This window comes from Peromyscus leucopus, chromosome 1 (assembly GCF_004664715.2).
Source record: "Peromyscus leucopus breed LL Stock chromosome 1, UCI_PerLeu_2.1, whole genome shotgun sequence".
Taxonomy (NCBI): domain Eukaryota; kingdom Metazoa; phylum Chordata; class Mammalia; order Rodentia; family Cricetidae; genus Peromyscus; species Peromyscus leucopus.
Window position 1 is genome coordinate 147,096,127 of NC_051063.1, and position 113,805 is coordinate 147,209,931.

At 45.3% G+C, this 113,805-nt stretch overlaps 2 protein-coding genes across 2 annotated transcripts; both read right to left on the reverse strand.

Annotated features, from left to right (window-relative positions):
- Positions 1–13,331: 13,331 nt before the first annotated feature.
- Positions 13,332–83,450, reverse strand: Chsy1 (chondroitin sulfate synthase 1). Its single transcript, XM_028872814.2, has 3 exons — positions 83,119–83,450; positions 67,393–67,888; positions 13,332–16,340 (listed from the first exon to the last, which is right to left on the reverse strand). Exons 1-3 carry the CDS (start codon positions 83,433–83,435, stop codon positions 14,742–14,744), a joined length of 2,412 nt encoding a protein of 803 aa, XP_028728647.1. The 5' UTR covers positions 83,436–83,450; the 3' UTR covers positions 13,332–14,741.
- An 18,101-nt stretch (positions 83,451–101,551) lies between these two features.
- On the reverse strand, positions 101,552–110,457 carry Selenos (selenoprotein S). Its single transcript, XM_028872815.2, has 6 exons — positions 110,327–110,457; positions 109,641–109,775; positions 108,495–108,601; positions 104,850–104,939; positions 104,616–104,694; positions 101,552–102,197 (listed from the first exon to the last, which is right to left on the reverse strand). The coding sequence occupies exons 1-6, from the start codon at positions 110,400–110,402 to the stop codon at positions 102,118–102,120; spliced, it is 567 nt and encodes a 188-aa protein (XP_028728648.1). The 5' UTR covers positions 110,403–110,457; the 3' UTR covers positions 101,552–102,117.
- Between the last annotated feature and the right edge of the window lie 3,348 nt (positions 110,458–113,805).

Here is a 113,805-nt window from a genome sequence, read left to right on the forward strand (position 1 = left end):
AATCTCAGCTGAACTGTGCTGCTCCAAAGCCTGAAAGCTTAACCAGCCAAATGCTTCTAGTTTCTGGTCTTCATGCCTTATATATCTTTCTGCTTTCTGCCATCACTCCCTGGGATTAAAGGCATGTGTCACCATGCCTGGCTGTTTCCAGTGTGGCCTTGAACTCACAGAGATCCAGAGGGATTTCTGCCTCTGGAATGCTAGGATTAAAGGCGTGTGCTACCACTGCCTGTTCTCTACATTTAATATCGTGGCTTTTCTCTTCTCTGACCCCAGATAAGCTTATTAGCGTGCACAATATTTTGGGAAACACAATACCACCACAATAATTAATTAGTGAGGCTGCAATCACGCTACAACAGGGGTGGGTTTGATTCAATTTGCCAAAATTCCTAATAAGCAAGGGGGGTACGACATGGAAACACACCCAGAGGTGAGATAACATGAAAGACTTGGGAAGACAGACATCTTCAGGCCAGGCAGAGAGGCCTGGAACAGAGCTTTTCCCAGCTCAGAAGGAACTGATTCTCTTGACACCCTCACTTGGACTAGGAGATGAAATTTCTGTTGTTCTGATGTAGGTAGACCTGTAAGCCAAATCAACGGTCTGTCAGGAAGGAAAGTCAGGGCAGGGACCTGGAGGCAGAACCTGAAGCAGAGACCACAGAGGAACACTGCTTACATGGCTTGCTTAGGTTGCCACCCCTACAACCCGGGGCCTGGAGGTGGCACTGACCATGGTAGGCTGGGCCCTCCCTCATCCATCATGAATCAAGAAAATGCCCACAACATGCCTATGGGTAATCTGGTAGAAGCATTTTCCTAGTCAAGGCCCCTCTTCCCAGTTGACGATAGCCTGTGTCAAGTTGACAAACACTAACTTCTGCAGACACACACGTAAGCTAATTTAGTCATCGTTGCTATTGTTTCTTGGTCTTTGGGTTGTTTCCAGAGTTTGGCTGTTAGGAGACTTTGATTTTCTTGCTGAGGATCACACTCAGGCCTTGTGCATGCTGAGTTATGGCCTCAGTCCTATTGGATCTCTCTCATATATGAATCCTAGCACACATGCCAGAATTGCCTTTGGGGCAATGCGGCAGAGCGGGATGCTAGGTCACAGAATTTGTGAGTGTGTTTGTCAATTGACCAGAGAGTGCCAACTGATTTCCAATGCATCCTTACCAACACATGTCCCACTTAGCGGTGGGAATTTCCATTGGCATCCTCTCCCACGACTCTGGGGGTTATCCCACTGTAAATGGGAGCACTACCTGGTGTGTGGTGGTATCTGGTTTTGTGTTTTCCTTTTTTAAAATGTTTAAGATTTATTTTATTTTTATGTGTATCAGTATTTTGCCCACATATAAGTATGTCCACCATGTGCATGCCTGATACCACAGAGACCAGAAGAGGATGTTGGATGCCTTGGAATTAGAGTTACAGATGGTTGTGAGTGTTACACCCTGGTCATGAGCCCCCCAGAGACCACCGGAGTGAGAGTTCATGTATAAACACAAAGAGCCTTTATTGCAAGCTCGAGCTTGGGCTCTCCATTCCTTCCAACACAGCAGTTGGATCAGGGAGAGCCCTGAGCTCTCAGGATTTTTAAAGAGTAAAGGATGGGGGTGTAGGGGAATTCCAGATTCAGATGGGGGTTGAACTCCTGAGTGGGCAGGAATGAGGTAACAGAAGTCTTGTCAAATAGGGATTGGTACTGGAGTTGCTGCAAGGAAATTGGCAACCTATATACAGATTATGTAAGCTATCCTTTATGTTCTAGAGCATCGAGTACTTGCTTGTCTCAATTCTGATTGGTCCCCCACAGGGTACAGTCTGTGGCTTTTCCTAGTTATTATAATGGTGAGGCCTAGTCCCAGTATTGTTAGTCTATAGCCTGTCATGCTGCACTCATGTTAAGTTAGGCCTCTTCAGTAAGCCATTATGTGGGTGCTGGGAGTTGAATCTGGGTCCTCTAGAAGAGCAACAAATGCTCTTAACTGCTGAGCCATCTCTTCAGCCCCTCAGCAAGGTCTTGCATACTCCTGCTTAAGAATAAAAGTGAGGGCCTTTTCATGTGCTTCCTCTGTGGTGGGGTTAGTGCTCAAAACTTACCCGTCTCTAGGGTTAGTATTGTGATTGTTATTGGCATGTAGGAGTCACACACACACACACACACACACACACACTCATACATATATACACATTCTCATACATACACACACATTCTCATACATAAACACAGACACATTCTCACACACACACATGTTCTCACACACAGTTTCTCACACACACTCTCTTTCTCACACACACACACACACACACACACTCACACACACACTCACTCACAGGAGTCCTTTGTTAGTTCAGGTGTTGCAAATATCTTTCTCCTATTATAGCTTGTTTCTTACGTTGCCTTGATGGACTTGCAGGTACAAATCCTTTGGGGAGTTTATTTAATTTTATTTTTTTAAAGAAATCCTTCCTCACCTCAAGCTCTGGAAGATATCTGACTATGTTACTCACGCCTGTCTTCTGCCATTGTTTTGTGGGTGAGAGGGTCAGTTATGTATGGTCACAGTTCCATGTGGATAAGCCTCAGTCCTCTGCCACAGATCTGCATGGCACCTGTCTTATTGTTTACAGTGCTGAGCACTGAACCCAGGGCCTCGCGTATCCTGGGCAAGCCCTCTACCTCTGAGCCCAAACACAGCCTCTACAGGCCACCTCTGCCACATGTGGTATCCGGTTATGCATAGGTCCATTTCCGGGCTCTCTGGGCGGGGCACCCACCATCTTCCTACCCCAGGCTTTAAGCAAGCTGTCCCCACTGCAGGACAGTATGCCAGGACTGTGTTGGGAAGGGAAGTTCCACTCACCCTATTTTTTGTTTACATTTATTCATTTAGTGTATATATGTGTACATGTGTGTGCAAGTGCACAAACCATGGTTCACACCGAGGGGGTCGGAGGACAACTTTTGAGAGTGGGCGCTCTCCTCGTAAGTTCTTGAGCTTTAACTCGAGCTGTCAGGCTTCGTGGCAAGCGCCTCCATACCATCTTACCAGCCCCAGCCTTGCGGCTCCCTCATTCCAGCAGTTGGCCGTGGGGGGCAGCCATTCCCTCCAGGGATGGTTATTACAGGAGAACACAGGTTATAAACACGGAACCAGAGGACACCTGGGAGATAAACATAAATATGGAGGAACAGCGCAGACCGTGGCCCCCGGTTGTACGGGGAGAGATCCACTGAGACTTGTGGCCACCTGAGGATGTGACAGGGTGGACAAGTGGTAGGCACTCAAGTAGGAACTGCACTGGGAATTTAAAAGCATAGCCTTTCCCATCCCACTGAGTGTGAGCCACCCTGTCAGTGCTGGGCTTCATGAGGGAGCCCCAGCCCCAGTCCCCCACAGTTACAAAGGAGAGCTAGGATTCTCACTAGATAGGTGTAGCAAAAGCATGGTGTGTGTGTGTGTGTGTGTGTGTGTGTGTGTGTGTGTGTGTGTGTGTGTGTGTGTGTGTGTGTACATGCACGCATGTGTGCACGTGAACTCTAAGCATCTGGTCCACAGCATCACGCTTTAGACAAGTGCTCTGTCACGGGGTTACACCCCCCAGCTCTAGCGAATGCATGTTTTACTTCGAGTGTTTTCAGTCGGTGGGTGGTTTATGCACACAGAGCTTTACTTTAAGTTGAGGAACAACTTTAGTCAAGTGCTTGACTTTAAACTTAAGAGGCACTGGGGCGCGGGGGGAACCTTGCTCGCACCTCAAACCTTGGGCTCTATCTCCCGCGTCACACACAGTATACAGATAGGTCAGTGTTATTAGCTCGAGCCCATGAGATGAGATGGGGCCTCCCTGGGTGAGGAGAGGTGAGGGGATAGTGCAGAGATGGGCGGTCTCCATCTGGGCCATTTGTCTTGACTCGGGGTTCTGGGAAACCTAGGAACAGCTGGCATCTTAGGACCGCCACCTTGAGGAACGAGCCAGGCGCCACATTTGTCCCTGTGCGGGGTTGTGCTGGGGCAGTGAAGCAGATGAGGTGTAGAAGGTGGCAAGCACTTTCTGAGCAGGACAATGGGCACCCCACAGAGAGAGGCCCTGCAGTGAATAGGGGAGAGCATGACAGGGACCCGTGGGGTCCCTGGCTGAGTCCAGCAGCTGTCTCCCGGCAGTCACTATGCTGTGCTCATCAGGCCTCAGGTCAATGCAGAATAGCGATTGCAAGCCTAGGTGTTTTCATGTCGTGTCCAAGGAGAGACTAAGGCTGTTTACGTGGGTTCTGGAGATCTGAACCCAGCTCACCAGGTGTGCACGGTAAGATTTCACGCCCACTGCGCCATCAGCCCAGCCCTCTAACTTAATGAGATTCCAATTCCAAACTCCTCCCGCAGCAGGAGTTGATAATCTGCTTTGCTTTCCTGGGACCACCAGCTATGACTTCCTCCTGGGTTCCGTGGAGTCTGCCCCATGAAAACAAAGAAGTCAATTGAGGTTTAGAAGGGAGGAAACTGGTAGCCTCGGTTGTTCCACCCTCTGGCCCCACCCACTCCTTCCTGGGACCTCCTCCTCCACTCTCCCGGCAGCTCCAAACTCTTTCCTGTGGGGCCTCAAGCCAAGAACCACGGGACTCAGTGAGTCCTAACCCCCCACGTCTAAGAGCTCTGGTCTGTTTAATATGTACCTCGGTGAAGTTCTCTTCTTCCAGAGTAGGAGGCTCCTATCTGGGCACGATCTCAGAGAGTCGCCAGCACTTTGAGTAGTTGTTCCTTTTTTTTTTTTTTTTCAGTTAATTTTTTCTGTTTATGGATGTTTTGCCTGCATGCATGTCTGTGTACCATGTGCATGTGGTGTCTCCAGAGAACGGAAGATGTCAGATCCCCTGGAACTGGAGTTAGAGATGGTTGTAAGTCACCATGGGGGTGCTGGGAATTGAACCCAGGTCCTCTAGAACAGCAACCAGAGTTCTTAACCACTGAGCCATTTCTTCATTTCCATTGTGGTTTTTGTTGTTGCTTTTTCTATGGTGTACAATTATTGTCTGTGAGGGGATCAGTGTGACACACGATGCTCTATCATTCTGGGAGCTAGAGTCTTCTGAACACTGTGTTTTGAAGGTTTCTTCTCTTTCTTTTTGTAGTGAATAGCACGTTGATGGAATGCTTGTTTTGAATGGGCCCCTCCACCCCAAGATGCCTGTGTTGAACCTAATTCTCAAGTTCATACACCGATGGTTTGTGCAGATGAAGCCTTGAGGTAACTCCAGTTAGATGAGGTCATGAAGGTGGGTTCCCATGATGGCTTGAGCTGATTTCTACGAACGATAAGAGACCCAACCTAGCATGCTTGCCCAGTCTCACCATGAGCTACCCTCCACCATATCAATGACCCTCACCAGAGGCCAGCATGCTCTTCCTGACTTCCCACTCCCCAGCACTGTCAGCCAATAAACTTCTATTTTTTGTAAAGTATTTGGTTACAAGTGTTTTGTTGTGGCAACAGAAAAACAAAAACAAAAACACTAAGACATGGAATCTTTACAAAATACATTTTTTTTTTTTTTTTTTTTTTGGTTTTTCGAGACAGGGTTTCTCTGTGTAGCTTTGCGCCTTTCCTGGATCTCGCTCTGTAGACCAGGCTGGCCTCGAACTCACAAAGATCCGCCTGCCCCTGTCTCCTGAGTGCTGGGATTAAAGGCGTGCGCCACCACCGCCCGGCTCAATTTTTTTTTTTTAAGACAGAATTTTACTATGTAGCCCAGGTTGGCTTAGAACTCACTATGTGGCCTGGTCTGGCCTCAGACTCACAGTTCGCTGGTGTCAGCCTCCCATGTGCTGGGGTTATATGTTTGGACCACCTAGCTCAAAAACTTTAACCTTTTTTAAAGTGCAGGAATTTTGAAAAGATCTCTTATGTGTGAACCTATAGCTCATCAACAGTTCACTGCTTTCAGGGGCCACCATCTCCTGGTAGTAGGTGAGCACTCTAAGCTGAGATCTTACATTCCTGACAACCAGAAAGAACACATTCCCACCCCCACCCCCATCCCTGACACTCACCAGTGACCAGAACAAGGCCAAGGTGCTTGAACAAATCTACGATAAATCAGCTCTGTGACCTTAGGCCTCTTACTCACACTCTCTGGGCTCCAATTCCTCATCTGCAGCTAAGGTCAGAACACTGACCTCACAAGGATGAAGAGAGCCACAAATGAAGTAACATCTCTAGAGTGCGGGGCACTGAGTCACCCGAACCATGAACAGTCACTTCAGCGGGGAGGTGTTCCGTGGCTCTTTCACTGAGAGCTGTTTGGTTGTTTTCTTGGAAAAGCTGGAAGCCACAGCTGTCTTTACAGGGCTATCTCATTTTATTTTCCTTTGACAAACACCCCAGCCAACGCAAAGGGTGACTAACTCGGCTTTGCACAGTGACTTACCAGGTTCCCTCCAGGATGAGTGTGTCCTGGTCCCGCCCCGTCCACGGTGGTAGTGAGGTATCAGGCCGATGGAGATTTGGCATCTGCAGCTAAAACCTAGAACCTGCTGTGACAAACAGGAAGGGACCTTGGTCCGAGGCTGGTCCTGGGCAAGTCTGCAGGTGTACCCAGTGGGGCAGAGGTCACTCCAGATGTCACGTGACTAGAGCTCGGGTTCAGAGAATGATCTCCTGGTTTCCTCTTGGGCACAGAGATGAGGCAGGGGTTTATGTGGACAGGTAAAGTTGGAAAGGCAGTCGAGGTCCACTGGGTAAAGTGCAGGCGGGTCAAATCAGGCAGCCTGAGCTTGAACCACAGCTATGCATTAGGAGGAGTGTTTGGGAAGATTTTTGTTCATTTTTGTTTTTTGTTTTAATTGTTGTTTCTTTAAGGAGGGGGCTGGGATGGAGGAAGGGAGTGAGCAGGGTGCGTTCCACCATGTGTGGTTCTGGAGGCAGTTTCAGCTAACATGAGGGGTGGTGAGGGTAAGAGGCATTATAACTGACATAAAACTACAGGACAGCCAAAGCCAGTCAGCTCCCTTCTCAGTCTGGGCTGTGGTGATATTTTGTCTGTGATCTGACAAATAAAGCTTGCCTGAAGATCGAGGTACGGAGCTAAGCCAGTAGTTAGCCATAGAGGCCAGGCAGTGGTGGCACACACCTTTAATCCCAGCCCTTGGGAGGCAGAGGCAGGCGGATCTCTGTGAGTTCAAGGCCACCCTGGGCTATACGAGATTGATCCAGTCTAAAAGAGAAACACAGAGCCAGGCAGTTGTGACTCACAGCTTTGACCCCAACACTAGGGAGGTTGAGACAGGAAGTGATATGGCTGGGTGGAGAAAGGAATATAAGGCGGGAGCAGACAGGAGACAGTCTCCTCCAGGCTGAGGAGTTGGCGAGGTGAGAGGTGGCGGCTGTGGCTTGCTCCTTTATCTCTCTCTTATCTACCCAGCATTTAATCTGGCTCCGGGTTTTGATTAATAAGACCAATGAGAATGTGTGCAACACTGGGGAGGTGATGAGTAACCACGCCCACCTTATAGAGCAGGAAACCAAACCAAGATCACACAGCTGCAGGTAGGGCCTGGGGTCTACAGAGTGGACTCAAACCAGTGCTGTGTGGACTCAAACCAGTACTGTGTGGCAAACCAACTTGGAGGGGTGGGGAGATCAAAAGCCCGCTTTGAAGCGCTGGCCATTTCCTGAAGTGTAAATACTCCACTTTGGCCCATGTCTGACTCCTGTTGTGATGTCACAGGCAGAGCTGGAACTGAGGCTCCTTCTCCAGGCTGAGCTGCCCCCAGACCACGGCTGACCCAACTCAGTTGTTTGGTTCTGAGCCCGCGACTCCTAAGCAGTGCCAAAGCAAACAGCTCAACAGGCCCTTGTCTTAGCTGACACCCTTCTCTGCACTCTCATGAGTTTTTATAACCACAGGCTACACTGCACTCTGAAATGAGCTACACTGATACCTCTCACAGTAAGAAGACCCGCTCTCCCTTAGCCTGTCTGTCTTGAGCCCTGGGCCCTGGTATTTCAGGACGCACAGCTGAGCCAGGGCCCCATTCTGGAGTTACGGAAAAGCAACATCCTTCACAGACAGAGATGCTGGCTGAGAGGCAGGGAGCATGGAAGCATACTTGCATCTGGTTCTCTGGCTTGCCCAGAAGCCACAGGCTGGCACAGTCCCTAGAGGCGAGGTAACAGATACCTGCTCATTCAGAGCCAAAGCACAGCCATTGCTTGTCCCAAGTAGAGATTGTGTTTCTGATGTCACAGTCTATAAGCGGATTCGGCTTGCACAGCATTCATCATGCAAGTTGGCAACCTCACCTTCTCTCAGATGATTTATTTTAGAACAAACTGTGGCATTTTTATACCAAACCTATGGAACTCTGTGTGACTCTGAATCTTGGGACTCGTGGATATTTTCCTTCTCATTTGAAACTGAGAGGCAGCCAGGAAGGATGCTTGCTAAGGCGTACTCCTACTGGGAAGCAGGGAGCAGGCACTGGAGCAGCTGAGCAATCAGGGAGCAATTGCTTGTGGCTGGAGTGACTTAGACAAGAGCCACATCAGCCAGCCCTCACCTGAGGGGAGGGCAGAGAGATGGTTTGCACATGCCCAGAACCTCTGAACTAACAGAAGGAAAGCAGAAGCCAAGCATTGTCCTTGCTCCAGGGCTGCTGGCCTGGCAGCAGAGAGGAAATTCTGGGTAGGCACAGCCCCTAAGGCTGCCCAGCACTTCTGGCAGACCCACAGGAAACCAGCTGGGGCTGGACAGAGCTTTCCAAGCCCTCCACACTGATGAAATCTACCAGTCACATCCGCCTGAGGATGTGGCCCAGACAGTGACTGCCCCGACAACCCATCTCAGAGAAATGGCTGGCACTCAGTAGCTTGAGGGCACAGCCTCTCAGGGGGAAAGGCCATCTCTGAATCTAATTTTAAAGACTCACAAGTCATGACATAACTCATTTCCCAGGGATGGTAGCCACATCAGACTCTGGCTCTTGGAAAGCCATGAGGGTATGTATATGTGATTATGGTCACTTCCCTGGAGCCCAAGGTCCCCAAAGAAATCCCCAGTGCACTGAGGATGGGTGAGACAAGAAACGCCCTCCATCTTCCTTTTGTGAACCATGTCTTCCTTTCGCCCATTCTTCTGATAAAAACATTCTTTGGTGGAGTCATCACTGGGTCTAATCAATGGGTAAACATTATCTTCCAATTTAGCCATGTAGAGCCTTCCAGTAACACCAAAGCTAACAACAAAATCTGTTATTGTTTGGTTTTAGAGCCAGGGTTTCTCTGTGTAGCCCTGGCTCTCCTAGATTTTACTCTGTAGACCAGGCTGGCCTTGAACTCACAGAGATCCGCCTGCCTCTGCCTCCTGAGTGCTGGGATCAAAGGTGTGTGTCACCACTGCCTAGCAACAATAAAAAAAAAATAATACTAGCTACCACGTATTATGATGTCACTTTATAAAATAGTCTTCAAAACTAGCCTAGAGCACAGGTTAAATAGGTCCATGGTTGTCAATCAAGTTCACTCTCATGTATTTGCAAATAAGTACTTTTCCGCCAGAAAAAACATGCCTGGTTCCCTGAGGGACACCTGGGCTCCTTGACACACTGCCCTGCCTTATCCTGCATCCCTGCTACCTCAAGTCTGGAAAGAGCTGCCCTTATCTTGAACTGACAGCTTCCGTTTCTCAGCCTGCCTGCCTGTCTGTCCCCAGGGCAAGCCTATGAGTGGACCTCATTCCCCAAGAGGCCACGTATCTGGCTGGAGCTTGCCTGACTCACCATTATGCCTGCCTTTTCCTCATTTTGCCATGACTCAAGTTTTGTGGCCATGAGGTTGAGTTTTGGGGCTGCCGTTTTCTCGGGATGGTACCACCAACAATGTACTGGACAGTCTTCCCACAGTAATTCTCAGATGTGATTTTGTTGTTCAAGTTTATATTTGATTTATATATTTTTTTGTGCTTATGTGGCACTGGGGATCCAATCCTGGGTCTTACACATAGTAGGTAAGTGCTCAACCACCGAGCTATATCCCAGTACCTCATTCGGTTTTAATTTGAAAATGTCTTTTAAAAGATTTATTTTTAGATGTGCTGTCTGTGAGGGGGTATGTGCACACAAGACACTGCATTTTCTCCTGGAAAGACTCAAGCACAGGTTGCTGGGGTTCACGCCCCAGGATCCTGACATTCACATCTTCACTGAATTTACAAGCCAGACCCAGCAAACGTGCAGTGGCCATTTCCATGGAGAACAGAAAATGGCTGTTTTTAAGGGCTTGCAAAGAGCCAGGGACCCACCTAGGTGGACGGGAGCCGCCTTGTGCAGCCACCTTGACACCACCTCAGCTGGCTCCTGGTCGTGTGGCACATAAGCTCCTTTGCAACCTAGATTACAGGTCTTTGTACCGGGAGTAAACCAGCCTAATCCGCAGGGCTGGTGCTGTCCAGGGTGGGGAGGGCTGGCCCCTGGGATCCCTCCAGACAAAGGCACTGCAACCCTAGGCACTGGGAACTTGAGTGGCACTCCTTGGCCACTGAGAGTCTCACTTCCGAGTGTCCTTAAAGAAAAGGACACTGGCAACAGGGTGCTATATTCAAGAGGTCCTTTTAATGTAAATATTCCCTTCCCAGATGAGGAGTGTCCTTGGACTCTTGAGCACACTAGGTAATGGATAAAGCTGCCTGCAGAGAACACCAGATCCCTGAGTGGCCCTTCCAGGGACACGAGGCAAAGCCAGACTGTGACAAACAGCAAGCAGAGGGTGTATTAGCAAAGTCCACGAGCCTGCAGCCCGGGGAGAAGAAACCTCATAGCTACCTATTGCTGGGCTGTGCTGAGACCAGGGCTTGGAGGACTTGGTAAACTAGGATGTGGACAAGACCTGGACAGGAAGGAGGTGGAGACAGACTCGCCCGGAGGGCTGGAACTTGATTGGTAGGGTCATGAAGGTTTCTACTTCCCCTTCCTGCTTTCAGACTTAAGTGACAGGTTCTGTCCACTTTCTCCCAGGGTCGGCCTGTGTCTACAAACCAGAGCGGGTACTTGAGGACTAGTAAGTACTATGTGAGCCTCAGCTTCCTTTTGAAACATGAGGATCTCAGGGAGTTATGGCTCAAGGCCCAGCTCCAGCCTCACCCTGGCCCAGACCACCAAATCCAGCAAAATGCTGCTTCCTTATGAGTGACATACCAACATGTGTCACGGCTGTCTGTGACCCCCCTGATCCACCTCTCTCAGGATTCCTCCAGATCCGATCACAGCATTCAAACCTGCCAGCCCTGCCCTCCCAAATGCCCCGATAGCAGAGGGCCACGGAACTCTGCTCTGCCCTCAAGTACCCCAAGGCAATGGATACTCCTGCCAGGGTCTGTGTGTTATACACTATTTTCTCATCATATGCACACATGCACACTTCCTCCACCAGGATACGTACAAACCTGGCAGTCCACTGTTGGAAGAACCTCGGGTTGGATGGCTGGGTGGGGAAGAGAAGCTTCCATCTGCATGCCCTCGTGCGCAATGATCTCTTCCCTGCCCCCTAACCCCACTCACATTCTTGACTTTAAAAATATTGTCAGCGGGGCTTGTCTAGTGTGTTTGAGACATACTAGTTTCTTAATTTAAAAATAAGGCTAGGTTTGATGGCAAATGCCTTTCATCCCAGCACTCGGGAGGCAGAGGCAGGTGATTTCTGAGTTGAGGCCAGCCTGGTCTACAGAGTGAGTTTCATATAGCCAGTCATATAGTGAGACCCTGTCTCAGAATAAAGCAATCCATGAAGAACAAAGTACTGGCAAGTGAGACAGGGAGGCATAAACTGAAAGCCTCCCTGGGGCTGAGGGCAGTATTTCTGGGCCCAGGGTGAGGGTGGCAAGTCTCAGCCCATCCAGTGCCCATTGGCTTGATCTGTTTGGGAGGCATCCAGGCAGTGGGACCGGGTCCTGTGTTCAGTGCATGAGTTGGCTGTTTGAAACCTGGGACTTATGCAGGGACGCTTGGCTCAGCCTGGGAGGAAGGGACTGGATCTGCCTGGACTGAGTCTACCAGGTTGATCTCAGTCCTCGGGGGAGGCTTTGCCCTGGAGGCGGTGGGAATGGGGGGTGGGCTGGGAGGAAGGGGAGGGAGGCAGGAGGGGGGAGAACAAGGGAATCTGTGGTTGATATGTAGAACTAAATTATATTGTAAAATAAAATAAAATTAAATTAAAAAAAAAAAAAGACTCACTCGGTGGGAATTCCATTTCAAAGAGGAGGAGCCACTGGGATCAAAAGGCCCAGGGGCAGCTTCCATGAGGTCTAATGACCACATGAGGGAAGGATTAAGTCCAACTAATCACATCCATACAGGGTGGGGGGTTGGGGGGTCGTCTAAGGTGGCATCAGTGTAGACAACGGAGTGTTTCAGCTGCAGAAGAAAAACACAAAACAGTGTCAGAGCCTACCAGCCCACAATGCTGGGCCAGAGCTGGTGTGGCTATTAAGCGGTGTCCTGATAACGGTCACCAGGCAGTGTCCAGGCTGAGAGCCTGGGACAAGTGAGACTACTGAGAATACCTCTGGAAGGAGGACACTGGAGTCACCAGGGAGCAAAGGGGTGAGAGTAGAGCTTGGGGGCCAGCAGACATCACAGGTATTAACAAGGGCAGTGAACTGGGAAAGGGGCCGACAGTATTCCTGGAGACCACGGTCACCAAGAAGTGTGGTAGATGGTGGAGTGGGGACAGCACAGTAAGGAGCAAGTTTAACCATGTGTCACTGCTTACAGAGCATTCAGTTCTGTATGTTCCTGCCCCAAATCCCTACAGCTTGGTGTAAGAATACAAGTCCACAGACCAGGCATGTCATCAGGCTGGGGATGATGCTCTTCCTCACTGGGAAAGAAGACTGCTCTGGTTTTCTCCATGAGGGTGGGGAGGAAGGCCCAACAACTTGCACAGATTGAGTGACAACTAGGCAGATTACAGCAATTCTGTGAGCACAATGTCATCACACTGCAGATGCCTCTCCCGGGAATAATTCCCATCCCCAGAACCTTGCTAATAGCACCAGAGGCCACTTTTGATCTCTGGATTCTATAGCGACTGTGTGCAATTTTTTCCTCTGGCTAGATTGAACCTAAACCCCAAGAAAGTAGTGCTGATGAGCGTCTATTTGTAGCCAGGAGCCAGACAAGGGCCTGGGCCTAGTCTGAAGTGCTGTTTTTCACGTTGAGTCAGCGAGCTGATGGGGGGAAAAGACAAGTTTCCCCTAAACGCGTCGGCTCTATGGACTCCCCAGCTGCAGTCCAGAAGTGCTGGCTGAAATAAGTGCAAAGGCTGAGTCTGGGTTTCAGTGTTTTACTTTCCAAATGTAATTCTTCAACTAACACAAAAATAATGAGACAAAATGGGTCTGCAAAATACAATAGAAAAATACTGTCCACTGGTTTATTTGTTCAAATGTGCAATAGGCTATTTACAAATAAGCAGATCTCCAACGATGTCTATTAAAAATGGCAAATCTATCAACTGTTTGAAATCTAAATGAAAACAAATTATTAAGGCACATTTGATCTGTGAGTTGGAAACAAACATTCTGGTGTAGTAACAGATTCATTTCACTTTTTTCCCCAAACACATGAGCACCAAAATTATCAAAGAACACTTAATATTTAGTAAGATGGGAATGTAAAAATTAAAGATGAGGAAAAAGTGTTTCGAAAGGAAATCTTTGGAGATCGGTTTACCACAAATAAAACATTCTAACCACACTCATGGTACACATAAATACTAGTAACTGACAAGTACTCAAATGGAAGAGATCTAAACAATGGGTATTAAATAAATTAAAGATGTTTCAGATAAACAAGATAGAACAAAACAGTAATTAAAAAATGAAGTGACCATCCTCACCCACAACACAGGATGAAGAGAACAGAGCCCCAACTTCCCCTCACTTTCATTAGGGGTCTGTCTGTTTAGCTTGTATCCATTATACGACTAACAGCCATTCTTTGTCACCCTAAGTAATACTGTACCCTCTAAAGAGAAGGGGCAGGAACAGAGAAAATGCCAAGTCCTTCTTGGACTTCAGTGCCAGGTCTGTAATTTAGGCCAACGAATTACGGTGGGGTCGCCACAGTCACGCTTCCCTCGGTCCCCTGCTTGTAAAAGGCCACGTGGCCACGGTGGGTGGAGCACAATTTGGGGGAAATAATCAATGTGGAAAGCTGTCCTGGAGATAATGACAATACAGTTATTATCATTTCTCCTTACTTTGTGACTGGAACTAAAGATAGCTTAAAAAAAACTTGTCAAAAAAAAAAAGTGAAAAGGTAGAATTTGTGCAAAGGTAACAGTCACAACAGAACATTTACCAGAGTTACAGTGTTTCTGTCACAATAATACTTCTTAGGAATGTTCACGTTTTTTGCCATAGGACTATACAGAAGGGGTGGGGGTTGTTGGAAAAGAAATGTAAAAAAACAAGAAACAAAAAGTATTATAAAAGTTTTGTTCATCAGGTATGTTTCAAGTCAGGATTAAGCAGGTGCTACATAATGTTCAGCAAGATGTGTTCAAAGGCAAACATTGATCACATTTTTGTTCAAAAAGCTCAATCTTAAAGGAGTCCTGTGTAAGAAAACCACTTGGAAAATATATCCTTGTATGGACTTCAAAAAACGGATCATACAAAAAAGTTTTTGAAAAATAAATTAGGCAATTAAAAAGGTCTTCCAGTGCGGCTGGCATCAGGCCGTCCCAGCAGAGCCGTTACTGCCGCCGCCGCCGCCTTTGCTGTAACTGGGGTCATTTTTCTCTAGCCACATTTCGGCCAACTGCTGTGTGGACCCGTATGTCGATGCTTTCGACCCCAAGCACATTTTATACTGTTTGGGATCCAGGTTGGGGTCACAGAAGACAGGGTGGTGGATGTGGACAACTCCAACCTCCTGGCTCCTGAATGTCTTCAATCCTGCCTGGACAACCTTGTTAAAGAGGTCCACATCCTCTAGTCCCCAGCCTTGGATGGAGATATCAAAGCCACCCACTCTGACAAGATCTCCCTTATAAATACAAGTAATGCCAAACCCATAGTTTCTCCAGAAGCCGGTTTTCTGAGTAAAGGCAAAATGGTTGTCGCTGGGAACCTTCCCACTATAAACAATCTTTGGATCGTACTGGCTAAAGATGATTGGGAAATAGATCTGCTGACCCAGCACTGTGTTGGCTCGACACCGTTGTAGGAATTCCACAGTAAATACCAGGTCGACATCACAGAAGAAGAGCAGAGACTCATTGTTAAACTGGGAAGAGCCTACTTCTAGGGCCAGCGCTCTTGAAAACGCCCCAGACACAGGCAAAACCTGCATATCAGCTTTAGGGTACTTGACTCGGTAATCTCTCATAAGTTCAACCTGTTTGGCCTTGTCGGGGTTGGAGTCAGAATTGAAGAGCAGAACCACCAGCCTGACATTCTGATTTGGAATGAGACACGTCTTCTCAAAGTTTCCCATGAACCTTACGAACATGTCAAAGCGTCCAGACAAAGGGATCAGAATGTTTATCTTCTTTTCTTTGGGCTCTTTGTGCTCAATCTTGGACCCAGGAAGCTGGAAGGGAACAAGCTTCTTCAGGGAATTGGACAGGAACGACAGGGAACCGGAGTCCTGGTTGATTCTGTCGGCCAGCTCCTGCGCATCCAGCTCCTCATGCTCCACAAACTGGATCTTGCTGAACGTCTGCTGCAGGTACGCATGCCTCCTCACAGGGACTGTCATCTTCTTCCCTTTGTGCTTCTTGTACAGGAGCAGCAGGTCCAGGATGTACTCTGCCCCATACATGGGGTTCACACGACGGTAGCCATACTGGATCTCCTTGAAGTCAATGATGCGCCCTCGGGTCTTGGCATTGGCGTTGATCATCTCCATCACCTGCATGACGATGTCATCCAAGGCCTCCCTCTGGGCCGAGTCCATCCCTCTCCGGGGAGGCTGGCCATCAGTGGCTGAATATAAGTATTTCCCAGTCAGAAACTCCCATTCCAGGATCTCCTCTCGCTGGTGGGCTTGAAAGCGCATAAAGGAGGGTGGGATACCCAGCTGGAGGTCTTCCTTCTGGATCTCTGTGCCGCTGTACTTGCTCATCAGGACAATTTCCCGGTGAAGCTGGATGGTGCGGTGGCGCAGCTCGGCAATCTTGCGGCTGAGCATGTAACTGTGCAGCCTGTACTGGTAGGGTGGGTTTTTGTTGGGGTGTAAGGTGATCGCTCGGTGGATTTTACTGCTATGGAGGTCTCTGATGTACCCTTTCTTGTTCTGTTCATAATTCTCGTAAAAAAGCTGCTGCATCTGTTAAGAAAAGAAAAGACTCCTGCTTTAGCATAAGTCAGTGTCATTCCATCCTTACATCTCCTCAACAACTGCTAACTCTAAGGACAAAATCCATAAGTGAGACTATTTTCTGGACAGGCCACAGCACACAGAAGGCCCTAGAGCAACCTCATGAGATGAGAAGTTAATAGATATGAATAGCTTAAAGAAACATTTTAATGAGGTGTTGGGCAATGAGTGGACCCAAGGGCTAAGGACCCTGCCCCAAATTATGAGGGTGCAGCTATGGACCTGCAGAGAAGACCTCTGCAGATGGGGTGTTTTGTTTTTGTTTTGAACAACACTACCAAAACCTTTTTTCAAAAGAAAGGGATGGCTGGGCAGTGGTGGCACACGCCTTTGATCCCAGCACCTAGGAAGCAGGGGCAGATGGCTCTCTTCTGAGTTCAAGGCCAGCCTGGTCTACATAGTGAGTTCTAGGACAGTTAGGAATGTAATACAGACCCTGCCTAAAAAAACAAATAAAAAAAACCCCAAAAGTTAAAAAGTAATTAAGAAAGCATTTTAGAGTCCATCTAAATTCAGAAGGACAAAACCAACTGTGACAGTCATGGATGCTCAGGGGAACCAGTGCACACCATGGGGCCACTGTATGTGATGGGCTTGGCTCACTGCTGCCCAGCAACCCTGGATCACAGCACACAGTGGGCACCTCCTGCGGGGATTCTGCACATCTCTTGGGCTCTCTACTATAAATGATAGCAAGTGTCTGCTCTGAAGACTTCAGGCTTGCCGAGAGAAAGGCAGAGACATCGGACACGGTGCCAGATTGAGCTCCTCCCTGACCCAGAGCTGGACCAGAGGAGTAACTACCCTGCTGCAGTGATGAGATAACCCCCCAAGCTTGGAGCAGCTCCTTCACCATCCACTTTCCAACTGCAGGGCAGCACCATGGCCAGACTCCATGATTCAGAAACTTTCTTTTAGGTGCTAGAACTCTCTAAACATGTTCCATAACCCTAAAGCCCCAAAAGTAACAGCCTCTAAACTTGCTCCCAACTCTAAGATGCCATGGCTCCACTTCATGGGAGCCACTGGACAACATGCTGACTCTACCTGGGGACTCCACGTGAGGAGGAATTCTACCATGGTAAACATCAGTTGCAAAGCTCCAGAACAGGGGATTCACTGTATGCCATGGGTAGAAAGCTGGAGACCATATGCACTTGCTTAAATACATAGGTTATGCCATTTCATCTGCTTATCACTTCTGAACTTGGACAACAAACTGAGGAAATACCAACAATTCTGGAAGATGGTCCTATTCCCAAGAATACAAACATCCAAACCATTGATTTGGCTTTCCAAAATTAGGAAATGTGCAATTAGAGGCATGTGCAATTCCTCTCCCTGCCCAGTAGGCAACTCATGTTGCCAATCACCTGCCAGGAGCTCTCAGCTCCTCTTCCTCTGACTTCAATTGCCAGGTTGAGTGGTAAGCGCCCAACACAGCAGCCAAAGGGCATTCTGAGAATGTGAGGAGGACTCACGGCTGAGAGAGGCATGGCAGAACTCACGTGGTTTCCCCTCCCCTCTTCTCAAATATCTCTATGAGAGAAAACAAAGGGGCATATGTTGCTGGAGGGCTTCTCTCCAGGTTCCCCAAGCCCCGCAGTCCCACAATCCACTTATAAAATAATCACTCAGACGCTTATATCACTTATAAACTGTATGGCCGTGGCAGGCTTCTTGCTAACTGTTCTTTTATCTTAAATTAACCCATTTTTATAAATCTATACCTTGCCACGTGGCTGGTGGCTTACCAGAGTCTTTACATGTTGCTTGCCCTGGCGGTGGCTGCAGTGTCCCCCCTCAGCCTTCCGCTTCCCAGAATTCTCCTCTCTCCTTGTCCCACCTACTTCCTGCCTGGCAACCTACTTCCTGCCTGGTCACTGGCCATCAGTGTTTTATTTATATAGAGCAATATCCACAGCAGGCATAGAAGTAATAAACCACTGACATGAAGAGAATGGGCCCAGAGAAGACCCTGCACTTGTGAGAGATGTCCCTACATCCTGAGGAAATAAGAGACCAAGCGAAGGAGGATGGAAGCCGATAACCCGCTTTGAAGAGCAAGCCAGTCCCCAAGCCAGAGCCCATAATGACATGGCCGTGAGAACATGGCAAAGCTGCTGCTGGGCATGGGGAGAACAGAGGAGATAAGACTTTAGACCAGCAAGACCCCCAACCACCACAGAGGTAAGAAGTGAAAGGGAAGATGGAGACACCAGAATCTTCAGACACATTCCAAGCTGTTCTGTCATCTGCACAGGATGCCGGGGGGAGGGGGGGATGAGGATGGGAGAAGTGGGGTTGTTTGGTGGTGGCAGGTGCACTTTTGTTAAAATGCACCAAGGATTGTCACCAAGAGTTGTAACTTTAATTAGGATTGGCAGGGAGCAGAAAGTAGAGGTTTCAACACCAGTGATGATCATCATCACTTGCAATCATTAGTTCTGAAGATAATTATCTACAGGCTATTTTTCCTCTCCTCTGGAGTCACTTCTAGATTCCACATCAAGCAACTCCAGTTCACTTTCCCTAAAAATTAAACGAGGACTAGAGACTTCAGGCTCAACCATTAAAGGCTAAGTTCATAACCAAAATCGTAAGAAAGGAGGAGTAAGGTATAAGGCCGACAATGGACTGGGACAAGCCTCTGGGCTGCAGCAGGACCCCAGTACTCAACTGTCCCTGCCATCTAGCAGACTCCATTCCTCATCCCTCAAAGAGACCCAGAGGCCTCTGATCAAAGTGTTAAGCAGAACACTGGATCACGACAGAGGGAAGCTCGTGACTCACTCCTAACAGAGCCGCACGAGCCCCACCAGCCGAGGCCCAGCAGTTAGAAAAGGACTGCCCTGGCACAACACAAACAAACCACGCAGCACCTGGAGGACCCACCACAACGACCGAAGCAGGGAAAAAGCCTTGAAATTAAACAAAGCAGAAAAAAGCGGGACAGTGCTCAAGAGAATGAATAATCTCTCAAGGAACCTGGAGAATAAGGCAATAATCACTCTAGAAAGATAACAACATAGAAAATGGATCCAGAATTCAGAATTACAGAACCTTTATGTCTGGTCAAGCCTGAAGAACTTGGCATAATGAATAGAAGTCCAGAATGCCAAGGATAAAACACTTATAAGCATCTAAAGTGGGATCTGGTGAGGTAGTCAGTGGATAAAGAACTTGCCAGGTAAGCCTGATGACCTGTTGATCTCGGGATCCCATGTAAAGGTAGGAAAGGAGAGGAGAACCAATCCCACAGCATTGCCTTCTGACTTCCACAGGAGTATTGTAGCATACTGGCCCATCTCACACACACACACACACACACACACACACACACACACACACACACACACACAGTTTATGACAACTTTTTTTCTTTAATCCAAAGTGGAAAGGTCATGTTCAAATAATCAGAGATCAGAAACTGGAATGATACTGGATGTGGATAGTACTACTAGAACAATGTCTTCAAAAGCAGGGAGAGTAAAAATCCTCCTCAATGTACATTTACCTACCCAGGTAAACTATCCTGCGCAAAGCCTCATCAGCAATGGCTTTAGTTGAGAGGTAGGCAAACATTCCTTCTAGTTCTCAGTGGTGAGAATGAAGAGGGGATATCATGTGTTTTTCAAATTTACAAGGAAAAAACTGTTTAGAGACAAGTTACCTTCAAACTGAACAAGGAGTAGGGAGGGGCTCAGCAGTAAGGTACTTACTCCATAACTACAAAGGCTGAGGTGTGGAGCCCCAGAACCCATGAAAAGCTTAGTGGGTGTGGTGGCACCAGTAGTCAGTGTTCAGGAGGCGGAGCCAGGGATCCCCAGAGCAAGCTGGCTAGCAAGACTAGCCCAGAGAGTGAGCTCCAACTTCAGTGAGACCCTACCTCAAGGCAGAAGATGGAGAGAGAACGAGAAAGACACCCTATGTCTACCTTGGACCTTCACATGTGTACCATTGCACACACTCACACACACACACCGAATATGGGGTTTAAGAGTATTTTATTATCTCACAGTACTTCAATAATTTATAATTTGAAATGTTAAGAGGAAGAGTATAAGGCCAGGGGTGGTGGCACACGCCTTTAGTTCCAGTACTTGGGAGGGAGAGGCAGGAGGATCTCTGTGACTTTAAGGCCAGCCTGGCCTACAGAGTGAGTTCTAGGACAGCCAGGGCTACATACAGAAACTTTGTCTCAAAAAACCAAACCAAAAAAAAAAAAAAAAAAGAGGAATACTATAACACAAAGTTAAAAGGTGCTTAAAGAAAATCTGTTATTTAAAAAATTGCAGAACCTGCCCAAAATGCATACAACATTTAAAACTGATGGTTCCAGTTCCAGTGTTGAAACAGCCCTTATTCTTTCTTCAACAAAGCACCTCTACCATTTTGGCTCCAGCAGAGGCATCTCCTTGCTCTAAGATACCTCAAGATTCTGTGCCACTCTGCTGTAAACCGAAGAGGAGCTAATTCCAAGGTCATGTTATTCCCAGGAACTTCTAGTACAACTGGGCACAGCCATCATCTACCCACATCTAATCTTCCATACAAATGCCTTCTAGAGTTCTCATTAGCAAGTATCATCTGTCCTCTGCCAGAAATGCCAACATACTGGCTGGGCCCTTGTTCTTCCTGTTAATATTTTACATTACTGCCCTCATTAAATACAGTACATCAGTAGGCTATCCCTGCTCCATAATTAGTGTCTGGATTAGTGCTCTATTACCCAAATCTTCTTATCCTTTTGTTCTTAAAAATGGTTTTAAAACAATATTAAGCTATCACAGCTCCTGATAAAATAATTTAAACAGGAGAGATGGCGCAGCAGTTAAGAGCACTGGTTGCTCTTCAGGAGGACCCGGGTTCAAGTCTCAGCACCCACATGGCAGCTCACAACTGTCTGTAACTCCCATTCTAGGGGATCCAACGCCCTCACACAGACAAATGGGTACATAAAATTTAAAGAAAGATTTAAATAGCCAGTCTCACATTTTAAATATTTAAATTAATATTCTTATACAGCCACAGGCATTCCAATTCACACTTCAAAGCAGAACTTTTTAAACTGTATTTATTCTTTGTGTCTTTCACATCATCCCATCTTCTGCCCTTGCAACCCCCAGCCCCTGAGATAAAATAAAATTTAAGAGGAAAAAAGAAAGGAAAAAAGAGGGGAAAAAAGGAAAAATGTTGTCATGGAAGCTGCAGCGTGCCACAGAGAGTTACAGTAACCCCTTTTGTCCATATATTTTTTACCTCCAGGTGTTCACTGCGAAGAGTCATTGGTCTGGTTGGAAGAGTCATTGATCTGGTTCCAGGCCTCTGGTTTCTGCTACACTATCAATGCTAGGTCTTCACTGGGACTCCTGTTGTTGCCACACTGTGTCCTGGAGATCCTGCAGCTTTGGGTCTGCTGGACCAGCCCCTCATGTGTGATCATTGATGGGGTGGATGTTGGGGCGGGCCAACTCATAACCCTGGTTCGGCTTGGGTGATTGCAAGGTTGGTCATCTTTTCAGCTCTCCCCCATCCTCACTACCAGGGTAAGCTCTCCTGCATTGCTGGGCTAATTCACCCCTTGGGGTGGAGTCCTCAGGCTTTCATGCCCTCAGTCAGGGTCGGCTCTCTCACACCTACATCATCAGGGTCAGCTCTACTGTGTTGCCCAAGTGAGGTACAGGGGCCACGCTCCTGAGTGCCAAAGCAGAACTTTTGAAAGCAGGCATCTGCTAATAACTAGGTCAGACCACCAGCACACACGGAACTGCTTCAGGCTCTTGGGACATATGGTTAGCCTACACATTCCTATTAGTTCTCCCTAATTAGTTTTGTGTTGGTGTTGCCAATTTTCGTTCAATTAAGTTCAAGGAGTATGTACTCTGCATTTTAAAGACTTCATTCATAAAACTAAAGTTTTCATGAGAATCAAAGTGGACTGTTAATGGTAAAAATTGAGAAGTAATCACTGGTTAGAGTCCAATTCTGAAGTCTGAATATTAAAGCCTGGGCCATTTCAAAGTCACTGAGAATTGAGCTTGGCAAAGTTAAACAAAAGCAGCTGGTAGAACTTAAGTCCTCTGTGTAATACAGCACACAAACACTGGACCAAAAACAAAGGTTTTTGTGTGAGTGGAGATCTCACAGTATAAGGTTAGGAAAACCCTTATCTCCCATCAGAAAGCTGCACAGAGTCCCCTTCTCTATTCCTTACAAACCCCTGATGTTCAGGAGCCAGTCACCTGAGCATCATTTCGTTCACTGGTTTTACTTTGACTAGTGTAGACAATGTGACCCAGCTGCTGCTTGCATACATGTACACTGTTGTACTTTGTTCATGCCCGGCCTCCAGCACCCCTCTCCCGTCCTCCTCCAGCCGCGCTGGTCCTCTTCCTTTCCCCAGAGTATATTACCCCCTTCTGATTTCACATCATATGGAGGACTTTTTTTTTCCTTTAATTCAGATTCCATGTGAAAGGAAATGTATATTTGTCCTTTTCTCCCCTATCCCATCATTATTTTTAACTAAAGAAGCCGTTATGGCCATGCTATGTGGAATGAATTATATACAGAACTATCTTCTAATGAAAAGTCCTATCAGATATGGCATATTAGTTTTGTGTTGGTGCTGCCAATTTTCATTCAAATAAGTTCAAGGAGTATGTACTCTTGTGGATGGCACTGTGCAGAGGGAGAATCCAAAAGGCCCAGCAAAGGGATAAGGTAAGCCCTGGCTTGCTGAAAAGAGCACCCAGGACAGGCCTTAACAGAACTCACCACAGTGCCAGGATCCAATCCTCACAGCTTCCCCAAGGCACTGTGTTATAATTCTAGTCAATATGGGTCATGTAGCAACACAGCAAACATTTCTGTACGGTCAAATGACTCAAGTTCTAGCACCAGGGGTTGCCAAAACAAAACAAAATACTGGGATAAAGGGGTGGGGAGATATGGGGGGCGGGGGCAGACACATGGACCAGAGAACCAAATATAAAGGAAGGAAGAACTCTAGTTCTTTTGTGGAAAACTATCAAATTAGGAAGTATAGTGGGGAGGGAGGGATGGAAAAGATAAAAAGACAAAGAAAACGTATAGGTCAAATACTATGGCCTACAAGGTCATTTCTCACCGGCATTTTTGTTTTTATTATTCTTATTATAAACTCTCGTTCTACATAAATACTTTGTGCTACTTTAGTTTATAGACTTTATCAAGTAGTAGTATATTTCAATCCTACACAGCACTCGCATCTTAAGACTTACCGAGTTACGGTTGTGAGAGCAAAGTGGAACAGGACACAGCCCAGCCCTATTCCCAGGCCTGGACTCGAGAAGCACAGCGCACACTAGAGCCTATGCAGCCCGCTTTGTTTAGAAACAAGCACTCAGGAGCCGATTGTGTTGAAGCATTCTCTCCAACTGGCCCCAGCAGAGGAACTGAAAGTGTGTTGGGACATCTCTGTCTTGTCTTGTGTCTGTCACTCATCTCTCCAGCTGCCTTGGGTCGCTGCAACAACAGACCCACAGGCAGACTGCACCCCTCAAGCAATCCTTTCTTCCTCTATTAAACCCAGAGAAATATCAATACCCCAAAGATGGACTTGGGATTCCCGAACTCCTTCATCTGTTTCTTTTCACCAGCATGGCCACACCGAGTAAGTCCCTTCTGCCTGTCTCTAGCTGGCATAGTGGAAGGGGCGGCCAGGGCTTGTAGGGGCTGCTCCAGCACAGCTTTTACCTCAAGAACTCCCTTCACAATTTCACATTGAAATCAGAACTGTCAGTACCATTTGATGAGTGCTTCTGCCCTGCACAGGCTCACACGTGCCCAGGCATGTGTGTACAGTGCATGCATAAGTGTGAATTATAATTCTGGATAGATAAGTCTTGAGCATGCCCCACAGGAGATTAATGTTTCTACCTGTCATTACCAATGCACTAGTCTAAAGGGGAAGGGTGATTCCTACTTTATTACAATTCAAAAGCAGAAGTTCCTCTTTTAAGAAAAAAAATATTTTATGCTGTGTGTGCCTGAGTGTATGTGTGTGTAAACATGGGTCTTCTGCAAAAGCAGTTCAGTGTTCTGTCCTGGATTTTATTTTATTATTATCATTTTTTCCCACTTGACACAAGCTAGAGTTATCTGAGAAGATGGAACCTAAATTGATAACTACCCCCACCACATTGGTCTGTGGACAAGGCCTGTGAAGCATTTTTTAAATTAGTGATTGATGCTGGAGGCCCAGCCCATTGGTGATGCCACCGACCAGCCCATGGTCAGGTGATCCTAGAGTATATACGAAAGTACAATGAGCAAGCCACGAGAAGCAAGCCAGTAAGCAGCGCTCCTCCATGGCCTCTGCATCCTCCTCCTCGTTCCTGCCCTGAGTTCCTGATTGACTCTGCTGGGTGATGAACTACAAACCAAGCTAAACTAAACCCTTTGTTCTCCAAGTTACCTCTGGTCATCATGTTTTGTCACAGTGATAGAAACCCTAACTAGGACATGTTCTTAACCTCTATATCATCTCTATACCCCAAAAGTTCTTTGCTTTCACAAAAGATCAAAAGAAAAGGTTTGCAGAAAGAGGGGAATGAGGAAGGGCTAGGGGTGGGTGTCTGGTGAGCGAGAGGAGCAATTAAGAATATGTACTGCATGCTACATGGCTTACAATCTCCTGTAGCTCCAGCTTCAAAAGATCCAATGCCCGCCGGGCGGTGGTGGCGCACGCCTTTAATCCCAGCACTCGGGAGGCAGAGGCAGGCGGATCTCTGTGAGTTCGAGGCCAGCCTGGTCTCCAAAGCGAGTTCCAGGAAAGGCGCAAAGCTACACAGAGAAACCCTGTCTCGAAAAAAAAACCAAAAAAAAAAAAAAAAAAAAAAAAAAAAAAAAAAGATCCAATGCCCTCCTACTGGCCTACCCAGGCACCTGCACTTGTGTGAACACTCATACAAACACACATATATGCATATGATTAAAAAGAAATCTTTAAAAAAAAAAAACAAAAACCTTTCAATCCATGGTGTCAAATTCCCAGAGAAGCTATAAAAATGGCTTTCAAAACACAGGCAACCAAATCAAAACAACTTTGAGATTTTCTCTTACCCCAGCAGAATGGCTACAGTCAGCAAACAACCATCAACAAACGTGGAGGGGGTGTGGGCAAAGGGAATTCGCATTTGCTGTGGGGGGACTGCAAACTGGTTTAGTCACTCTGGAAATAAGTTTGGAAAACCCTCAACAACAATGGTTCTCAACCTATGAGTTGAGACCCCTTTGAAAAAGCTCTATCTTCAAAAATACTCACATTGTGACTCATTAACAGTAGCACAATTAGAGTTATGAAGTAACAACAAAAATAACTTTATGGTTGGGGGTCACCACAACACAAGGAACTGTATCACAGGGTCACAACATCAGGAAGGCCGAGAACCACTGCTCAAAAATCTAAAAATAAATCTACCACATGTCCCAACTAACTGTACCACCGCTTGGCATGTGTCCAAAAGAGTCACATCTTACTCCACAGACACTCACTCAGCCATGTTTCACTGCCACTCTATTCACAATAGCTAGGAAGAGGGGAAAAATAAATGTCCTTCAAAATGTACACATACAAGGAATACAATTCAGCTGTAAAGAAAAACGCAAACATGAACTTTGCAGGTAAATAGACGACACTAGAAAAGGTCATATTGAGTGAGGCGATCTAGACCCAGAAAGGCAAACACTGCGTGTTCTCTCATTTGCCGCTTCTAGATCCAAATCTTCATACATGAGGATGTAACCTGCAGTAGCTACAAAAGCCAGAGAGTAAAAAGGAACCACAGAGTGGGGTGAGAATGGGTAAGGCAACAGTGAGGAGGCTGGCAGGCACACGTGATCTGAAGGGAGCAACAGGGAAAACTGATGGGAAGGGACACTGATACAGAAGGAAGGAGGAGGGCAAGATAATAGTAAGGATGTCTGAAAAAAATCATAAGAAGCCATTATCTACCTAAATTTACATACAATACATGTAAGTCTACACACACACACACACACACACACACACACACACACACACACACACACTACAGACGCACAGAGATACACACACTATAGACACACACAGACACACTGACACATGGGGTGGGAGGACACATGACAGAGAGTTTAAATAAAATGTTTCCATCTGGGCTGACAATGCTCCCCCTAAGAGCCATAGACTATATAACAAAATCCTAACACCTTGCATAAGAACCCCCCATTTCAAGCTCTTGCCCTTGGTTGCCTCCCAAAGGTTGAAGCTAAGTCCATTTTGCTCAAGATACCATGTACTTTGGACACTGGACCTGGAGGAACCAGAAGGCACCATGAGGCACCATGCAAGCTTCCAAGGGAGGGAAGAAACCAATAGCCATACCCAGTTAAGAGCCTACGAATTAAAACAATGAACAGCATGTCTCAACAATAATACTTCATAGTGGTGCACAACCCTTGGTGGTGACCAACAGCTCTCTAATTGGACTTCAGGCCCACTCAACGGGAGGGAAGCCATGCTTGGTACGGAAACCTAGCCAAGTACCTAAGGCTAGTAAAGTCATGGATCTCCTTGGAAGAAACCTATTAACTACGTATTTACTAAATCGGCACAATCCCTAACATCATTCTAAATATTCGTCCTTACACCCACAGATAAGTGTAGCCCTCACTTCTCATCAAGGAAACCTCTCTTTGTCACAGATGGAGACCACCACAAAAAAAAAACAAAACAAAACAAAAAACCAAAAAAACAAAACAAAACAAAAAAAAACATCAAAACACAGAGAACAAGTGACCACGGGATATCCAGCCAACTGATACATCTACAACACAACTCTTGTACCTAAGGCTGTTATAGCAGGAAGTGTGGAAATACTCTAAGAGTCAAAGAAACAGGAAGTTTCTGTGAGATTTCATCTTATAGTAACGTCAGAAGTTACACCCATAAAGTCTCATCAACATGGCTACCTAAGCAAGACCTAAGTAAGAAGAGCACAGGCATGCTGATGTGGAAGGGGGAAATCTCATGAGGCTTCAGCCCTACACAAAGAACTACAAACAATTAAGAATGTGGAGAGTGGGAGAAACAGTCTTCCCTAGAGCAAAGCCTCCAAATTGGTTATCCAATACCAAATGGTCGGCCCTGAAATCACCTAAGTACAAGTAACATTATACAGACTGAGTAAGTTGTATCTATATATTTAAGTATATAAAAGGGAGTGTGTAGGAAGGGTTGGATGGAGGAAAGGGAAGGGAAAAATGACAAAATTATATTTTAACTTCAAATATATACACATGTGTGTGCGCGCACACTAAACAAAAAATGCAAGCAACCAAGAAAGGCACCACACCAGAGAGAAGAGAAAGTCAACAAATGATGCTGGAACTGAACATTCACATGCACAAAACAACAGAAGCTAGCTACTCTTTATAAAAAGTAACCCCAAGCAGATCACTAAAAGAGAATACAAAACTACAAAATGACACGAGGAAATCTAGAAGACTCAGCAATGACTACTGGGAAGAATACGACCCTTGAAAGACAAAGAATTGACAAACTAGATTTTATGAAGTCAGAGACTTCTATCCTAAAAAGACAATGTCAGAGCCTGGTGGATCTCTGTGAGCCAGCCTGGTCTACACAGTGAGTTCCAGGCCAGCCAGAGCTGCATAGTAACATAACTCAGAACATAGAAACTATCTGAATAAGACTTAACAGGTGAGCCAGGCAGTGGTGGCGCACACCTTTAATCCCAGCACTCCGGAGGCAGAAAAAAAACAAAAAAACAAAACAAAACAAAAAAAAAAAAACAACCAAAAAACCACCCAAGAAACAAAAAACCTTACTAGGTGAGTTACTTGTCCAAGTCCCAACAAACACTCAGGGATCCTCAAGTTTGACAAGAAAAGCAACCCTAAAGTAGTCGGAGATGACATGTTATGAAAAATAAGGATGTGAAAAGACACTTATGTCAAGAGGAAAATACAAACTGAAACAGTGAGATGGCTAAGCGTGGTGGGCACATGTCTAATCTCCAGGATGAGTGAGTGCACTAACTGGAAGGAAGGTCACCCTGAACCATCCATCACTCAGCGCAGCCTTTTCTTCCTTTGGTTTTACAGCAGACAACCTTTTGGCACTGACAGTTGGTGCTGTTACCATTCAGGGGTTATAAAAAAGTCATTACCACTTCCTCACCCAACTGGACTTAAACTGCTGCTGTCACTCTATAAAGGCATCTTAACAAGTAACACTTCTTGGGACCTACATCCAGCACTGTCTACCTCGTATTAACGACTGCCCATGTTTTACATGACGCGTGTGATGTGTCTGGGTTCAGCACTGGGTTCAACGCCTTGAACAACACACCAACAGTTACTGCCTGGCTTGATCAGGGAAGAACCTATTTAACCAAGTCTCTAGACCTGGCTTCACCCAGAGGACAGAAGATGATGGCCTGCTCTCCAAGATCTCATATAGTAATTAGTAACATTTCAGACAGTGACTAGAGCTTTGTAGAAGTACAGAGAAATGAAACCAGTAGCAAAGATGGGTGCAGTTTCACACCTGTGAGTCAGAGATGGCAGGCTGAACTCTGAACAGGGACCCACAGGCAGTGGGAGGGAGGGAAGGAGAGGATGGGCATGCATATATTCATGTCTACACAACAGCACTTCCAGGAGCAAAGAGTAGCCAGGGCTAGCCTCCAGACTGACGGAGCACATACCCAGGAGCAAGCAGCCACACAAAGCACTGTGGCGGACTCCCTGCATGGGGTTCCCGCATGGGGTTGCTGTGAGGCTCTGACCAGACACACACAGATTTTAACAGCATCATTAGTAAGATTTCAGTTAGGAATGCTACTAAAAATTTCTGAAGAGAAGTTATGAACCCCACGGAACCCGAAGTTAAAGTTTGAAGGGTTGAAAAGCCACCTATGTGATGTGTACAACAAGCAAACTGGCATTGAACGGAGCCAGTCTTCCATGCTGGACGACCTTCCTCTCCTCTGGAGATCCAGTCTGGGCTGCAGAGCCCACACTGCAGTCATCTCTGCTCTGTGTGGGGGCAGGCCAGTCTCAACACCCGAGGATCCTGGGAGAAAGGAACACATGACAAGAACAGCTCCCTTCTGCCTGCTTCTTCCTCGAGCTTACTACAATCAGCTGCCCACCTCGGCCAGAACCAGAGACCTGTACTTTGTCCAAATCAGAGTAACTCAAAAGCACTGAGCCATTTGCCCTCTGTGTGGTGATGGAGTCTTCCACCGGGAAGTCATTACTAAAAGTATTATTCTTAACCTTTAAATGAGAAAGAGAGCAAATGGGCAACTCACGTTTTATTAACCATGCACGGACTGTGCCAAGTGCTTCTCACTGAAAGGGAGTAAGCACCAAGTCCACTCAGAGTAAGCCATCTCACCTCAATTCATTACGCATGTTGGTTCTGTTTTTTGCTTACCTTGCTCACTGAACACACACATTTTAAGTGGGTACTTCCCCCGAGAAACAGGACTGTAAGCATGGAGACACTTTTAGGTATTTTAACTCTGTATTTCATTATCCGCTTTGAGTTCTACCTTCCACATTAGCTTTAATCTCTGAATTACATGGCCAAAACTACCTAGCTATCTATTCTGGCCTTAAACTCCCGTTTACACGCTGGTACTGTGTCCTGTGAGATGAAGCAACACCCAGCACAGATGCCTGATCCCCCTGCCAGTGTCCCACTCCTCACTGGAATGGATGCACTGGCATCCTGGCATCTCCAAGCTCCAGCACATCCACTCTCTAGCTGTGCCTCTATTTCTGCATGCACTTAGATCACAAGTCTCAACTCTGTGTGCATGTGGGGTGCGGCGACGGCGGCGGCGGCGGCAGCGGCGGGGAAGGGCAACATGGAGATCTGTGAAGGCTGGGGGGTAAACGGGCATCTGAAAAAGCCCAAATCCTGTTCAATACACTTCTGGAAGGGGCTGAAAGGACTGAGAATCTCATATACTTTCTTCCCCAGAGTCCACAAGTTGTATCTCATAATAGAACTGGCTTCACAAAACCAATATGGGACTCCATAAGCAAAATGTGTTTTGTTTAAAAAAACAACAAACCTGTTTATGTGTGTGAGTACCTGCATGTATGTTTGCACACTACATGTACAGGTGGTATCTATGGAGACCAGAAGAGAGTACTGAATTTAAGTGCTGAGTCATATACACAGCCCCAGCAGTGTTTCCAAGTCTCTGGCTGTTAGGCATCCGATTCTTAGTATGCATGTGTGGAAACAGTTCCATCACTTATAAGACCATTTTAAAACCTTTCACAGTCATTTCAGAAGTGGTGAGATGGCTCAGTGGGTAGAGGTGTTTACTGTGAGTCTACACCCTGGAACTCACATGATGCAAGAGAACTGACTGCTGCAAACTGTCTTCTGACCCCCACATGTGCTATGACATGGCATGCACATGACGGCAAACGCTAATACACATAAACATTTAATCTTTAAATTTTTAATAAAAGTACACATCAGTATTAAAACAGAAAAAAACACTCACACTATGTAAACTATTGCGCGTTCAGTTAGAACACTCTACTTCTGACCACCTTAATTTCCTGAAACAACACTGGCCAATCCCTCAGGCAGGACTGGCTATCTACAAAGATGCTCTAAAATTATAAGGTGTAAGAACACAGACACAGAAGTGAGACAACTTTAAGATTAATGGCAAAGAAGTAAATTACACATCAGCACACACACAAAGACTGGAACAATTTCTTTCACGAAAAATGGCAGGAGAAGCAGGGTAAGAGCAACAGAGAAGCAGACAGCCTCAGATTCCATTTTCACGGCATCTTGACTTCATTAGTCAGCATCAATTAAGTATAAATATAAACAGCAGAGCCAGGAGTGGTGGCGCACGTCTGTGATCCCAACAGTTAGGATGCGTAGGCACACGTATGCCATGCAGTTGAAGCCAACTTGGTCACACGTTGAATTCCAGGCCAGCTTGAGCTACAGCGCCCTTGTGTTTTGTTTTTTTAAAGAAAAAAAAAAAAGAGGAAAATACAAATAAATGACTAAACAAGTAAAATAAAAAGTAGATGCAGATACAAAGTAAGTATCTACTATTTTAAAAACAGGTTACTCAGGAACCCTGTGAGAATGAGTTAGACTTGAAGAAGGGATGTTCTATCTTTCTGAGCCTTCTCACACCTGTTCCTTCATGGTCCATCTGATGGTCAGGTATCAGATAGTACTACACTCATGTAGAAGGGCATGTAGTACTACACTCATATGATAAGGCCTTGGAAAAAAGAAGAAGAACAGGCCAAACCTAAATCAGTAGATGGAAAGAAACAGCCAAGATCAGAGCAGAAACTAATGAAATGAAAGAGAAAAATCAATTTAAAGAAAAAAAAAATCAACAAAACAGAGTTGGTCTTTGAAAAGATACACAGGTAGCCAAACTAAGATGAGGAAGATACATATTAACCTAATTAGAAAGGAAAAGGTGGCTATATAAAAGATATTGAAGAAACTCAGAAAATCATTAGAATACATCTTTAAAAACTTACATCTATCAAACTAGAGAAATCTAGACCTTAGATAAACTAAACCAAGGAAATTTAGACTTCTATGACAAAAATTTTAAAACACTGAAGAAAGAAACAGAAGAAGACGTTAGAAGATCTCCCATACTCATAGACTGGAAAAATTAACATCTTAAAAGATTTTTTTTTTAATTATATGTCTATGTGCACAAGGGTAAGTGCTCACAGGGACAAACAATAGTTAATTCATGTTTACCAACCGAAAAGCAAAAGGCAAATATTAACTTCAGAAATACCAGGACTACCCAGTTACTACTTAGAAGTAACCACTACTACTCCTTGAGGACCCATCAATGACCACATAACTGACGAAAGGCACACCACCAGGACCAATAACAGTACTCCACACCAAACCCAGGACAACAAACTACACAACACTGGCACAGGCAGGCAGCCATGAGCCAATGCGAATGCCTTGGCTTCTTTTCAAGTGTCTGCCACACACTGTGTGTAGGTGATCCTAGCAACTCAACAGTGAGCCAAAGGTTCACGGGGAACCACAGGGATGAAAAGGAACAGAGCATATTTAGTTTTAATTATTTCCCTCTTTGATTTACCTAAGCACATACCTATGTAAATACTCCTGAGTCAATTTTGCTTATTTCTTCCCAAAGAAGGTGGGAATATCCAATTTGAGATTTCCCCTCAAATTATTGACAAATGTGACTGCAGACCAATTTAAATGTCTTCTTTCTTTCTTTCTTTTTTTTTTTTTTTTGGTTTTTCGAGACAGGGTTTCTCTGTGTAGCTTTGCGCCTTTCCTGGAACTTACTTGGTAGCCCAGGCTGGCCTCGAACTCACAGAGATCCGCCTGGCTCTGCCTCCCGAGTGCTGGGATTAAAGGCGTGCGCCACCACCGCCCGGCCGATGTCTTCTTTAAGATCAGGTTGGTGTGATCAATAGTATGGCACTTCCAAATCCCCAGCATATAGGCTTTGCTACAAATGCATTCCTAAACTCTGTTACAAGGGAAAGTTGAAATGGCCTAACAGAAACTTAAAGGGAGACATCCTGTGGAGAACACTCTCATCTGGGCTGATGTGCTAGCTTATATTCTGATAGTATTCCCAAGTTGTTACATCTGTTATTAAGGTCAGAGTGCCTTTCCAGAACAGAAAAATTTAGGTCACATATATAAGGATAACCCCTAATGATGCCATTTATATAACACGAAATTATTAATTTGTTAAAATCATAACACACAAAACCAAAACTAAAAATAGAATATATTGATGACTGGCTTCTAACAACCAAGGCTTCTTGCTTAATGGAAATGCTGGAAGTCTGTTCCAAAATTAGAATCTTTTAAACCTGAAAGCCAATTAAACTGCACTGCTCAACTGTGTTAAGTACTTGACCCTGGTACACTGTCACAAACTGTGACAGCCAAGTGATCTGCCCATGCAACCTAGGGAACAAAACTTTAATTCACAAAAAAAAGTACACAGGCTACTTAGGATATTTATAGTGTGTGACCTCATGGCCAAGGTCTGTCCTCCATCCTTTGTGGTGACAGACTGAAGCCTGACTTCATGTTCAGTTAGGTGTGACCACATGCTCAAGTCTTCCCCAGTGGAGTATGACACATCTCCACCTCTTCCCCTCTAGACCCTGTTCCTCTCCTGGACCACAGCCTGAGCACAGCAACCATGTCATCCATCCCCACCAAGAGCAATGTCTCAGGAGATAGCAAAGAATGCAGACCTCACTCACTAAATCCTGGGAAATAGGCCTTGACAACCCGGAAACCCTGGATGAGTCAGTCAGTATTGGATATAGAAATTTTTTCTATTTCTACTGCATTTCTTGGGTGTCTGTTGTATTGGTTTAGCCTCTTAAGTCAGATGTCATATTAACTATTTTTTAAAATAATACTTCAGAATTATATCTCACCAGAATAATGCACAATTACATCATATATTTCTTTAACTGCATGTCAGCCCTACGTATCCTATTAGCCACATTGTTCCTATTTTGGGGTGGTGGGGGAGCTCTAAGAAACTGAGAACCTCAATAAGGAAACTGCCAGTAACTGTAGGCTTGATTTCAAAAACATCATGCCCACATGGAACAGGATCAGCATATGTCCACAGCCGGTCTCACTAAGTGAGTTCCTGCCCCAGCTGCTGAGCTTAGCAGCTGGAGCTGAGAGCCTACGGGCCACAGACACTGAGATATTTACTATCTGATCCTTCAGAGAAAAAGTCTACTGGCCATTTATCTAGAGCTTTGGGGACGTGCAGATTTTGCTAAAGAACACAAGGGCCCTAAAAGTGGTATTTCTCCCTAAGCAGTTTGCCTTCTCTTCCACAGCTAAACTTCTCCTTGGCTCCTGAATGCCAAGCTAGCATGCCAGACCAGTTCTGTCTCATCAATGCCAAGGTACCTTGTTTTATCTGAGATGTCACACCTCTGCCTTCCAGTTCTACCAATAGAACACCTACAGGGGAAAATGTAATCTCAGGTTAAAAAAAAAAAAAATTCCAGAGACTGTATTACAACAAACAACTATATTTAACACTACTGAATTAACGGCCATGATAACAAATGTGTTATATGTATTTTACAACTGAAACCAAAAAGTTGCTGGGCACGGTGGGGTACACCTGTAATCCCAGCCACTCCAGAGTCTGAGGCAGGAGGACTGCTGAGTTTTGAGGCCAGTTTCACACAAATTTAAACAAATAGGAAACTATAAAATTAAAATTTTACTGTAAGCTCTCTAAACACTGTAAGCTAACTAAGGACCTGAAAGTAACAATTCCAGAAACAGAAAACACACAGCATTCGGTTCTACGTGGCCTTGACTTTGTGGTATACATTCATTCTACTTGGGTTTTATGAATAAAAGGCAGTTTCGAAAAACTAAAAACAGATATAGCACGCCTAAAAATAGAACCCCCAAAGCCCTCAAAAAGCCAAGTATGTTCACTGCATCCCTGCTTCTAACCAGTATTACAGCTGCATCAGCATCTGTAAGGACCACAAAGCTGAGAAGCGTCATTCTGAATAAGATACACAGAAGCACCTTTTCATACAACTCACTTCACACAGCATTTTGTCAGCCCCTACCACATGCCTGACATAGTGTATGGTTAAGCCACACCTCATGGCATGAAAAAGTATCGAAATTCCAAGCTCTCATGATTTTCAGGCAGTAATGATCATCTACTCAGACAAAGAGAAAAGGCAGTCAGTCATTACTTGAAGTCATTACACAATGATGCCGGCTATAAACAGATTCCTGGGGTTCACAGTGCCATTACACTTAACACAACAGCCAGACACTACATACAGTGAGAAGCTGGAGTAGGCTCTGCTTCTTGAAGTCTGCGTGTTTCTGCCCAAGTTTCCTAACCAACATGGTCTCAGTTCAGGCTAAATAAAAAAGGATCTTCAGAGGTTACAGTTGGGGGCAAAGTACAGTATGAACAAGACTTAGGATTGCTGGAAGCCTGTTCTGGAGTACAATGGAATCTAAGGAAGACACCTAGCCTTCCCTGACCCCAGATCAGTGTGGTCTACCCGCTATTAATGCAACCAGGTCTTTTCCACAAAGACCTTCTGCAGCCCGTGAACAAGGCTCTTGGTGTTGACCTCCTCACTTCTCAACTGTCTACCCCACTTTCTTTTGACCTCACTGCCTCAGCCTCGGCCTCCTCTGAAGCTGGGAGTATACAGATAAATACTGACTTGCTAAGAAAAATTTAATCCATCCAAACTAAGTCCTTGGTAAAAACTCAATTCAGTAAAGAAAATAATGAAAGGGAAAGTATGGGGGAAGATGCTAAAAATACATACTTGCATGAAAATAGCCTTAAGTGACATGAAGGCACTCCAGCAGGAAGAATCATCTCAAACCCTGTGGACTAAGGTGAAGCTTGAGAGAAGAATAAGAAAGGGTCCATAAACTGCATGGTGGTGCTCATTTGTAGTCACAGGGAGTAGCTACCATAGGGACTAAGTCAGGAAGATCAGGATTGCCTAGAGTTCAGGGCCAGCCTGGACATCAGAGCAAACCTGCACTCTGCTCTCCAAGAGGATGCCTAAGAGCAGGTGGGAGGTTGGAGAGCAGCTCCAGCAGACTCCTCAGTGTTCTTCAGTGGCCAATCTCATCCAGCTGATAGCTAGACAGAAGAGGCTCCTTTTCCAGCAGGCCACTGAGGAGGTGGGGAGAGCAGGCAGAAAAGCCAAGGTTTAGGAAAGGCAGGAGTCTTAGATGCAGAAGCCACAGGAAGAAGTGCAGACAGACATCCCTGGAAGCTTCGGGGAAAGGTAGAAACAAGTTCTTGCTGTCGAGCCCAGGCTGACCTGGAACTAGTGCTCTCTCTGCCCGACACCTCTAAGTGTCGCAGTTCTAAGTAATCATGTACCACCATACCCAGCCTCACCTATAGTTTTTAATGTAAAGGTCAGACACCAAACCAAGGTCATAACTTAGACACTTGGGACACACCAACTAAATACTTCATGGGATCCTGGATTCTAGACTGCATTCTGAAAAACCCTTAAGTTTATTTGTTTGCTATGAGATGCTACTGGAATAACTGATAAAATATGAATACAATCTGTGGATTAGATAACAGAGCAATGTTAATGTCCCAGTTTTGATTACTGCACTGTGTTTATGTCACTGAGGTATTTAAGGGTAAAACTAAGCATTACATCTGTAATTGACATGAAACAGAAAATGTGCTAACAGTCAGCAATCGGGGCACTCGGGTGAAGGGTTTAGGTGTCATTTTCTGTTACACTTAAGTGATTCCCAAATTTACAAACTTTACAAAGAAAAGAGTAGTTAAAAGTGGCCATCTGGGAGCGGGAGTGATGGCTCATGTGTCAAGAGCCCTTGCTGCTCTTTCCCACATCGGGCAGCTCACAGGCTTGCAGCTCCAGCTCTAGGGGAGCTGATGCTCTCTTGCCTGGGAGGACACATGCATGCATGTAGTGCATACAGACACACTCAGACAGACAGACACAGACAGAGACACAATTAGAGACACAGACACACACAGACATTGGGAACTGTGACTGCAGCCTTGTGTAGTCTGCCCTCCCTCTACCAGCCAGCAAATCATGACCAGACTTCTCAAAGGTTCTTAAACTATTCAAAGAGATTTCCAGAAACATAAAGCAACAGGTTTTGGTCTGTAATCTGCTTTACTACACAGAGTGTTAAACTGTGTCTTTTGGATCCCTCCTCCTCCTTCTCTTCCTCCTCCTCCTCCTCCTCCTCATCTTCTTTTTAAAATGGAATCAACGAGGTAATACCCCAGTATGTGCTTTGCGGTTTCCGGGACAAAACCATTGCTATTTCTGTCCCTAATTCATTCTCTTGCTTGTCGTCCTGTGGGTATGACATCAATTTATCATAACCAATAATTTACCGTGCCTCTAGTCACCAAATTACCACCACACGCACTGGTGATTCAGAGGAAAAAATTAGTGTATGCAAGTAAAGCCAGTATGCCCATCAGCAGCGTGAAGGCAAGCCTGGTCTTTCTTTAGTCCTCCTTCAATACAAACATACTTATTATCAATCTGCAAAGACTGTGCAGAGCTTCCAGGTGAAACAGAGAAAACACAGTTCCTCCAGGTTTTTTATAGCTTCCATTGGAAGATTCAGTCAGTACTCAAAACCTGGAGGGTACTGAGATAAAATATAAGCCTAGGGTTTCTGTGTACACCTCTCATCAGCATTTGGCACTTAATACAAACTCTGAGTAAAAAAATGTCCACTTTGGAGATGGTTTAGTAAGTTGTTCCATCTCCTGTGTTCCTAGTAAGGTTATTATTTTCTATTTTAAGTACCAACAGTCAATAACATGTTCCTTCCTTAAAACAATGACATCAACAATTTTGATGTATATCATAATATCTGCATTGATAAGTAAGGTTTCATTTCAAACTCATGCCCACATCCATGTCCTATCTCTACCCCTGGGACAGGCTCTAAGCTGAGAGAGATGTTTCAGAAATGGCCATACAAGCAGGGATGGTTCTTGTTCGATGGTGTCAAACTAGAGAGGTAAGGAAAAACTGGTTTTCAAATCAGCAGGACTAATTCCCAGGGGTGTGTTTCTCAAGAGTCACATGATCCACTCAAAGAAGGACCTGAGCCAATGAGATCAGGTGGAGGACGCTTGAGACATTCCTGAACACCAAAGCTGAGTCCTTATCCTTTGCTTTGATAACAAGGATGCTAAGGACCACTCCTGCTCAGTGGCCACTACTGAGCCTGCTTCCTGTGAGAATGTTTTGGAAAGAAGAAAGCAGTAAACCATGGGGCTAGAATGCAAACAGAAGGAGCAGTGTTGGACCACAAGAATGAAATGGCTACAGAAAGAAAACAGACTTTATCAGCTGTGAGAAAACATGCCATTTTCTGGGTTTCATCCCACACAAAACTACTACTTATGGCCGAGAGAAGTGAATAAATATCCATGGTTTAGGGGCATAGCCCAAAGCAGTGTTCCAGTACTGAGGATTTTTCCTACCCATATTTATGCCTATAAATACACAGAAGTGTGTAAATGGGCGATGCTCATTATAAATATGTTCTTCCCTCTCCCAAACTTCAGGTAGAATTTACAGCTTGGGCATGTCCATTTACTCATGCCATGGAGAGAGCTGGTTCCAAATCAAAATTTTTCTCAAGAGAAACCAAACCACCCCAAACAGAAAACAGCATGGAAATTGGGAAAGCTCCTAAGAAGACACCTGAAACAATGTATTTCTCACAAAGATTCTATTCCTGACAAATACTTTTTATATTAACACAGTATCTATCATCAAAAAGAAAAAAGACACTACTCACTACTTAATACAGGACTATGAGAATTTTCCTCTACAGCTAATCTGTGGACATAAAAGTTTGGCTTAAAAAGGAGATGTGGCACCATATGAACCCCCGAGGGGCAGGACTAGTTATCTCTGAATCTCCTCTACTGTTAATCACTGGCTGGAGTTGTCAAAGAAGAGGTCACGATGCTGGCTTCCAATAACACTTACATTTGTATAGTACTTCATCTCGGTGTTAGCAGAGCATCTTCTTCAGATTCAGGAGACCTTTGGTACATCCTCTGAACACGGAAGTTTATTAAACATTAGGCATTGTGGGGCCGGGGAGATGGCTCAGCAGTTAAGAGCTCTTACTACTTTTGCAGAGGACCTGAGTTCAATTCCCAGCACCCACATCTGGCAGCTCACAACCACCTGCAACTCCAAATCCAGAAGGTCCAACACCCTCTTCTAGCATCTGTGGGCAGCTGCCTTGATGTGTAAAACCCATCCCCCAACATATATAATTTTAAAAATAAATCTTTTTTTAATTAAGTGCCAAACACATTAACTATAAATATTGAAAGTTTTTAAATTTTTTAAAAAGACAAATGTCTGGCACAAACACCCAACTTTAAAAATATATACACTATCAAGACACAAATAACCTCAGTGTTTTGCTTTGTTTTTGAAATTTAGCAATTACATATTTCATAGTCTTAAAATGAAGCCTATAAGCATGTGAAACAGGTATTTTCCAGGGCCAAGTAGCTAAAATTAAAAACCTGCTTTCATGGTCAGTGGTAGAGCGCATGCTCGGCACGTATGGGGCCCTGGCTTGCTTCAGTCTCCAGAAGCAGACAGCTGATTCCAAGACGGGTTTAGGCTTCTCTCAAGACCCATCCAAGCCTTAGTCCTGGAGAAAAAAAGCCCAGGCTGGAGTGCAAGGTTGGAGAAGACAGGTTCAAGAGCCCAACAGGGGGCATCAGATTCCAGTGAAAAGGCTTGTGCAGGTATTGGGAGTGGCAGTGGGGTGACCTAACATAGCCATCAGTGCAGGCGTGAAGAGGGCCCAGGAAGCATGGTGGCAATGTGGAGGCAACAGGTGGCTGTTCTCACACAGTGCCGTAAATAACTATCCAAGAATAATGGGTCCTCAACTGTCAAAGAAAGGAACTGCAGAGATGGAAAGAGATAATAAGAAATGAGCTTGGAGTATCAGCATGAACTAACAGTCAGACATGAATCCACTCTAATGTGCGAGAACTCTTCTTTCCTGTGGCTCAGTCCACTAAACACAGGTGCAAACAGCAACACCTTAAAGCAGTGCACATTTCTGGAGCCGACATTTAGTTTCTATGTTTTCCACTGTCCGGAACAAGATTGGACTAGGGTATGAAAAATGTAAGTTTTGAACAGGTTATTACAGCAGAAAGCAAGAGAGTGGTCAAGAAGGAGAAAGGCCTATCTGAAAGACAGAAGTCAGCAGGAAGCACTAGAGACCTGGCAAGATTTCAACAGGAAGGCAGGACAAAAGGAAGAAAGTGTAAACCACTGAACAAAACGGACATGCCCGGATCGCCGGGCACAAACACAGGGAACAAAGAGGGATAGCAACACCCTTTACTCCCCACAGTAACAGCAGAAGGAATGGTCGGGGACAGGTCACTTGGCCAACCCACAGTATGGTGGTGTTTTATTTGTACTGAAATGTGAACTGTATGTTAATAAATAAAGTTGCCCGGGGGTCAGAGCTAGTAGAGCCATAGCAAGAGTGTGGCGGTGGTGGCGTACGCCTTTAATCCCAGCCCTTGGTAGGCAGAGCTAGGTAGATCTCTGTGTGGTCAGGGATACAGCCAGCATTGGAGACACACACCTTTAATCTCAATACCAACCATAGAAGACCTACCTGGAGGGCTGTAGAGACAGGCAGTGACTAGGAGGTCATGTGGTTGGGTTTACAACCAATGAGAAGGCAGAACAGAAACTCTATTTAAAAAAAAGACAGACAAAGAAGTAGGTCTCTTTCGGAGAGGCACAGCAACAGTGAAGGGTAAGGTTTTAGCTCTTAGCTCTGACTTCTTGGCTTTCATCTCTGTATTGGCTCTGTGTTTCTTATTTAATAAGATGGATGGTTACATCTACACCACAGTCTTTATCCAGCCAGGAAGCACTGGTGAGTGCTACAGCCAGGGTGTGATGTAAAGTGGACAGGGTACTTACAGAGACTCCGAGGAGCTCTCCACGAAGACTTATTAATTTTACACTAATTTTTTATTACAAGAGAGTAACTCTACAATGGAGAATCTGACCAGCACCACCAGTGAAGCAAATTAAAACCACACACTGAGAAGACAAGGTAGTGTCGTTTCCATAGTTTTCCCACCCTAAACTCATAGGAAATCAATCTAAACTGACTAATCCACTAGCCTGTGATCTCTGAGAATGTAAGTCATAAAAACCAATCTGAGGACCTGTTTCAGATTGAAGGTGACATAAGAGAGGCATTTCAAATTCCATTCATTTTAATGAAATGAAGACTTATACACAGATTTTAAAAAATTGTAAAAAAAGAGAAGAAAAAGATGAAATAGTTGATGGTTACGAGACTGGAAACTTTATAAATTTAATGTCCCATGGGGAAAAATTCCTGAAGGAAAACAACCACACAAGGTGAGTTGCTCCGTAACAGTAAGACATGCTTGTGTCAAGTTAAGCAGGGAGGTAAAAAGTGGTGAGTCCGTCCTTCCTGGGCTGAGTTTCCAGGGCAGGTCATAACCATACGTGAGACTGTTTCAACAGCTCAGGACCGGCTGCAGAACACACACAGTGGCACTCCCTAGTTAATGTGGGGGGTGGGGTAAGGGGATAACAGCATCAATGTTAAAAACCATGGGAGGGGGTAGGGCTCAAAAAAAAAATAACATGGGCTTTAACCTTGACACAAGATCTCACTGTCTAGTTAAACTAGTCTGAGGTCAGCCAGCACCTTTTACTGGTGAGGATTTTCTTATTACTTGGACCTTGGAATCAATCAGTGAGGCATCAGGACACTCACGGTTTTACAGACAGCAAAGCTGCAGCGGACCAGGAACAAAGGCCCGTGAGCATCAGCCTCTAAAGACTGCATCTACCGGTCTATGGATAGAAACCCACCCGAATGTTAGAACAGTGACAACCTGAAAATGCAGCGCTACCTGGGTGGATAGGAAGGTGATCACTTTCAATCTCAAGTCCCATTTTCTTCAGTTTTAGAACTAAATTCTGTGACTCAAAAAAATTAGAGCCCACATAATGGAAACAAAACAAAACATAAAACCTCGTGTTAAGGGGTGAGGGTTGTAACTCCACGGTAGAGTGTCTGCTCCTTAAATTTGAGGAGATGCATACAGACAACTGAAGAGGAGAACGGACAGCTCTATTTTCAGAGCAGAAACAAACTAGGAACAGTAATCTTAGAATTCTGATGGAGCAGTTCTCAACCAGCTACATCTCCATCTCAAGTGTGTCACATGGCACATGATAAGTGTCTCCTTGAAGCATAATCACAACCTTACTTGGGGACAATACCCATACCCTAAACTTGCCAACTTTACAGGACTGCTACTTGTCAAAGTCATCAGACATATCAATTGTCAAACTGTGGTCAAATATAGACAGAAATAACTTGCAGGAGGAATTACTTATTTTGTGGCTCCAGACACTTCAGTCCATGGTTTCTTAGGTAAAATATGGCAACAGGAGCCTGACAGAAGAGGAAACGTGTGTGGCCAAGCAGGAAGCAGAGAAAAGGAACGTGGGCACAGCTGCTTTTCAGGTCTCCAGCCCATGGGATGACACTGCACATATCCAGAGCAGGCCTTCCCTCCAGTTACTGCCCTAGGCATGTCTCAATCTAGTCAGTCCGACAAGTACTTAACCATCACAAAGACCAAACAATGGAAAACTGAGATGGGGTGTAGACATGAGATCAATATTTATCAGATACAGACTTTCAAAAGATGTAATTAATGTTTAAGAAAAAGATGATATAATGGACAACTTCAATAGGCAACTAAAAATATCACCAGAAAACCCAAATCATGAAATAAACTAAACTGGATGTGATGGCACATGCCTGTGGTCCCAGAACTTGGGGGATAAAGGCAGGAAGATGAGAGGTGAGACTAGCCTGGACTACTCTGTCTCAGAGAGCAAAACCAGAGCTGGCACGATGGTTCGGCAAGTAGAGGTGCTCACCGTCAAGATGCCCCGGACCCACAAGACACACAGAGATAACTGGTTCCTACGAGTCCTTTGGCTTCCACACTCATGTTCTCTCTCTCTCTCTCTCTCTCTCTCTCTCTCTCTCTCTCTCTCTCTCTCTCTCCCTCTCCCTCTCCCTCTCCCTCTCCCTCTCTCTCTCTCTCTCTCACACACACACACACACACACCACAAAAACATTATTGAGAACATGAGGCAACGTGACCCGAACTCTTCATTTAGTGTGGCTGAGAGTTAATATGGCACAACTACCCTTAGAGAAAAACAGCCATTTCTAATAAAAATATATATAGCTACCCTCTAAACCAGCAATTCTACTTCTAGATATTTACTCAAAAATAAAGGCCATGTCCACACAAAATTCATACACAAGTTTGCTCATTCATAATAAATTGAGCCCTATTCAACAGTCAAAAGACAAATTACAAAATACATAACCACAGGGATGAGTCTCAAGGCCATTGTGCAACAGTCAAGCAAGTTTCACACACAGAGCACATGCATGACTCAACAAAATGAAGTTCTACAAGAGACAAAAACCATGTCAACAGCAGTAGCCTTGAGAATCGGGGAAACACAGGGTGATGGTAACAACAGACAGCCTTTTTTATTTATTTATTTAGTTTTATTAAGAGATTTTCCATTCATTTTACATATCAACCATGGATTCCCCTGCCCTCCCTCCTCCCAACCCCCCCATTCCCACCTCCTCCAAGGCAAGGTCTCCCCTGGGGAGTCAGCAGAGCCTGGTATATTCAGATGAGGCAGGTCCAGTCCTCTCCTCCCTGCACCAAGACTGAGCAAAGTGTCTCACATAGGCACTAAGTTTCAAAAAGCTGGCTCATGCACTAAGGACAGGTCCCAGTCTCACTGCCTGGGGGCCCCCTAAACAGTTCAAGCTAAACAACTGTCTCATTTATCCAGAGGGCCCAGTCCAGTATCATGGGGGCTCCTCTGCTATTGGTTCACAGTTCATGTGTTTCCACTAGTTTGGCTATTTGTCTCTGTACTTTTTCCAACCATGGTCTCGATATCTCTTGCTCATAGAATCCCTCCTCTCTCTCGTTGATTGGACTCCTGGAGCTCCGCCTGGGGCCCGGCCATGGATGTCTGCATCTGCTTCCATCAGTCACTGGATGAGGGTTCTATCATGACAGTTAGGGTGTTCGGCCATCCGATCAACAGAGTAGGTATCTTTGTGGATTTCTGGGGACCTCTCTAGCACTCTGCTTCTCCCTATTCCCATGGTGTCTTCATTTATCATGGTATCTCTTTCCTTGTTCTCCTACTCTGTTCCTAATCCAGCTAGGACCTCCCACTCCCCTAAGCTCCCTTTCCCCTGACCCTTGCCCTCCATTACCCCCCCTCACCCCCAGTTTGCTCATGTAGATCTCATCCATTTCTCCATTGTTGGGCCATCCCTGTGTCTTTCCTAGGGTCCTCTTTACTAGCTAGCCTCCCTGGAGCTGTGAGTTGCAGTCTGGGTATCCTTTGCTTTACATCTAGTATCCACTTATGAGTGAGTACATACCATGTTTGTCTTTCTGAGTCTGGGTTACCTCACTCAGGATGCTATTTTCTAGTTCCATCCATTTGCCTGCAAACCTCATGATGTCATTGTTTTTCTCTGCTGAGTAGTACTCCATTGTGTATATGTACATTTTCTTTATCCATTCTTCAGGTGAAGGACATCTAGGTTGGTTCCAGGTTCTGGCTATTACATATAATGCTTCTATGAACATAGTTGAGCATGTGCCCTTGTGGTATGATTGAGCATTCCTTGGGTATATGCCCAAGAGTGGTATAGCTGGATCTTGAGGGAGACTGATCCCCAATTTTCTGAGAAATCGCCACACTGATTTCCAAAGTGGCTGTACAAGTTTGCATTCCCACCAACAGTATAGGAGTATTCCCCTTGCTCCACATCCTCTCCAACATAAGCTGTCTTCAGTGCTTTTGATCTTAGCCATTCTGACAGGTGTAAGATGGTATCTCAGAGTCATTTTGATTTGCATTTCCCTGATGACTAAGGATGTTGAGCAATTCCTTAAATGCCTTTCAGCCATTTGAGCTTCTTCTGTTGAAAATTCTGTTTAGCTCTATAGCCCACTTTTTAATTGGACTGCTACGTATTTTGATGTCTAGTTTTTTGAGTTCTTTATATATTCTGAAGATCAGCCCTCTGTCAGATGTGGGGTTGATGAAGATCTTTTCCCATTCTGTAGGCTGCAGTTTTGTCTCATTGACCGTGTCCTTTGCTTCTCAGTTTCAAGAGGTCCCATTTATTAATTGTGGCTCTCAGTGTCTGTGCTACTGGTGTTATATTTAGGAAGTGATCTCCTGTGTCAATTTGTTCCAGACTACTTCCTACTTTCTCTTCTATCAGGTTCAGAGTAACTGGATTTATGTTGAGGTCTTTAATCCACTTGGACTTAAGTTTGTGCACGGTGACAGATATGGGTCTATTTGCAGTCTTCTACATGTTGACATCCAGTTATGCCAGCGCCATTTGTTGAAGATGCTTTCTTTTTTCCATTGTACACTTTTGGCTTCTTTGTCAAAAATTAGGTGTTCATACATGTGCAGATTAATGTCAGGGTCTTCAATTTGATTCCATTGGTCCACATGTTGGTTTTTATGCCAGTACCAAGCTGTTTTTATTACTGTAGCTCTATAGTAGAGCTTGAAGTCAGGGATCGTGATGCCTCCAGAGGTTGTTTTATTGTACAGGATTCTTTTGATTATCCTGGGTTTTTTGTTTTTCCAAATTGAATTTTGGTCTTTCCAGGTCAACAGACAGCCTTTAGATCAGGGAATGCTGGTATATACACTTGTCAAGAGGTGACTATGTGTGTAAGATTTGTTCATTTTCTTGGATGTAAATAACTTAAACTACACACCAATAGTGAAACACAGGTAATGTGGACTGGGGAGATGGCTCAGACAGTGAAAAGAGCAGCAAATACTACTGCCCGAGCCATCTTCCCTGAGTTTAGACCCACAGCTCTCACATAAGACACTGGCAATGTGGTTCATATCTCCCAGCACCGAGGAAATTCGATACAAGGATCCCTGAAGCTCAATGGACAGCTAGCTAGTCTAGCTGAATTGCTACACCCCAGGTTCAATGAGACCCTTTCTCAAAAGATAATATGGAGAATAACAGAAGAAGACACCCACCATCAATCCCTGGCCTCTGAAACGTGCACATACAACATGCACCCACACAGTGTAAGCATGTTCACACAAAACAGCAGCAAGAGCATTCTGAAATCAGGATAGTATGTCATCGCAATTTACTTTGAGATGTATCAAAAAATAAGATGGATGGTTGGATATATGGATGGTGGACAGATACACAGCAGATAAATAAAAATGTTACTGGTAGACTCTTCTGTTCAAAATTTTTCATAGTAAAATATTGTACAAAATATACAAAAGTGATATTCATTTTTTTCTAACAAAGAAAAAGAACTTAACAACAGAAGGCTGGCATTGCAGAAAATCCAAGGAATTAAATTCTTCTGAAAGGAAGAAAAGATTCCCAATGAGAGAACAGAGATGCAGGAAGTATAAAGAAGAGAAGGGGTGACTTTGAATGTAAACTGAACTCTAAACTCATGGTATGGAACATTATGACTCACATCTAACAGGATAGACAGGTAGCAACAGACCAAACAGCAGGAGTAAAATGGAGTACATTCTAAAATCCAGGCATGACTGAGAAATGAGATTAATTTACAGTATCTTAATAGGATAAAACTGCATGATACAATCTCTACTAGAGTTTACTACTATAGCAAAGAAGGAAACAGAATTAAACATGATTTAAAAGTTGGGAGAAAGAGAAGTGGTCCCAAGAGAAACACCAATTTTAAAAAGTAACAAAAATGTAGTCTCTACAACCAAGTATCAATTATTATTTTAAAACAAAGTAAACAGATGGAATACAATTAAGACTTGCCTTGTTGTTTGATAAAGGGCCTTGTTATCTACCCATGGGCAGTCTAGCCACTCTCTCATCTTCTCCCCATTGAGAACAGACTTTTGATCCTACACAGGGAGTCCAGGAATGGCAGCTCTATTTCCTTTGTGCCAGCCCACTGCAGGCATTAAAAAGCCATCACTGAAATGTGTTAGGCACAGTCACCAGGGTGCACACCCTCCTGTCTCCCATCTGCCAACCTCAGCCTCACCACACATCTGTTAAAGATGTATCAACCTCACATCACTGGGCACAGCCCATCTCATCCATCTGCCTGCCCTGCCTGATGTATACTGACCACCTGCTAACCAGGACCTGTGCAAAACAAAATGCAGGCACACTTCCTTCACCAGAGTTTCTATCATAATGCACCTGTATGTCCTTTCTCTGGGAGATAATGATTAAAATATGTTTCATCTGCCATCTGAAAAGAAAACAGGAACTGACTTGTCAACTGAGTTCATCCTCTGTAATGTGTTTATTTACATTGGCAATTGAATGAAGTGTGCCAATACCCTGGAATACCAGATAAAACTTAACATTTTACAAAGTTTGAGCTTACAAGGTCAGGAATGAGTTCCAGAACAGCCAGGGCTACACAGAGAAACCCTGTCTTGAAAACAACAGTGTGTGTGTGTGTGTGTGTGTGTGTGTGTGTGTGTGTGTGTGTGTGTGTGTAACTGAAGGGTTACACATACAAATTTGACAGATGTTAAGTAACCCCTTAACCCAGCTGCCATGGCACAGTATCTTCTCCTTTAATCTTAAATCTAAAGAACAAATCCTTCCCAAAATTACATATTTTATAAATTTTGTACTCACACACTCAAAATTAATTTTCAATTATAGAGTCACAGCATTCTTATTACTTCTGACTTAATGCCATTTGGTTTTTAACATTTTAATTACATTTATGTATTCTGTGTGCAGCATGTGTGTACATGTATGTTGTATGTGTGAACACATGACAGTATGCTCATGTAAGTCTGAGAACTGGGAATCGGTTCTGTCCTTCCACCGTTAAGGTGCCAAGACTGAACTCAGACCATCAGTTTGGCAGCAAGTGCTTTTGCCTTCTCAGCCATTCTGCCGGTCGCCATCTTCTGACAGAGTCTCACACAGCCCAGGCTGGCCTCGAGCTCACTGTGCAGGCAAGGATGGGCTTGGATTCCCACCACTCCTGCCTCCATGTCCAGAATGCTGGGATTACAGGAACGCACCACTCTATCTGGTTTATGTGTTGTTGGATAGAGACTGACACCATCCATGCTAGCTGGGTCCTCTAAGTAAACTACATCCCCAGCCCTCTTTTCCTTTTCTTGCATGTGACCTCGAGCACACTCCCATTGTGTGTGGGGTGTGTGTGTGTGTGTGTGTGTATTGCATGAACACATGGCCTCCATCACTGCCTCACACCCTTTCCACAGGCTCTGAATAAGTCACCGTATACACTGAATTGTCCCATCCGTCCTACTCTGGTTTCCTACAACCACCTGTTTCCAGCTCCATTTGTACTTCTGAGACATACTGCTGTACACGTCCTCTCCTCTGTGGGACAAGTTTTGGAGGTGAGGGTCTGTCTTACCCATCTGTGATCTTCTTTGGTTGCCTGAAATTACAAGAATGTCTTTATACTTGTACTTTCTATTCTATGACAAAAAATTATTCTAAAAATGTCCATTTTCTGCAAGGATATATTTCCTATACCACTAACACTTTAGTTATGAAAGGAATGGCTGGAGGTGAGGCATAGAAGCAGTACTTGCTGAGGGAATGGACGAATTAAAGCCAGTGGGCAGATGTCGTGCTCAAGGCTCTGGTACTCAACTGCCCTCCATTTAAACAACTTTCACTATTGAGCTCTTTCTCCAGGAGCCGGCCCACCCGCCACCCACCTGAGTCTGTTAAGTTCCCCTCATCCTTAACACCTCCCTCAATCTCGGGAGAGGAAGGAATGCTCACAGTTCCAGCATTTTTGTCTTTCCTGAGCACAACCCTAATGAGTTCAACAGTCCCCTCAAGCAATGACACAAGTTTGGAGGGGACAAGGACACAAGCAGAGACCCTGCCTGTTGTTCAACCTACACATGTGGGAGAGAGTATGTGCAAGAACTACTGACTGCTGTTTTTTTTTTTTTTTAAATAAATGCATATTCCTAAGTGGAAAAAATAACTTTCAAAAGCTATACATTTCTGTGACTGTATGAATCACAGAAATTATGTGTCTCAGATAAATTTCATAATGGCAAGAATTTATTCATCCTGGCATTCTGGCCAAAAATGCCACTATCACACAGGAGGTATTTAATAATGACCCCATGAGCAACAAATGAATGAACACTTCACACACTCTTCCAAACCCTCTTCAGTCGGCTAATAATCATCTAAGTATAAAATGTGGAATGCTATCATCTCTAAGCTGTTGAGACTTGTCTTTAAAATTTTTACATATCCATTAATGTTATGTGCTCTATTAATATTCCAGATGCCTAAGGCACATGGGCCACCATAAAAAGAATGGGACGGGGGAATTGAACCCAACCTCAAAAAAGACAAGTTGAACAATTTTCTAAACCCTCATTATATGCAGGCATAAACCTGTCCACAATTAGTATTAAGACACGAAAGTGGGATGCGCCACCTGCCTAAATTACCAACAGTAAGAAACACAGTACCAAATAAAAATACACCAGCCCGAATACACAGAAGCAATATTAAAAACCTCTTCCCAGGATGAAAATGTGATGCCTCTACACAACTATTAGCATGGGCTCTGTTCCCAGCCCCGAGGAAACAAGGGGAACAGGGAAGAAGGGTGTGGAGGAGAAGGATGCTGACCTAAGCAGCACTGCAGATGGGCAAAGCCTTCAAACTCAAGGCAAGTGAAGCTCCGGAAGCACTGTGCTCCTGCTGGCGCAGCTGGTTCTCACGGGGACTCAGGCAACCATTCCAAGCCACTAGTCAGGAATACTAGTGGATAATATCAGGTGGTAAAAGGCAGGGTTCTGCTAGGGCGGGGAGTTGGCAATTAAGCAAACCAAGGCAGCTGCAATCATCCATGTGGTAGAGATTAGAGCTCCGGACAACAGTATTGATTCATGTTTACTTAATATAGATCCAGATGGTCACAAAGAGAAATGTTTATAGCTCTGGGTATACAGATGGCTTAGCACTACATATCACCTTGTTCTATCGTCCTAGACTCCCTAATACAAGATCTTAAATCCTAAGTCATCCAACAGAAGAAGCCTGGGTTCCCTAAGAAACGAAAGATTCTAGGACAGGACAAAAAGTGTGGACAAGAGGGAAGAGCATCTTCTAGTGCCTAAAAGTGAGGAAGGGCAAAACAAGGAAGGCATGCTCACTCAACTGGAAAAGCTCTCAAAGGCAAAATGACAGCAATGTTAGTGGATATAGAGTTCTGCCATGATATAAATGCTCCTAAAGTAAAGAGAACAGTGACATCCTGCACTGAAGAATGTCAGCTAGGTCTGGTGGCCCGTGCCTGATGGGCTCAGTGCCTGGTAGGCCAAGGCACAAGAAGGACCATGAAGCTCAGGCTAGCCTGGGCTAGACAGTGAATTCCAGATCAGTCTAAGCTACGAACAAAAGACCCTGTCAAAAACAAAACACAACACAACATACCACCACAAAGAATTCTAAAATATGTCAGTATCCCAGCCTCAAAGAGGCTGGATGGTAACTCCCTGCTTTTCAGGATATACTGACTCCCTTTTTCTAAGAACTTGGAAGACAACCCCAGGAATAGGGTGACTTTCTACTGGAGAGGCCTGACACAGCCTCCAGCCAGGTCAGCACTGACGGTGACAATGTAGCCGGTAGCACACTCCTCAACACAAGGTGAGAAAAACGTCTTTCTGTCTCTGTGGTCTCCTCAAATACCCCTAATCCCAGTCTGGTTCTGGAAAACATCAGCCAAGTCCCAGCTAAGGAAATTCTACAAAATATGTGACTGTCAAGGTCATCAAAAACAAGGAGGCCTAAAACACTGTCACAAGCAAGAAGAACCTAAGAGATACATGATGAAAGGACATGGTCACACAAGTCTATAACCCAGCACTAGGGCAGCTGAGGCAGGAGGAGCCTAAGTTCCAGGCCAGCCTGCACTAAATTTGAAAAACTATCAATATATAAATAATACCTTATCTTTATAATTTTTTGCAATTTTTATAAATTTTTTGAAAGTTTACCACAAATGAAATTTTCAAGGGCTAGAAAGATGGCTCAGCAGCTAAGAGCACTGGCTGCTCTTCCAGAGGCCCTGGGTTTGATTCCTAGCACCCACATGGCTCATCACCATCAAAGGCTCCAGTCCTAGGGGATCCAATGCTCTCTTAAGGCTTCCACGGGCACAAGGCATGCAGATGGCACACAGGCATACATGTAGGTAAAACACTCACGAACATAATTTAAAAACCCAAAACTCCAAAGCCAACCAACCAATGAAGCACTCTCTTCTCTTCACTATTCTCTAGTGTGGTCTTGGTCAGAAGGAACAGCACAACCTGGGGACGTCAGAAACACCCTTCCCAAGCCAGGCCTGGGGGCATGCCTGGAACCCCAGCACCCAGGAGGCAGAAGGGTCAGGAGCTCAAGGTTAACCTTAGCTTTATAGCAAGTCTAAGGACAGCCTGGGTTATAAGAACCTATCTTCATAAAGGGGAAGGGATGGAGTGCTGGAGAGACAGCTCAGCAATTAAGAGGGCTTGCTGTTCTTCTAGATGACATGACCTGAGTTTGGTCCCAGCACCCATGTTGGGCAGCTCACAACTATCTCTAGCTCCAGGGAATCTAATACCTTCTTCTGACCTCCATGGGTACCCATACATAAGTGGCGCACGCGCGTGCACACACATACACACCACACACACACACACACACACACACACACACACACACACACACAGTCTCTCTTTCTCTAAAGAAATACTCCTTCCCATTCTGTACTCAGATTGCTAAATAAGACCCACAGAGGCAGGGCCCTCAGTAATCCTTGCTTTGGGGCTGGGGATATACCTCAATGACAGAACTTGTCAGCAAGTACAGGCCCCGGGTGCTATCCCAAGGCTAGGAGAGGGAAGACAGGAAGAGGAGGCACAGTGTGATGCCAGTCCTTGGGAAACCAAGGCAACAAGAGTATTGTGTGGTTACCAGGCAGTGGTGACACACGACTTTAATCCCAGCACTCGGGAGGCTGAGCCAGGCGGATCTCTGTGAGTTCAAGGCCAGCCTGGTCTCCAAAGCGAGTTCTAGGATAGGCTCTAAAGCTACACAAAGAAACCCTACAAACAAACAGAGTATTGTGAGATTGAGGCCAGCTTGAGCTATTTAGTAAACCCGTCTCAAAACAAAAAAAATCAAAACCAAAAATCCCGTAAATGACTCTGATACATGCTTCACTCTGGGGACACAGAGGCTCTGGTTTTTGATATAGGACATGGGAGGACCTTGAGAACAGATGAAGAGCCTGCTGGTCTGGGGACTACATGGTAACAAGCCAGGCAGTAAGAACAGCCAGTCAAATGCTCGTTGTCAGTCAGGTACTTATACAACATACTTGCAAGGCAGGGTCCTGTTACTAGAGATGGCGGCCTTAGCAAGCGCAGCCCTTGCCCCACAGCTCCACAACGGGGCGATGGCGACTCTCTGTTCTTGCATTAATGAAGGCTCCTTTTTTGGATAACATACTTCTTTTGCATCTTAAGACTGCTATAAATTCTAGTACTCGGGAAGCAGAGGCAAGAAAATCTCTGTGAGCTCATAGGCCAGCCTGGTCTACAAAGGCCAGCCAGGGCTACATAGGGAGACCCTGTCTTTAAAAGACTGCTGTAACAAATCACCAAACTTGGCTTAAAAAACAGAAATACAGGTGGTGGTGGTGCACGCCTTTAATCCCAGCACTCGGGAGGTAGAGGCAGGCAGTTCTTTGTGAGTTCAAGGCCAGCATGGTCTACGAGTGAGTTCAGGGACAGCAAGGACTACACAGAGAAACCCTGTCTCTGGGGAGTGGGGAGAGAGATTTAAGCAGTATTTGAGCACGAGCACAATGCTACATAAAAAAGAATATGATCATTATAGTTAAAGAGTAGAAGAGCTAAATGTGACTTCTGTTAACAAAGCCTTCTTCTGCCTAGAGCCGGTGAGATGGCTCAGGGTAAAGGTGCTTCCTGCCAAGCCTAATGAAGGAGTCCAATCCCTGGGACCCATATGGTGGACGGAGAGAACCAACTCCTGGTCGTTGGCCTCTGACCTCCCTCCACATGTGTGTTGTGGCATGCACATATACATGCAGTAACTAAGTAAATAGATGTAACTTAAATTTAATTAAAACTTAGATAAAAATAAACGCCATGTACCCATACAGAAATGCTTCACAGCCACGGCCTAACTGACCCAGTCTCATTACCGTCGACTCTGCCCTGTCACAGTGACTTCTGCCTTGCTGGTTTGGGGACATTTAGAAACTGTACTGATCCACCGCCACTGTTAAAAAGTGACTTCAGCAATCTGCTGATCAGCAAGCTGGTCTACAGAGTGAGTTCCAGGACAGCCAGGGCTACAGAGAGAAACCCTGTCTCAAGGGGAAAAAAAAAGCTAAGCATACTTGTATTACTTGGTTGTGTTCATATCTACAGTCATCTCATACTCTAGTAGAGCAAGCAGAATCCCAAATTATTACAGTACCCATCTATAAATATATACCAGGCCAGCAAGCCTTCTACTGCCTTTAAATTACATCGTCACAAGTAAAACTAAGCCTTTTTTTTTTAGGGGAAGGGATCTAGGGACAAGGCCTAAGATCTCATGCTTATCAGGTAAAGGCTCTATCACTGATCTAAAGTCTTTAAAAGTAGTGCAGTATTTATTTTTCTTGTTTTCTATTGCTGTTTGGCTCAGGAAATAAATGCCAGACATCAAAGAAGTAACTTTGCACAGATTTCTTTATCTCCACAGTGGCAGAGGCCTGTAAGGCTAACACCCCCCCTCCCACCCTGTGATGTCAGCAGGGGATTAGCATTCAATTACTGCCTGAATGCTGAAAGACTTTTGCTACCCAGGGAAAGGGCTGGCTGTAACGGTCCCATTACACATTTTTTACAGTCATGACATGGCACATTATAAGCTTGCTCAATGATAAGCTCTTTATGAGAGCTACAAGTCTGCAGCCTTCTAGAACAAAGACCTCTTCTGTCTTCAATTTCCTAGAAGTCAGTAAGCTCCAAATCACATCCTGTACAATACCCAGTCAGAGGATCCAGTCTTGGATTGCTGTGCCCAGTTTCCCAGAGCACAGCAGTCCACAGGACATGACAACCACAACAACCCCTCATTTTCAATTAGATGGCTCTGCGTTCTAACTGCCCCTGCCCCACTCATGTAGCAGATCAGGCTGTCCTCAAACTTACTGCGTAGCTGAAATGACCTTAAACTTCGCTCTTCCTCTACCTTCTAAGTGCTGGATCCCCAGCACTCCTGGCTCTAATCTTTTAAACTTTGGAATGATTTTAGAGGGGCTGGTGAGATGGCTCAGTGGGTAAAGGCACTTGCCCCAGTCTGATGGGATCTTGGGATCTGAGACACACAGGGTAGAAGGGGGAACCAACTCCATGGGGTATCCTCTGACCTCCACACATGCACCATGGCTGGCACACATATGCGCACACACTAAAACAGAACAAAAATGTACTGAAACCATTTCCAATTACAGAGTTGTAAACAGAGAGGAGCACCTCCCACCCTCTTTCACATTCTACTTAACTAGGACAAGCACATTAAAATGAGGAGATTAACATCAGTACACCACTCATCACTCAGCTGTAGACTGTCAACCCACCAGCTCTCCCTTCTTCCACTCCAGAGCCCCACACTGGATGGAGTCTTCATGGCTCCCATGGCTCCACTGTTTCTCCATCCTTCCTTGCTTTTCATGACCCTGACACTGGAAGAAACACTGATCAAGTGTCTTGGAGGAAGTTTTATACCTTGAGTTTCTAGATTAGTCCTGATTAATCTGAGGTTATAGATTTAACATCAAGGAAGTAAGCTGTCCTCACACTCCACCACACTGGAGAGAATCAACATGGCCATGCCATACCACTGTGACTCTGTTGGTGGATGCTGGACTCACAGTAAGTCACATGTTGTAACTACTTAAGCATGTAACTAGTCACATAAATAAACTTTAAGTTACTTAGAAGCTAGTCTAAAAAGCTGAGTTTTCAGAGGGATTGACATATACCACATAAACAAGTGTTTAGTTTTAACTTTGTGGTGGCACACGCCTGTAATACCAGCCCTCAGAAGGCGGAGGCAGGAGAACTGGGAATTTAAGGCCAGCCGAGGCTACATGGTGAGCCCAAGTATCAACAAAGAAAAGTCATGTCAAGACTCTGCTTGTCCTCTCCTGTGACTGATGTCTTCTCATCTGTCACTCAGGGATTAATGTCCTTCATTCTCACTCATTTTTATTTGGTCACACAATGGTTATCATGTCTCAGAGAGAAGAAAGGAACGTAAATAGATAGCATGGGCCTTACAAAGCACAGCCCAGGGGAACATTTGGTACCAAGTCTGGCTTCCCCCAACCCAATTACAGGCAATACTTCCTGGAAAAACCAAAGTCAAACTCTCTCTCTGCTACCCAGGTCCAGGGTTAAATGGGAATAACAATGAAATATTAAGTTCTACACACTTCCAAAACACTATTACCCCCTAAAAAAGTTCTCTGAGTATAAAAGAATGACAGCTCCTGAACGTCTCATGGATTCAAGAATCATCAGAGGAGTGCTACAGTAGACAGGGAAATTCCACCCATCAAGATGCCAGGTCTAGATTTGGGAGTGGAGACTGCTCCTCCCAAGTGATTCAAGCGAATCCTGTGAAGTCCGACTTTGATAAACTCCAACGTGGTATGAGATCTACAGACAATTCCAGTACTTGAAATATACACGCATACAACATCCTCATTAACAAAGTCCCTCTGTTGCACAAGACGGAGACACATCAACTTACAACACTCCTCTAAACCTTAAGCAATTCCACCGACTTCCCTACTCCAGGCACCACTGCCTTCACCACCACCACCACGGCCGTCAAATTCATTCTCGCCTTTGTCCCTCGCTGGCTATGCTAACTCATCAACCAGAATGATCAAATATCGGAACTAGGAACTTAAACTGGCGGTTGCCATCTGGCCTCTTAAAAGTGGGGATGCTATCACAGTTACTTTGTTTGAAGCAATCTAAAAAGGTACTTGCTTTAACAATACATATACTAAAATTGGAATATTCCAGAAATCCAATTATCTTTAGAGAAAACAGAGACCCAGACTGCTAAAGCCCTTTACAGTGCACCCTAATTCATAGTGCGCCTCTCAACTGCTGCCCAGCTCTCCTTGCTTTCCTTTGCAGTCTGAAGTGTTCTGTCCTGGTGACTGCTGATTTGTCAAATAGACATTGAAGCACTTTTCTGTATGAAGTTCATTTTCACGTTGATAAGAAAGTCTTAGAATTCAGGAATCACTTTATTCCTGTCATCTCAAAATGACTCTGAATATGTACATATTAAAAGGTATGCTATACATTCTGCTGGAGACCTGTAGTCTCAAATGTTCAACTATATAGGAAGTGTCATTGGGCTATATTTTAAGGTTAAAAAAAAAATGTGTCTATCCTAACTCCTCTTAGTGTGCTAAAGAACTTTCTTGTCAAATGCACAAAACAGTTGAATAGGCAAAATGATGATTAAGAAATAAATCTTGAACACTTTTAACACATGTCAGCCAGACTCAAGAATGATAACAACGTACCAGCCTGCCTTTCTCTCAAGCATAATCCACCTACACACCATCTTAGAGATGCTACTGAAGATTTACTTTGACAGCAAATTACAGAGCCAAAGCAATTAACAGTTCTAAGTCCAAGTCTAAGAAGAGGGATTCCATTCAATGCTGTTTTTACAAAGCAGTCAAACACCCGTTCATACACGTCAAAATCTGTATAACCAGAGCTCTCCTGGGATGAGTTCTGAATGACTGTTTTCCAATACTCAAGGATATCCTGACCAGCCCTCTCATCTGACAGAACTAACTCTTATCCTGCTCTAGTTACGATAACACACATCATCATGATCCTTGAAACCATACTCCTTCGTGGGCAATTTCTACCCTTGTCCCATTCTGAAGGAAATTCAGGTTTGTGGAAGTTAGGTAACTTGTTTCACAAGACCACAGTTAAATGAGAAGCACCGTGATTCAAGGCCAGACCTATCTGTGACCAAAGCCCTCCCAGCCCTTGCCATGTCCAATTTCTGTGCTGTTCTGGCGTCTCCATGCATCACTTTTCAAGTTGGTCACCTTGCTGTCTTAAGACCACACACTCTGCTATCTGCTACTCTGTGCTCCAGCCTATGCCTTCTAAGGCTGTCTTAGTTACTTTTCTATCGCTGTGATAAAACACCATGACCAAGGCAACTCCTAAAAGAAAGCATCTAATATGGGGCGATGGTTCCTGAGGGTCAGGGTCCATGACAGCAGAGCAGAGGCGGCAGAACAGCAGGGCACGTACATCTTGATCCTCAAGCTGGAGGCAAGAAAGGTTGGCAAGAGTCCTTTGAAACCTCACAGCCCTCCCCCAGGGACACACCTCCTCCAACAAGGCTACATTACCCATCCTTTCCGAATAGTTCCACCAACTGGGGACCAGTGTTCAAACATATGAGTCTATGGAGGTCATTCTCATTCAAACAACTACAAGAGTCTATGTTTTGTGCACCAGTGCCCCCAGAACAGAAGAGGTCCAAACTTTATTTATTTATTTAGGTTTTTGGAGACAGGGTTTCTCTGTGTAGTTTTGGTCCCTGTCCTGGATCTTGCCCTGTAGACCAGGCTGGTCTTGAACTCACAAAGATCCCCCTGGCTCTGCTTCCCGAATGCTGAGATTAAAGGCTTGCACCACCACTGCCCAGCTCCAAATTTTATTTTTTAAATGAACATGTTGTAACTCACTGCTCAGAAGTCTTCCAAATTTTTAGGGCACAATTATTTGACTTCTTAAAGTACAAAGAGATATTTAAAATAATGTATCTAAGTGAAAAGATACTTTAAGTTGGGAAGCTAGTATCCAATAAAAGGATATGAAAAGAGAAAACAATGGAAACCTTCTGTCTTCTGTAAAAGTATACAGAGCACTGGTGAGAATACCCAGAAGTAGCCTTTTCAGGACTCTGAATTTTACCCAAACACCTGAGTAATCCGGGGAACATTTATACAAGATAAGCAGCAAAACTGTGCAAATGGTGAGCTTTGTAGCCTTGGAACTTACTCTGTATCTAACTCATTTTCCACAACTACTCTGGCCTTAACTATGACCACAGTGAAAATGAGCAGCCTGGAAGTCCCTGGAAGGGTCAGAGAATGTCATGAATTTCCTTCAAAACCCCCCTCCAGATGTCTCCGTGGTTAAAAGAAGTTGTTGCTCTTGTAGAAGACCCAACTTCAGTTCCTCGTACCCACACTGGGTGGCTCACAGCTACCTGTAACCTCTGCTCTTGGGGTATCCAGTACCCCAGTATCCAGTATCCCTGCTGGCTTTTATGGGCATCTGCATACATGCATACACATAATTAAAAACACCATTTCCAAAGGACTGTTATTATTTGCCCTGTCTGGTAGGTTTCCTGAAAGACTCCACTTTACAAAGCTGTTTTGATTTAACTAGACTCTGAGCTGTCTGATTGCAAACATCATCTTTAGCTTAAGATAAGAGTGAAGGGATAGCTGGGTGGTGGTGGCACACGCCTTTAATCCCAGCACTCGGGAGGCAGAGGCAGGAGGATCTCTGTGAGTTCGAGGCTAGCCTGGTCTCCAAAGCAAGTTCCAGGAAAGGCACAAAAATACACAGAGAAACCCTGTCTTGAAAAACCAAAAAAAAAAAAAAAGAGTGAAGGGATAGTATTTGCTACAGATGACTGACTATCACACCATCCACAGGATGGCTAATAGTCAAGGCAAAACGACTAGTGAGAAAGCTTTTATAAAACAGGGGCAGTTGCTGGGCATGGTGGCATATGCCTTTAATGCCAGCACTTGGGAGGCAGAGGCAGGCAGATCTCTGGTCTACAGAGTGAGTTCCAGGATAGCCAGGGCTACACAGGGAGACCCTGTCTTGAAAAAACAAAATAACAAAAGGGGAGGGGGGAGTTAGTAAGAGTGCCTGCTGCTCAATCATAAGGCCCTAAGTTCAGATCTCAGGATCCATGCAGTTAACATTCACACACACACACACACACACACACACACACACACACACACACACACACACAAATAATCTTAAAAAAAAAAAAAGCAAACAAATAAACAAACAAAAAAGAGGCATGGTGGTGCATGCCTTTAATCCCACCACTCAGGAAAAGGGTTAGGTGAGTTCAAGCACAGCCTGGCCTACAGTGATTTCCAAGACAGACAGAGTTATATAAGAGACTCTGTCTCAAAAAAGAAAGGGGGGAGCAGGCAAGATGGCTCAGTGGGTAATGATGTATCTGACAATGCAAGCCTGACAATCTGAGATGAACCCGCATAAAGATGGATCCATACAACTATCCTGGGGCCTTCACTCGCGTGCCTTGGCATGTGCCCTTTCACAATAACAGAGTTCCAAGAAACTTTGAAAAGTTCCCATGAATATACTGGAAATCTAGAAGACCATAACCATGTAGGGTTGTACATATCCTCAGGAAGTTCTCATTTCTGGCTGGTCATGAGGCTCTGCAGCTGTCAGCTGTCTGATAGGTTTGGGGCAAGCATGGACTCATGCATGTGCCATCTCCTCAGCAGAGTACAAGACTTACTGGTTGTAGGCATCTGAGTAGCTCCAGCTGAGGACAGAACAAACCAGGTAGGGCTCATCAAACACAACAACAGGACTAGCTCTGGCACTCTGAGTGAGGGATGGACTCTGATACCCACAATTACCACACCAACATGTGAATAAATAAGAATGAACAGTCCATACATGAATGTTTCTGAGGTGATGCTATTAGAGATAAGAAATTACTGCTTTTTAAAAGAACTAAACAAATTCTGGAGTTGAAAAGTACAATACCTGAAATGAAAAACAACAGATTTGAACAGGCAGAAGAGACATCAGTGAACCTCAAGACAGGTCCCATTATCCTGTGTGAGGAAAAGAAAAGAGAATGACCAAAAATGAACAGAGCCTGAGTATGTGCATACGGGAGTTACAGAAGGCAAGTGTGCAGAAGGGAGCCGGGGAGTTACAGAAGAACAGTTAGAAAAGCTCGGCTGAGGAACTCCCAAACAGGAAAACCAAACCACTCAAACAAGAATCTCAAGCAACTCCAAGGATGAACACAGACACCACACACTGTGGAGAGCCAGTCTTAAAAGAGCAGCGCAGGAAAGAGACACACAACACAAAGGATGCTCAGTAAGGCAGAAGAGAGAAGGGGCAAAACTGTGACAAAGACAGAGATGGGACTCTACCATGGGAAAAGCATCCCTCTGCCAGGAAGATGTAATTATCAAACATATGCATCTAAAAACAAGCTCCAAAATAAAGAAAACACTAACAAGGAATGAAAGAAATAACTAATTCAGTAATAGTAGATTCTAATGTTCTACTTTCATAATGGACAGAATATTAGACAAAAAAATCAACTAAAACCCAGAAATTTGGGTCAACATTTTGTATATGTGTGTGTTCCATTTTCAATAATAGATAGAATTATATATCAATAAACAATAACAATGAACAACAACAAAAAAAAAAAAAAGAAAATTTGGCCAGCATTTTTTGTGTGTGTTCATGTGTACATAAGCATGTTGGGTATAGGTGCACATGTGGATGCCAGAGGTCCATATTTGGTGTCTTCTTTAATTACTCTCCCACCTATATTTTTTTAGTGTTGCTTTTATTTCATGCTGGGGATCCGAACTCAGATTCTTATGCTTATACAGACAGCTCTTTACAGACTGAACCACCTCTCTAGTCCCTGTAAACATTTAAATTAAACCTAACAGATCTATAGAGACCTAATTCACCAAGAGCAGAAGACATATTACTCTCAATACATATGGACCATTCTCCAAGACAGACTCTATGTTGAGTCATACAGTCTCAACACAGTTAAAATACTAACAGCTACAAAAAGTGCATTCTCTAATAGTGAGGCGAAATTAAGAGTCCACAGAGCAATGGCTGGTCTCACTGTCTCCAATTTTCTTCTTTCTCCTTATGCTAGTCAGTCCTCTCACTGCTGCTCTGGTTTCCTGACGGTAGATTCTGTGTACGTGTGCATACATGTCTGTGTTTGAGACAGGGTCTTTCGCCAAACCTAGTTGATCCAACTAGATTACTTGGCCAGGAACTCTCAGGGATTCTCCTGTCTCTGTCTCCCCAGCTCTGGGACTACAAAAATACGCGGCCCCGCCTGGCTTTTGACATGGGTACTGGGGGCCCCAACTCAGCTCTTCATGCTTGCACAACAACCGCCTTGTTCACTTGCCATTGCCTCAGCCCCTAAAATGTGCCATTCGAATCCATCAGAGGCTAGAAATTGAGCCAACAAATTGACCGAAGGACAACACCAAAAAACATGGTTCAAAGTCTAGGCATGGGGATATATACCTTGAATCCCAGATTTTAGGAAGCAGAGGCAGGCAAATCTCTGTGAGTTCCAGGCCAACCAGAGATACATACTCAAAAAGTTCAGTATTAGGCTTTGAGGAACATACAGCATAGAACCAGGTCACTTTTTCAATACACCTGTCAACTCAGTCAATAACAACCGTATTTATCCATTTGCATTAGTGTCTGGACCATCTAGTCTAGCCACTGGGAAGAGGGACAGGCTAGTTCCCAGGTAGGTGAGGTGAATGGACATCCTAAATGAGAAATGAAGGCACAAATAACACAAGTGATGTCCAGGACACCCAGCAGTCAAGAGACATCACTCCTTCCATTAGTAACTTTAGAAAGTTTCAGATGTGTGATGTGTGATGCAAGGATGTTCAACATCCTTTCATAAGCAGGCCAGATCAGTAAGGAAGTCCTCTTCTTTACATATATTTTGCTATAAATTCTAACTTCCCTTGCCGATGTGTCTTCCTATAACGACCAGCATTGATTTTTGTCCTTTCTTGTACTATTTTTAAATTTAAAATCAGCATTATGAGGTGTCATACTTAATTTCTCATTGTTTCATGATGATATGTTTATGCCACCCTGAGACGAGTTTTTGATAAGAAGACACATAAACTTAACAGCTTGTATGTGTCATGTCTGTAAGGATGCCCCAGGGTAGCTAATTCATGGAGGGAACCCAGTGGTACAGAAGTGGAGAGTTTCAGCCCTGCAAAGCCTCTGCACTTTTGAATTCTGAACTGTATGAACAGCACCAACTGTACAAGTCAATAAACCTTTCAGGTTGTCAGAGCCATCTTTATCTCCACATTTCACCAGCACTTCTTATTTTCCACCCCAAACACCTGTGCTTCCTGTTAAGGTCCCTTAAAATGATACAGAGGTCTGCGTGCCGGTTACTTGTTCCATTTGTCTGGATATGTACAGCTCCTATTTTCTCTAAAGGTACATGGTAACTAATAAGTTAAAATGAATGTTCCTATGGTCAACTTCCTTCTTGTTTCCTCTTTTAAAACAATACTATAATAGTCTATACATATGTCTAAATAAAATCACTTTTCCAACTCTTCAACCCTGTATCTCAGAAACTCCCAGTAATTTGAGGTAACGGTGTCCACCCCCATGTGAAGGGCACCAGACTTAACCAGCATTTAAGCCTCTAGACCAGTTCTTATTTTCCTTTAACTTCTCTGTGAAACTAAAATCATTTAAAAATCAAGTGCTTAAAAGGCAGTTAATAAATACCAGCAATAATAAAAAAAATAAGCTTATAAATAAATCTGAGTTTTGGCTTTGACAACTGTTCCTCATGAGTCATTTTAATTACACAGCTATTACTGGAGAAATTATTTCTACTTCAAGGCAATAAAAAAAAATTATTCCTCTGGCTAAGCTTACAATAGAGCTAAGTAAGTACTTTGCACAACTCCAAGCTTAACATAATTATCTTATGGGAAGTTTAAGGAAGGATTAATCATGCCTAACTGTTGAGCATGGCATCTCTTAGTGATGGGATAAGGGTGCAGGTATCAGACAGGCTGATTGATTGGTAAATGTTCCATAATGTATTTCTTAAAATGAGAATGAAGAACTATATGTAAAGGGGTAAAAATTTTAAGCACAGAAAAACACAGGATAAAATCTGTGTGACTCAAAAAAAGGAACAATTTCTTAAAATACTAAAAAGGGGATGCCTGGCGAGATGACGTAATGATTAAGAGCACTGGTTGCTTGCTCTTTCAAGGACCCACATGGCAGCTCCAGTTCTGCGGTATCCAACCCTTTCTTCTGGCCTCCATGAGCAAAGTACATGCGTGGTACATAGACACATATGAAGGCAAACACCCACAAATATTAATAAAAAATAAAAACATTAAAAAGCACAAGCCATCTAAGTTAGATTATGATAAATTAGACTCACAAGTGGCCAATTTTTAAAATTCTACAATTCAGTGAAGGAAAAAGACAAAGCACATAGTCTAGAAGATACTATGTTGAGAACAAAGCACTTGAACAAAATCCTAAAACAGACAGCATTCCATCTGAAACATGGGCCAAAACTGTGAACAGACAACTCACAGAAAACAGAACTCTCAGCACAGCTGAAGGGAGGAGCCTCTGGCACAAGCCCAGGGGAGAGCCTGCCAATATAATCTAGGAAAATCAGTGTCATCACAATGCATTTAAAGAACTGCACAGTGGCAGGGACATTCCTGCCTGCCTGCCTGCCCCACATTCCTGGGGACAGCCACCTGTGGCTGCTCTTACTGATGCAGCTCCCTAGGCAAAGAGGGAAACACCTACCAGATCCTCTGAGCCAGTAAAACTACTTACAAGATGTAAAGTCCAAGTGTCCATGATATCGATGGTCACAGGTATTCCTAGCCATGCTGTTTACAACTTTCATGTCAGATTACCTCATAATGAATGGGAACTTACCCCTCAGTCTTTCAAGTCCTGGGGCTCTAGATCCCACTTTACACCAACAATTTGGCATTGACGTTAAATTAAAGTTCTTGCTCTAACTCAAGATACTGACTTTATCCAGTAGTACCTATAAGATACTAATCCACATCAAGACACAATAATTTTTTGATTCTCAAATTAAAACTGTGTGGGAGTGATGGCCAAAGCCTGAAATCAGTGAGTTCTAGGCCAGCCTGTACTCCAGAGTGAGATCCTGTCCTCTACCCACACACAAAAGAGCTGGGAATGGTCGGTGGCTTATACCTGTAACCCTGCATTGTGGGGGCAGAAGGCAGCAGTTCAAGGCATCTTAGCTACAGAGCAGGCTCACCATCAATCAGCCTGGGCTACCAAGGAGAGCCTGTCTCAAAACAACAACAGAAAGCAAGCTTGTCCTCTAAAATGTCAGCAAAATAAACATTCCAAAATATACAAATGCTGTGGGCCACAGAAATATGAAGCAGGAATTAAGCTGACTATAGCAAAGGCTATACCTGAAGAAGCAGGGCTCTTCTAGAGGAAAAGGCCAAGCCTCAAGGAGTCTTTGTGATATTCGCTTTTAGATCTTTATTAGCCGGTTCCTGCAATGATTTTCTTGTGCTCTATGGTAGCATTTCCAATTGGTTCTTCTAAGAACTTCTAACAGTGCATTTTATCTGAGTTACCTCTCTCAAACATCCAAAGACAAATGGCAGACAGAAATAGCATTCCAGATCACCTGCTGGTCTCCTGAAAGGTAAATATCCATATGGAAACACCACCTAGGCCAGGTGGACAAGGCAGATGTTAGGTACAAACCTGTGACTCTTGTGCAAATTAAGCTTAGTCCTTTCTTCCATAGCCCAAATGGTATCTCTAGACCTCCTCTTTTAACATTTTAACTCAGAACAAAAGAGCTTTCAGAAACCAGGTGCATCAAGCTATGACACAGGCTTCCAAGCTACTGAGCAGACAGAGCATTTTGGATTGTAGTGTAGAGACAGATCGGGAAAGAGGAGAGGAAGAAACGAGGCTGGAAAGAGGAAGGAAGATGATGAGAATGAGATGGAAAGAACTTAGAACTATGAGAGGACAGGAGGAGAAGGGACAGAGAGGAGCTAAGTATAAGAACAGAATTGAAGCTGTGTAGACAGAATTTTGTCTTAGAAGAATAAAGTGAATGGACTGAAGAGCTTGGTGTACTTAGATTCATTCCCTCAGATTATTTCTTGCTGTATGAAGAACATTCCTGTACATTAAAAATGTCTGCTTCCCTAAAACTTTAGACAGAAGTAACAATAGGTTGGAGGGCATTTAATAGCAAGTTGTGGGTTGGGAGAGGAAAGCATGGGCAAAAGCATGTCCCTTCCCTGTAGCTGAAGTTTTCCTGTGCTCGCCCAGCACCAAGGACCCCACAGCCACTTATAAAATAATCACTCAGAAACTTATATTAATTAAAACTGCTCAGCCATTAGCTCAGGCTAACTATTGACTAGCTCTTACACTTAAATTAACCCATAATTCTTATTTATGTTTAGCCATGTGGCTTGGTACCTTTCCTCAGTTGTGCCTTCACATCTTGCTTCCTGTGTCTTTCTGTCTGGCAACTCCTGACTCAGCCTTCCTCCTTCCCTGAATTCTCCTCTCTGCTTGTCCCACCTGTACTTCCTGTCTAGCTACTGGCCAATCAGCCTTTTATTTATTAACCAATCAGAGCAACACATTCACAGCATACAGAGCGATATCCACAGCACTTCCCTCAAGTGATTCAGAAAGAGCTGAGAGCTCAAATAGGAGGGCGAGTTCTTGCTTTGGGCAAAAGGCCTAGCAATTCCTTCTGTTCTTCATAATCATCAATAGTTAACCAAACTAAACACAACAAATCCATTTCATGCTGCTTGTCTTAGGGTTTCTGTTGCTGTGAAGACACACCATGCCCATGGTAACTCTTTTTTATTTTTATTTTTTGGTTTTTTGAGACAGGGTTTTTCTGGTATAGCTTTGGAGCCTGTCCTGGAATTCACTCTGTAGACCAGGCTGACCTCGAACTCACAGAGATCTGCCTGCCTCTGTCTCCCGAGTGATGGGATTAAAGGTGTGTGCCACCATTGCCTGGCCATAGTAACTCTTATAAAAGAAAACATTTAATTGTGGTGGCTTGCTTACAGTTCAGAGGTTTAGTCTATTATCATCACAGTAGGAAGCAAGGCAGCATGCCGGCAGACATGTGCTAGAGAAGAAGCTGAGAGTTCTTGCATCTTGACTCACAGGCAACAGGAAGTGGACTGAGCCAATGGGCGTGGCTTGAGCATATATGAGACCTCAAAGCCTGCCTCCACAGTGATGCACTTCCTCCAACAAAGCCACACCTCTCAATAGTGCCATTTCCTGAGCTTATGAGGGCCAATTACATCCAAACTATCACACTGCTGTTATTGGATCTTGAAACTACAGACAAGAGGTACACATGTACAATGTAACAGAAAGCCTAAAATTAACTCATGCCCACTTATAAAAGAGAAAATACTGGCAAGCAGACTCCCATAAAGGTTTCATGTGTTAAAATAACTCAGAATTGCCTGCCACCTAATGTGAAAGGAATGACTATATAAGCTTATAGACAAAAGGTCAAGATTTGTAATAGTCACTTATTTCTTTTTGGTACTGGCAATGCCCTCAGGGATGCTAAGCACATGCCATATTGCTGTGCTACAACCCTAGCTCCCAAATGCAAAGTCAAAAGCCTCTGACCAATTTCTCATCACTAACCATTTTATAAGTTCAAAACATGTAAGTTTCTGATCTGTGTAGGTCATCTTGACCAGATGAAAGTGCAAGCCTTCGGGAAATGGGAAACAAGGAAGTATCCTATGCTCTTGCAGAAGGTCTTGTGGAATCAACAGAAACCAGATGATTCTAGGTGTCATGGAAAAATGTCACTATGACCATCAGTAAATCCTAGGTTTCTTCAAACCGTGAGTACCATTATTTATTTAAAAAGACATCAGAAGTACAGAAGACATGCTCTAAAGGCCAGAGGAAATCAGGGTAATAAGAATTTAAAAAACTTAAAACTCAGGCTAAAACATGTACTAGTAATTTATACCAACTTTAACCCTAAAGAGGCTCATATTGCTAGTTTCCTATGATTGATCCCGAACTCAAAAGCAAAATTGATGGGTTTTCCCCTGTAAAGAATTCTGCTCTTACCTCATATGACCAGACACACTGCACGCCTGCGAACCTCCGGACACATCTTCCCACCTCTACGTCCTCATGGGTGGTGTACATTTCCCGGAGACACTTGCCAATGTGTGGTGCCATTCTCCGAAGCACCTCCCGGCTCAGAATCACACCGGGTCCTCCCATGCAGAAATTCTCTCCAGGCTCAAGGGCCAGTTTCCCCATTTCTTCTGTGGTGCCCAGTCCTGTCTGCCCAAGAAAGAGGGGCTCGCTGCTATTCAAACTCCTCAGAAAACTCTCCAGACGATCTCCTTTGATGTAAACATCATCATCTGCTCTCATAAACCATTCGTACTTGTCCAAGTAGTGGTCATGCATGTACTTGAGCATCATGAAAGACTTCTTCTGGGGTGGATAGGAGTCATCTACACCCCGCAGTGGCACTATGGGAATGGGTATAGATGTATCTGAACCCTCGCTAGAGAAGAATTCAACTTTCCCAGGAATTGTCTTGGACCATGTTCTGGAAATAAAATAAATAGTGATTAGAGGACAGTTGTTTTCAGAAATGAATGTATCCACTCATTTGAATCTCTGTGTGACTGCTTCTAACATCTGGTTTGCGTTTGCCTGCCTCTTCTAATGGAAGCCCCCATTGAGTATTACAAAGTTCAGATTCATTTTCAGAAGAACCCCAACTACAGGGAGGGTGAAGTCTTAAAGGATCACTAACTTTTAGTTACAATTGATAACTAAATTGCTAAGGCAAGCTCTGGGTTGGCCAGTCAACTTTTGGATTTCATTAACTTCTACTGACAAGCTCCTCAGCTCGTAAGGATGGCTAAGTGCTAAAGGCGCAAGCTGCCACGTCTCATCACCAACCCAAGTTCACTCCAGGGCCCATGTGGTTGAAAGAGAACTGAATCCTACAAGCTGTCCTCTGACCTCTACAAGCCCGCGTGCACACGCCCATATACTCCCACAAAGTAAACAAAATGCAAAAATAAATAAATAAATAAGTGACCACAAAATCAAATTTTGCAGTCAACAAATCTTGCTGCAAAGCTCAAGTGCTAAGACAGATGCAATGGGTGAACTGAACCACAGCTGGAGTCAGGGCAGTCCCCAAGACAGATGCAATGGTGAACTGAACCACAGCTGGAGTCAGGGCAGTCCCCAAGACAGATGCAATAGTGAACTGAACCACAGCTGGAGTCATGGAGCAGTCCCCAAGACAGATGCAATGGTGAACTGAACCACAGCTGGAGTCAGAGCAGTCCCCAAGACAGACACTGTCAGGAGGGTCACACGTGCGTGCACACACTATCAGCATGAACATGTTCTGAAAGAAAGCAGCACACAGACAGAGGGGAGCCAGAACAGAAAATGCTTCCCTGAGGCAGGGTAAATGCCAGGATACTAAGGCTGACCCGGGGGTGAGAGCACAACAGTTTGCTATGTGAGAAGATGGAGGGAAACCTCAACTGAACTAGAGGTGGGGTCCACCAGAGAAGGGGTCCTCTATGGTATGACAGCTCCAGAAGGCACCAAAAGGAACAGCACAGGAGAAGAAGAAAAGGGAATCCCGGTGCGGACTGGAAGGGAAAGAAGCTGGAGGTGGAGTTTTTTAAAAGGCTCTGCTTCAGGCCAGACAGAAGTAGATCAGTAATCAATGAAATGGAAACAAAGTGTCCAGTTACGAAGAACTAATTTAAGGTAATCATAAAGTCCTTCCCAGTGCTTCAGGCTACTGCTAAGAACTTAAGTAATTTAGCTATAATCATTCATTTATATGGACTACTTCCCAGAAAAACATGTTAAGAGAACAAAGAAATACAGGCTGAATAGCCTTTATCTGGAGTTTTTCACATTTTAAAATATGTGTATAGATTCACCAGTCATGTATCCCCTGACTGAAACAGCCAAGTGTCCTGAGCCCTGCCACTGGCAGAATTGAGCACTGCTCTCAAAGTTTCATATTTTAGAGCATTTTGAATTTCCCTATTAGAGCTGCTCAATTTGTAGTAAATTTAATATTAAGAAAATCAAGGCCTAGCATGGCGGTGCACATCTTTAATCTCAGCACTCTGGAGGCAGGCAGCTGGATCGTTGCAAGTTCAAGGTCAGTCTGATCTACATAGCTAATTTCCAGGCCAGTCAGGGCTATATAGTGAGACCCTGTCAAATGTAGGACTGGGAGAAGAAAATAAAATCCTGAACTACAAATACAGACTACTGGTAGAGTGTTTGCTCAGGATGTGCAAGGCCAGAGGTTCAATTCCCAGTCTCACTGTCTCTGTCCCCTCCCCTCAGTTTCCAAGTTCTTCATAAATTTTAATTTATTTAAGCAGTACAACTGTATTTCTGCAGTGAAATGGTGGCTTGGACCAACTAAACCTACACGTATTTTTAATGGAGATTACTGGGAGAAAAGCACCATTAAAAACCATTGTAGGCCAGGTATACAGTACTCCCAGTGCTCAGAAGAGTGAGCAGGAAGAGAGCAGGCTGGAGGTCAGCCTAGGCTACTTAGGGCAACTCTGCCAAAAAGAAAAAAAGTAGGGAAACTGGAATCGGAAGAGCTGGAGGTAGGGCAGGCATACTTCCACACTTCTCTACAGTACAGGAGACTGGAAGTACCACACACAGGACATAGAAATCACCATCCTAACCACCTCCAAGTGCACAGGCAACACACTCAGCACTCAGTGCTGCCTGGCCATCACCACCATCCAATTCTAGAACATTTCCCATCTTGCAAAACTGAAATTCTAAAATTGTTTTTAGAATTTTAAATGAGATACTTCAAAAACAAAAGACTAGTTTTCATTTAACTTCCTAATCAAGATGTAGGGAATAAAAATAACCAAACTGTCTCGTTCAAATTGAGGAAAACATTCAATTGCATAAAACTTTCTATCAAATTCCTCTCAAAAAGTCCAAGGATTGAATATAAATGGTTTTCTCCTATCTAGGTATCAACTACGAGGTCTGTCACCGTTTCATTTACCAGCAGCAAACACTGCTAATGGTAAGCCAATCAAAAACTAGAAACCGCACCCTGTATCAGGGACATCAGAGTCTGGAAAAGCACATCTTAGAATGCGTGAGACACTGTAGTTAATGTTGTCCCAATGCCTGCGTACTGATATTAACACATCTGGATATTCTACGCCACTCAGCTCTTTAAGAAAGAATCATGAAACAAATGTCACAGAGAACTCTTAACACATTACAGATTCTATACCAGGTACTATATTTCAGTTTCACAAAGGATATGCTCTTTTAAATAAATTTAAAAAAAAAATGGCGAGCTGAAAAAATAGCTCTGTAGTTAAGTACATTTGCTATCTTTCAGATATCTTTCAGGCTCCCAGCACCACACAGAGCAGCTTACAACTGTTTATAACTCTACTTCCAAGGGATCCTCTTCTAGCCTCCAACACACACGACAGAGAGAGACAGACAGACAGACCGACTCACATATACACATAAAATAAAAATAAATCTGTAAAAAAAAAAAAAAAAAACCAACCATACATTCATGGTAACACGTGGCTATCATCCCTCCTCAGGAGGCAGATGTAGGACAGGACCACATCAGACCATGAGTTTGAGATCAGCATGGGCAACGTAGTGAGATCCCGTTTCAAAAAGCAAAATGAAGCAAAAAGGGTAAAATAAACACAGGATAGATGAACAGTTAATGTAAGGAAAAGCCAACTCTATCCATAAAGGGACAAGTCCTTTGGCACATGCCTACAACATACAGAATGTATGATATCTACAGGTACTCTTGTGATCATGTCTGTACAAGGTCCTTTTAAGCCAAGTTGCCCTGATTCTGCTCTCCTTACACACTAATGTTTGGGCTTCCTTGTTTTCTTTCAGTCACACTAATTCCTTGAAAATGTAAATAATCACAATGTTTGGCATATAACAGAGGTCAGTGAACACATGGAATGAGAACTGGCCCCTCCTATACAGCGAGTGGCTTACAGATGCTGTATGTTGTGTTTGCCAAAGGACAAAAACCACTTCCAGATGAGCCTCACATTAACTGTCTATCAGCCCAGCCATATCCCTACAATTCGCACAAGAAGAAAATCAATTTACTCAAAGCCTAAACAAGAAAAGAATTATTCAGAGGGAAAAGTCAGAAGCCCTGTGTGTTGAAACACAAATGTAACTCAGAGCTAAATAATGTGCATCATCTTATGACGGAATACAAAAGGGCAGTGACTGAAAGCAACTTAACTGCCTATCAGTATTAGTAAGCCATGTGCCTTGCACTAAAATGAGCTGACTAAACAACTTAACTGCCTATCAGTATTAGTAAGCCATGTGCCTTGCACTAAAATGAGCTGACCAGACAGACCAAGTTCAAAGGAATACTAGAGCAACCAGCCCCAGAAGCCATGAAAATACTGGAGCCAGAGGTCTGTTACTGGGGAGATGCAGCAGCTAAGGTGATTCCTGTCTTCAAAGAAGCAGCCTATTAAGGAGATAGGCATTCTGCAGTGCTTGGGCTCCAAAGCACACTGCTGGGATGAGTCCTGACTCCACTTTCGGCACGGCCTGAGGGTGACTTCCTAAGGAAGGCGGAAGCTTGAAAATAAGGTAGTAAAAGAAGAGACAGGAGAGTGTGGGCTGAGCATGGACCAGTCAGATTTAAGACTGCACTGTAGTGACGGCAGTATGGAAAGGAATTCTCACCTTTCTGACTAAAAACCTAAACCCTCAAGCCATGTACTGCATTAGAATTGTGTTTACCTCTCAACTTCAGACATTGTTTTAGGTAGAATCCTAATAAGAATGTGAATTTTAAGTGTTTTTACTTAAAACACTAGGCTCTTTCATATTAGACTGAAGATGGAAATTCATTTCTGCCTGGCACTGTTTCCCAGTGCCCCAGGCAGAACGCATGCAGAACATACCAGTAACACAGCCGTCACGGATGCGATTAATGTCTCAACTGTGACTTGAAATGGTGTAATTTGTCCAAGAAGAGAAAGCAATTAATTTTAAAAAGAGACAATCCAACCTCAAGCCCTCCTTAAAAGCTCCTCTGCGTCTTTCGGTAGCCCCACCCAATTATTATCCAGTCCTTTTTAGGTAACCCAGGGCAAGCCTCATGTTGTCTTTTCTATTCTAATTGAAGGGTGGTTTGAGGAAAATCATCTCATGAATTCTTTGCAAACCCTCCAATCTTAAGAAATTATGATCTTTTCAATTAGGGTTCCACAGAGTGAATGTAATCTGGAACATAACTCATTTCACTATCCTGAGGGAGGAGGAGGAGGAAGGGAAGACATTCATAATTTCAAATTGAAGGCAATGCTGCTGAGCAAGCAAGCCTGCCCTCCTGTGATCAAAACAGGTCAAGTTCCAGAATTTTCATAAGCAAATGTCTGCTTGGCCATCAACACATTTGCTGCCTGGAGCTCTCAATGGAAATGACAGAACATTTGCAAAGGTCCTTGCCAGAAAGCTCCATTTTCAATGGACTGATACCCAACTCTTCTACAGCCCAGATAAGACAGCTGAAACTCGAGAGTGCCAAGGAAACTTTCTATTTCCTCCCCAAGTTTCTAAAAGCTATCCCCTGGACCACATTAAAGCGCAACTAAGAAATGCAGCTGGACAGCTGGCAGCCTGGCCAAAGAATGCCTGTGTTGAGTTAGGGCTTTGTGTCCATCTCCACTTCTACTCAATTTCATTGTAAGAAAAACTGCATCTACAATACAAACATTGTCCTGGGTAAGCATCCATACCGTATGCCTAAGTTTACAAAGCAGGAAACGAGGGCTAAGAATGGAGCAAGTGATAGAGTGTATGCCTGGAAGTGCAAGGGCCTGGACTCTATTCCCCTACACACACACACACACACACACACACACACACACACACACACACACACAGTAAAAAGGCAGGGAAGATTATACATATATATATCCTGGCTTACTAAATACACAAAATGATGTACAATTTGACCCTAAAGTTTTCACAGTGGTTGTTTCTAAATGGGTAATTAGAAAATACTTAATTTGGGGCTAGAGAGATGGCTCAGCAGTAAAGAACACCGGCCCCTTTTCTGGCTTCCTTGGCACTAGGCACGTATGTGGTACACAGACATGCATTGAGGCAAAACACCCACACACATAAAGTAAAGTCTTACCAACATTGCTGCCTAAACATGACCTGAATAAGGACAACAACAGCCATGCTAACATGAACTGAGGGGGTGAGGGGGGGAAGGCAGGAAGGGGACGGGTATTTCAACCCTACACAAATAACTACAGGCAATTGAGGCATGTTGAGAGCAGGAGTAATTTGTCTTCCCCAGGGAAGAGCAAACCAACTAGTTACCTAATACCAAATGGTCAGCCCTAAACACACACACACACACACACACACACACACACACACACACACACATATATACAAGTAACATTATACAGGCTGAGCAGGTTGTAGTTATGTACTTAGGAACACAGGCGCGCGCGCGCGCGCGCACACACACACACACACACGTGCGCAAACGTTAACAACACTTTAAAGAAAAAAGAGGTTATGAATTTGAAAGAGATGGTGCATACATGAGGTTTAGAGAGAGAAGGGGGAAATGATGTAGTTATAATCTCAAAAAATGTTTAAATTGCTAAAAAAGTAAAAAAAAAATCTTGAAAAGAAAAGATTACTTTTTATTTTCTACACCTTCTACAACAGAGATGTATCTTTAGAACCAAGAAAAAACTCCCCAGGGGAAGCTTTGTGTAACAAGAAAAAAAGAAATACAAAACAGTTTATTTCGTAATAACCTGTCCAAGACGCAAATCAAAGAAAAGTGGCATTAGACTGAGTTTCTCCTTTATTTCTAAAGTTCAATAGTTATGCAAATTTTTGTAATTAAAAAAGTGGAGAGACTTTCTATTCCACAAACTCACTCTTACACATGTTGCCTGCGGTTACAGAGTGCTAAGTCTGAACGGCTACGATCACCTCAGACACTGCTCCTCAGTTGTGGCTGAGTGGCTGGAGTCTAAGGAGGAGGACAGAATGCCTTGTAGAATTGATGGACACTAGCTAGTAAATGTATATAATCCTTTCTGCTACAGAATTGAAGATCAAGTAACCAAGATGCATGCATGAGGAGAAAATGAGCACGAGAACCACAGGAAAGAGAGAAGAGGAGATAACCCAGAGCAAAGCAAGGGCAAAACCTTGGTGAATGAAGGGGCTGGCTTTCCTTGTTCTGTGCCAGGGCAAACTGGGACAGCCGGAGCACTCCTAGGAGGTGTCCCTCAAACTGGAGCAAACTCTGTTCAGACCTGAGACCACCGTGTCACCCATGTGTGCTAACAGTGGCCCACTTTCAGCTGCACACACTCTAGGAGAAGTCACGAAACTGCCCGATTGCTGAGGGCTAAGTGTAAAAACTATGTCAGACACTAAGCGCTGGGAGTAAATCCTCCTCCAGGCCCACTACCGAAGCAGAAGGCGGGAAAGCTGCTCTGTGGGAAGCACAGTCTGAGGTGGCAACAGTCCATCAGTCCTCTCAGAGAGTGTACAGGAGGAAGACGCTGTTCTCCGCTGTCAGTCGGAGCATCACAGGGACCTGTGAAGACTCAGCTGTCTCTCAAGGCAGAGGACATCCGATAATTGATTGACCAGAGCTGGTTCTATCTCAGTACTAGGAACTCTACTTTAAATGTCCTTAGTACCTCTGTAAGTACGTGGTTTCCGGGCATATGGTTTCCTCTTTTTAAGTCAACTGACTTACTGTCCTCAAGACATGAGTAATCTCAAACTATTACGGAAATAAGTGAAAAATATAACAGAGAATAGTGGGGAAATTATTTCTAAAGGCTAAATTATAGTCTTTACTGCTGATCCTTAAACACAGACTTGCTGGGAAAGCAAGTATAAAGAAGTATTTTTGCTGGGCAAAGCAATGCATACCTTACAATCCAAGCACTTGGGAGGTTGAGGCAGGAAGATAACCAGTTTGGCTGTATTATATACCAAAATCTTGTCCTAAAAAGGGGCGGAGGGTGGAGGGAACACCTGCTCAGTTGAACTGCTGCCAGAGTGGATTACAACTTCCTACCTCAACAGTGCTCTGGATAGTAGTCCAGAAGGCATTTCCAACTACTAGGCACTAAGAGGAGCCGGTCCCGAGCCCAGGTTCACAACCAACAATGAGGACGCTCACCAAGAGCCCACAACACACCTTTTTTGAAACCTAAGAATGAAAATGCAGAGCATAAATGACAAACAGTGCATTGTAGCCTCCTGCAGGCTCCAGCTGAGCACCACAAACCCTCTGAACAACTTCTGTACTGCTGCTTTATATTTATACTTCACGTTCATGTGTTTCCCTGAGTTACAGTTCTCATTAGTCCCAATAAGTGTCTTTGCTGGGGGTAGGGGAGTATACATCAACAAAATGTAAGTTTTCAAATCTTAGGAAAAAAGTTTGATCAAAGAAGTTATGTTAATAATAAAACCACCCTGGGCTTACTCTTGTAGCTCAGTGTCCTGGTGCTGTGGGATGCTACCTGGAATCAGCCCGTTTATCAATGGCCACGAGCTACCCTTGAGTCAACAATCACGGGCTGCTTTGCAGCCACTCACTCTCACCAAGTGGAGGACTCTGAAGTATGGCTGTCCACAGGAAACGCAGGCCCAGTAAGGCATTAGCCGACAGCTAATGAACACGAGCCCAGCAGAATGACAGGTGTCACTCACTCGGCAGCCTCTGCAGCCAGCCTATCACCTCACCCACAACTGCTTCCTGGTTATCGTCAGTTCTTTCACAGTGGGGACAGGAGTACTGATAAGCCCAAGGAAACAGTCCACTCAGATAAGGAGGGCAGCCTTGCACACACTTCAACCACTTCCACCTACCCTTTGTCTGCCTGGCTTGGCAACCTAAAAACTCCTTCAGCTTATGACTGGGTTTAACTCTAAGGCAAGCCCTCCTGTATGGACTTTCTTACCATCCGAATCCTGCACACACACCTACCTGTGGCCATTACCATCAGAAACAAACTTAACAAAGCCTCCGAATAGCAAGACCGCCAGCTGGACTTCCAACACAGATCCTATCAAGCTACTCTCATGCTGAAATACCACTGCTGGCTCTACAAAACTCAAGTTCCTGAGTCTGGTACATGTCAGGTTCAAAGGACTCCAATTCCCCAATCTCCAAAAGGTAGTCCAAATACTCAGAAATGGGCTCAGCCTGGACTACAGGATGATTTCTGGTGGTTAGATAAAGGCCAGTATTCCCCGGGAGTTCCCCTCTACCAAAAGGAGCCATCTCCCTTCCTCTGGCAGAAGAACAAATGGCTGCCTGTACTGACTCTCAGCATATCTAAGCTCACGCTGGCCTCCAGTCTCCTTCAGTATCACAAGTCCCTGTTACACATTTCCAAGTCCAGGCTAGCATCCTAGCTCCTCTCACCTCCTTCCCTGTCCTAAACTCCCTCCAGCTCACAGGTTTTCCTCCGCCAGCTAATGATTCTCTATAACCCTGCTAGTCTCATATCACCCTCCCCCACTGCTTCTCTGACTGTTTTCCATATTTTCTATCCCCTCTCCTGCCATAGTCCTGGCCAGGTCCAGTCTTGCTGGCCATGTTCAGTCGACTTCTTTCTCTCTGTGCTCTGGACTCTTCCAGATGCCTCTGGCTGCTCGCTCTCGCTCTCTCTCTCTCTCTCTCTCTCTCTCTCTCTCTCTCTCTCTCTCTCCCCCCCCCCATCTACACTAAAAACCTTCCCCTTAACTATACCATTCTACAACACGCAGGTGCCTTTTCTCAGCCTGGCCCTCGGTGTCCTTGCCATCATGCCCAGGGCTCACAGCCCAGCTCCCAGGAACTATCCCTCCTCATTACCCACCATTACCATTTCCTGCTACTTCATGACTTAGAAAACATGCTATCGTCTCTGTTTCTAAACTCTACACATCCTTCAAGGCTCAGAAGGGAAGAAAGGGCTGGAGTGCGGGTGAGATCGCCCTTGATCCTTCTTTTGGCACCAAGTGTGAGCCCTTCTGCACACTTTCCAACAGGTACCTTGTGAGCTCTTGTCAATCAACACAGTCTTCATTTCTTCAACTAGACTGGGCTCTGGAGGGCTTGAAGCCCAGTATTGGTAATCTTTCATTAACTAACAACTCAAAAAAGTTGGACAGCAAAAAGTCAGACTGCCAGTGGAACAAGAACACGTGTCATTTTCTGCTGACAACCACACAATCCTCACACAAAACCTTCAAACCCTGAGAGAGAAAACTACACTCAGTTCAGGATCACATCTTACAGCAGTCTTTTTCTACGAATAATTCATAACTTGAAATTAGTTATGCTCCAAAGTACACTTAAAAGTTGATTATTTGGATTTTACGTGTAAACACCTTCCACATTAGTATTTTCCAAACAGAACTGCGTGGAAGAGGGCAACTGAACTGTTTCAAGATAAACACAGTTTACTCAGCCCAAGAAGTGAGGAAATCACTGAGATATATTAGGAAGAAGCAGCTCATTAAGGCTGGCAAGAGGAACAGTCTGCCTAGTTTCAAAGCATTAGGAAGGGTCATTAACTGACAAAGTTATCTTGAGTAAGAGTCCTGTATCTAAAGATAGTGTGTCTCTTCCCACTCATCTGCACACTAATGCTAACTACCCCTACACAACCAATCACATCTTCGGAGGAAGGAAAAAAGAACCCAAGAGACGACTGTTTCCCATCTTTAGGACAGGGTCAGTAAGACCCAAATAACTGTGATGTTACGTTAACTCAGTGCTGTTTCACTTCGTGTGTGTATGTGTGCAATGCTGCACATGACTGGGAAACAGGCATCGTCTTCAAGAATGCTGTCTGCTTCTGAAACAGTCTCACTGGCCTGGAACTAACAAGTTAGGCTAAGCTGGCTGTCCAGTAAGCCCCAGAAATCCTATACAGTCCTCTCCCTGTACCTGAGTCCCAGACTAGAACTCAGGGCCTTGTACCTTGCAAGCACTTTCCTGACCAGGCTTATTCCGCCCAACCAAAGCTCAGTGTCCTGAGCATTAAAAACAGATGGGGGTGGGGAGAAGAGCTGGGTATGCCAGCAAACACGCCTGTGATCTCAGGACTCAAGAGGCTCAGGCAGGAAAACTCCAAAATTATCCCTAGCTCCTTAGCAAGGTATTTTTTAAAGACTTTAAACTGGAGGAGCACAGGTTCCTTGGAGGCTGGAGCTGAAGCAGTTACAAGCCACCGGATGCGGCTTGGGCTGTCTTTTCCTTCTCAGAGCAGAGCAGAAAAAGAAAGATTTCCTTTAAGAACATCCTCAGGGGGCTGGCTGTAATCCTAGCTACCTGGAAGCTAAAGCAAGCTCAAGGTCAACCTGGACAAGGGAGTGAGACCCCTGTCTCATTTGAAAACTCAACGGGGCTGAGAGGGTGACTTTTTGAACTTAAGGAGGAAAAACAAAAGCCAGGCCCAGGTTATAGTAACTTTGCTTGCAATACCAGAACTCAGGAGGCTGAAGGGCAGGAGGATCACTAGTAATTCAGGGCCAGCCTGAACTACAAAGTGAGTCTCAAAAAAACAAATCAACAATAAAAATGGGGCTGGAGAACTGACTCAGTGGGCAAGAGCACTGGCTGCTCTTCCAGAGGACCCAGGTTTGGTTCCCAGCACCCACACAGTAGCTCACTATCATCTATAACTCCAGTCTCTGGGGATCTGAGGCCCTCTTCTGGCCCCCTTGGGAACCAAGCACACACATATGGCTCACAGACATACATGCAGGCAAAACACTCATACAAGTTTAAAATAAAATAGTAACAGTAAAGGAAAAGACAGGTCGAATTATTTGAACATTTAGCTTCTATATGTTTAAAAAAAAACTAAGAAAAAATACAAAAATTGAAGAAAATATGTACCACAGTAATGCCAGACATCCAATCAACCTGTTGATAATTAGCACAAATTACTACATGAATCATATTTTGAAGTAAAAATAGACAACTTTGCAGGTGAGTCTATGTGAATCTTTTTCTATATTTATCTACAGAATCTCAGCTACCCATCTCCCTTTCTGCTCAAAGCCTCAAGTGGCTTTTCCATTCACTTGGAATACAATTCCATGAGTCTGAACATTCAGACCCAGCTCCTTCTTTTATGGCTTTCTTGGGGTTCCTTTCCAAGCTGGCTTCTGCCTCTCAGCATCTAGCTTTCCCTTTGCCGATGTGTCTATCAGTAACAGTCACACAACAGTCTTTCACTATCTGACCCAATGGCCCCTTTCCCTAAAGCCTCTCAACCACCTACGACAGACAGGACACCACCCTGCCCAGCCGTTCTATTTTCTCTGCTGTGCTCATCACTAGCCCAGAACCCTTTTTAGAGCCTGTCCCTAGAACTAGCAGACTAAAGATCTGTCTTGCTGTGCCCTCAGACTCGGGTTTTGGATCCACAAGGGCCATGCAGACCATCTGCTTTACAAAGAGCTGAACTGTACCTAAGTGCACCTAAATGTTTTAATGAGTCAGGATCGCTCCTGTGAGCAGAACAGCTAGAAGACACCACATCAACCAAAGCTGGCTCCAGCTGGTCTCTATCTGGTACACTTTGAGTTTCATTTTGCCTACTTTCAAAAATGTTTCGTGTCTGCTATTAGCTATCATTGCCTGGCTGTCTCTCAGTGGGGCCCAGCCTCACTCTGTATGTACAGCAGGCCTATAAAATAAGAGTATATACTAATGGGGCTCTTCTACAGTCAGAGCACTACACTGAAGTAACTGCAGTGCAGACAAGCATACCTTCCTGGACTTTTCTAGGGCTTCTTAGCTCCCTCCTGGATCTCAATTCTCAGAAGAAAAAAGTTGCCAGTTACTGGTCCCAAAGCATAAATTCTGACATTTCCAATATCTTATATCACAATGACCTCTTACTGAAAATGTTAGCATCTCCTTCATCTATAAGCCAAGCAGTAGTTTTGTTAAATTGGAGGCAGAGGGGGATGACGAGGACAACAATCTGAAGGAGCTTTTGTTTGGTTTTTAAAGACAAAGTCTCATGTCATCAGGCTGGCCTTGAACTTCTAATCTGCCTGCCTCCACCTCTTCGATGCTAGGAGTCTTTCCTCTGAGGAAGAACAAGCAGGTGTGGTGGTACATGCCTGTAATTCCTAGCACTAGAAGGCTGGAAGGTTCAATTTAATCTAGTCTGGTCTACACAGAAAATCAAACGAAAATTCACTTTTTAGGAGAAACATAACACTGAGCACACCCACTTCCAAACTCAGGTTCCACCTTGTGCTCCAAGATTCAAGAATCAAGCTATTTTCACACAGTACTATACATGGATGTTCCAACTTAAGAGCTCAGTGTGGACTTCTGGCCCAGGCTGCAAAGAACAGTAAAACTGTAATAATAACTTACAACCCAATAACCTCCCTCTCAATTCAGGCCTTTCCTGAAAGCTCCCTAAGGCTAGTCAATCTAACTACAGGGCTGAGAGGCAGAGGCCCTGACCTGTGCTCCTCTTTCTTCAGAACACAGATAAAGAGTAAGTCAGAACAGGGAAGAAATGACCGGTGGATGCAGTGTTTCCTAGAAACAACTCCTCCTTTGTTAGAGGAAGAAACCAAGAGAAAGCATTTCTACTTCCCCACTGCCTAAAAGAAAACAGACAAAGAGAATATCTTAACATTAAAGAAAGGAAGCCAAAGGACCACATACACTGCACTTCGTGGTGGGCTTTGGGAGACCACGGCCAGTCACAAAACAGCAGCACTAGTGTACACTACCTCTCCTGGGTACCGCTGGCATGATGATCCCTACTGATTCATGTACACTGACTTCATAAGCACGAAATGTATGAGGGGCAGTTAGGAGTCAGATAATCTATTTGAACAAACTACTCTGGTAATTGTCTCCAGAGTTTTGATTTCATGTGACCTGTCACTAATTGGCAGTTTCATGGATTTATTTTCAAAACCATAAGTCAAACAATTTAGTGGGTTCTTCCTCAATTTAATTGTATTACTGGAAGGACATGTATTTATCTACTGGGTGTATGTTGTGTGGGAGGGCCAACGCAGCTCATGGCCCAGGTGGCCAAGTCAAGAAGACCATCTTGGGAAGGTGATTCTCTCCATCTACCATGTGGGATCTTCCTGGGGACCAAACTCAGGTTGTGAGGTTTATCAGCAGTCTCCTTTACCTACTGAGTCTTCCGAGGGGGAATGGGGGTGGGGAGTGGGGTGTCCTTTCTTTCTTTCCTTTTTTTTTTTTTTTTTTTTAGGCAGGGTCTCACTGTTGGTCACATCTGGCCTGGAACAATTTAGCTAGACCAGGCTGACCTGGAACTCACCGAGATCCCCTCCCCCCTCTGCCTTCTAAGTGCTGAAATTAAAGACCTGTGCTACCACATCTGTCCTCAACTTCTGATGAAGATTATTAAACCACAGGACATCTGGGAGTGAACTTTGACCTACTGGTCCTTACACTGCTCTGTTAGTCCCCACAGCCAGCCAGCCAGCCACCTGCACTCTAAGCTTCCCTGGCCACTCAGAACCTTTCTTGGCAGAACACGGCCTCTTGACTTGAGCGGCAGGAACGGTGGTCAAGCCATTCAAAGGCAGTCTCTGGTCACTCTCCAGCGCCTTTTCACCTTTTTCCTCAATCCCTCACTTGGCTTAAAGAACGGAGAGATCCGGCTATGCTTGTTCCTTTACACCGTCTACTGCCTGAAAACTTAGACCAGAAACCGGACTTAAAAGCCAAAGTTATAAAAGTGCCGGTTATAAATTTAAAACAAACAGCAACTATCGCAGCCTTGCTCAAAACGTTTGGCTCCAGAACATCTGTGCTCTGAAACCCTTCCTGTCACTGATTCTGTGCCTGGAGGAACTCGACTTCACCCGTACAGTAAAGGTTTCTGTACTTCACACACATACAAAATTCCACCAAATCCCTTCGCTCGAGTCTACACCCTTCTTCTATTTCAGATTCGCTCCAGTGCAGACGCATTTCTAACCATGCCCTCCATTCCCAAAGCATCTCCTTTCTAAAGGCTACTTTGGCTAATCCCTTTGTTAATCCTGAACACGATCGATCGGAGCCACTTCTATGACTCATTTGGCTTTACTAGGGCCCAGCTCCTTCCGAACAGGCACACACCTCTGTAACGGGGCGAGGGAACACCAGAATGTAGTCTTGCCTTGACTGAACCTATCGAATATGCTGTTTTCCCCCAAGATTCGTTCTCTCTACTTAACGAACCCGAGTGGGCACTCTCACTAAAAGGAGTGACTCTGAAAACCTTAAAGTGTGGCATGGAAGAGTCCCAGCCAGGTTAATTTAGGCAGGCTCTCCCTTTGCAAGGACAAAGTGCCTATTTTAGACTCAAATTATAACCTCTGCCTCCACTGTCGCAGGTACAACGTTCTGAATGTTTCCCATCACCTTATGGGAGAGACCCGTTCCTTTTAACAAAGAAGTCCTGGACACAGAAAGCTTATGCGTCTTGCAGGGGATCAGGGTGAGAGGCACACCCTGAGAAGCCAGCCTACTCCATCTAATCCCAAAGCCTTGCCCTTGAGCGTAGCTCTCACCATCCTCCTCTAACCCGGGCTGCCTGTGCCTGGAGTCGCCCGCACCTTCCCCGGCAGCCTCGGGAGAACCCTCAGGCCGCCCGCCTGCCCGCCGGGATGCGGGATGATGCAGGAGATGGTGCCCACGAAAAAGGGGCTCACCTGTAGGCGGCCACGGCGCGGGTCTGCAGGTATTTCTGGGCGGTCATGACTCCCACGAAGAGAAAGTTCCTGTCACGCGGGACGCCCTCCGCGGCCGAGCTGTGCGGCCAGAGCTGCGCCCCGCGCGCATCGCCCCGCGCCCCGCCGGGCTGCGACGCCGACTGCCCCGGCCGGCATCCCTCGGGACTGGGGCGCCGCCGCGGGCCCACACGCTTCAGCTCCGAGGCGCGGGGCAGGACGAGCCGCGAGGCCAGCACGAAGCCCAGCACGAGCCCGAGCAGCATGCTGAGCCAGGCGCGCCGGCCGCGCGCGGCCATGCCCGCGCCCCTCCGCCCGCCGGGCCGCTGTCCCCGCCACAGGCTCCGCGCGCCCTCCGTCCGCCGCCCCCGCCCGCGGAGGCCAGCCCGTCCTAGCGCCACCAGGCCCGGCCCGGGCAGCGCCGAGGCCGCCGCGGGCCCGCCGCGCCCATCGCGGCTCCCGAGCCGCCCGCAGGCCCCGCGCCGGCGCTTTGTTCCGCGCGCCCGCCCGCACCGCCGCGGCCTGCGCCTTTAAGAGGGGACCATGCCCCGCGCGCGCGGCCGGCGACTCCGGCGCGAGGCGGCGACGGCGACGGCGGCGGCGGCTCCTCCGGCTCGCGTCCCCCGGCTGGCTCGGCTCGGCTTGCGCTGCGCCCGCCCTCTCGGTGCCCTGCGCCGCCACTGCAGCTGCACATCCTCCGGCTTAGCGCGCCATTGCAAAGGAGCCCCTCACGTCACGCACCGCGCGTTATGAAGCGGCCCGCCGGCGGCGTGCCGTGGCCCCTCTCGGGATCCGTCCGCGCCTCGTGATTGGCGCAAAAGTGAATGGGGGGCAGTTCACGTGGCCAAAGTTTAACGGAGAAAAAAAAAAAAAAATAAGGCGTCCGCCCCGCAGTCTGCGGCCGGGCTGGAGGGGCGTGGGTTAGCACCGACGGGAGCCGTGCGGGCGGGACTCCGGCCCCGGCTAACCCGTTACCCGCGGCCACACCCCCGTCGCCCGCGCCCGGAGCCTGCGGCCCCGCTCCGCACGTGGACAGAGTTGAGCGGCTCCCCTGAGGCCCCTGGAGTCGCCACGCCCTTCCCTCCCCAAGTCGAGCTCCGGGCCCGATGGCCACGGCAGCCGCGTCCACACTGCCGCTTTGTACTCACCCGAGCGAATACAGCCACAGTTCCCCTCGGAACGTTTGGGGCGTGCGGGCTGGGGGCGAAGCGTGAATTGGCAAAGTGGCTACGGCTGGCCTCGAACTCAAAGACTCGCCTGCCTCTGCCTCCCGAGTGCTGGGCTTAAAGGATACGGAAGAGACGGCGGATGGATTAACATTAGATGATAGATATCTTTGTTGAGTCCCTGTGGGCAGGGAGTATCTCTCACCTGAGTCCCTTGGTATTTTTAAAGAGTCGATTTATAAAACGGATATGGATTGTGTACGCAGAGGTGTGTGTGCGTGTGCGTGTGCGTGTGTGTGTGTGTCTCCTTAGGAAGCACCCACCTTGTCTTTTGAGACAGGATCTCTCAGTCTTGGAGGTCACCAAGTAGGCTAGGCTCGCTGAATGGATTTTTAAGTTGGGTACCGGTTCCCCTTACACTTGCTCAGTCTGAACTTTTAGACATTTTGTTAAAACAAAAACTGCAGCTAGGGTACCCGTATGACAAATGTTTGTAAATACCAACTTTATTTCTTAGTCACCAGTATGTCAGGGTTATAACAGCCGAGTAGACACCTGGGCCTGAGTGGTTCTTTGAGACAGAAGTCTAATAGAGCCCAGATGGGCCTGGAGCTAGCTGAAGCTGAATATTATTCGTATCTTGAACTCCGTGTCTTCTTGCTTATGCAGCTGGAGTGGCCTGAATTCCAGGCCAGTGTGCCACCACCCTTGTTTAGAGGGTGCCACGGATCAAACCCTGAACCTCTGGTATGCCAGGCCAGAATTCTACCTTCTGAACTACAGCCCTAGAGCCTGGGAAGTTCTCATTTAATCAAACAAACAGAAAACAGAAACAGGCATTCGTGGGGCCGGGGGCATTTCTTGGGTCTGTTGTTCATGATTACTACTAGATCAAAAAACTGAAATATTCCAATTTAAATGGCAGAGCTGTGCAAGGTCCAGATTCCTCTCTGCCGCTGAATGGTGGTTACTCCTGTTTATCCTTTGGATAGTGCCACTTTCTTTGACACTTGTGATTTATTTCAGAAATAGTTTGTTACCTACCGCCCCGGACTCCCTCTGTAGGAGATGGTCCACATCTAAAAATAAAATATTCATTATGCAGTGAAGACAGTATTCCAGCAGTGGTCTTTGGGGGAAATACAGGACACACAGCCATGAATTACAGGCTGGGAAACCATGGAGAAAGGTTCCAGTAAGACCATAAACCACAAACGCCAAGAAGTCACCAGAGTCCCCAAATTCAGCAGCTGCCCCATAATTCACACTCATTTACATAAAGCACCAATCTGGCAAGACACAGATGTTCAATTTTGTGACAGTCAATGCCTTCACTATCTTCTAGCCTGCTTAAGACATGTCTGTATTTTCTAACCTCAAGTCCAATGAAAAGACAGAAATGTATGATGGGAATATGCTGAGAAGGTTGAACATCTTGTTCCCAGTTCCCGGCTTCCTAGAATCCCTCAGTTCCCAAGTCAACACCCTCATCCACCTCACCTCCTGATGAATAGAGAAGCTATGAGCTGAAGTTGCTCCTTGTAGACTTAAGATATTACATTCATTCAGAGTGTGTGTGTTTCTGCGCATGCTGTGGTACAGATGTCGGGGGCAGAGGACAACTTTCAGGACTCGGTTCTCCCTTTCCACCACGTGGGGCCTGACAATGGAACTCGGGTCATCAGGCTTGGTGGCAAGCACCTGTACCTGCTAAGCTATCTCGTTAGTCCCTTCTTGGAAACTGCCGATAGCACACATACGACCTGAGCCGGGGCTCATACGGGCCTCATGTTCAGCCTGGAATGGGATGTGAGTTCTACACGGAGTCCCTACTTGGCCAGGCTCAGAGCCTCAGAATCTGACAGTCCCTCTCCGCTGGAGCACACCCAGGGCTCTGCAGGAGTGGTTCTAGACTAGTGTTCCAAGATGTATTCAGAAGTGACGGATCACTGACTTTCCTGTTTGCCTGAGTGCGATTCTTTATGACATAATTAAAGCTGATCTCTGCCTACATTACATGCTCTCGTAAATTGCAGCTTTGTCCTCTCACACATTACATTTTCTCTGCGGCTAATACATTGATTGCCTGTTTAAAACAGGTATAACATTTCGTATGATTTGCTGCAGTTTCTTGGAATCCTTTGGTAAATACCTCAGTTGTTGGCAGTGTGCCTCCAACAACGGACAGAGAGAGTTCCCTGTAGGGGCTTCTTTAAAGACACAGCAGCTGGACTCAAGCCTCAAACAGGAGTCTCTGGACAACGTAGCCATCTTTTAAAAAAAAAGTTCAGAGATGCTCTTTTGTCCTGTCAGCAGGTTCTGTTTGCTGTCTGCAAAGAACGACTGTAATGTCCATTCTACTGCTATGGCCACTTAACCTCAATGAATCCTGTGGAACTCTGCTTCATTACCAACACTACTGTTAAACCGACAAGCAAGAGCCTCATTGGCTTATTACTTTTTCTAGCCAGGAATGACAGTACACACTTGCAATCCTCGCACTTCCTTGAGAGGCTGAGGCAGGAGGATTGTCAGTTCAAGGCCTGGGTAAGTTGGTGAGATCCTGTTTCGAACTTAAATAAATAAGCAAAAGAAGGAAGGAAGGGTTGTGGGCGTAGCCACGTGGTAGAGTGTTTGCCTACCACACAGTAAGGCCTTGGGTTCAATTCCCAATACTCATCCTTTTTTTCTCAATATGTCCCTCTATTTGGAGCATTTCCAGTCTGAGACAGGAAATAGCAAGTGATTGTGTATTATGTTATAGCTTCCAGACACTGGTGGATCCAACATTTGTTGTCTAGAATGTCCGTAGTGGTGCAACAGAAAAGTTCTAGAGGACCAGGATGGATAGAATCTATAGATGTTAAAAGAGGATTTATTAGAGTGCCTGTGGTCCAGCTAGTCCAACCATGACTCACTTCCAACGGAAGGTCCAAGAATCTAGAGGTGGTTCCTTCCATGAGGCTGGATGTCTTAGCTGATCTTTGGTCAGTATTGGAGTCTCAAAGAAGTAGGATCTAATACCAGGAAAGGAAGGTACTAAGGAAGTAGGGTAGATGAACTTGATGTCAAGAGTGAAGGCAGGCAGGCAAACAACAAAAGCTTTCTTCTTTCATCTGGGCTGTGGCCCAGATTTAGGGTGGGTCTTGCCACCTCAAAAGATCCAATCAAGCAAAATCCCTCACAGGTGTGCCCAGCTTCTTGGGTTTAATTGATTCCAGATATGGTCAAGTTGACAACCAAGATTAGCCATCACAAGTGCCTCATGCATCCTTGGTCTGCTTATGAGTTCTATATCCGGTTTTGTGAGACACACTTTTTCACACCAACCTGTGTGCATGTGCACATATGTACCTGAGAGAGAGAGAGAGAGAGAGAGAGAGAGAGAGAGAGAGAGAGAGAGAGAGAGAGAGAATGCTAAAAGAAACAGCACAGCTCTGGGGGCTAGCAGAATAACTAGTAGGTGGTGTTGGAGACACTTGGGAAATAGCCCAAATGTTTTTAGGAGACCCCTTCATGACAAGGTTTGCTCTAGCTGAAGCCTTAATCCTTCTGTAGCAAAGAAGTGTGACTAAACACTGGTTGTCAAGAAACGGCATTGGTTGGTAAAGTGAGGCTAGAGTTCGTTTCCATCCACAGGACACCACTTCCCTCTCACGCCCAGCACTGCTCAGCGGGTGAATCACGCCCGTGCTCGGTGAGCTGGCCCAGAGCATGGCCACCTGAAGTCTCACCGCAGTTCTGGGCAGGTTCGGACGGCTCTTGGAGCCACTCGGGAAATGGAGCTCAAACTCTCTCTGTTTTAGTGGAGGCCTAACAAGCTGCAGCAGAAGGGCTTAGGCTACTAATTGGGGCAGCAGCCATCTGAATCTAAGAACAGCTAAAGTATAATTCTGAAGATAAGAAGACATTTACAGTGCACCCTTTGATCCGCCCCTGTTACACACACCCGGTTCATCTACAATCACAACGGTGCTAGGCGGTCATGTCTTATCACTCACCTGATGGGTGCTGACTGCTGTTATTCACAAAATGAAGGTCTCTCTGAGAAGTCACAGTAATTAGGGAAAGACACATTTTGCTAGGGAAAGAAAATCATATAACTTATTTGGAGGCCAAGTTTGTCAACATCACAAATGGCAACTGCATTTTGTTCTCTCTCTCTCTCTCTCTCTCTCTCTCTCTCTCTCTCTCTCTCTCTCCCTCCCTCCCTCCCTCCCTCCCTCCCCCTCCCTCTCTCCCTTCCTTCCTTCCTTCCTTCCTTCCTTCCTCCCTCCCCCCCTCCCTCCCTTCCTTCCTTCCTCCCTTCCTTCTTTCCTTCCTTTCCTTTTTTTTCCCCCAACAGGGTTTCTTGTGTAACAGTCCTGGCTGTCCTGGAACTCTTTGTAGACCAGGCTGGCCTCAAACTCACAGAGATCTACCTGCCTCTGCCTCCCAAGTGCTGGGATTAAATGCATTTTACTCTTGCCCTGTGGTCAAGTCAAAAAGCTGTAAGTCAAGCCTTCTTCAGTTAGGTCCACCTATGTTCTATAGCTGTAAGACAGGGAGTAGGACTCTCTCCACACGGAGTTGGAAAGAATTCCACATGATTAGAGACAAAAAAACAGTAACAAAAAGCATTTCCTTAGTGTCTTTATTACAAATTACAAAGCCTGAAAATGATGACCCAGGGGGACCTGGGAAAGTGAGGGGGCTGAAAAGAAGGATGTGAGTGAGATTTCCCACCAGATGCTTTTAATATTGGTCTGGCTTTTTACTGTGTGAGGGTTTTACAACAGCAAAATGATACAGCACATATAACAAAAAATGTAGTTCTCTGACATCCTGATAGCAGTGTGGCTCAGGAAGACAATGGATTCTACCTCACCCTTCACGTACTCCAAGATACACTCACATTTATCTTAATGTGAGTGGAAACTGAGCCCCAGAGAGAGGAAGCTGGTGAGTGCCGTCCCCAGCCACAGCCCAAAGAGCTCAGGCTGGAAGCGGGAGTTGGCAAAATACTCTTTTGCATGTTTTGTTTCTTGTCTCTCAACAACCAACTAAAGTAGAAACTGCAAAGAATAAATTGCATTTTTGCTTCGTATTTCCTTAATCAGCCAGCAGGGAAATACCACGGACAACTTTAAATCATTCGAGTGCCTATACCAGGTGAGCATCCCTAATCTGAAAAATCTCAAGCCCAAATGTTCCAGAATCCGCATCATTTTAACTGCTGACATAACGCCACAAGTGCAAAACTCCAGAACATGAAATTGTGTTTCGTACACAAAAATTATTTAAAATATCGCCTAGAATTGCTTTCAGGCTGAGTAAATGAAGTGCATATGAAATATGAATGAATTTAGCCTCACATCAAATATGTCTCGTTATATACATGAAAAAGCTCAAAGATAACAGCCAAAACACTTTAAAATCAAAATCCCTCGCCTGTGAGCACTTGGGTAAGGACCACTCCACCTCCATTTAGAATCTCTGTCTGCCTGTTTCACACTTAACAGCTTCCTTCACTTTTTTCTTGAACCGTCCATAATACTAGAGATTTATCTTTTTACCCTTGAACAGGTAGCGGAAAAAGTCTTCCAAAATGTTCTTAGTACATTGTTGATTTAAAAAAAAAAAAAAAAAACCTTAGGGCACCGACAGTGCTGGAACTTGGGGCAACAGCGCCCTCTTCTGTTGTACGTATTCTTGTCATGACAGGGTTTCTTCATTTAAATATGTGTGTCTATGGAGGTCAGAGGATAACTAACAGGAGTTGGTCCCCACTCTATCACGTGGGTTCTAGGGATCGAACTCAGGTTGCCCTACTTTCCAAGTAAGAACCTGAACCCACTGATCCATCTGGTCCAACCAGGGTTTCTTTAATCTTTAAAGTCTCAAAGAGAACACCGAGCTGACATGATGGTAAAGGAGTTTAATCCCCAGCATTCGGAAGGCAGAGGCAGGAGGATTTCTGTGATTTCAAGGCCAATCTGGTCTACATATTGGGCTCCAGGACAGTCAGGACTACATAGAGACACTGTTTCAAAAGAGAGAGAGAAAGAGAGAGAGCAATGGTCACATGCTTCGTGGTTCACTTTAGTCTAATTATTGCCTAATCCAGTATTTTCAAAGATGATGTCCTGGTTCTGGACTTGTGATGACAGTGTAAACTGAGAGACGTTTAACTTTAGAAAGCTCTGTCAGCCGGAATGCATCCTCTGCATCCTGAATTGAGAGTGTTAGAAAGGTGGAGTTGGCTTCTTTAAGTTTATCCCAACTGACCCTGATGCCCAGATTGGTATGGAGTCATGGTTGGCCTCTTTAATGAGCCTCTTATCCCTCCAGTGAATACAAGATATCACCCAGCATATGGGTATAGATGCTGCTGAGAAGTCTGTTCCTGGAGCACAATGTGCAGTGTACACAGGAGAGGAGAGGAGAGCAGGAGTCTCTTGCAACAGAATCTCCAGTCTCTGACATTCCAGGGCTGCAAAACTGGAGGGTGTGTGTGTGTGTGTGTGTGTGTGTGTGTGTGTGTGTGTGTGTGTGTATTGCATGCACTCTCTCCACCAGCATTGTGATTCAGAAGGTTGTGAGTACCTTTCCCAAGCCTTGAAAACATCTTCTGGAGGTTGAGTAGCCATGGAGTCACTTGGTGTGCAAGTGGAGGACTAGAGGAGGGGGTGGAGCTAAAGGCCTCTGGTGGACTTCATCAGCAACCCCAGCAGCAATGCAAAGGCGTCTTGGACCCCACAAGGGTGCTGTAGTTTGGATCTGGAATATCTTGCAAAGGTCAAGGCTTGCTCATGAATTCCTAGTGCTGTTTCAAGGTGGTGGAAACTTTAAGAGGCAGGGCCTACTGAGTGAGTCTAGTCTTGGAAGCATGCCCTTGGACGGATGTTGGGGCCTGGATTCTTCCTGTTTCTCTGCTTCCTGGCTGCCCTGAGATAGGCAGTTCCTTCTGCTTTGGGCTCCTGACATGATATTCTACCCTTCCATAGATCCAAAGGCAATGAAGTCAAATGACTGGAAGGAAAATCTCAAAAGGTAGCATATCTTTACTAATATCAGCCGGATGTGGTATGTAATTGGCCCTGAATCTCAGCTGCCACTGCTGACGTTTCAACACATTTAACTAATGTTGAAATATTGAAACCAGTCCAGTGCAGTGGTGCACACCTATAGTCCCAAGAATTCTGAGCTAGTGTAATTTGTTTTCTTCTCATTTTTCTGGACTCTGTGTGTGTGTGTGTGTGTGTGTGTGTGTGTGTGTGTGTGTGTGTGTGTGATATGCATGTATGTGTGAGTATGCTTGCCCATACATCTGCATGTGGAGGCCAGAAGTCCGTGCATCCTCCTGCATCCCTCTCCACCTTCGATTCTGAGCCCCTGTTTCAGCTAGACTGGCTGACTAGCAGCCCGTGGAGTCCTCCTGTGTTGGTCCAGCACTGGAACTGCCAGCATACGCCACCCTGCCAGCTTTTACATGAGTACCAGTGATCAAAACCCAGGTCTTCATGCGTGTGCAGCAAGCATGCTGCACACGAATCTGTCTCCTCCAGGCCCTGGGGACGTTTTTCCGTCAATGGGAAATAGTTGTTTTAAAAAAGAACCTTGAGCCAGCAGGATGACTCAGTGAATGAAAGCACTTGCCACCAAGTGGCCTGAGTTCACATTCCAGGTCTCCATGGTGGAAGGAGAAAACTGACTTCTCCAAGTTGTCCTCTAACTACCTACATGCACGCACGCACGCACGCACGCACGCACGCACGCACGCACGCGCACACACAAATGTAATTAAAAATGGTAAATAAGCCCTTTTGCCTCTTTTTAATATTAGAAATGAACTTTTATACCACTGCAATATGTATTTAATTTAAAAATATCTGGTCATAATAAATTCACCACCTGTGCCAGGCAGTGGTGGCGCATGCCTTCAATGCCTTAACTCGGGAGCTCGGGAGGCAGAGGCAGATGGATCTCTGAGTTAGAGACCAGCCTGGTCTACAGAGTGAGTTCCAGGACAGCCAGGGTTATACAGAGAAATCCTGTTTGAAAAACCAACCAACCAACCAACCAAAAAACAAACAAACAAATAAATAAATAAATTCACTACTTGCACAGAGTGAGAAGCTGCGTGCATGGCTCAGGCTTGGGTGCAGGAGCCTCCCTTGCATTTGCCTGGAACACAATCCAGCTGGTTGTCTCTGCTGTGCTCCTGTGTCAGCTTTCATGGTGCCAAGGGAGTGGAGTGGAGACTCCCCGATCCAACACTGGCTGACACAACAGCGGAACCATTCATGTCATCGGGGTCCCATCAGGACAGAAACACCACCAATCATTTTAACAGAGAGAATTTCAGGACAACTTCAGTGAGGTATGTCTTAGCTCCTTTTGCTGTCGAGGCACTATGACCAAGGTAAGTTACAGCAGAAGGTATATGGGGGGCTTGCGGCTTCAGAGGATGAGTCCATGACCATCATGGTAGGGGGACATGGCCGCAGGTAGGTAGGAATGTCGCTGGAGCCGTAGCTGAGAGCTAACATCTGATCCACAAGCATGAGACAGAGAGAGCTAACTGGCAAAGGTGTGAGCTTTTGAATCTCAAAGCCCATCCCCAGTGACATACCTCCTCCAACAAGGTCACACATCTTAATCCTTCCCAAACATTTCCACCAACTGGAGATCAGATACTCAATGATATGAGCCTATGGGGCCATTCTCATTCAAATCACACCAGGTATAACTGATATACAATAACCTGTATATACTTAAAACACATAATTTGTTGGTTTGTTGCTTTTTTTGTTTGTTTTTGTTTTTCAAGACAGGGTTTCTCTGTGCAGTTGTGGTGGCTGTCCTGGATCTCGCTCTGTAGACCAGGCTGGCCTGGAACTCACAGAGATCCGCCTGTCTCTGCCTCCGGAGTGCTGGGATTAAAGGTGTGCCACCACTGCCCAGTGGTTTGTTTGTTTTTGAGACATGGTTTCTCTGTGTAGCCCTGGCTGTCCTGGAACTCAGACATGCACCTGCCTCTGCCTCCTGAGTGCTAGGATTAAAGGCATGCACCACCACCACCACCACCACCACCACCACCACCACCACCACACCACCACCACCACCACCACCACCACCACCACCACCACCACCACCAGGCTAAAATGTATAATTTAAGAGGTGTGGCTTCAGGGCCAGAGTGCTTGCCCTGCATGCTTGAGGCCCTAGGTTTGATCTCCAATACTACAAAAAATTAAAAATACACATTTTAGATTTCCACATCTGTATGTGACTATATTAGATATTTTTCTATTGCTGTTATGAACCATGATCAGAAGCAACTAGTAGAAGGAAGAGTTTATTTGGGCTTATGGTTCCAGAGGGATAAGGGTCCATCATGGCTGGGGGGGGGCAGGGCAGCAGGTAGCCATGAGAGCTGGAGCAGCAAGCTGAGAGCTCACAATTCAGTGGTAAGAACAAAGCTGAGAGTGTGCTGGGAATGCATGAGATTTGGAACTTCAGAGCCCACCCCCAGTACTACTTCCTCCAACAAAGCCACACCTCCTAAAGCCACCCAAACAGCACTACCACTTGGGGACCAATTGTTCAAACTTCTGAGCCTATGGGGGACATTCTCATTTAAACCCCAACATGTCTATGACACCAAAGCCACAATCAGTTGAAACAGTGAACTTATTCATCACCCCAAATGTTTTCTTCCACAACTTCCTCTTTGTAGGGTGGGTGGTCTCACACTATAGCCCAGCCAGGCCTTGAACTTCTGGCAAACCTGTCTCAGGCTCAGTTTTCAGAGTGGTGGGATCGCGGGTATGAACATCTAAGGTTTTGTTTTTGATGTTTTAAACATCTTGCTGTGTAACTCAGGCTGGCCTGGAGATCATTATCTTCCTGCCTTGGGTTTCTCAATGCTCTACCAGGCTCAACTCTTGTTCTCCTTTATGACCCCACCCCCTTCTCCTCACCTCTCTCAACCTGATGTGTGCTCTATTACTATGGCTTAGTGGGCCTGTACTGGGGTTTTGTATAAATGGAATCATATGTGTATTTTCTTTTGCCTGTCTTCTTTCACACAGCATAAGTATTTTGAAATCTACCATGCGGGGCCAGAGAGATGGCTCAGAGGTTAAGAGCACTTGGCTGTTCTTCCAGAGTTCAATTCCCAGCCACCACATGGTGGTTCACAACCATCTGTAATGAGATCTGGTGCCCTCTTCTGGCGAGTAGGCATACACGCAGACAGATCACTGTATACATAATAAAAAATAAATAAATCTTGAAATTCACCATGTTATGGCATGTTTTTCAATCCATTTTATTGCTAAGTGGCATTTCACTCTATGAATGAACATGTCTGTCCATTCATCTGTTCTTGGATGTCTGTGTTAATTTCAACTTAGGCTGTGGCATACACAGTTGCTGTGAACATTGGTGTCATGTGCATGCTTTTCCAGGGGCTTGAGCTTCTGTGTCCCTTAGTTAACATTCGTGAGTAGAATAGGTAGCTGGCATTGAGTGGTACGTACAAATTCAGTTTCAAAAAAGATTTGTTTTAGCCAGGTGTGGTAGCACACACCTTTAATCTCAGTTCTCAGAAGACAGAGGCAGTTGATCTCTGTTGAGTCTGAGGCCAGCCTAGTCTACAGAGTGAGTTCCAAGATAGCCAGGTCTACACAGAGAAACCCTGCCTCAGGGGGAAAAAAGGTTTTATTTTTAATTTTTGTGTATGTGTGTCTTCCACATGCGTGCAGGTGCCTGAGGAGGTCAGAAGGAGGTGTTGGGTGGCATGGAGCCAGAGTTACAGTGTGTAAGAAGAAGCCACTGGACATGGGGTTAAGAAATGAACTCGGTTCTTTGGGATGAGCAGCAAGCACGCTAACTGATGGGCAGGGCAGGGTGGTTGTTCTCTTTTCTCCTTATACCCTCCAGTGTGGTGCTGGGGGTGGACCCCAGAGCCTTGCACATGCTAGTGTTCTAGCACTGAACCACACCACTGCTGTCTTATTATCTGTTTCTGACAGCGACTCGTGAATGTTCCAGTTCATGTGCATCCTCATCAACACTTGAAAGAGTAAGTCTTAATTTCAGCCTTAGTGGTATTTCACTATGGCTGACCTGCCTACCTTCTTTTCTTCCTCCCTCCCTTCCCTCCCTCTCCTTCCTGTCTCCCCCACTTCCTCTCCTTCCTTCCTTCCTCCCTCCCTCCCTCCCTCCCTCCCTCCCTCCATTCCTTCCTTCCATCTTGTATGTGCACACATGCACACACACAGATGCATGCAGGGCCAGAAGAGGGCCTCAGATCCTCTGCAGTTAAAGTTGCGGATATTAGCTACCTGATGTGGGCACTGGGAACTGAGCACCAGTTCTTGGGGATAACATTACATACTCTTGATCATGGCACAGAGTCATCTCTCCCTCAACCCACTCTCACTGTGCTTTTTAAGTGGAAAACACAAGATGGGATTAGGGAAATGACAGTATCCTCAGAAGCGGTCAGAGGGTCCCTGGAAATGGTCTGTGAATGTAGACATGGCTAAGCTAGGCAATAAGGGATCAGAGGGCTGCAGGTGTGTGGCAACCGAAGGGATTGCAGGGGCTGGGGGTCAACTTGCTGCTTCTGACAGCCTTTACACGTACAGAGAAAAAAGAAGCTGAAAATAGCTATGGCCCAATGCAGAACATGAGGGAAAAACCAGGCAGCCCTGCTGGTCCCCCATCCCAAGCCTAATTACAAAGAGCTGCAAAGGACTGGCTCTTTCTTGGTCCCAGCACTCCACCAGCCGCTTCCATGGGCGCTTGTCAGTGTCCACACCAGGAGCAATATTCCTCACCCGGTGATGCTTCCACTCAGCCCTCAATCCACAGCTCATCATGGAGTTTCCCAACATTCTTTGGAGAAGGTCCAGGCCTGCTCTGAGTAGCCATAGATATTCCCTGAGTGTGGGGCAGGCTCCTATCTGTACACACAGGCAAGCAGTGGGCATGGTTATGGGAGCAGGATCGCTAAGGCTGGCAGGAGCCATGAGGAACGCGGCTTATGAAAACAGAGTTCAGATGCAGTTTTGGGGAAGGTCCCAGGAGTAATGATCCATCTGCTGGGTTAGGGTAGCCCACACTCTGTACCACAGCTGGCCCAAGTGGACTGTGTGGGTGAGTTCCCACTTCTCATATAAGTCAGCCTTCTGGAGCAAAAGCCCACAAAGACCGGACATGGAGGGTTTATCCCTTGTCCTCACATTAAGCTTGCTTCTGGCGCTGTTCAGGAATGAATGTCAGTGCTCATAGCCTTTGTAAGATTTGCCTTAGAAATGTTCTCAGGCCACCTCCTGGCAAAATCCATGCAGGAGTCCCATGTAACTTTTATGCCTCCTGAGCCCTCAGACTGTCTTTTCCAACATGGGCGGGAAATGCTCAGTGAAACTTTTTTTGTTTTGTTTTGTTTTGTTTTGTTTTCTTTTCGAGACAGGGTTTCTCTGTGTAGCTTTGCGCCTTTCCTGGAACTCGCTTTGGAGACCAGGCTGGCCTCGAACTCACAGAGATCCGCCTGCCTCTGCCTCCCGAGTGCTGGGATTAAAGGCGTGCGCCGCCACCGCCTGGCCTCAGTGAAACTTTCTTAGGGGTCACTTTTTATGGCTGTTGTGACGAATCACCACAAACTAACTGGTTTATAGCCACAGAACGGTAGGTATTCTCTTTGTTCTAGAGGTGGCAAGTCCAAAATGGAGGTGCTGGGAGAATCATGTTCCCTTGAAACTTCTAGGGAAGGATCCTACCTTGCCCTTTGCATTTTCTGGTCAGCCAGATGTCTGGGGCTTGTGACTCTATCACTCCCCACTGTCACATGTCCATCTTGAACTTGATGACATCTAAGACCCTGTTTCCAAATAGCCATATCCACAGGTAGTAGGAATTAGAACTTCAACATGTTCTTAAAAGCCTAAAAGGCCATGGTTAACAAACTTAGCAGATATTAGCACATCCCCAGAGGTTCCCACTTTCAGTTAGGATCAGCCAATGGAAGGCACTGGCAGAAGAGTGGTGGCCGGGAGAGTGAGGTCAGAACACACTGGCTTTTCCCCTGGGTTTCTGCCGGTTGGCGGTCTACTGCAAGTCTGCCAAGTGGCCCTCTGCACGGCTCCCTTCTGCAGACACTAGTCCCTGTCCTTGGGTTAGCAGGTAGTGATGGCTCTCTAGTGAAGCAGGCCACTGCCCAGTATTGTACTGTGACTACACCTTGTCTGCTTGCTTGCAGAGTGCCTTTGCTTAATCCCAACCAGTCTGTCTGTCCTGTTGTTTTCTGGTTCTTCGCAGGCCAGGAATATACTGTATTGGTCAGAACAGGGTTCTGCACAATTGCTACTCAATTGTCTCGACTGTAAATCTTGGGGATGAGTCTAAAATGTAAGGCGGGCTAGCCTTGATACAGACTGGGGCAGACTCCCACTGTGAAATGTGTGCGAAGGCTGCACAAGGTCATCTAACAGTATCTGGCCAGAGTTAGTTCTCGCTGCATTTATAGCCTTGTGATGTGATTTTACAGGTCTTCCCAGAGTGTTGGCTTCCTTCTAGCTTTTGCATTGTGGACTGCCTAAGTCAATGGGATAGCAGCAAAATGCGAAGCAAGATTTGTGAATGTGGACTGATGAGATAGAGGTGGCTCAGGACATAAAAGGCTTGCCCAGCAAGCCCAATACCTGAGGTCTGATCCTTACAACCCACAGAAAACCGGACACAGTGGCTTGTATCCATAATCCCAAATGAAATCAGAGGCGGTGACAGGAGAATCAGATGGAAGCTCATGGGCCAGCTAGCATGGAATATACACAGTGGCAGATGTAAGAGACCCTGCTTCAACAGGATGGAAGGAGGAACCGGTTCTTCAAAGTTGTACTCTGACCTCTACATATGCATTCCTGAACTGGCTAACACACATAGCAGTAACAATTAAGACACACACACACACAAAAAAAAAAATTAAACTTTGTCATCCTGATCTTGGACTTGAGTAGCCCCATGAACAAGCCCTGGCTACCCTAGCTTACTTCAGACTGAGAAACACAAGACCCAGTCACCTGTTGCTCAGCTGACAGCCATAAGGGATGCTGCCAGCCCAGCCAGCTTCTAGAGGAGCCACAGATCCATGACTGAGAGCAATCAAACTTGGAGAAGCCAAGCATCATAGACCCTTGGGGATAAGAGCTTATTTTACTCATGGTGGCTTATGATGCAGGGAATGCTAATGGGCACAACGTTCCAAATCAGGCCACTTTGGTGAGCTCCTCAGATTTGCACTTCATTCATGTCCTCTGTTCCAGGGTCTGCAGGATGTTTTGATGATGTCAAGGTGGGTATGAAATGACCTTTAAGGTTTGAATCGTGTTTCAAAATACGAAAGGCTGTATTCATACCTGCAGAAATTTGCTGTGGTCTCAGGGTGCTAAAAAAAAGGCAGCAAAGGGGCTGGCTAGTGAGTTTCCCAAGTACCACAAAGGCCTGTTTTCACACTACCACGTGGACCCCAAGGAGGACGCAGCTACTGAGCAATAAATATGCCTACAATTGCTCAACACTGGAGTCTTCTCTTCATTTGTGAATGTTGCGATCCCTGTAAATTATTTATTTTTTACATTTACTTATGTGTATGTGTTGGGGCACACATGTGGAGGTCAGAGTACAATTTGTAGGAATCAGTATGAGGATACGCAAAAAAGAAAAAGGAAGAAGATAACGTGCAGAGAGTAGCTTTGTGTACCCTGTGGTTAGAAGTCAGGAAGGTCAGTAAAGGCGACAGAAGAACGGTGGCTGTGGTGACAGCACCCGGGCAGCTGCCTTCTGCACAGGGGTAAGGCAGAGCACACAGCCCGGGTTCCAAACAGGTTTGGTTTGGGTTTTTTCCTTTTCCGAGACAGGGTTTCTCTGTGTAGCCCTGCGATTTGTTCTGTAGACCAGGCTGGCCTCAAACTCAGAGCTGTTTTGGAATTTGCTCTGTAGACCAGGCTGGTCTCAAACTCAGAGAACTGCCTCCCAAGTGTAGTTGATTTCTTCTTGCTCTTTGGGGGCCTGCCACCCAGCTCTCAAATAATACACAGAAACTTGTTCTTTCTTAAGAATGCCCAACCACAGCTTAGCTTCTTTCTAGTCAGCTTTTCTAAAATTATCCCTCTACCTTTTGCCTCTGGGTTTTATCTTTCTCTAGTCTATATACCTTTCTTTACTCCTGACTCCACAGCTGGTGGTGTGGCTGGCCCCTGATGTCCTCCTCTCCTCCTTTTCTTGCTCCTCCATCCTCTCTTCCCAGATTTCTCCTGTTTATTCTCTGCCTGCCAGCCCCATCTATTCTCTCTCCTGCCTTGCTATTGGCCGTTCAGCTCTTTATTAGACCAATTAGGTGTTTTAGGCAGGCAAAGTAACACAGCTTCCCAGAGTTAAACAAATGCAACATAAAAGAATGCAATACATCATTGCATAATTTAAACAAATATTCTTTAGCATATTCTCATCTTAAACTAATATTCCACAACACCTGTGTGCTGGGGTTAAAGGTGTGTGCCACCACCACCCAGCTTCAAACAGGTTTTATGACTGGCTCAGTTCATTCTTCCTGTGAGGCCTGAGTTCTGACCTTTGTACTCCCGCCTTCAGTTCCTTCTTTCTAGAGCAGGCAGACCTTGAGTGATGCCAGGCCACCCATCTGAAGTGCTTACTGCCCTCAATTTGTCATACACAATTTCCACAGAGTGGTTCTTTCTTTAGCTAGACTAAGCTGCCCACACCTTGATTAGCTCAGACTTTGGATGACAGAACACAGGGATGAAACTGAGTCCACGGATTAGCACTGAACAAGTTATTTAACTCCTCTAAGCTTCAGTTCCTAAAAGCCAAACTATCTGCTTCACAGGCACAGAGTATTAACCAGGTTTGCAGATACCACATGGCAAGTGCTTTTCCTAACTATTATACAGGTGGCATCTCAATACATCGCACTCACTATTTGTATACGGGTGACACCATCACTCCATCAATTCTGTATGACATCACCATCAAAACCTGCCAGGCACACCTGATAGTACACAAAGCCACACCCTTCTAGTACCTTTTCTCCTATTTAGTTTCTACTACAAATCAGCACTGCTGCTTAGTTAAGAGCCACTTAACACAACTCAGTCCCTCTAATTCCAGTGCTACAGCCATCCCAACTCTTCCCTCAAGCCTTCCCCAAGACTTTTAGCCTCCACATTGCCCAGCTTGTCCTTGAACTCAAAATCCTCCTGACAGCCTCCTGAGTGCTGTGACTACATGAGTACTTCAGGTCAAGCTCCCCAACAAAGTCCTACAAAGACTGTTTCCCCTTTTATATGTCAAGACGGACAACTACATACTATTTTGCGTCTATAGACTTCTAACTTTCTACCAAGCATGCTATTCTGGGTTAATTCTTTTTCCTTTCCATGACTGACTCTATGGCAAGAGTATCCAACATCCACCATGTAAGCCAAAGCTGGCCCGAGTGAAGAATGGTTTTGCTGTTTAAAACAATTGTTAAATAATATAAACATCAAAGACTGTAGCTGGGCATGGTGGTGCTAGGTTCAACACTCAGGAGGCAGAGGCAGAGGCAGGCGGATCTCCAAGTTTAAGGCTAGCCTGGTCTACAAAGTGAGTTCCAGGACAGCCAGGTCTACACACAGAGAACCTGTCTTGAAAAGCAATCAATCAATCAAACTGTGACACACACACACACACACACACACACACACACACACACAATCAGTAGAGTCTTTCAGAAATCCCCAGCAGGTCCTCTCAAGGACAAATGAGCCATATGCATAAAGGAAGTTCTGGCAACTCAAACGAGACTTTGTTGTTGGGTTTGTGTGGCGAGATAGGGTTTTGCTACCTAGACCAGTCTGGCAATCCCCCGGTGTCTGCAGTATTTACAGGCAATGCCTATCTGGCTTCTTTTGAAACATGTTTTAGCAGTTTATTGCAGTGTACTTGTGTTTCCTTAGACAGAGTCTCGCTACATACCTCCGATGAGCCTTGAACTCAGCACGTAGCTAAGGCTGGCCTCAAAGGTGCAGTTATCCTCAGGCCCCAGTGTGGGGTCACAGGCTGCACCACCATATCCTGCTGTGCTATTTCTTTAGCCTACTAAGCAGGCTAAATCCCAAGGAGTCTGTCAGCTTCTAAAGTCACCAAGGCTACCTGCCACTAGCCATGAGCAAGAAGTAAAATAATTGGAGACTGAATGACAAAAAGCTGTTTAATATCTGATAGACAAAGTCAAGCTCACAAAGAAATGTCCTTGAGTTTAATAAAGATGCTAAAAATGTTACTTTTCAAGTATTTAGCTTTTTCTTTTTTACAAAGTTCTGTACATAAAAATAAATATACAGAAGCAAACCCCATCAACTGTGTACATCAGTAATCCTCACTGGTGGGCTCACCATTTATAAGGAAGACATCATTCAACGCATCCTGTCACAGAGACTGTCCTATCAGCAAGGACTTCTACCCGAACAGATCATCACCAGGCCTGCTTTACCAAGTTTGCTACATAGCAAGAGGCCTTCAACCTACCAACTAGCAAGGTGCCATGAAATTAAAGGCTGTCTCATCTCTAAGTAGAGTATGACCTAATGGCAATGTCCATAGCTCATACTGATCAAAGCCCTTGAAATACAGGTAGTTAAGAACGGAACTAAGCCCCACCTCTCCCTGGCTAGTCACTGTGAAAGTGTGCGTAAGGCAATTGAGTTGAGGGTTAAGGGTTCACCTTGCTAATGTCAGAGTGACACTAACAAGAGTCTTAGCTTCATCCACCAGATGATGGGCCCCTGCGTCCAGGTCTCCAGGAGCAGGTTCCACCCCCTTCACCAGTCAGAGGGTTATAACCTGGAAGTGAAAAGGAAACAGAACCATTTTGATGGCTGGAGATCAGGCAACATTCTATATTAAAACTATAACCACAAATCTAACATGTAAACCCCTGCAAAGATAAAGCTTCCATCTCCATGGCCACCTCCACGGGACTTTAGCTATTCTATAAAAAATTAAGGTGCGGACAGATGTGGTGCAGCCTTTAATCCCAGGCCTTGAGAGGCACACAAAACATCAGTCAGAAATTACCCAAGACGGCCTGATTTAATTATATGATGCCTCCAATTTCAAGTGCTACAGTTCTGGGGGAAAAGCTTCCCCAATGGAAGTGTTACAGCCCTGCTCTGAGGGGGACGTTTTCCCCAGTAAAAGTGTTGCAGCTCTGAGGGGAATCCCCAATGCACGCGTTACACTCTGAAAGGAAGGCTTCCTTCCCCAGTGGAGGAGGTGTAGCTCTGAGGGGAAAGGCATCATTGGCAGTCGGGAGCCAAGGAATACCACAAAGTCACACCACACAACAAACCTCACACAAGAGATTTATTGGGAGAGACACAGGAAGGTTCTCGCCTTGCTCAGGTGAGAAGCAGCAGGAACTGAGCAAGAGGTAGGCTTATACAGGGTTTCTTCAGGGAGGAGTTTTCCAGGGTAAGGACTGATAAGATTTCAAGTCCTGAGCTTGGCTGGAGCTCAAGGATTGGTGGGATTTCATGCTCAGGGATTAGAGGGTTTGGGTAGGTTTTCAAACATGGAAGTGGGCTTGGATCTTTTACCTTACACTAATCATAATGCTTAAAAGAAAGCACACATTCAAATAAAGGCTACTGAAGCTGCAGAAATGGACTTTTAAAAACAATTAAAATGGCCAGATGTGGGGGCTCACACCTGTAGTTCCATTCAGGAGATTGAAGGCAGATCACCTTGCATAAGGCCAGCCTTGGCTACACTGTGATTTTCAAAACAGCCTAGGCTTAAGTTTGAGATCTTGTTTCAAACCCAGAACAAAAGCAGAGCAGAACATTTTTAAAGGGTGTGATGGTCCAGGCCTATCATCTCAGCCCTTGGGAGGAGGCAAGAGGATCAAGGGGTCAAAGTCATCCTGCTCCATATACTGAGCTGAGGCCAGCCTAGGCCTAAGAGCCTGTCTCAAAAATGAACAAAAGCCAAACCAAACAACCAGAATGGAACTTTCCACTTCTAGTAGTCAGAACTGGGTCACCTACATCTTTTTTCCATCTCTCCCTCCCACATCAGTTCCTCACAGCCAGTCTGAGAACTGGGTCTTTGCCAAATGCCCCAGGCTCCAGAGTCAGTCTTATGTGGGTCGGTTCTACTCCTTGCTCATCATGAAATCTCACCCTGAGTCTTAGTTTCCTCATTTGCAAAGCCAGGCTGTTTAGGTTGGCCCTGGCTCAGGACTGCTGGACAGTACAACAGGCCATGTACAAACTGAAGTATGTCTGGTGAGCCAGGATGAGTAATTAGCTCTAGAGGGGAAGAGGGGAGATACATAATACACCATGTTCCATTGCCTCCAACTCAGCCTGAATCACAAAAGATTGCTAATTACTCCATTTGTGTGTCCCATCTCGCTGAGATAGGTGAAGCCCTCAGGGACAAAAGGAAGACATGCTGCTATGGTTTCGTCACCTAGAGTGTCTAGTCATGTTAATCCACAGAAAAAGGCTGAGTGAGCATCTGCCTATATCTTGAGAAAGTTACTCAGAGGAAACAGGGCAGCACTGTTGGCCAGACACGGACAGTGTCTGCCAGACACTGTCTGTAAGACAGGACTGCTCTCACCCTGGCTCACCTTTCCTGTCACAGGGCTGACAGGAGAGCAGGGAAGAACACTGACTCCAACACAATCGCCCTAATGCTTAGTGAAGAGCCACAGGGCACTCTGCATCTGCTTCCCTCGTCTCTACAGTCCTAAACCTGGGGGCGCAGAAACACTATGGAGCCTAGGCTGGCCTCCACTTGGACAAGCCTGCTTCAGCAGCCCAAGTGCTAGGACTCCAAGTATACATCCCATGCTCAGCCGGAGAATCTTCACTTTGAAAGGAAACCATAGAGCTGGGAAGCCGGCTCAGTGGGTAGAAGGACGTGAGTGCAAATCCCCAGCACCCCTGCATAAAGGCAGGCCTAGCAACACACTGGTAAGCCCGGGGCTTTGGCTGAAACAGGACTACTGAGGCTTCCCAGCTGCTGAACGAGCTCCAGGGAGAGGGAGAGACTGTGTCTCAGGGAATAAGGTGGAAAGTGATAGCCCAAGACACCGAATGTCCTCTGGCCTCTGTGTACAAACAAGCATGGGCACGTGCACTGGCATACGGAAGTGCCCCCACACCACACATCACAGAAAGTACATATAAAAAGACACGAGATCTTGTAAGTGCTAAGACTGTTAAATGTTTCACATTGCCAGGTTCTTACCACCTCCCCGCAAAGGCTTTTTGTCAGATTTTCCTTTGGGGGTGACAGATGAAGTAGAAGGCCCAGGACCATCTTCTTCCTGTTTGGACATACACAAGTTTAAGAATCAATAAATTCCACTTAGGGCTAGGGGTATGGCTTAATATGCCACGCTCTGGGTTCAATTTACAAAACCATGAAACCAATCCAAACCCCCCGCATTCTACACGGCTAATTGCTGTCAACTCCAGTTACCTGAGGCCTTCCCGTACTTCTTCTGTAACTTCTGCCTTCCTGCATGCTGTCCCACATTTCAATCTTCTGTCTCCGTTTCTCTTCTTCAAGCTAAGAAAGAATCACACATGGCAGGAAGCACTCGTAAGCTCCTACTAGTCTCAAAGAAAATGCTCATTTGAGAACTCTTAATTCAAACAGCTCTCAAAACATATCTTTATTTCACTTTATTCCTTAAAAAAAAAAAAGCTGTTGTGCAAGGCAGGGCATGATGGTACACAATTGGAACCCTGGCGCTCGGGAAGATGAGAGAAGACTTTAAGTTTGAAGCCAGCCTGGCCTATCTCATAAAACCCTTATTTAAATGTTTTAAAACGTATGGAAGGGACTGGAGAGATGGCTCAGCAGTTAAGAGCACTGACTTCTCTTCCAGAGGACCCGGGTTCAATCTCCAACACCCACGTGGCGGCTCACAACTGTCTGTAACTCCAGTTCCAGAAGGGCTGGCATCCCCACACATACATGCAGACAAAACACCAATGCACATAAAATAAAAATAAAGTTTTTTAAAAAGTATGGAAAAAACCCCAGTGATTCCATTATTTAACCCACTCTTATCAGTCCATTTTGGCAATGCAGAATGATCTGGAATGGGTGTGTGTGTGGCTGGCAGGCCTGTTTTATCATCATGTGGCTGTGCTACTTAGTCATTCCGCCTCAGGCACTGGATCATAGGACAACAGATTGCCAAGTGCATTAGAAAGCTAAACACTATGGAAACATAAGGGAAATGAATCCCAGCAGAAAATCACACTCAGCAATCAGCACCAAGAAGCCTGTGGCATGCATGGACCCAACACACGTGGTATTTATTTGCTTCTGTTTCCTATTCCATGGACAGCAGCCATTTTTTCAAGCAACCAAGCATTGAAGTGGACATGTATGTAATGGGTAAGCAAGCTCTCATTTCCAAAGGAATTCAAACTCAATTCAGTACATTCTGGTCCTAATTAAATTGTGATGTCATAAGGACACGAGATGCCTTAAAAGGACATATTCTGCAAAGTTCCCCACGGTATGCACAGGTCTTGCTAAACCTGTCCCTTCAAGCTTCCATCCCTTGTAAGTATAGGAAGTTCAGAAAGAACCAACTACCTCTTAGCGTAAAGGCTGCTTTATACTTTTAGTTATATCAAGAATGTCTAACTGAGCTGGGCACGGTGGTACATGACTGTAATCCCAGAATCCCTACTCTAGGGAAGCAGAGGCAGACTTTTAGGCTAGCCAGGGCTCCATGAGACCCTATACCTCAAAAACCAACAAAAGGATGTCTGATCCATCATAGCAAAACCAAAAACAAAAAATGGGCGTGGTGGTGCAGCAGGATGGCTCAGCAGGCAAAAGTGCTTGCTGAACAAGTAAACAAGCCTGATGCCCTAGAAGATCCCAGAACTCAGAGAGGAAAGAGGACGATTCCTGTAAGTTGTCCTCTGATCTCCAAGTGCACGCCATGGCATACACGTGCCTGCACTCACACACAAATAATAATAAACATACAAAATGGATGCATAGCAGATAAATTCTAGCATTACCTATGAGAGATCTAAGCTAACCATAAGGCAGGCAGATGATGGGCATTCAAAAAAGCATGCACATACTATTTCCATTTCTATTCAAAGGGACCCACATAATGTGCTCATAAAATATTGGATAAAATATACCTATAAAAATAACTAAGAAAATTGAACATTACATGGGATATTTAGGCAGTAGGTAAGAAGCACGGATAGTGGAGACTTAATTTCCACAGAAGGAACTTCTCTACCACAGGTTTTTAATTATTAACTTTAAAGTCCGGCTGATGACTAAGGAGAAGACAGACACCTAACTAACATAAACACTGAAGGCTGCTGTTGGAGCAAATGCCTTAGAGGGAGGATGTAGGTTTGTCTTATGGCCTTTCCTTCTGGGTCCCAGCCAAGCCAGGAAGACCAGACCCAAAGGATGACCAGGCAAAAATAAGAGAAGCTGCCAATTGGGGCAGAAAGGCACACGTCCCTGGAAACCCCAGTGACACAGCGAGACTGATAATTCTCTGGTGCCTCAAAGCTGGCAGAGGGCTGGCTCTTTTTGTGGGGGATGAGACAGCCTGGTGCGACAGGCTCTGAAGACTTGTGGGTTGAAACTGAAAGCAGCTCTTCAATGACAGAGCAGCTTGATACTGGTGCGCAAATGTCATCTGAATGAGGAATGTCCCCCACAGGCTCTCCAGCTGCCGGCAATGCTTGCCAATGTCACGGCACCTTCAGGAGGGGCAGGCTCGCTGGGGGAAGTATGTTCTGGAGGTGGACTTGGAGGGTTTATAGCCTGGCTCCATTCCCTGTCCTCTCTGCTCCTTGTGTGAGGATGGAATGCCATCAGTCGGCTTCCTGACCGCCAGGCTGGCCTCATGCTCTTGCCGCCATGGCAGCCTGCATCCTCCCCCAGGGACTGCACACCAAAGTAAGCCCTCTCTCCCCAGCTGCTTTCGTCATTCCCTCGTAGCTACGGAGAAGTGACTGACACAGCAGTCTCGCTCCCCGAGGGCCAGTGCAGCCCACCTGACTGCTCAAAGCAACCCTTGGTTCCCCCTTCCCCCCACTTCCCACCTTCCCTCCCATAAAAAAAACACCCATGCCTTAAGAAACAGAAAGCTTTAAAATTCCCGTCTTCTGGCCCACACCTCCACCAACATATCGTCATCTAAGACTTGTGCTGCGTCTTCTCGCTCTCCTGAAACCCACTGTGGTGTGCTTGACCATCCAGGTCATATGCAATACACAGCTCCCAACAGAGCTGAACATGGAGCTTGGAGTCCCAGCACTTGGGAGGTGGACAGGCTGGTATCCACCCTGGCTCCAGTGACATGCGACCCAGGCACACAGTGTTGTTGAGTAATACTGTTATAAGAAAACACTTGAAGACAAGACAGAAACAAAAGATACACCTTTCTTCAAGAGCATTTCTCAGAGCCGGGCCTGGTGGCGCACGCCTTTAATCTCAGCACTCAGGAGGCAGAGCCAGGCAGATCTCTGTGAGTTCGAGGCCAGCCTGGTCTACGAGTTCCAGGATAGGCTCCAAAGCTACACAGAGAAACCCTGTCTAGAAAAGCCAAAAAATAAAAAATAAAAAATAAAATACAACGAAATAAAAAATAATAAAAAAAAGAGTATTTCTCCCTTGACAGTTCAAAACTGTACAAAGTAAGCATGCTGACCCAGAGTGAACTAAATGAACTTAATTCTTGATATCCACCCAAAGACGCGCTCGCTCACCGAAAACATTACCATGTTCTGTCTTTTGCTGCAAGTCAGTATTCACACACCTATCCCTAACTCGCATTATTTTCCTTTATATCACCAATGTTGACACAGTAGACTCTGAAATCCATCTTGAATTTACCGAGACACAACCCTGCTCTATAAGCTTGCAAATAACAGTAAATGTATTTTATTGACTGTTATCACTCAACCTTGAACAATTTAAAATTAACTTCTTCAAAGTAAAAGCAGTTCAGGGGTAGAGGTGTGGACCAGTGATAGAGACCTTGTCTAGCATGCTCAAGGCCATGGAAAAGCAAAGAAAAGAAAAAACCCAATACATTTATTAAGCCAACTCAGTTCATACCTGTCTTAGTTTTTCCTTATGTTTTTCAACCTGGGCATTTAGATCTTCCTGCATTCTCAAACGAGCAGCTGCTAAAGCCTCTTGTCGCTTAACAACAGCATCAGGTTCTAAAATAGCAGGGAAAGAAAAATGAGGTATGACTCCATACAAAATAGCCTCTAGAGGTTCAAATGTCAGAAAACCACCACACAATACATCCGTGTATACTCATAGTAGAGCCCAAATGCTCTGATGGCCACCAGAGTGAGACCCTACCACACAATGTGGCCATCTCCCTTGCACCTGATCTCTAGGTGGAGAGCATTGCATGAAGCAAAGCTGAAGGCTTCTGCTTCTTTTTCACTTGATTAGCCCAGGTCTATGATAAGAGGTGTAAGATCCTCTTCCAGAAAACAAAGTCCTTTCAACTAGCATTAAGAATATGAATGTCAGCTAGGTGTGGTGGCACATACCTTTTATTAATCCCAGCACATATATATGAATCTGTATAAATTTGAGGTCAGCCCTGGCTGACTTAGAACCTTTTGTGTAGACTGGGCTGACCTCAAATTCATACAGATCTGCCTGCCTCTGCCTCCTGAATGCTGGCACTAAAGGTGTGTGCCCCACACCCAACCCTAGTTTACATTTTTACCTAGTTGTAAATCAAGGCTTTCCACCCCAATCCTAGTACTATAGTAATTCAGATGAATGGTGACCTGTATCTTAGTTATACTGCAACATAAGACACTTAACATTTCTTTTGGACATACCCACAGAAATAGCTTCTAGCTAGAATGGTTGCCCTTTGAGGGTTTTTGTTTGTTTGTTTGTTTTTTAAATAACCAAGTGATAAGTGAAATCGGGTTTGATGAGATCAGTGAAAAATCAAAATCAAGTGCATGCAAAATCCTAATGCTGAGTTTCTGGTCACTCACAGTAATTCTAGAGGTTACTCAATGGATGTAGCTAGAGCACAAAGAAACAGTTTTCATTTTAATCCTCTCTAAAATTAAGAATCACTAAGCGAGATGTGCATTGAGTATGCTACACATAATTGGGAAATTTTCAATAAAAATCTTTCAAAACCCAAACTCAAAGGCATAAACTGCTGCCACCTACGTAAGTGAGCTATAGGCGTCTTCATTTCTATCACATGACACTAACCCAGAACAGCCTCAGCTTGGTCCAGCTGCCTCTGCCTCAACGCCCTCAGTCGGACTGCGAGTTTCTGGATGACAATGTAGAGAAGGATGCAGCTGAAGAGGATGTACCAGCCGTAGCTGGCCAGCAGGGAGCCCACTGGAGGGGGAGGGTGGGAGAGAGAAAGAAACCAGATTCAAAAACGGGAAAAACGCCATTTTCCAATAACACTCAACAAAGATAAATCATAGCTCCTGCCTTCAGAACCTTCGCATCTAGCTGAGGAAACGGGCTCCTAAGTAGTTACTATCTGGGCAAGGAACAGAAACTTCTCAACCACCAGAGGACTCGGGGGAAGTCTGGAGGGTGCAGGGCACAGCAGCTGGGTTCTGAAGGACTAGGGGGACGTGTGTCTATCCGAATCAGGAAAGCAAAGGCCCTCCAGACTCCCGGAGCTACACTCTGGAAAGGAGACAGCAAGTGGGTGAGGGTTGTGCAGAGCGAAACGCCGGCCGGAGGACTCCTGTCACTTGCAAATGAAGATGTGAAAAGGATTCCAGCGAACGGAGTCCGCGAGCGCCCGCCCAGCCAGGGCGACTTGCTCGGGCCCAGCCCGCTGTCCCGGCCTGCCCGCGGCATTAACGCCAGGCCCCCCGGAGGCTGACCCACCGAGCATGGCGGCGCCCGCCGCACGCCCCGCCGTCCCTCACCTGTGACGTGCAGGAATCTCAGGCCCTCGGTCTCCAGCGCCGGCCGCGCGGACAGAGGTTCCTCGGCGTGCTCCATGGCTGCCGCGGCCAACAACTCGCCCGCCGCTCTTCCCAGCTCGGAGCTTCCGGTTCGGCCCTATGTACACGTGGCGCTCACGGCCGCGGCGGTTCTGACCTATCGTGGCTCGACCTGTCTCGACGCTCGACCAATCACAGAGGGGGTGTGACTGGAGGGCGGGGCTGGAGGACGCCCAGGCGGAAGCGCGTTTGACTTTTAGGGAGGAGCTGATGTGTTTGGAAGCTGTCGAAGCTTGAGCTCCATGCTCAGCTCAGCGTGGATTTGCAATGATTGGACACCGAGCATCAACAGATTTGAAGCCTCCTAGGGATGAGATTTGCATCCCATCCTTGTCACGGGGCCACTGAGGGTTGCAGCATAGGACTCCTCCGCAAACGTGAGGAAAGCGAGTTACTACTCCACTGACCCAAAATTATTCCTAAGGAACCACAATCCCAAGGGAAGAAATGAATGTAGTAATGACTCCAACATGTTTAGACTATTACTATGTGTTACATTACCACATTTTTGGTAATGCTTCCCAGCAACATACTAGGAAAGCAATAAAGGAGACGGCTGCGATTTGAAATGGAACTGATTGAATCAAATTTCCAAGATCTTAGGTTAATAGGATTAAGAAGGCAACAACTTTATCTATGGTGTTTAAAGGCGGGGCCTTTGGGAAATTATATGAGGTCAGTGTGGAGTTCTCCGAGGAAGAGGAAGCCAGATTTATACGCACTCCACCATGACGTGAAACAGCCAAAGGACCCTGACAGAATTTATACCGTACTTTGTGGACTTTGAATCTCCAAAATGGAAATAAATCTCATTGCTTCATAAAATTAGTCTGTCAAGTATCTTGCTACAGTAATAAACTAATGCAGTAATTCCTACTGAAGGACTGGTGTCCGTGGGATGAACACCTAGGGATATCACTCTCCCATCTCAGATTTCTCTTAAGCTTCTTCACTCATTACTTCATATATTTCTGAAGGTTTATAACACATAAAACTTGCACAGGTTCAAGCTCAACAATGGAGTTCCAGCACTGGGGGGTGGGATTGAGCAAATGGACACAGGTTCCCATCCCTAACAAAGGAGGAATCTGTAATTTATATCAGCCAGAAAAACAAGTTTCAATGTCCAAGTGTAGTTAGCCAACACAAAATAAATTTCAGGGTATATTTGTTGTTGTTTTATTTTGCTTTTGATTTATATGTGTGGGGTTGGGGGTTGCTGTGATTTGTTATTTTTGTCTTATTTTTTTCTTGTTTAGGTATTTGTTTTGTGGTATTTTTTAAAGACTGAAAGAAAAGGGGAAACATTTTGGTGCATAAGGTAGAGAAGAGGATCTGGGATGACTTGAGGGAAAAGTAAAGCATGATAAAACATCTTGTATGAATTTTTAAAACGAATACTATTGTAAATGTTAATAAGATAATATGATTCTAAAGAATCAATATTTTAAAGATTAAAAAATTATTTTTAGGGCTGGGCAGTGGTGGCGCATGCCTTTAATCCCGGCACTCTGGAGATCTCTGTGAGTTTGAGGCCAGCCTGGTCTACAGAGCAAGAACCAGGACAGGTACCAAAACTACACAGAGAAACCCTATTTCAGAAAAAAATATTTTTAAAAAGAACAATAGACAGTTAATGACTGCTGGAAAAGGGAGATTAGTCTCTTCCAGAGAAAAGTCTCCAAATTAATCATGCAACACAAAGTCATGACAACCTCTACACAGGCAGACTTCCCACTTCCTTCTCCAGGCTCTAGTTGGTGTGTTTCCCATGACCTTCCCATTTGTACCTTCTCCTCACCCATGCCTTCTCAGTCATGTTCACTGCTGCCCTTTCCACAATAGCTAGGAAATGGAAATGATCTTAATGTACATCAACTGATGAATGAATAATGAAACGTGATTCACATACAGAAAAGCAATATGAAATAGTCTTTGTGTGTGTGATGTGTGTGTGTGAGTGTGTGCGCATGTATATAACATTAATAATTTAAAGAGAGGTATGGTGATAGTTTATTTGTACTGAAATGTGATTTTATTTGTATGTTAATAAATAAAGTTGGCTGGGGGTCAGAGCTAATAGCAAGCCATAGCAGAAGCCGGGCGGTGGTGGTGCTCGCCTTTAATCCCAGCACTTGGGAGGCAGAGCTAGGCAGATCTCTGTGTGTTCAAGGATACCACCAGCATGGAGACGGAGACACACACCTTTAATATCAATACCAACCATAGAAGACCTGGAGGTCTGTATAGATGGGCATTGATGAGGAGGTCATGTGGTTAGGTTTACAACCAATAGGAAGGCAGAATAGAAAGTCAATAAAAAGGACAAACACACAGCATGTAGGTCTCTTGCTGAGGAGGACAGCAGCAGCAGTGAAGGGTAAGGTTTTTAGCTCTTAGCTATTGCTCTGACCTCTTAGGCTTTCATCTCTGCATTGGCTCTGTGTTTCTTATTTAACAAGACAATTACATCTACAGAGAGGCATTCAGTTTGAGAGGTGAGGGAAAGGCATAGGACAATTTGGAGGGTGGAGACATTGGAGGGCACCAAGGAAGGTAAGAAAAGTGTGAAGTACCAACTTTTGGGACCAAGTGTTCAATTATCTGAACCTGTGGGGGACATTTGCATCAAAAACACCTCAGAGACCAAATATAAATATCTGGTATTGCAGATAGAGTGGAGCTAATCAGAGCATAAAAGTCATGTTCTATGAAACAATAACAAAAGTTTCCTCATATCTAAGGAAATTTATGGACCAGCTGTACAGAAGACATTTAGAACCACAACAGCCATGGCTGAATAATAACTTCTCCATGTTGTATTGTAATAACGTTAAATTTTAAAGAAATTTCCATTTTTTGAGGAGGTTCTCACTATGCAGCTCTGGCTCACTAGACCAGGTTGACCTCAAACTCAGAAATCCATTTGTCTCTGTCTCCTGCGGAGGGCTGGGATTAAAGGTGTGTGCCATCACTCCCAAGCACACAAAAATTATTTTATAGCTTTTCACTACATGGAAAATTTCAAAAACACAGAACCAAAAACACCAGAAAGAAGTTTTAAGAAATTCGATGTCCCTACAAAGGCAAGCCCGTCCATGACCTCTTAGTAAATAAAAATAAGCAAAAACTTCATAACGAATAATTGCAGCCCCAAAAGAAAAGAAGCACCAAGCAAGATTACAGTATGGAAGAAAGGAATCCACCAAACTTGAGGAAGAGATCAAGACCTTGCAGGATATGCACAAAGCCCAGGAGACTGCCACACTGACATTGCACATGCGCAGTGAGCACTATTTGCTTCATGAACTGTCAGTTATGCCTGAGGAAGAACGAGCATGCTTTTGTTTACCAGTGTTGCTTAGCAACGGCTGCTCCATAACCGGATGCTTCTGTTTGAC

Coding starts and splice junctions, on each gene's coding strand:
- Chsy1 (XM_028872814.2), bottom strand. CDS start 83,435: ATGGCCGCGCGCGGCCGGCGCGCCTGGCTCAGCATGCTGCTCGGGCTC. Junction 67,889..83,118: donor CGCGCCGTGGCCGCCTACAG/GTGAGCCCCTTT, acceptor TTTTATTTCCAG/AACATGGTCCAAGACAATTC. Junction 16,341..67,392: donor AGTGTGTCTGGTCATATGAG/GTAAGAGCAGAA, acceptor TTTTCTTAACAG/ATGCAGCAGCTTTTTTACGA.
- Selenos (XM_028872815.2), bottom strand. CDS start 110,402: ATGGAGCACGCCGAGGAACCTCTGTCCGCGCGGCCGGCGCTGGAGACC. Junction 104,695..104,849: donor GAAGTACGGGAAGGCCTCAG/GTAACTGGAGTT, acceptor ATGTCCAAACAG/GAAGAAGATGGTCCTGGGCC. Junction 102,198..104,615: donor AAAGCCTTTGCGGGGAGGTG/GTAAGAACCTGG, acceptor TTTCACTTCCAG/GTTATAACCCTCTGACTGGT.